This window comes from Stegostoma tigrinum, chromosome 39 (genome assembly GCF_030684315.1).
Source record: "Stegostoma tigrinum isolate sSteTig4 chromosome 39, sSteTig4.hap1, whole genome shotgun sequence".
NCBI classification, from domain to species: Eukaryota; Metazoa; Chordata; class Chondrichthyes; order Orectolobiformes; family Stegostomatidae; genus Stegostoma; species Stegostoma tigrinum.
The window spans coordinates 15,231,364-15,346,341 of record NC_081392.1 but is presented as its reverse complement, the minus strand read 5'-3'; the positions used below and the strand labels follow the sequence as shown (position 1 = coordinate 15,346,341).

Here is a 114,978-nt window from a genome sequence, read left to right as displayed (position 1 = left end):
CCACCAACTCCTGGAATGGGACACGAGCCTGAAGCTTCTGTCTCAGAGGCAGGGACACTACCCATGAGGGCCATAATTCAGTAACAGGGAACGTAAAAATGAAAGCAGCAAATTGTGTGGTTTTTCCCCTCCCATTGCTTCTGAGTTGGCTGCCATCTCGTGCAATTTTCAATCTTCAATCTCCACAGTGGCCTAAATGGAGATTTTATCAGTTTTAAAATCTCCCCACTCCCGGTGTCATCCCATGTCCAACCCTCCGTCTCACCCCTCCCTCCTTGATCTGATACAACCTGCCCATCTTCTTTTCCCGCTCCTCCCATCCCGCTCCTCCCATCCCGCTCCTCCCATCCCGCTCCTCCCATCCCGCTCCTCCCATCCCGCTCCTCCCATCCCGCTCCTCCCATCCCGCTCCTCCCATCCCGCTCCTCCCATCCCGCTCCTCCCATCCCGCTCCTCCCATCCCGCTCCTCCCATCCCACTGACCAATCCCCACCAGTCCCAACCTGCACTCACCTATCACCATCCCACCTACCTTCCCCAGCCCCACCCCCTCTTTCTATTTATTTCAGAGCTCCCTTCCCCCTCCATCATTTCTGAAGAAGGGTCTCAACCCAAAACGTCAACTTTCCTGCCCCTCTGATGCTGCCCGGCCTACTGTGTTCCTCTAGCTCCACGCGGTGTTATCTCTGACTCCAGCATCAGCAGTTCTTACTATCTCTGCAATCTTACTGTTGGCTCTGGTCCCACAAGTGTGTCGAAAACAGAAGATGAAGAAAGTTTATTTGCCTAATTAACAGTGATCGGGAGAGACCTATCTACCCAGTTTAGGGACCTGCTTGGCTGCTGGCAGTCCACACTTGTCAGAAGCAAGCTTTGCTTAAAAGCCTCCATTAAAGCGACCTCAGTGAGGAATTGGCTTCTGACCATTTATCTATCCCTTTGGAAATGCTGGCTCCCGTAGAAGATGCAGTTACCTGGTAGCTGGTCACCGTTTAATAATTAGCCTAGGTAGTTTCAATATGTGTCATTAGACTGTTTCACTAAAGTTGCATCATGAGCAACCCTCCCCATCTTTTCTTCGCCTAACACCTAATAGCTGAGCTGTGGCTCAGTTGGTCATACTGTCACCTTCAAGACTGAGGGTCCTTGAGTACTTAAGTTCAACAAACCCGGCTGATATTTCAGTGCAGTGCTGAGGGAGCAAATACGGAGAATGCTGGAGAAACACAGCAGGCCTGCCAGCATCTATGGAGAAAAGAGGAGTGTTAATGTTTCAGATCTGATTTGACTCATATTCAGAAAGTGGGGCAGGACAGTGGGCCAGTGATTAGTATTGCCGTCTCACAGGGAGTTGGTTCAGTTCTGCTCTCAGGTGACTATATGTGTGGAGTTTGCATTTTGCAGTTAAAAGATATGCAGATTAGGGTGGATTGGCCGCACTAAATTGCCCCACAGAGTCTAAGGATGTGTAGGTGGGTTAGCCGTGGGAAACGCAGGGTTATTGGGATAAGATGGTGGGACCTCTTCACAAGGTCAGTGTGGATTCAATGGACTGAATCGCCTGTTTCCACACTATAGGGATTCTATCATCTTTTATTTCTCATGTTAATTAAGGAATAAAGGTTGGTAGGCCCACTGGTATGAACCCAAGATAACAGCAAATCATTGTGGCATTGACCTGAACAGGCAAACGTGACTGTGTTTATTGTCTAATTTTGAAAATTGGCACTTAGGTGTGCAGCACTCCCTCAGTATTGCCCTGGAGTTTCAGCTGTGACTTACGTGTTCAAGCCCTGGAGTTGGGTTTGAACCCAGAGTTCAGTGATTCCAAGGTGAGAGCCACTGACCCACAGCTTGACAACAGAGCACAGGTAACTCCTATCTGTAACTGTACCTTTCCCCTCTTGCCTGCTGTTTTATCACTTGAGATGTTGTTGAGTCAAAGCTACTTGCATTAAAAGACATCTGGATGGGTATATGGATAGGAAGGGTTTAGATGGCTATGGGCCGAATGCTGGTGAATGGGACTAGATTAATTTAGCATATCTGGTTGGCATGGACCAGTTGGACCGAAGGGTCTGTTTCCATGCTGTACAGCTCTAAGACTCTGTGTTGCTATTGAGGGAGAGCAGTGAATTTGGAATTGGAATTAATGGCCATGACTCTTGTGTGAAAGAACACTCTTTCTAGCATCAAACCTTTGCTGTTATTTTTCCTGACTGCTCTGTTTTAGAATATTGACACCCTGGAGCGTGTAGTTGGGCTACAGGATGAGGACTTGATAGAGGCACACGGGACATTCCACACCTCCCATTGTACTAACCGCGCATGCAACAAACTGTACAGCTTGGAATGGATGAAAAGTAAGTCTGCTTACATTGTAGCCGTTATACAGGCTCAGTAACTCAGTACTCAGATACTTTTCTGACAACACTTCCTCAGCCTTGCACTGCATTGATAGCCCAGGTTTTACATTCAAATCTCCAGAGATTTTGTTTTCATAACTCCTTCACAGGATGTGGTGGCAAAAACACTCATTGCTGTTCCCCAGAGGTAACACAGTGTAGAGCTGGAGGAACACAGCAGGGCAGGCAGTTGACATTTCAGGTCGGGAGCCTTCTTAAGGAAAATGTCAACTCTCCTGCTCCTCTGATGCTGACTGACCTGCTGTGCTCCTCCAGCTCTGCACTGTTATCTCTGACTCCAGCAGCTGCAGTTCTTGTTATCTCTGTTGTTCTTCCCAAATCAAGTTTATAGTAATTAAGAATGCCTTTCACTACTTTGAGCCTGCTGTGCCATTTTATAAGATTGTGACCCTTCTAGCTCCACTTTTCTCTGTCTGTCCCTATTAACCTTGCCTATCAAAAATCTAGTTCCCTTGAGAAAGTAGTGCCCTCCTTGAACCGCTGCAGTCCGTGTGGAGTAGAGACTGCAATGTTGCTATTTGGGGAGCAATTCCAGGATTTTGACCCAGCGACACTGAGCGACAGGGGATTTTTCCAAATCAGGACGGTGAATGACTTGGAGGGAAGCTTGCAGGGGGTGGTGTACCCATGTATCTGCTGCCGTTGTCCTACTCAATGGTAGAGATCGCAGGTTTGAAAGGTGTTGTCAAAGCAGCCTTGGTGAGCTCCTGCAGTGCATCTTTTAGGTGGTACATGTGATTGGCAGATGAGTGGGCAGTGGAAGGAATGAATGTTGAAGATGGTGGGTGGGGTGCCAATCGAGCGGGCTGCTTTGTCCTGAATGCTGTCGAGAGTTGTTGGAGCAGTGCCCATCCAGGCAAGTGGCGAGTCAGAAATCTTTATTCGTTAACGGGATGAGGGTGCCGCTGGCTAGTCAACATTTATTACCCCATCCCTAATTGCCCAGAGGGCAGTTCAGAGTCCCACATTGCAGTGGGTCTGGAGTTGCATGTAGACCAGACCAGGTAAGGATGGCAGCTTCCTTCCTTAAAGGGACATTAGTGAACCAGATAGATTTTTCGGTATTGGATTCACGGTCATCATTAGATTCTTAATTCTACATGGTTTTATTGAATTCATATGTCACTATTTGCCGTGGTGAGATTTGAATCCAGGTGCCCAGAACATTATCTAGGTCTCTGGATTAACAGTCCAGCGATAATACCACTAGGCTCTTCACTTGCCAGCCGTGCTTCAAAAGCTTGTGATTTTAAATAAACCTGTTGGATTGTAACTTAGTGTCGTGGGACTTTTGACTTTGTTCAGCCCAGTCCAACATGGGCAGCTCCACATCAACTGGGCATCAAGAGTGTGACTGTTTCTAGTTTTTCTGAGGTATTTGTAGAGGCATCTCGGTATCTAAATTACTTAAAATTTTCAGTAAATCTTCAGCAGGAAAACAGGGACTCGAAGCTTTCCTTGTCATTGCCTAACTTTGCAGATCAACCCTCACCGTCAGTTGTAAGGTCAAGAGCAGTTTTCAAGTCAAATGCAATGTTTGGGTAACATGGCTATTCCTTGGGCCCTGTGATATGATGAACATATATTCAGATCACAAAACACAACATTGTGCAGTGTTTAAGAGAGAGTAGGAACTGCAGATGCTGGAGAATCTGAGATAACAAGGTGTCGAGCTGGAGGAACACAGCAGGCCAAGCAGCATCAGAGGAGCAGGAAAGCTTGATGTTTCAGATCTGGACTCTTCTAGGCCTGAAACGTCAAGCTTTCCTGCTCCTATGATGCTGCTTGGCCTGCTGTGTTCATCCAGCTCTACACCTTGTTAACTCATTGTGCAGTGTTGACTGTTGCATTGTTGCAGTGGCAGATGCCAGTAGATCTCGTGAGCCTTTCCAGCAATTTTTATTTTTGCTACTGTGGAGTGCTAACCTGAATAGACATCTCATGGGACAAAGCCACTTCGCTGCAATAGGGGGCGCTACCATTAAAGAAAACACTATATAAATCACCCTCTTCTTTTTCTCTCTGTTCCCCTTCTCACATAGAAACTTGTTTTTGCAGTGCGGTCACTCCCTTAATATGAACATACACGTTGTACCTGGTTTATAATGTATCTTGATCTCTTTTCATGGCTGCATATTACAAATACCAGCTTTTTGTACAATAATGTCCTCACAGTGCTGTGTTGACTGTCAGCCGTTTTTCACACATCCAGTGGACGTGGCAGGTATGAATGCAAGTCTTTTTTTAACTTGTTTGTGACTTTGGGACATCCCAAGGATTTGAATGATTTAACGTCTCATCTGAGGCAGTGGGGGGGCATCTCCAACATTGCAGTACTCCCCAGTTCTGGCCCTCCCTCGGCGCCGACCCTCCGACAGCGCTTTGAGCCTTTGAGCTGCTGATTTTGTTTTAATGGCCGTCGTGGTCACCTTCATGTTTATCAATTCACTTTAAATTGTGGGGGGGATTTGAACCTGTGAGCCTAGAGAAATGACATGGGCCCCTGGATTACTACTGAAGTGACATTACCACTGTACCACCATATTTTTTACTCTTTTTTTCTTAGTTAGTCCCATATGTAACCATTGTGTAATACAGTATTTTGTAATGCTTGATTGCAGTTTTATGATGTGCATTCAGTTGCTAATCTAACATCTCCCTCTTTTTTAAAATAAATCCATCAAACAGCACAGATCTTCACAAAGCCATTGCCAAAATGCGAAGAGTGTGATTCTGTGGTGAAACCTGGTGAGTAAAATCAAACAAGGTGGAAAATGCCCTTTCGTCAAAGCTAATCTCGCCACAGACAAATGTAGATGGTGGCGTTAATGGACTGCTGTCATCAGTGTGTCACTTGGAAGAGGAGGAGGCCATTCAGCTGCTTGAACCTCCTCTACCGTTCAATTACATTTTGATTCTGGAGGGTAAAGGGGAATCGGCAAGAGTTTCTAATACCGAATCCCAATCCATGCTGGGAATCTGAATACATGCACGAGGGTGGAATCCCGCTGCCATGCAATATCCTCCACAGTTTCTGCCTCTTGGCATTCTTAGTTTCCATATTAATAAGAGACCATTTGGACAAGATCCCAGTGAGTGCTGGGTGCTGATGAAACATTATCTCGTGCAAAAGTCATGGTCAGTGTAAAGGAGAAGGATTACCGATGGGAAGATAAATATTACAATCACATTGGTGTCATCTTATGGGCATGCTAATCTGTTCCGGGAGACGACAAACTATTCTTCCACGGCCTCGTTTCCACTCTCATGGAGTCCCTCTGTCTCTGTGTCTCCTCTGTTTGGAATCTGGGACACGTAACGTGGTTCCAAAAAAGAGTTGTACCAGACTTGAAACATTAACATTGTTTCTGTCTCCTTGGATGCTGCCAGACCTTCTGAGTTTCTCCAGCAGTCTCGGTTTTGTGTGTATACGTTCTGTGTCATTTTCCAGGCTGTAGAGGATGATTTGTCATCTCGAGGAAAACAGGTATGTGTAAATGATGTTTCTCACTGTGCTCCTTGTCTCCTGTAGCCCAACAGAGACACATTATTCATTGCCTTGTCATAGTGGCTGTGAAAATGTAACATTAAAACATGCCTTTAAGTTTGGGAAAAGATTCTACTGTGTACTGAGTTTAATCCTTATCTCATTCCTCTAAATAGATATTGTATTCTTTGGTGACAGTCTCCCCCAACGATTCTTTGCAACTATGGAGTCTGTAAGTACAGATGCAAATGGAATAATCAGTATTGAAATGTGATTGGTCCTGACAGAGTGTGCTTTAAAGAAAAGCTACATTACCAAATGACAAGACCACTCTGCTGCAGCCCATTTAATGTAGACTCACACCCCCCAATGCTGTTAGCGAGTAGTTCCAGGATTTTGGCCCAGCGACACAGCTGAAATTTCCAAGTCAGGACGGTGAGGGAATTTGGGGCAGTGGTGTTCCCACGTATCTACTGCTGTTGACCTTTTAGATGGTAGTAGTCATGAGTTTGAGACGTTCTCTGGTAGGAGCCATGGTGAGTTGCTGCAGTGCATTTTGTAGATGGCATGTACTGTGCTGCTGAGTTGATGGTGGAGGGAGTGAATGCTTGTGGATGTGCCACCCATCAAATGGCCACTTAGCCCACTTTGGTCTCGAGTGTCGCTGGAGCTGCAGACATCCAGGCAAGTGGGTTAGATTCTGTCATTGGAGTCTTGCTGTGTTTGGACATGAACTGCTTCAGCATCTGAGGAGTCTCAATGATGCTGAACATTGTGCAATATCAGCGAACATCCCCTATTCTGACCATATGATGGAGGGAGGGTCAGCAATGAAGCAGCTGAAAGTGGTTTTGGCCTAGGACACTACTGTGTGGAACAGGGAGCTTATAGCACAGTGCTAGTGTCCCTACCGCTGGACCAGGTACCTTGGTTCAAGTCCCATATGTGTGTTACAACAACAGGTTAGTTAGGAAGATATGTACTTGCAGAGAGATCCTGGAGCTGGGATGGCTGACCTCCAATGACTGTCTTATTTTGTAGCAAACATGACTCCAACCCATGGAGAGTTTTACTAGGATTCCCATCAATTCAAGGACTTCCTTGAAGCCGCACCCAGTCACATATGACCTTGACGTTGAGGGCAGTCTCTCTGACCTCGATTGCAAGCAGAAAACCCACAATCCTGCCAATCGGAAAAACAGCTGATTTCTCACCAAAGTGGCCAGAACTGTAAAGGAAAGAGAGCAGTTGGGATCCATTGCGTTACAGTAATTCAAGTTCTGGTGAAGAGTGAGCAATGTTTCAAAACTGCCCAGTGAGTTCCCTTGAAATGATTAGACACAGGAAGCAGCCAGTAAATGATGCACAATGAGCAGTGAGTTTTAAGGCGTGTTTGAGGTTACACTGTAAAGGTCTATTATTAGTTCTTCAAGAAATTTGTTACAACAGTTTATACTGATCTAATGTAAGGCCTTGTTACAGGAAAACATGACAATCATAAATCGTTTTTCTCTGCTTGTCTGTCCTCCTGCGTGTGGAAGCATTTGCTACCTGTTTATTCTAAATTATTCTGTTCATTCATTCATGGCTTGTGGGCATTACTGGCTGGGTCACCATTTATTGCCAATCCCTAGCTGCCCTTGAAAAGTGTGTTACCTTTTTGAACTGCTGCAGTCCGTGTAAATTGTGGACATCCACAGAACTCAGAGAGAGAGTAAAACCCTTCATAATGTTGAATATATCCATTAATTCTTCCAGTAAACCTGTCTGCATTAAAGAGGTAACAAGTTGTACAGCTGGTTGAACACAGAAGGCCAAGCAGCATCAGAGGAGCAGGAAGGCTGATGTTTCGGGCATAGAATAGAATGAGCTGCTGGAGGAAGTGGAGGAGGCATTTAAAAGGCACCTGGATGGGTAAAAGAAAAGGAAGGATTTGGAGGGATATGGGCCAAATGCCGTCAGCCTTCCTGCTCCTCTGATGCTGCTTGGCCTGCTGTGTTCGTCCAGCTCTACACCTTGTTATCTCAGATTCTCCAGAATCCTCAGTTCCTTCTATCTCTGCATTAAAGAGGATTAGTTTGATTCAGTTGTGTTCATCCCAAACTCTACTTCCTCTTTGCAAGTCCCATTCACCCTTCAGGTATACTCTCTACATTGGCTTCTCGTTAAGCAACTCCTCAATTTTAAAATTTTTGTCCTTGTTTTTAAATTGCTGCCACCACCACCAAAAAAAAAGTCATTTCTTCTACCCCGCAGCCCTCCATGCTTTCTGCACACCCCTTGAGGACTCTGTGAGCCCTTGTCTAATTATCAGTCCCCATCCAGACTGCCTTTCACCTGAAGATCACATGGAGCCCTCCTGGGGGATTTGGCCTGGAATCTCCAGGAATTAAAGGTCAATTTCGAGGACGCTGCCAGGCGCAAACCTGGAGCGAAGCCGAAGCATCGTGGGGGGAGAAAAAAATTTTGTCGTTTTCTTCGAATGTTTCTCTTTACCAGGATTAGGAAGGGTGTTGGATGTATTGGCCGAGTAATGACTGGAGCACGGGTGGTGGAGTGCAACATATGTGATGTAACCTCTGGGAATAGATTTAATCCCAGGCAGCTGCCCTACTGATTACAGATAGCTATCTGTTCTTCCGCTTTAATTAAAACTTTCAACTCTTTGGCCTTGAGAAAAGCCTGGCTAAGTTTGCCATGTGCTTTGTCTGGAGAGTGTTTCGTTGTGGCAGGTGAATGTCAGTGAAATATTCTGTGACAATTGTCAGTCGTTTACAGGATGTTCAGCATGGGAACTCCACACACTCAACGTCCCCCTAACCAACGTTCACTATGCCCCCACTTGAAACACCAGCTCCTGATTCTTGCACTCAACACACAACTATATATGTGATAATGGGAACTGCAGATGCTGGAGAATCCAAGATAATAAAATGTGAGGCTGGATGAACACAGCAGGCCAAGCAGCATCTCAGGAGCACAAAAGCTGACGTTTTGGGCCTTGACCCTTCATCAGAGAGGGGGTTGAAGGGTCAAGGACCGAAACGTCAGCTTTTGTGCTCCTGAGATGCTGCTGGGCCTGCTGTGTTCATCCAGCCTCACATTTTATTAACACAAATATATATGTTTGACTTCAGAAGGCAGTTGCCTGTTTTTGAGCGTGAAGCCACATGGACGTGTAAAAATCAGATAACTTTGTTTACACACCTGTACGTTTTCGTGCCAGTTTTAATGAGCACTTCTGTTTTCTGTTCAGGATTTTCCAAAATGTGACCTCCTCATCATCATGGGCACCTCCCTGCAGGTGCAGCCATTTGCGTCTCTCGCCAGCAGGTCTGTGCGGAATGAATCTTTCGGCATTCTGAAGGAGAGGTGGTGGGAGGAGGGGGCTGGAGGGAAGTGTTGTAAATTACAAGCTTAAAGCTTTAAAAAAAGACACGCTGCAGAGAAGCCTGTAGAGCTGATGGAAGCCGTTGCCTTCATTAGCATGTCGTGGTCATTCATCATCAGAAAAGCAAAGAAGATGAAAAGAATTAAAGCGCAGGAATTAACTGTTGTTAAAGCTCACCAATAGTCCTCAAAGAAGGTTGTCTAGCTGACTCTCAATAGGAGTACCACAGCGTACGTAGAGGAGACTGAAGTTACACTCAGCCCGTGGGTCAAGAAATGGTGATAGTGACTTAATGTAATAAATGAGCTGGAAGATCCCATGATTTTTGGGGCAAGTATTTTAAAGGTTATGGAAATACTGCAGTTATATCCAGATTAGCCATTATCTGATTAAATGTCACTGAAGGGCTGAAGGCCTCCTGTTGTGTAAACCTGGTGTCTAACTCGCTGCACAGGGCTGTTCTGATGAAAGGTTTCTATTTCAAATGCTGACCTAGAATCACAGAGCTGTACAGCAGGGAAACAGATCCTTCAGATCCAACTCATCCAAGCCACCCAGATATCCTAAATTAATCCAGCCCCATTTGCCAGCATTTGGCCCATATCCCTCTAAACCCTTCCTATTCATATACCCATCCAGGTGCCTCTTAAATGCCTCCTCCACTTCCTCTAGCAGCTCATTCCGTACACGCACCACCCACTGTGTGAAAATGTGCCCCCCCGCCTTATGTCCCTTTCATTTTTTTCCCCGCTGACCTTAAATCCACGCCCCTCTAGTTTTGGACTCCCCTACCCTGGGGAAAAGACCTTGACTATTCACCCATCCATGCCCCTCATGATTTTGTAAACCTCTATAAGGCCACCCCTCAGCCTCCAAGGGAAAACAGCCCCAGCCTATTCACCTTCTCCCTACAGCTCAAGCCCTCCAACCCTGGCAACGTCCTTGTACATCATTGTGAACCTTGGAATGGTTCAGAAATGTCTTTTCAACGGCTAGCAGACCAGAATTGCAAACAGTGTTCCAATAGCGGCCAAACCAATGTCATGTACAGCTGCAACATGACCGCCCAACACCCATACTCAATGCACTGACCAATAAAGGCAAGTGTATCAAGTACCTTCTCCGTGACCTGTGTCTTCAATTTGCACGCTGATGATCCTGCATTTTCTAGTTTCCATTTTCTCATACTTTATCATTCTGTGGTTTTACACATCACTCTGGTGCTGAACGTAGTTCCCAGTCCATCATGTGACTTCCTGTGGTGTAGGACTACATCGTTGCTAGGTCACAGTTCTGGGACTCACGTTCCTAACAGCACTACGGGAACACCACCTGCTCATGGGGTAATGGGACTGTCTGTGGTCTAGTAATTCAGAGACTCAGGTTAATACTCTGCGGCTATAGGTTCAAATCACATTGTGGCAAAGAGTTCAGTTCATTGAATTAGCTAATTTGGAATTGAAAGCCGGTCTAGATTTCGGAACAGGAGGTCTTGTGAAACAGTTGTAGTGTCCTAATGAACTAGGAGGCCTGATTTCAATGTCCCATCTACCCCAGAGGTATGTAGTAACATTTTCTGAACAGGTATCCTTACCTGGTCTCGCCATATGGTCATTCGATTTTGGATCAGCATGAGTAAATCAGGGTCTGCTGAATACAAGGGTGAAGTATAGTCCCATTCAGCCCAGCAGCAACACTATGATCTCTTAACTTCAGTCCTTGCCCCCGCTCCATGCTCTCGACAGTGTGTTTAGCTCTGAGCTGCCCCTGCAATAAACCGTTAGCTCTGCAAACCCTTCTGCAGAAAAGCCAAACAAGTTAGATTGTAGCAGGGCTAAAGGGGCAGCTCTTCACCACTTGCCCAAAATGACATTTAGGAATAAAAACAGAAAGTGATGGAGAAACTCAGCAGGTCTGGTAGTATCTGTGGAAAGTAAACAGGTTAAAATTCTGAGACTGCTATAATTCTTTTCATAAGTGTGATATGACTCTTTTCTCTGAAGAACAGTCATACTGCACTTGAAATATTAACAATGCTGCATGACCTGTTGAATTTCTCCAGCACTTTGGTTTTTGTTTCAGATTTGCAGCATCTGCAGTATTTTGCTTTTATTTGAGGCGTTTTTAATAGACAGCAAATGCTGGCTTTGTGCGTAGTGCCGACATTAAGTTAAAAGCACACACTGCAGCATGAAAACATAAGAAAGTGGCCACTTTAAAAGATCTAATGTTGACCTTGACTCCACTTCCTGGCCTGTTTCTCATAATTCTTGACTCACTTGTTAGCTAAAGATCCACCCACTTTAGCAATTGCATGGCAGCAGATGGTGGATGTTTAAACTCTTGTAACCTGGAATAGAAGGTCAGCCTCAGTGATGTTACCCATGAAACTAACGCTGATTATTTAGAAGTCTGACTACTTCACTAATGTTCTTTTGGGGAAAGGCCCTGACCTTGGATTAAAGGCTGAAGCTGACCTCCTCCTCTTTCTGTGTAGCTCTATTTATAATGCTGTGTCGTTTTTACCAACTTATCCAGCTACTGTAAAAAGTTACCCTGTGAGGGTAGTTGGTGACATATTAGTGATATCACTGGACCTGTAATCCTGAGATTCACGTTTATGGTCTGGGGAGCTAGCGTGCTTTAAATTCAATTAATAATTCAATTAATAATCAATTAATAATTAATTAATAATTTATTGAATGATAAAACCAGCCCCCAGTGATGGTGACCATGACAACTCTCACTAATTGTTGTAAAGACTGTCTGTGTGGAGTTTGCACATTCTCCCCGTGACTGCGTGGGTTTCCTCCAGGTGCTCCGGTTTCCTGCCACAGTCCAAAGATTTTATGATTCTTGAACCCTTCTGCTTCACTCGTGCCCCTTTAGGAAAGGAAATTTTCCATCCTTACCTGGTCCATCCTACATGTGACTCCTGACCCTTGACAATGTGGTTGACTCTTAACTGCCCTCTGAAGTGACTGAACAGTGCACTTAGTTCAAAGGCAATTAGAGACGGACGCTGGCCTTGCCAATGAGGCGCACATCCTATGAAAGATTTTTGTTTTAAATTCCCAGATAAAGCTGGAGAAACTTAGCAGATTTGGCAGTAGCCAGGGAGCTAAGTCCAGTGCAACTCTTCTGAATAGACCAGAGCTGCTGAGTTTCTCCAACATTTTCTGTGTTTGTCCTTTAAGTGAAAAGAACTGAAACGGTACACCGTCTTCTTAAGTGGGTGACTGGGGACGAGAAGCAAATGCTGCCATCCAGGGGTCTTTGCAGTTTGGTGATAGTGCCCAGGAGGCCTGGTCCATGTCTCATTACAACGCTATGAACAGGTTGATTGTAAATGCTGACATTTCTGGTGATGCCCACAGCACACAGATGTATTTTCTTAAAAGCAGGCACCACTGAATCCGAGGTGAGCCATTACTGAGACTGAGGAGTCTGGCACAGTGAGATTCTGCAAGCTTCAATTGAAGCTTCTCTCGTGATATTTGATGAGGGCTGCACAAAAGATACATGCAGCTCCCCACAGAGGTGACTGAATCGCTTGAAATAGATCTGATTGATGTCTGCTACTGCTAGCAACATTACAGGATGTTGGGATGTTAGAAGAGTGCCGTAGTTCACAAGGGTATTGTGCTAATGATGTTCTCTTCCTCTCTCACTCAGGGTGTCTGACACAACACCCAGACTTCTCATTAACAAGGAAAGTACTCAACAGGTGGGCACCCAGCACTAAAAACACTGCAGCGGAGACATTTCCAACTTGGCTCTCTAGCCTTGTATTAATTCTGTCCTACCACCTATCACATTGTGAAAATTTAGAAGTATATTGTAATGTAGTAGTTAGAGCTTTTTGCATTTATATAGCACCTCTCACAACCTCAGAGCACCCCAAAGTGCCAATGAGGTAGATTTGAACTGTTGCAATGTTGGGAAATGGGTCCATCAGTTTGTGCATAGCAGGATCCCAGGAACAATAACGTTGCAACGATTATCGTTGCGAAGATAATTCTATGTCGATTGATTTGGAGAATAAATACTCTAGGGCTAGCACGCCATGGCCAACTGCTTTGTGTTTCTTTGAGTAATGCCTTGGGATCTTTTGTAGCTGCCTGAAAGGACAGGTGGGACCTCCAGGTTAATGTCCTGTCCACAGTACAGTTCAGTACTGTGTCCCTTCTGCCCCAGGAGGGTGTCTGCTGCAGTACTGTATGTCTGCTCAGGGCTGGCAGTGCCACCCAAAGTTGCTATTGTATCAGACAAACAGCCCAGGGACCGGATCAGCCCCTGAGGCATGTTGTGAAATTGGATTGAAGAAGTTTTGTGATGTGCGGAATAGTTTGACATTTGAACATTCCTGGACCTTTCAGGGAAGTGAGCCTGCCATCTGTACCCAGTCTGGCGTACATGTGACTTTTCATACACCCATTTCTATAAACTGTTGGCTGTGATTATGGGTAATGCCACTACCAGGCGAAATGTTGTACTGTGAAGTTGTTTGACAATACACATTCAACTTGAAACTACAAATTTCCCGAGTAGAATTGAGATTTTTAACAAATTATCATCTTATTCCTACATCCCTGTTGTTTGGCCTTTTCTGATCTGCCTGTAATAACACCCAGGAGATGCCTTCAGTTTCAGAATTTTGGTTCCATGGAAAGCTGCAAATTAACTCATTTTCTTTTCTTTCCTTCAGCATGACCCGATGATGGCATTATTAGGACTTGGGAGCTCCCTTGACTTTGATTCCAGCAGAGCCTACAGGTAGATTTTTGTAAAAATAACCACTCTTATTCACGCCTTTGGGTTTAAAATATTTTCAAAGTTTTGGCTCGGTGGCTAGCACAGCTGCCTTGTGACAGCAGGGACCCGGATTTGATTCCAGCCTCGGGCGACTGTCTGTGTGGAGTTTGCACGTTATCCCCGTGTCTGTGTGGGTTTCTTCTGGGTGCTCCAGTCTCCTCCCATATTCCAAAGATGTGCAGGTTAGGGTGGATTGGCCATGCTAAATTACCCATAGTGCCCAGGGGGGTGCAGGTTAGAGTGGATTATTAGATTAGATTCCCTACAGTGTGGAAACAGGCCCTTTGGCCCAACAAGTCCACACCGCCCCTTGAAGCATCCCACCCAGACCCATCCCCCTATAACCCACACACCCCTGAACACTACGGGCAATTTTAGCATGGCCAATCTAAATTGCCCTGTAGTGTCCAGGGAAGTGCAGGTTAGGTCGGTTAGCCGTAGGGAAACGCAGGGTTACAGGGATAGGGTGGGGGTCTGGGCCAAGTGATCTTTGGAGGACCCGATGGGCTGAATGGCTTCTTTCTAGGCTTCCGCTTAAACGTTAAACTGGATTTGCTGAACGTGGACGTGGAAAGTTTTACTGAGGGGGAATGGAGAGCAGTTGGGCTGCAGGCCCTTCTTCAGCACTGTGCATTCTGTTATTTGATGTAGTTATAGGAGGAGGAGCTGTTTTCACTGGCTTGAGGACCGATCTCGTGGATCGAAGATAGCTCACAAAATAGCAAGTGCAGAGTTGAGAAGAACGTTTTTGATGCAGTATGATGTTGTCATTGCAATGCGTGGTCTGACAAAGTGGCAGAAACTGTGTCAGTGAGTGCACTTAGGAGAGAAAAGCTGGAGCATCAATAGATCAGAAGGCCATAAGCCATTGGAGCAGAAATAGGTGTTCGGCCCATTGGGTCCTCCAAGCTATTCATTGATGGCATTGTTGATTTGTTTATCCTCTGCTCCCCTTCCTGCCAAATCCCCGTAAATCTTTTATTCTCTTTACAATTAGAAAACTGTCTAGCCCAGCCTTAGATGTTGGGCTGTCAAAAAATAATAAGGGAAGACGTGACTTGTTAAAAAGAGACGATAGCAGATCAAAACCACAAGATTAAACCAATAGAAGGGGAACAGGAGAAAGGTTGGATGATGTAAGAAGGAATCTGTAATAGAGTAGAAGCTGTTGTAAGTACAAGAACGGCTACTATTAGGAATCTTTACAAAAGGTTAGAATTTATTTACAGGATGTTTGGGCTCAGAATTATTGCAGCACAGAAAGAGGCTATTCGGCCCATTGTGTAAGCAACAGCCCTCCGAATGAGCTGTCAGTTAGTTTCTTTCTCCTGTCCTTTCCCCAAGCCAGCACTTTGAGTCATTTTCTGATTTTCCCCTGATCGTTTCAGTCAAAGCTGCCTTGGCCACACTCCCAGGCAACACACGTTAGATTCCAGCTGCTCGCTGTATGAGGAGGCCTCTCCTGCCACTTTTGCTTCCTTTACCAATTTCTTCGACAGTTGTGTCATCTCATTGTCAATCCCTTCGCAGACAGCAATTTTTTTTGCCCCCTTTCTGCTTTAACTGTGATTTTGAACACCTCTATCAAGCAACCCTTTCTTTTAAACTAAACGGTCCCAGCTTCTCCAGAAGTCACAGTCATAAGCACAGAAACAGATCCTTCGGTCCCACCAGTCCATGCCAAACATAATCCCAAACTACACTGGTCCCACCTGCCTGGCCCTGGCCCATGCCCCTCCAAACATTTCCTATTCATGCACTTATCTAAGTTTCTTTTAAACAATGTAACTGTGCCCACATCCACCACTTCCTCAGGAAGTTCATCCCACGTGCGAACCACCCTCAGCATGGAAAGTTTGCCCTTTATGTTTGTTTTTTCAATCTTTCTCCTCTTTCCTCAAACATATGCCCCCCGATCTTGAAATCTCCCATCCTACGATAAAAACGCCTACTGTTAACCTTCTCTATACCCCTCATGATTTTTCAAACTCCCTACATTCAGGTTAAATTTAATCTTAGACGTTTGCAAATGAGAGTTTGGTGAAGTGATTCCTGAGACAAAGTATAGACATTTCATCTCGGGCCTTACGTTTAGATGTATGAAAAATGATCTCATTGAGCAAGACGTACTAGGAAGACTAATAGAAGGTTAGCCTTTATTGGAGAGGATTTGACTACAGGAGTAGTGAAGTCTTGCTTGAATTGTATAGAAGATTGCACGCTCAGGGAAGGTTTTATTGTTATAAGAAGGAGTGCAAACAAGTTCGGAATTGCTGGAAATAGCTGGAGAAACTCAGCAGGCCTGGCAACATCTGTGGTGAGAGAGAATGACAGAGTTTGCGTTGTAAGCCCAGAACTGAACACCTCTGAAGAAGGATCAGTACGCCTGAAATGTTAACTCTGCTTTTTCTCTGCAGAAGCTGCCAGGCGTGGTGAGTTTCTGCAGCAATCTCTGCTTTTGTTTCAGATCTTCAGCATTCAGCTTGTTCCTGGAATGGTAGGACTGTCCCAAGGGAGAGATTAGGCTGACGGGACCTAGATTCTCCAGAGATTCTGAATTTGGGAGCTAATCTCATTGAAAGCTACAAAATACTTGAAGGGGTAGGCTGGGTTTTCCCTAGTTTGGAGAGTCCAGAACCATTGAGTGCAATTTAAAAGTAAGAGGATTTCATTTAGGAACAAGATACAGACAAATGTTTTCACTCAGGTTTGTGAGTCTTTTGCATTCGTTTTTCCAAAAGGGGAAATCTTTGCGTATGTTTAAAGTAGACATTGATAGATTTCAGTTGTCAATGGCGAAAAGGGTACTGTGGTAAGATGCATTGATGTGTTCAATCCAGCATGATTGTATTAAATGTAGAGCACGCTCAATGGGCTGAATGGCCGACTCTTGTTCCTGTAACATTCTAAGGCAGTAGTGGATTGAGAAGTAGGATACATGGTCTCAGAATAAGGCATCAGTGACTAAGGACTGTTACAAGGAGAAATTCCTTTAGTCAGAGAGGCTGGATCTTTTGACATTTGAATCATAGAATCCCTACAGTGTGGAAGCAGGCTATTTTGATCATCGAGTCCACACCAACCCTCCGAAGAACATCCCACCCGGAACCAACTCTCTGCCCTCTCCCTGTAACTCTGCATTTCCCAGTGGCTGACCCATCCAGCCTGCACATTCCTGGACACAATGGGACAATTCAGCATGACCCAATCCACCCTAACCTGCACATCTTTGGACTGTGGGAGGGAACCGGAGCACCCGGAGGAAACCCGTGCAGACACTGGGAGAATGGGCAGACTCCACACAGACAGTCGCCCGAGGGTGGGATCGAACCCGGGTCCCTGGCGCTGTGAGGCTGCGGTGCTAACCACTGAGCCAGGATTCTGAATCCTGGAATACTATGGACCCTCAGTTGTTGAGTATATCCAAGACTGAGAACAAAGGAATATAATAATAGAGAGAGAGAGAGAGAAGCTGAAGTAGAAGATCAGCTATAGTCATAAGTAAGCAGCTAGGAGAGAGCTGTGCAATTAATCAATTATCATCAAATACATCACGCAGTTGAGAATGAGGACATTCTGGCACGATCCCCCTGGCAGTGCATTGGTTGGTCAGAATTAATTCACCAACCAAGGATGTCAGCACCTTTTCCTAGTACAGTATAAATTATTTCTCCTTTTGTGATTTATCATGCTTATATCTGTCCTGACATGTGCGAGACAAAAGGCGTTGACAAAATGTGCGTTTTTCTTTTCCACCAACATTTAATGAGCCAACCACGTGTTTCATTCTGCTCTCCCCATAACTAGCCCTGTCATTATCTCCCCCTTAAGGTGTTTCCCCACTCCCCTTTCATACTGAATCCATTTTCCCCATCCTTTCAGCTAAGTGCATCCCAGATCATAACTTTGTATTTCAAAAATAAAAACTCCCAGTCCCAGCTACCTTTTTACCAATAGCCTTAAAACTGCATCTCCTGGTTATTGACGGTGATGAATATGGATCTATAGTGATTGGGCTGAATAACATAGATGTATTTAAGAGAAAGCTGGGTAAACACATAGGCGAGGAAAGTGTAGGAAGCTATACCAATGGAGTGAGGTGAAATAACATGGGTGTTGTTGTGATTTTACTTAAAGATACCAAAAGGGTCACCTTAAGTCTGGCCAGACCAGGGGCCTGCTCTCTGACGGAGAGAGAGGTGGTGGTTTAACCTGAGGGTCACCACACCTCGGGTGAGGGGAAGAGATTGTGAAAGAGGGTCCTTCGTGGTAATCCCAGCTGGTGCAGGAATCAAACCCATGCTGCTGGCCTCCCTCTATTGAAAACCTGCTGTCTAGCCAACTAAGCTAACCGACCACTACAGTGTGGAGACAATGCGGAGTGCAGTGGCTGGAAGCCTGAGTCTATAGGTGTGAGGCTGTAAAAGCACAGCAGGTCAGACAGCACCCAAGAGCGGGTAAGTCAGTGTTTCGGGCTGAAACCCTTTGTCAGCACTGTCAGAATGGTGAATTCTCTAAGAAAATGTAGGAAGTTTTCTCAGTCTGAAGCAGAGTGAGACGGGTACTTCTGCTATTGTTTTTCAAGTCACTCGTCCAGCACTCTATAACCTCCTCCAACCCTGTGAGATCTCTGTGTATTCCTCTGAATCTGACCCAATGTGTATCATTCTACTGTTGGCAGCTGGAGCTTCAGCACCCTGGGGCCCTAAATCCAAAGGTGAGACAGAAACCTTCCTTTTTAAAGAGCTCCTAGCAACATGCCTGTTGACCAAGTTCGGTCACGTGTGATAAAGTGGGGGGGGAACATGGTGGCTCACAGCGCCAGGAGCCCGGGTTCAGTTCTACCCTCGGGTGACTGTCTGTCTGTGAGGAGTTTGCAGCTTCTCCCTGTGGCTGCGTGGGTTTCCTCCCACAGTCCAAAGACGTGCAGGCGAGGGTAGATCGGTCGTTCTAAATTTCCCATAGTGTTCAGGAATGTGTAGATAAGGGAGTTATAGGGGTTGGGCCTGGGTGGCATGCTGTGAGGGTTGGTGTAGACTTTGAGCCGAAGGGCCTGTTTCCACACTGTAGGGATTCTGCGAATGAAAAATATTGCACCCCTCCCATAAGCATTGGCTCCCACCTTTGGTGGCTGCGTGTCACATTCTGGTTCAGCACCTGGGAAGCAGCTATGGACCTTGATGGTGCAGTATAAATACCGATTGCTCCTAGCTGCTGCACACTGGGATGTGATGCAATGTACCTTTGCCACACTGACCTCTGTATCGCCTCTTAAATCTGTCACCAAGACGATGCAGGTGGAGATTTGGTTTAATGAGATGTCCTGAAGGCTACTTCTCTGCCCTGAAATGACGTTGTTTTGTCTCTGCAGGGATGTGGCTTATGTGGGTTCGTGTGATGATGGCTGTCTTTCTCTCGCTGATCTTTTGGGTTGGAAGGTATTGTAATCGCTTCACTCACCTCCCTTTACCCACCCACTGTCACCTTGATCTCTGGCCAGTGCTTAGTGAGGAGCACCTCAATGGTTAGCGCTGCTGCCTCACGGCGCCAGGGACCCGGGTTCGATCCCACCCTCAGGCGACTGTCTGTGTGGAGTTTGCGCATTCTCCCCGTGTCTGCATGGGTTCCCTCCCACAGTCCGAAGATGTGCAGGTTAGGGTGGATTTGCCATGCTAAATTATCCCATAGTGCCCAGGGATGTGTGGGTTAGGGTGGATTGGCCGTGCTAAATTGTCCCATAGTGCCCAGGGATGTGCGGGTTAGGGTGGATTGGCCGTGCTAAATTACCCATAGTGCCCAGGGATGTGCAGGTTAGGGTGGATTGGCCGTGCTAAATTACCCATAGTGCCCAGGGATGTGCGGGTTAGGGTGGATTGGCCGTGCTAAATTACCCATAGTGCCCAGGGATGTGCAGGTTAGGGTGGATTGGCCGTGCTAAATTACCCATAGTGCCCAGGGATGTGCGGGTTAGGGTGGATTGGCCGTGCTAAATTACCCATAGTGCCCAGGGATGTGCAGGTTAGGGTGGATTGGCCGTGCTAAATTACCCATAGTGCCCAGGGATGTGCGGGTTAGGGTGGATTGGCCGTGCTAAATTACCCATAGTGCCCAGGGATGTGCAGGTTAGGGTGGGATTGGCCATGGGGGGAGTCCAGGGTTACAAGGAGTGGATAGGAGTGGGATTCTGTACAGAAAGTCAGTGTGGACTCGCTGGGTCTACTGCCCTGATTCCACACTAGTAATTCTGTCATTGACATGACAAGTCACTATGGGAATGCCATTGGACCAGTAATCCAGAGGCCCAGGCTAACTCCTGCCTCAGTAGCTGAACTTGACTTCACCCGATACACTTCATTCATGAAAATGTAGAATTGAAAGCCAGTCAATGACCAAGCCTTTTATCACGTGACCCCTACATCGCCTTATGCGGCTCAATGTCAGTTTTCATTCAGTAACGCTCCTGCAAAGCACCTTGGGATGGTACATAGTGGTGAGGATGCTATGTGAATGCAGGTTATTGTTGATGTTGAAATTGAGGGGAAACTGTTTGGATCCCCCACCCCCTGCATGGTGTGTTCCACCACTACCTCCCCGTGGAAATCGTGTGTTTCTACATATTCTCTGTCTAATTGTGTCCACAGGAAGAGCTTGAAGATATTGTGAAGAAGGAACATGCCATGATCGACAGTAAGACTGAGGGTGCCCAGGGCACAGGCAAAGCCCCAGCCGCAGGCATGAAGAAAGATGATCCCGAGGCAAGGGGGCACAAGCCAGCAGCAAACAGCAAGACAGATAAACCAACCGGTTAAAACTGTGCCAGTCAGTCTGATTGCCACGCAACCCAGCCAAGGGTCTGTCAGTGCAGGGGAGATGCTCTCGTAATTTATATTAACTACCTTAAGAGTGACTGTACAACTATGGGGCTGATTTCCCCCTCTCACTTTCAACATTGTAGTTCTAACATACATGATTCTTATCACAGTGTGCCACCACACCTCTAGATGTCACTGGTTTTGCATTTCCTTTGATTGTAGACATCTTGTGGGGTGTGGACTAGTCTAGCCACCGCCCTCTCGGGCAGATGAGTCTGCGGCAATCTGAGAAATGGGAGGCTTTTTATTTCTTTGTGACCCTTGTGTCTCATTTCCCCTAAACCAAGCCGGGGCCAGAGCACGACCGCCTGGGAATCAGCGCCATTTAAGACAATTTAAAAACAAGGTTTTATTTTTGGCTTTGTTACATAAGCCAAAAGCTCTACATGCACATTTCTGAGAGAGAGAGAGAGAGAGAGAGAGAGAAAATAACTGGCAACTGGCAATTAATGGAGAATTGAACTGCATAACTAAATGATGGAAAATGGCTCAGAATCCAGAGTACTGAAGTTTAAATTTTAAATGCCTTAAACCTAACACCTATAAATTCTTCTCATTGCAAAGAGACAGGTAATAATAATTATTGATGTAAATATGTATTAATAAATTACAGGGTGGCATATTTCTCATTCAGCTGCAAATTAGATTCACTTGAGTTTATTTTGATTACTGCTGATTAAAATAATCTTAAACATTTACACGTTGTCTCTCTTAATGTGCATATTTCATACAGTGTGATTTGTTGAGGCATCTTGGTTCTAACAGAACATGAGGCAATTCAGCCTCAAGCCTGCTCCAGCATTTGATACAGTCACCGCTGATCTCATTTTCAATCTCAACTCCCCTTTTCTGCCTGCTCTCCATAACCTTTTAAACTGTTTATTAATTAAAAATCTATTTCCTCTTTAAATTTATTCAGTGGCCCAGTGCTCACTGCACTCTCACCTTGTGATTTCCATTGATTCATGAGCCTTTGAGAGAAGTAATTTCTCCTTGTCTCTGTTTTGAATCAGATTCCCGTTATCCTAAACCTGTGACCTAGATTGCCCCACAGAGGAAATATCCATCTTCTGTACCTCAGTTCGATCTCCTCCCATTCTTCTAAACTCCAGACAATGTCGGCCTCCTCCTATGACCCTTCATTTTTTCATCTCTCAAATCAATCTAGTGAACCTCTTCTGAACTGCCTCCATGCAACTACATGCACTAATGGGCACTAAAACTGTGTGCATTCCTCCAAGTGCAATCTCACTGATATTTTGCACAGTCTGAGCAACGCTGCCCAACTTTTACACTCTGTTCCTTTGGCAATAACAACCAAGACTGCATTCCAAGAGGTTCTGAAGTCAGTTGTCACTCTCTTACACTCTGTTCTCAGCCAGAGGGGAGGTTCCTTAAGCCACTCATTCTTGAGTGATTTTGGTCCCACAGCTGGGTTCTTGCTGTCACATGATGCTATTGTAGCACAGGTCCATCTGGTCTGATAAGCTCAGGCCAGATCTCATGGTATTTCTTCCAATTTGATTCAGTAACACTGCGGACACCATGATTGCACAGATAACCACTCTGCTGTCCTACCAGCGGAGCCTCATTCACAAAACAACAGTGATCACTGGTATGTTGCAGCTTACTTCAGAGGCTTATCTGCATATCCTTTAAAGATTTCCTCCACACAGACTGTATGTTAGAGTCTTCTGGAGCTGTCGTCCTGGGAGGAGTGTCATAGCATTCTGGGGTTGCCATTGGCCAGAAACTCAGCAGGCTTCACCACATAAAACGACAAGACCAGGTCAGAGGCTAGGAATCATGCAGCGAGTAACTCATCCCCTGACTCCCCAAAGTCTGCCCACCATTTACAATGAATGGATTACTCCCCACTTGGCTGGATGGAAACAGTTGCACACCATCCAGCACAAAGCAGCCCCTGCTTGATGTAGACCATGGACACTCAGTCGCAGCAGCGTGTACCATCTACAAGATGCCCTGCAGAAATTCACCAAAGATCCTCAGGCAGCGACCACTTCAATCTAGAAGGACAAGGGCAGCATGTACATGGGAACACCACCACCCTGCAAGTTCCCCTCCGAGCCACTCACCATCCTGACTTGGAAACCTATCGCCTTCAGCCCAACCATAACCCCAAACTAAACTAGCTCTACCTGCCTGCGCTTAGCCCATTTCTTACTCGTGTACTTATCCAGATGTATTTGAAATGTTATAACTGTGCCCACATCCACCACTTCCTCAGGAAGTTCATTCCATGCACCGACCACTCACTATGTAAAAACGTTGCCCCATATGATCTTTTTTTAAATCTCTGTCCTCTCGCACTACAAATATGTCCCCTAGTTTTCAAATCCCTCATCCTAATGAAAAGACACCTACAATTAACCCTATCTAGACCCCCTATGATTTTATAAACCTCTGTAAGGTCACTCCTCAACATGCTACACTCCAGTGATAAAAGTCCCAGCCTCTCCTTATAATTCAAGCCCTCCATTCCCAGCAACATCCTGGTAAATCTCTTCTGATCCTTCTCCACCTTAATAATATCCTTCCTATAACTGAATGACCAGAAGCGGATGCAGTACTCTCTGAAAAAAAATTGCCTAATTAACACTTCTAAATTCCCCTTCCTCTATCTCACAACACACCGTTTGATTTTTCTTTTTGAAATTTTAAATGTCAAGCATTTTTTTCGAGTTCTGTAATCCTCTTCCTTTACAGAAGGAGAACAATTGCGCACACACTCCGCTAATAAATTTCCCCCTTTGCCCTCAGCTGCCGTGACGGGGAAGCAGAATATAGACAGAAGCTGGTAAACTGGAGTCATGCTGTAAGAAAAAGCAAAATTGCTGGAAATCTGAAATAAAAACAGAAACTCAGCATCAGTGGAGAGAGGGAAAGATTTACCGCTTCTGAGTCAAATCAGACCTTTCAGAGCTGAAAGAAGTTTGAAACATGGCAAGCTTAATGTTGATGAAAGGGTTTGAGGTGGGAGAAGAACAAAAGGGTGAGTTCTGGGATGGGGTAAAGTGTGGGCGAGATTAAATGACAAAGGTATGAAACAATCAAATGAAACGGGCAGGTTGAAAGAAATAAAGTCTAGACTTGTCTAGATCGAATGGCAGAAAAAACCGCTGTCTGTGAAAAATATGAAAACACTCTGAAGCGGCAGTGTGTACCACTACGAAATGCATTGCAGAAAATTACCAAGGCAACACAGACTATGCTGAGAGACTCTGCCATTGAATCTCGCACACTCCTCTACCAACTCTACAGTAGAGATCAACACCCCGAATTGCAGAAGTTGCATTGGAGTGACACCGCCTGGAAGGTTCCCCCTTGCTCCAAGACACAGGCCATCCTGATTTGGGAACACATTGCTGTTCCTTCATCGTCACTGGGACCATATCCTAGAACTGCCTCTCTAATGGCAATGTGCCTGTTGGTGAGGAATGATATTCAGTCCCTTGCGAGCGGGGACATAGAGTCAGGAGATGTAGAGTCAGTATGGATAGAGCTGAGAAATTCTAAGGGTAGAAAGACCCTCATGGGAGTTATCTACAGGACCCCAACAGCAAGTTGAATCAAGAGTTGAAATTGGCCTGTCACAAAGGTATCACTGCAGTTGTTATGGGAGATTTCAACATGCAGGTAGACTGGGAGAATCAGGATGGTACTGGACCCCAAGAAAGGGAGTTTGTAGAGTGCCTCCGAGATGGATTCTTAGAACAGCTGGTACTGGAGCCTACCAGGGAGGAGGCAATTCTGGATCTGGTGTTGTGCAATGAACCGGATTTGATCAGGGACCTCAAAGTAAAGCAGCCATTAGGAGGTAGTGACCATAATATGACAAGTTTTAATCTGCAGTTTGAGAGGGAGAAGGGAGAATCTGAAGTGTCAGTATTGCAGTTGAATAAAGGGAACTATGGAGCTATGAGGGAGGAGCTGGCCAAAGTTCAGTGGTACAGTACCCTAGCAGGGATGTCAGTGGAACAACAATGGCAGGTATTTCTGGATATAATGCAGAAGGTGCAGGATCAGTTCACACCAAAGAGGAAGAAAGATCCTAAGGGGAGGCAGGGGCGGCCGTGGCTGACGAGGGAAGTCAAGGACTGTATAAAGATAAAAGAGAAGTATAACATAGCAAAGATGAATGGGAAGCCGGAGGACTGGGAAGCTTTTAAAGAGCAGCAGCAGATAACTAAAAAGGCAATACACAGAGAAAAAATGAGCCAAGAAGGAAAACTGGCCAAAGATATAAAGGAGGATAGTAAAAGCTTTTTCAGGTATGTGAAAAGAAAAACAATGGTTCAGACTAAAATTGGGCCCTTGAAGTCAGAAACAGGTGAATATATTATGGGGAACAAGGAAATGGCAGAAGAGTTGAATAGGTACTTTGGATCTGTCTTCACTAGGGAAGACACAAGCAATCTCCCGGATGCAGTAGTGGCTGACGGACCGAGGGTAATGGACGAATTGAAGGGTATTTATAATAGGCAGGAAATGGTGTTGGATAGACTGTTAGGTCTGAAGGCTGATAAGTCCCTGGGACCTGATGGTCTGCATCCCAGGGTACTTGAGGAGGTGGCTCTAGAAATTGTGGGCGCGTTGGTAATTATTTTCCAAGGTTCTATAGATTCTGGATCAGTTCCTGCGGGTTGGAGGGTGGCAAATGTTGTCCCACTTTTCAAGAAAGGAGGGAGAGAGAAAACAGGAAATTACAGACTGGTTAGCTTGACGTCAGTGGTGGGAAAGATGCTGGAGTCAATTATAAAAGATGAAATTACGACTCATTTGGATAGCAGTAACTGGATAGGTCAGAGTCAGCATGGATTTACGAAGGGGAAATCGTGCTTGACTAATCTTCTGGAATTTTTTGAGGATGTAGCTATGAAGATGGATAAAGGAGAACCAGTGGATAATAGTGTACCTGGGCTTTCAGAAAGCCTTTGATAAAGTCCCGCACAGGAGATTGGTGAACAAAATTAGGGCACATGGTATTGGGTGCAAAATACTGAGTTGGATTGAAAATTGGCTGGCTGACAGGAAGCAAAGAGTACTGATAAACGGGTCCCTTTCGGAATGGCAGGCAGTGACCAGCGGGGTACCACAAGGTTCGGTGCTGGGACCACAGCTGTTTACAATATACACTAATGCTATAGATGAAGGCATTAAAAGTAATATTAACAAATTTGCTGATGACACAAAGCTGGGTGGCAGGGTGAAACGTGAGGAGGATGTTATGAGAATACAGGGTGACTTGGGCAGGCTAGGTGAGTGGACGGATGCATGGCAGATGCAGTTTAATGTGGATAAATGTGCGGTTATCCACTTAGGTGACAAGAACAGGAAGGCAGATTACTATCTAAATAGAGTCAAGTTAGGTAAAGGGGAAGCACAATGAGATCTAGGTGTTCTTGTACATCAGTCAATGAAAGCAAGCATGCAGGTACAGCAGGTAGTGAAGAAAGCTAATAGCATGCTAGCCTTCATAACAAGAGGAATTGAGTATAGGAGCAAAGAGGTCCTTCTGCAGCTGTACAGGGCCCTGGTGCGACCGCACCTGGAGTATTGTGTGCAGTTTTGGTCTCCAAATATGAGGAAGGACATTCTTGCTATTGAGGGAGTGCAGCGTAGGTTCACGAGGTCAATTCCCGGAATGGCGGGACCATCATATGTTGAAAGATTGGAGCGACTGGGCTTGTATACACCTGAGTTTAGAAGGATGAGAGGGGATCTGATTGAGACATATAAGATTATTAAGGGATTGGACACTCTGGAGACAGGAAGCATGTTTCCGCTGATGGGTAAGTCCAGAACCAGAGGACACAGTTTAAGAATAAGGGGTAGGCCATTTAGAACAGAGTTGAGGAAAAACCTCTTCACCCAGAGAGTGGTGGATATATGGAATGCTCTGCCCCAGAAGGCAGTGGAGGCCAAGTCTCTGGATACTTTTAAGAAAGAGATGGATAGAGCTCTTAAAGATAGTGGAATCAAGGGTTATGGGGATAAGGCAGGAACAGGATACTGATTGTGGATGATCAGCCATGATCACAATGAATGGTGGTGCTGGCTCAAAGGGCTGAATGGCCTATTCCTGCACCTATTGTCTATTGTGCCCCCACACCACATGGACTGCAGCAATACGAAGAAAGCAGCTCAGCACCACCTTCTCAAGGGCAATTAGGGATGGGCAATAAGTATTACTGTTCCTGCATTACACCGTCAGAAGTCACATGACACCAGGTCACAGCCCATCGGGTTTGTTTGATATCACAAGCTTTCGGAGTGACCTCACCTGATGAAGGAGCAGCGCTGCGAAAGCTTGTGATTTCAAACAAACCTGTTGGACCGTAACCTGGTATTGTGCGATTTCTGACCTTGTCCAGCACCTCCATGTCATGGTGACATTACACCGACAAGTAACTCATCTCCTGTCACCCCAAAGCCTGCCCACCATCTACAAGGCAGAGTCAGGAGTGTGATGGAATACTCCCTCCTTGCCTGAATGAGCTCCTGAAACATTCAAGACACCATCCAGGACAAAGCAGCCGCTTGATTGGCACCACATCCACAAACATCCCACTCCCTCCCCCACCGACACTCAGTCGCAGTCTAAGGAAGGCTCACTGGACCCGAAACATTAACTCTGAATTCTCTCCACAGATGCTGCCAGACCTGCTGATCTTTTCCAGCATTTTTTACTCTGATTTACAGCACCTGCAGTTCTTTCAGTTTTTTTGTTTGTGCCTTTTTCTGTGTTTTATTGACTTGTGAGAGGAGAGTGCTGGGGATTTGACAGACTGCCGAAGTAATTTATTTCATTCTTAGTTAGTGCTGCAGTTTGAGCCGGTCAATTACAACAGGAACGACGGGCTGCATTGTGTATTTTGGGATGTTCTGAAGTCTTGAAAGAAACTTTTTAATAAATGTGCTCCCAACTTGCAATAAGCTTGGCAGCCACCCAGTGTTTCTTATAAACAAGGAGGAGTTAAGAACGGTAATAGTTTAACACCTGCTTTCTTTTATCAATTATCATGGAAGAAGTGTGTGTTGCTTTGAATATCTTCCCTATGGTCCCCTTTCTCCAGTGAACTGTGTGTGAACCTCAGAGGATTTGATGTGATGTCTTCCACAGGATGTGGCTGCGTTAGAAATGACAGCTCCAAACGCACATTTAGGAAAGAGAAAAGCTGATGGCTGAGTTTCCAAACCCTCCCCGTGTTGACACCATTTTTGTATCTGCCTGCACTGGGGAAACATTACAAAGCGAGCAGTTCTGGTCTAGTTTGTTCAGGGTCAATCAATTTCCTTAAGGTCCACAGAGTCTTGAGTAACAGGTAAAGTTAGCATAGCCCCAGACAACTATAGAGCAGCTGTCTCATTAGAGAGAGGCAACTGATGATGGTTTAACCTGAGGGCCACCATACCTTAGGCGAGGAGAGAGGTTGAGAAGGTCGGACCTTTGCAGTCTGTGGTCATCAGGGACGGATGGGGCTATGGTCGAGTCAGATCAACTATGATCTTATTGAATGGGAGGCCAAGCTAGAAGGGTTGATTGACCTAATCCTGCTCTGAATTCGTATGATGTTGAGACGCCAGTGTTGGACTAGGGGTGGCCAAAAGGTTATGGTCCAAGGTTTATTTGAAATCACGAGCTTTCGGAGCGCTGTTCCAGTCTCCACCTGACACAGGAGCAGCGCTCCAAAAGCTCATGATTTCAAATAAACCTGTTGGAATATTACGTGGTGTCGTGTGACTTCTGACCTAATTCATATATTTATATTTGTTCATTTAGAGTCTCCAAAGATTGAAGATTAATCTCTAAGTCATTGCTGTAAACAATCTAGGAGAAACAGCATGGAAAAGGCCACAAAATGACCATGTCTTTTTCTTCAATATCTTCACATGCAACTGTGAAATCCTTTGATGGAATGGGAAGAATTATCCAGTTAGATGACACGAGTCCTTTAGCTGTTAATTGGCTGTTGGGTTGCTGGGGTAGGTCAATGATGGACAAGTTGAGTGACCAATGGTAGGGTTGTTGTAAGGGGGTGAGAGGTCATGTAGTGAACCTTCCAGAAAGATAGTCATCCTCCTTTGGTGAGAGTGGGCCCAATGTTGGATAGAATTTTACTCCTTTTTTTGTCAAGTGCGAACAAAACGCCAAAGACACAGATTTACAATCCAACCTGTTTATTGACTACTTGAGTGTGATAGGAAATCCTATTTGGTCAAAACCCAGGCTGCTACTTCACAGCAGCAATACAATTAACACTTTTTCAGTCACATGACAAGCAAAGTTCATAAATTCCCGTCCACAGACAACATTTTAATGAATAATGTACTCATCTAATTTAGAATGGGATAGGGTTAGGGTCTAACCCTTGTCGATCTTATCTGCACTCTCTCAGGTTTCGGAGGATGAGCAGGATTGTGTGCAGTATTCCAAAAGTCCTTCCATTTTTGTGAGGCTTCCTGCCTCTCCCATCCTCACAGGTGGTGAGTTCCAAATTCCTACCTTCCTCTGGGTGATTATTCCCTGACACGCCATCTAAACGTCCTGCCCCAATGGTATATCTATACCCCCCGGTCATTGCTCCCTCAAGGGGAAAGGTTTTGCACCCCTCATAATTTTGCGTATCTCAGTAATGTCCCCCTTCTGGTCCAAGGAGCACAACTCCAGTCTGTCCAGTCTCTCTCTATAACCAACATGTTCCATACCAGTCAACATCCTGGTGAACCTCCTCTGCACAGGTTCCAGTGCATCCTAAAATGTGGATTCCTGAACTGCACACAATACTGAGGTAACACGGTGTAGAGCTGGATGAGCACAGCAGGCCAAGCAGCATCAGAGGAGCAGGAAAGCTTGGTGTTTCGGGTGGGGACCCTCCTTCAGAAATGTGTACTATTTTCCAAAGAAGGGTCCTGATCCGAAACGTCAAGCCTTCCTGCTCCTCTGATGCCGCTAGACCTGCTGTGTTCATCCAGCTTCACACAGTGTTATCTCAGGTTCTCCAGCATTGGCAGTTCCTACTGTTTCTGCATAACAGGCCTCACCAACTTTTTTATACTGTTCCAGCACCATGTCCCTACTCTGAAACTCTACGTCTGGGCTAATACAGACAAGCATCATACTGGTGTGGTGCTGTGCACAATTCCCAAATACTTTTTGGCCACCTTACCTTCAACAGGCTGGCACTGCAGTTTTAGGTGTGCCTGGTGCTGTTCTTGGCATCCATCCCTGCATGGTCATTGCATGAGGTTTGATCCTCTGGTCTGGTGGTAGATTAGAGAATAGGCTGTGCCATGCGCATTGTGCTGGAGCACAGTCCTGCAGCTGCTGATGGCATCTCAGGGGTGCTCAGTGATGTTGCCAGACAGCATGGTGCAGGGTGTGGAGACAGGACATCGTTTCTGAGGGACTGCCCTCTTTATCAATAAGGCAGATTGGTGAGGGAGAGACCAAGAGACGGGGAAGAGATGGGAGCCTTCTTGAAGAAAGCCCAGCTTGGAGTGTCTACAGGGCCGTGGCTTCAGAAAGGTCTGAAGTGTTTGAGTGAGTGATAATGGGAACTGCAGATGCTGGAGAGTCCAAGATAACAAAGTGTGGAGCTGGATGAACACAGCAGGCCCAGCAGCATCTCAGAATGCTCCTGAGATGCTGCTTGGCCTGCTGTGTTCATCCAGCTTCACACTCTGAAATGTTTGACTTAGTTTGAGATTACTGTCGGCACGGATTAGTTGCACTGAAGGGTATGTTTCTGTGCTAAATGACATTGTGACTCCATAAGACTGTCGTGCTGAAACCTTTCATTTGTTTCTTTATGTTTCTATTTCTGTAACTAAGATTTGGTACAAGGTACTGGCTCACTAATGTCCCTTAGGGAAGGAAACTGCCATCCTTACCTGGTCTGGCCGACATGTGACTCCAGACCCACAGCAACGTGGTTGACTCTTAACTACCCTCTGGGCAATTAGGGATGGGCAGTAAATGCTGCCTGGCCAGCAACGCTCTCATCCCGTGAACAAAACAGAATAAAGTACCTCAGATGGCCCCCTGTGTTCAACATGGTACACATTTCCCTGTATGTTTGTATCCCTGTACTTGAGTACACAGGACAATAAATCCTAAATCCTATCTACCAGTCCTTCTCCATTAAGGGACAAAGACAGAAGCTGCTGGAAAAGCTCAGCAGGTCTGGCAGCCTCTGTGAAGGAAAAAACAGAGTTAACGTTTCGGGTCCGGTGACCCTTCCTCAGACCTAACAAATAGGCCACACACATGTGGGTCCTTTCATTGTTTAAAATGATCAGTTCCCAGTTCGGGTGAAGGGTCACTGGACCTGAAACATTAACTGTCTTTCCTCAACATGATGCTGCCAGACCTGCTGAGCTTTTCCAGCAACTTCTGTTTCTGTTCCTGATTTACAGCATCTTCAGTTCTTTTGACTTCTACATTAAAGGGACTGGTAGGCACCCACAAAGAGGACCCCTCTGATCCTCAGTGTTTCCCAGGCTCCATTCATGACTGCCCTGAAAGACAGCACCTCTGACAGTACTGCACCCCTATTGGATTAACTCAGTTTCGTTTTGCCAATGGAGTAGGACGTGGAGCCCACAATTTTGTCCATGCAGAGACAAACAGGACTGACCACCTACACTAGAGTTCCGAGCCATCCCCTGGGACAACGCCTTTCGAGAGGCTTGCTAATCTCGCACATCCTCTGCAAGAAGACTTTCAAAGTGGCGCGGTTTAGCACCGGGAGGATGGGCAAGATCAGTAGACATTGACACTTTCACCTCTGAGCGAGCCTCGGGCCCACAGGCTGAGGAGCTGAAACAGGCTTCACAATGGAAAGCACAAAAACGAGTGAGAACTGTGGTGGAAAATGATAGAGGTGTGTGTGTGTGTGTGGAGGGGGGTGGAAATGCCCGTGTACGTGAACTTTAAGAGCAGTCTTACACAGCCGATACACATGGGCAAGAGTTTCTGATCGTCTGATCTCAAAAATACAGAGAAATAGATGTTATTTTATACATTTTTAATTTCTTCCAAAAAAAACAAAACTCCGGTCAAACTAGAGAATCATGCAGATGAGACCATTCAGCCCATCATATATACGCTGTATGTCTACGAATGATAGCCATTCAATAATAGACCCTCTGTTGGAGCGGCTGAGCTCCATCCTAGTTGAGACGATGGGGCAATAGCAGGAAAATGGGTCGGCTCCTTGGAACAGCTATTACCAGTGCGAGGGGCCAGACGGCGGTGTGGTGTGGTTCTATAGACTGGACTGTTTCTCATTCATTGTGCCCCACAACTCGGTCTCTGTGCTTTTACCAGCCCAGTCCCCAAAGCACTTGCCGGGTCTCAACCGTTCTTCCTCGTGCTGTCATCTCCTACCAGAGACTGATCTGATCAAAACATTGGTCTCCAGGCTTCACGTTTCCTCAGGTTTCTGAGAACACACCTGGGAGATGCCATAACCAAGTGAAAGGTGCTATATAAATGGAAGGTTTTGGGCACAGATTGAGGATCAGCGACAGGTTTTAATCTTGCATCCGATCAGTGGGTGGGGAGAGGAATTGCCCCCCACCCACTCCCCTCAACAACTGCCCCCAACCACTCCCCCAACAACTGCCCCCAACCACTCCCCAACAACTGCCCCCCAACCACTCCCCAACAACTGCCCCCCAACCACTCCCCTCAACAACTGCCCCAACCACTCCCCAACAATTGCCCCCACAACCACTCCCTAACAACTGCCCCCAACCACTCCACAACTGCCCCCCAAACACTCACCAACAACTGCCCCCCAACCATTCCCCTCAACAAATGCCCCCAACCATCCCCAACAACTACCCCCAACCACTCCCCTCAACAACTGCCCCAACCACTCCCCAACAATTGCCCCCAACCACTCCCCAACAACTGCCCCCCAACCACTCCCCAACAACTGCCCCCCAACCACTCCCCTCAACAACTGCCCCAACCACTCCCCAACAATTGCCCCCACAACCACTCCCTAACAACTGCCCCCAACCACTCCACAACTGCCCCCCAAACACTCACCAACAACTGCCCCCCAACCATTCCCCTCAACAAATGCCCCCAACCATCCCCAACAACTACCCCCAACCACTCCCCTCAACAACTGCCCCAACCACTCCACAACAACTGCCCCCCAAACACTCCCCAACACCTGCCCCCCACCCACTCCCCTCATCAACTGCCCCCAACCACTCCCCAACAACTGCCCCCAATCACTCCCCAACAACTGCCCCCAACGACACCCCAACAACTGCCCCCAATCACTCCCCAACAACTGCCCCCAACCACTCCCCAACAACTGCCCCAACCACTCGCGAACAACTGCCCCCCAACCACTCCCCCCAACAACTGCCCCCAATCACTCCCCAACAACTGCCCCAACCACTCCCCCCAACAACTGCCCCCAACCACTCCCCCCAACAACTGCCCCCACCCACTCCCCCCAACAACTGCCCCCAACCACTCCCCCCAACAACTGCCCCCAACCACTCCCCAACAACTGCCCCCAACCAATCACCAACAACTGCCCCCAACCAATCACCAACAACTGCCCCCCAACTACTCCCCAACAACTGCCCCCAACCACTCACCCACAACTGCCCCAACCACTCCCCAACTGCCCCCAACCACTCCCCAACAACTGCCTCCAACCACACCCCAACAACTGCCCCCCAACCACAACCCAACCACTGCCCCCAACCACTCCCCAACTTCCCCCAACCACTCCCCAACAACTGCCCCCAACCACTCCCCCAACAATTGCCCCCCAACCACTCCCCCCAACAACTGCCCCCAACCACTCCCCTCAACAACTGCCCCCAACCACTCCCCCCTACCACTGCCCTGAACCAATCCCCAACAACTGCCCCCTACCACTGCCCTGAACCACTCCCCAACTACCCCCAACCACTCCTCAACAACTGCCCTCAACCACTCCCCCAACAACTGCCCCCCAACCACTCCCCAACAACTGCCCCCCAATCACTCCCCAACAACTGCCCCCCAACCACTCCCCAACAAATGCCCCCAATCACCCCCAACAACTGCCCCCAACCACTCCCCTCAACAACTGCACCAACCACTCCTCAACAACAGCCCCCCAACCACGCTCCAACAACTGCCCCCAACCACTCCTCTCAACAACTGCCCGCAATCACTCCCCAACAACTGCCCCCAACCACTCCCCTCAACAACTGCCCCCCAACCACTCCCCTCAACAACTGCCCCCAACCACTCCCCAACAAATGCCCCCCAACCACTCCCCAACAACTACCCCCCAACCACTCCCCAACAACTGCCCCCAACCACTCCCCGACAACTGCCCCCAACCACTCCTCAACAACTGCCCCCCACCACTCCCCAACAACTATCCCCAACCACTTCCCAACAACTGCCCTCCCAATCAACCCCCAACAATTGCCCCCCAACCACTCCCCAACAATTGCCCCCCAACCACTCCCCTACAACTGCCCCCAACCACTCCCCAACAACTGACCCCAACCACTCCCCAACAACTACCCCCAACCACTCCCCAACAACTGCCCCCAAACACTCCCCAACAACTGCCCCCAAACACTCCCCTCAACAACTTCCCCCAACCACTCCCCTGAACAACTGCCCCCAACCACTCCCCTCAACAACTGCCCCCCAACCAATCCCCAGCAACTGCCCCAACCACTCCCCAACAACTGCCCCCAACCACTCCCCCAACAACTGCCCCCAACCACTCCACAACAACTGCCCCCAACCACTCCCCAACAAATGCCTCCCCAACCACTCCCCAACAGCTGTCCCCAACCACTCCCCAACAACTGCCCCCAATCACTCCCCAACAACTGCCCCCAACCAATCCCCAACTGCCCCCAACCACTCCTCAACAACTGCCCTCAACCACTCCCCCAACAACTGCCCCCCAACCACTCCCCAACAACTGCCCCCAATCACTCCCCAACAACTGCCCCCAACCAATCCCCAACAACTGCCCCCAACCAATCCCCAACTGCCCCCAACCACTCCTCAACAACTGCCCTCAACCACTCCCCAACAACTGCCCCCAATCACTCCCCAACAACTGCCCCCAACCAATCCCCAACTGCCCCCAACCACTCCTCAACAACTGCCCTCAACCACTCCCCCAACAACTGCCCCCCAACCACTCCCCAACAACTGCCCCCCAATCACTCCCCAACAACTGCCCCCCAACCACTCCCCAACAAATGCCCCCAATCACCCCCAACAACTGCCCCCAACCACTCCCCTCAACAACTGCACCAACCACTCCTCAACAACAGCCCCCCAACCACGCCCCAACAACTGCCCCCAACCACTCCTCTCAACAACTGCCCGCAATCACTCCCCAACAACTGCCCCCCAACCACTCCCCCCAACAACTGTCCCCAACCACTCCCCAACAACTGCCCCCAACCACTCCCCTCAACAACTGCCCCCCAACCACTCCCCTCAACAACTTCCCCCAACTACTCCCCAACAAATGCCCCCCAACCACTCCCCAACAACTACCCCCCAACCACTCCCCAACAACTGCCCCCCAACCACTCCCCTCAACAACTGCCCCCAACGACTCCCCCACAACTGCCCCCAACCACTCCTCAACAACTGCCCCCCACCACTCCCCAACAACTATCCCCAACCACTTCCCAACAACTGCCCTCCCAATCAACCCCCAACAACTGCCCCCCAACCAATCCCCAACAACTGCCCCCAACCACTCCCCAACAACTGCCCCCTACCACTCCCCTCAACAACTGCCCCCCAACCAATCCCCAACAACTGCCCCCAACCACTCCCCAACAACTGCCCCCAACCACTCCCCCAACAACTGCCCCCAACCACTCCCCAACAACTGCCCCCAACCACTCCCCTCAACAACTGCCCCCCAACCAATCCCCAACAACTGCCCCCAACCACTCCCCTCAACAACTGCCCCCCAACCAATCCCCAACAACTGCCCCCAACCACTCCACAACAACTGCCCCCAACCACTCCCCTCAACAACTGCCCCCCAACCAATCCCCAACAACTGCCCCCAACCACTCCCCCAACAACTGCCCCCAACCACTCCCCAACAACTGCCCCCAACCACTCCCCAACAACTGCCCCCAACCACTCCCCAACAAATGCCTCCCCAACCACTCCCCAACAGCTGTCCCCAATCACTCCCCAACAACTGCCCCCAACCAATCCCCAACAACTGCCCCCAACCAATCCCCAACTTCCCCTACCCACTCCCCAACAACTGCCCCCAACCACTCCCCTCAACAACTGCGCCCAACCACTCCACAACTGCCCCCCATCAACTACTCCCCCAAGGCAACTTTCCCCCTCAACAACTGCCGCCCCCCAATATTTGCCCCATAAAAGCAACCCCGTCAGTGACTGCTGCCCCCCCATCAGCTACTGCTCCCACCAGCTGGGTATTTGATCCAAGCTGGTTGCTTCATACAAATGTGTGCATTTTTAGAACTTGACCCTGGGGCATGGGCATCTCAATGGGCTAGCATTTACTGCCCTGCCCTCGCTGCCCTTGAGGAGGTGGTAGTGAGCTGCAACGGGTAGTCCCACTGAGCTATTTCAGAGGGAGTTCCAGGATTTTGACCCAGCGACACTGAAGCATCAGCTGATACATTTTCAACAACATTTCAAAGCCGTTTGGACAGGAATGTTTTAGAGGGATGCGGGCCAAATACAGGTAAATGGGATGGTCTCAGTTTAGGGATCCTGGCTGGCATGGACATGTTGGGCCGACGGGCCTGTTTTTGTGCTGTGACGTCCTAAGTCAGAGAACGGTATTATTGAAATGGAGAAAGACTGCAGAAAGCTGCAACACCAAGGGGCTTGGGGGCGGGGGGGGGGGGGGGGGGGGGGCGGTATTTTTTCACAAAACAGAGCTAGCACCCAAGGGGCAGCAGGGAATCAGGAAGGGTCATGGAATGTTTAGCCATTATTGCAACGGTTTCGGAGTATAAGAGTAGGGGAGTCTTACCTCAACAGTAAGACCACATCTGGAGCAGTGAGCAATTCTGGTCCCTTATTTAAGAAGAGATGTGGGGGCAGAGCCCTTGAGTCTCCTTTAAGCTGAGACAGATCCTTGACCAGTCGAGGATTCACGTGTAACGGGAAAAGGGCAGGAAAGTGGACCTGAGGAATGTTGGATCTTCCATGGTCCTGTTTAGTGATGGCGTAGGCTCAAGGGGCCGAATGGCCTCCTCCTGCTTCTATTTCTTATGATCTTACAGGGTTAAGTCAGGATGGTGAGAGGCTGGGAGGTGGTGGTGTTCCCATTTATCAGCTACTCGTGTCTATCGATTTTAAGACCGTTACGACCATAAGACATAGGAGTGGAAGTAAGGCCATTCGGCCCATCAGGTTCACTCCGCCATTTAAATCATGGCTGATGGGCATTTCGACTCCACTTCCCTGCACTCTCCCCGTAGTCCTTGATTCCTTGTGAGGTCAAGAATTTGTCGATTTCTGCCTTGAAGGCATCCAACGTCCCGGCCTCCACTGCACTCCGTGGCAATGAATTCCACAAGCCCACCACTCTCTGGCTGAAGAAATGTCGTCTCATTTCAGTTTTAAATTTACCCCCTCGAATTTTAAGGCTGTGCCCACGGGTCCTAGTCTCCCCGCCTAACGGAAACAACTTCCTAGTGTCCACCCCTTCTAAACCATACATTATCTTGTCAGTCCAAGAGTTAAGGAGTCCAGGAGTCTGATGATGGTTTTCAGCATTTTGATTTCAGACTTGCTAATCAATCAGATTGAAGTTGCCCCAGGTGTCACGGTGAGGTTTCAACCCATGTGCCTGGAGGATTAGGGCTAGTCTTCCGAATGTACCTGTGTCACAGCTATCACCTTCCCCCAGCTGAGATACCAAAACCAAGAAGCAACCTCTGAGCTGGTATTCAGAATTTCTATGCACACTATCAAATACCTTGCTGCTTGAGACCACATCCTTTAAGAGTTCTACAGTTGTACAGCTCGGAAACAGACCCTTCAGTCCATCTAGTCCATGCTGACCAGACATCTTAAATTAATCTAGTCCCATTTTGCCCATATTCCTCTAAACCTCTTCTCAGTCATATACCCACCCTGATGGTCTTTAAATGTAACTGTACCAGGCCCCACCACTTCCTCTGGCAGCTCATTCCACACATGTACCACCCTCTGTGTGAAAAAGTTGCCCCCTAAGGTCCCTTTTTTAAACCTTACCCCTCTCAGAGCTACTCAGGTGGAGAGTGCTGTACCCAACGTATCTTAAAGTCACCAAGGTTGCAGATTTGACCAACCTTCAGGCTTTGTTGACCTCTACCAAAGCAGAGATCAAGATCCTCATCCCAGTGAATGCTGGCCTGGCCAGGGAGGGGCATGTCCCTTGTACGAACAAAACAAAACCCCTCCCTCCTGGAGCACGTCCCTCTGTTGAGCCGTTGGGTAAGGATTGAATTTGATTCTGATTCCAAGGAGTTGGAAAGTAGAAATATAGAAAATAGGAGCCGTGGGGTGGGCACGGTTGCTCAGTGGTTAACACTGCTGCCTCACAGCGCCAGGGACCTGGGTTTGATTCCACCCTCGGGCAACTGTCGGAGTTTGCACATACTCCCCGTATCTGTGTGGGTTTCCTCCGGGTGCTCCGGTTTCCTCCCACAGCCCAAAGATGTGCAGGTTAAGTTGGGCTGGCCATGCTAAAGTTCCCCATAGTGCCCAGGGATGTGTGGGTTAGCCATGGGAAATGCAAAGTTACATGGGCCAGGATGGGTCTGGGGTGGGATGTGCTTTGGAGGGTCAGTGTTAACACAATGGGCCGAATAGTCTGCTTCCACATTGTAGGGATGCAGGTCAAAGACTCCTGACACAGTAATCTGCTTGACCTAAATATCATGTAACTCAGTCCCCCTCAACTTACTTTCTCCCTTTGACCCCAAAAACCAGATCTAACTCCTTCTTGAAAACATTTAATATCTTGGTCTCAACCATTTCCTGTGGCAGAGAAGTCCACAGGCTCCCTACTCTCTGGGAGAAGTCATTTCTCCTCATCCCAGTCCTAAATAGTCCATATCCTTAGACTATCACCCCCTGGTTCTGGATTCCCCAGCCATTGGGAATATCCCTCCTGCCTTTTATCTTTCCTGGGCCTTGTTAGACTGTTTTAGGTGCCTGTGAGATTCCCCCTCATTCTTCTAATCTCCAGTGAACATGGCCCTAACTAAACTATTCTCCCTTTACAGGATGGCTCTGTCCTAATATCATAAGAAATGTGCCCAGGTTAGGTTAGGTGGGTTTTACATGGGAAATGCAGGGGCAGGAGAATGGGTCTGGGTGGGATGCTCTTTGGAGGGGTGGTGTGGACTTGTGGGGCCGAATGACCTGTTTCCACACTGTTGGGATTCTACGATTCTATGAAATAGGAACAGGAGTAGGCCATTTAGTCCCTTGAGCCTGGTCCACCATTGAACAGGATCCAAAATGCCTCACATCCACGTTGCTGTGTTTTCTCCACAGCCCTTGATTTCCAGGTCATTCCTGTGTCAAGCCAGGAATCAGTCTGGGGGAGCCTGTGCCGAACTTCCTCCATCGCCAGGACATCCTTCCTCAGATGTGGAGATCGAAGCTAGACTCTGTCCCCCATGTGTGGTCTCACCAAAGTCCTTGCAGCTCTCCTTTGTCCCACATTCTCTCTTGCGAGCTGCAGAGGCTTACGATTCACCAGGCCAACCCAGGAAATATTACAGCACAGGAGGAGGCTGTTCGGCCCATTGGGTCGCTGCCAGCTCTCTGCAGGAGACAGTCCCGCTCCCTGGGCTTCTCCCTGTAGACCCTCACATTTCCACTCAGGAATACAACTGGAAGCAGTTCCCTTCGAGCAGCTCAGCGGCTCCCAGTCACCATCCCGATAAATGATGGTCATGTTTGGAATTCGGTTCCGCGGGGCGGGGGTGGAGACCTCCCAGGTCAAGAATGTGGTTTGTCGGAACCACAGCAACGAAGGATGTGATAACAGAAGTTGAAGTCACCGTGCTCTCATTAGAAAGAGATGCCCATTTGATGGTTTAACCTGAGGGTCACCTCCAACTCAGGTGGCATTGAGAAGGAGAGACCTTTGTGGTAACTCCAGCTGCTGTGGGAATTGACCCCACACCATCAGTGTCACACCGCAGCTGTCCAACCAACTGAGCTAACCCATTTCTACGTGTTCACAGTGATAGATACACACACACACACACACACACACACACACACACACACACACGCATACACACACACACACACACACACACACACGCACACGCGCGCAGACACATGCACACGCACACGCGCGCAGACACATGCACACGCACACTCACACGTACACACACACACACACACACACACACTATGCAGGCATATGCACAGACACACACACACACAGACACACACGCACATACACACAGACACACACACAGACACACCCACAGATACAGACACACATGCATGCAGTGACACATGCAGACACATACACACACACACACACACACACACGCACACACACACAGACACACAGACATAAACACACACAGAGACACAAACACACACACAAACACAAATGCACACATACTCAGACCCACACACAAACACAGACATAGACACACGCACACATGCACATACACAAAGAGCTGCTGACGCTGCAAATCTAAATTAAGACCAGAATTTGCTGGAGAAACTCAGTAGGTCTGGCAGCAGCTGCGGAGAGAGAAACAGAGTTGACAATTCGAGTCTAGTGATCCTTTTCCAGAGATAGCAGGAACTGCAGATGCTGGAGAATCGGAGATCACAAGCTGTAGAGCTGGATGACCACAGCAGGCCAAGCAGCATCAGAGGAGCAGGAGGAGGAGGAGGAAGGATCTTTTTCCAGAGTTGTCTGTAAGGAGCACAGACCAGTGAAAGTAAGGTATATTACTGGTCTCTCCGGTGGTCAGAAGTCCAAATGTCCCCTCACCACAGGCCTTATATTTGCTGGATTATCTCAGGAGGCCTGCGCAGTGCCTGGGGGGTCAGCGCAGGAGTGTATGCTGCAAACTGGGCCGAGTTTGTTTGCTGCTTCTCTCAGCGTTGTCTGTGTAAAAGAGACGGGGGTGGGCCTCGGCTCTGTTGGTGGGGGGGGCGATGTCACAGCAGTCATTGGTCGGCCACTGGGCGGTGAAGACCACGTGAATGAAGCTGGTAAGTTCCCTGCCACCCTCCAGCAGTGTGCCCACATTCCCTCATCCTCACAGAGACGTCGCTTTTAGCTTGCTGGCCACGGAGATCTCCTGGGGTTGGAGATGGCGCTGCTAGTGATGGCGATGGGTTTGAACTCCCTTTGCTCGCTTCGCGCCGTCCAGAGCCCCGGCGCCCGCCTCTGTCCTTCGCTCGAGCCGCCCCCACAGCGGGCAGCCCCCCCCTTTGCTGGGTGGTGCCGTGGTGACGGGGCAGGTGCCACCGGCGGTGGGAGGCCAGGTTGGCCGGGCACCCAAAGACTTTGCCACAGTCGGAGCACTGGTGGTCCTCCCTCGCGATGCCGGGGCACCTGTGCCCGGCCAGGGCCAACGAGTCGGGGTACTCCCCCTGGCAGAGGCGGCAGATGAAAGCTCCAAGGAGGTCAGGTTCTGGCCTCTTCCTGCCCATTGGCATCTCCTTGGCTACACCGAAGACCGTGCCCACCTTGCCTCGCCTGCCCAAACCCCTTGGCCAATCTGCTGGTGAGTCGCTCCTCCTCCGACCTGGAGCCACGGGGAGAGTTGGTGCAGAGAACAGTACTCCCCGTGACTGGAGCCAAGGGGATGTGGGACAGTCTGTGGGCACTGCAAAAGTACCACCAGCCCACGTGCCTGGGTTGTTATTAACGAAGGCATCTGCACTGCCATCTCCCTCCTGTTCTTGGCTCTGATCTTCATCCGGCGTCCCTTGCCTCCCGACTGGGAACCGTGATCCCTCATATCCCTCTTGGAAAACCTCATCCCTCTTCCCCGTCGCTTCATAGGATGTTGTCCCCATGTTTCTCTTGATCAGAAATCCTCGGGGCATCTCGAACGGAGATTGCAGACCGCTCCAAACCCGAACTGCAGCAGAAACACGCTACAAGGAAGAACAGAGCTCGGAGATGCCTCTATATCTCTCTCTCTCCGAGTGTCTGGCAGGATCCTGAGAGCTGTGCATGGTTCTTAATTAACACATAACCAATTAACACTTTAGTACAGTGGGCCATGCTGATTGGCAGAGGATGATTCTGATGAACCGCTGATCATTAATACTATGCTCAAACCAGGGTGGGCTCTTTGTGAAATAAAGATTGTGAATCTTTAGGCTTTAGCAGTGAAATATTCCAAACAAATATTTCGGACTCAGAGAGCCGATATACACTGGGATGTCAATCCGATGGAGTTCCTTCGGTGTACTGTAAGCATCCACTCCTCACAAGCTCGCGAGATGAGGCGGGGAGAAAGACTCTTCAGCCCACCTAAGGAGGCTACAGGGTAGAAACAGGCCATTTGGCCAAACCCGTGTTGCCCGATGTCAGCCTGAGGCCTCCTTCCATTTTGTTTGATGGAGTGGGGATGGTCAACTCTGTGTTAAATGTTGCCTCATGTGGATCAGGGGAGGGTGAGGGAAGGGCGATTAGACACCCACGAACAAGGAAAGGATAAATAAATAATAATAAAACACGGGATTCCATTTTGCCTTGGTTCTTCCCTCAGCTATTTGAGCCTTGTCTTTGGCCTCGCCCTTCCAGTCCCTCAGCCTTCCAAGGCAAAAGAGGTCAGCCATTCTCTCCCAGCGTCAATATCCATTCGCTGTACTTCCAGTGGGTTAGGGTGACCCAGAGCTGGGAATAACCAGGAAGGGCATAAACAACATGACCTGACCGTTGTCCATCCAGCGAACAAGGCAAATTGGACAGAATGGAATTAGTTTGATGACTTTGGCCTTCCAAGAGTTTCTGAGGATACATCCCAATGGTTTGGACCCCGAAGCAGTGATGCTCGAGGATTCAGCGCCCATGACTTCCCTTCCCAAAGAGGGAATGATTCCTCCACATTGTCTGTGGGTATCACTAGGACCTCTTCTCCAGTTACATTTCCATTAGGTGTTGGAGAAGGACACCGGAACCAGAGCTCACCCGCTCCATCTGTTTCTTTTCTCCTTTTTCTTTTCACATCTACTTTTCCTTTTTTGTCCTATTCTCAGGTGGCATCAGGAATGACCAAAGTGAAAGCCAGCTTGGATTTCCGGACTCAGCGCGGACTCAAACTCCCGGTCTCAGCGTGAGCTCAAACTCCCGGCCTCAGCCTGGACTCGAACTCCCGGTCTCAGCCTGGACTTGAACTCCCGGCCTCAGCGTTGACTCGAACTCCCAGCCTCAGCCTGGACTCAAACTCCCGGCCTCAGCCTGGACTCAAACTCCCGGTCTCAGCCTGGACTCGAGCTCCAGGCCTCAGCGCGGACTCAAGCTCCCAGCCTCAGTGTGGACTCAAACTCCCGGCCTCAGCCCGGACTCGAACTCCTGGCCTCAGCGCGGACTCGAACTCCCGGTCTCAGGCTGGACTCAAACTCCCGGCCTCAACCTGGACTCGAACTCCCGGTCTCAGCCTGGACTCAAGCTCCAGGCCTCAGCGCGGACTCAAGCTCCCGGCCTCGGTGTGGACTCGAACTCCCGGCCTCAGCCTGGACTCGAACTCCCGGCCTCAGCGCGAACTCGAGCTCCCGGCCTCAGCCTGGACTCAAACTCCCGGCCTCAGCCTGGACTCGAACTCCTGGCCTCAGCGTTGACTCGAACTCCCGGCCTCAGCCTGGACTCAAACTCCCGGCCTCAGCCTGGACTCGAACTCCTGGTCTCAGCCTGGACTCGAGCTCCAGGCCTCAGTGTGGACTCGAGCTCCCGGCGTCAGCGTGGACTCAAACTCCCAGCCTCAGCGCGGACTCGAGCTCCCGGCCTCAGCCTGGACTCGAACTCCCGGCCTCAGCGTGGACTTGAGCTACCGGCCTCAGCGCGGACTCGAACTCCCGGCCTCAGCGTGGACTCGAGCTCCCTTGAGGAGTAGCCCAGCGCCCCCTCATTTTTCTATTTTTCTAACTTATTGTGGGACCTTTTTATTTCCTTATTTTTCTAACTATTTTTTCCCCTTGAGAATGTGTACTCGAGAATCTGTACCAAAACACCCGAGATGGCTCTGTAGTGGCGACTTGTAAACTGTTTGCTGAACTCATGTGAGAATAAAACAAATTCTTCCTGTAATAATTGCTCTCAAATGTGTTCCTGCAGGCCAAAAGGCTTTGACATTCCCAAATCCCACAGGCCAAAGTGTCTCACAGCCCTGAGATAATAGGAACTGCAGATGCTGGAGAATCCAAGATAATAAAATGTGAGGCTGGATGAACACAGCAGGCCAAGCAGCATCTCAGGAGCACAAAAGCTGACGTTTCGGGCCTAGACCCTTCATCACAGCCCTGCTGCCACCCTATAGGAATACCACAAGATGGGGACTAGGCCCAACAGCGCCAACTCCTCAGCACTTATTAACTGCTTACCAGGGCGTACATGGACACAGTTCGCTAGAAATCAACTAGAACCTCTTCACTAAGGTCCATGTTCGGTAAACGACAGGAACTGCTTCCCCTGCTTAGGATAATTGTTGGGGAACAGTGCTCCATCGCCTTGCGGTTTTGTGTGTTCTGTCGCTGTTCCAAGCAGTTTGGGCGTAACCCCCAACATCTTAATCAGTCGGGGGGCTCAAGTGTTTGTGGGGAAAGGGCAGGAAGATGCTCGTGAGGACTATTGGATCAGCTGTGGTTTAGGGAGAGGCCTAGTGGTATTGTTTATTCTGTCAAGCCCTTCTATGTTTCAATGAGATCACCTCTCATTCTTCAAACTCCACTGAGTCCCAACCTGTGTAACCCTATACCAGGGATCATCCTAGAGAACCTCCTCTGAACAGCCCCCAGTGCAATGATATCTTTCCTTAAATAAGGGATCAGAACTGCTCTAGTGCTCCAGATGTGGTCTCACCAGCAACTTGTACTTAAACTCCAACTGCCATCCAATAAGGGCTAACACTCTATGGGTTCGAATCCCTCCATGACAGATGATGGAATTTGAATGCAATATGCAACAAAATAATTTGGAATTAAGAGTCTAATGATGACCATGAATCATTGTTGATTGTTGGAAAAAACCCACCTGGTTCACCAATGCTCTTTAGGGAAGGAACCTGTCATCATAACCCATTTCTGGGAATACATGTGACTCCAAACTCCATCCAATGTGGTTGACTCTTAAACTGCCTTCTGGGCAATTAGGGATGGGCAATAAATGCTGGTGATCTCATGAATAAATTAAAGAAAAGGATTGCTCTGAATAGCAGAAACTCGAAGGGGCTGAAAGGCCCACATCCTCTTTCTATTTCTAATGGCCTTTGACAGAGATGTCCAACATTTTGATTGGACCCTTCAAACCTCTTGCATTGTCAGAAGATGAATTCTTCGGATGAGGAAAAGCTACATTTGTTGACAATCTCTAAGGCCCCCTCCCACCTGCACCCGCGATTCCTAATTGCCCAGATTCCAGCCCGCTCCCCAATGCTTCTAGAACTTTCTCTTCCCTACCGAACAAGTTGGGACACATCCCACGCACACGTCCCATGGTATGAAACATTTAACGAGAAGAAAGGAGCTCTATCTCCTCTGAAGAAAATAAACAAAATCAATTTTAAAACTGGGTCACGCTATTTGGTGGAGCGAACGCTATAGCTCAGAAACAAAAGTCCAAAGCATCTGCGAGTAAGACATCGAGTGAGGTGACCACAAAAGGGGCTGTGGTTTCCCTTAAACTGGTGTAACCCTGTCTCCCTCCCGCTCTCAAAACAAGAGCTCAGCAACTCCGGATGTGCAAGAACATTTGAGCCTTGAGAACGGCTTGTATCAGTTTTGAGTGCTTCAGGCTGACAGAGGCACCTCTCTCCGATTGTCAGCTTGGATTAATTATTCTCATATTATTAACTGGCTACTCGCACTGTGTGTCTCTCACTCTCTCCCTTTCTCCGCTGGATAGTCTCACCAGATTCGGGATGGCTCAGCTGGAACTGGGAGCGACTCCCTCCCAATAGGGACAGGCCAGGGAGCGGACCATGCTGAGGACGTCATTATGTGATACCAACGTGCCGAAGCTACAGATGAGGTACCTTATGCCAAAGTGTCCTTAACTTTATAGATCTGCCACTGCTAGACAGAACGGGCCACTCAGCCCCAACTGTCTGTGTGCTGGTACCCATCCTCCACACCATCCCTCTTCAGCTTTATCATTACATCGAGTTGGCTTATTAAGACATTGGTGAAGATATACCACACAGACTTGATGGGCCGAAGGGCCTTTTGTGTACTGTATGACTCTATATCCTTCCAGTTTCCAAATAGATTTATATAGAGTCCCTACAGTGTGGAAGCAGGACATTCAGCTCATCAAGTCCGCACTGACCCTCTGAAGAGCATCCCACCAACCCTATCCCCATAAGCCTGCATTTTCCACGGCCCATCCACCTAAACTACACACCCCTGCACACTAGGGGTAATTTCCCACAGCTGATCCATCTAACCTGCACAATCTTTGGGACTGTGGGAGGAAACCGGAGCACCCGGAGGAAAGTGGCGCAAACACGGGGAGAATGTGCAAACTCCACACAGACAGTCGCCCGAGGCTGGAATCGAACCCGGGTCCCTGGTGCCGTGAGGCTGCAGTGTTAACCACTGAGCCACCCTAATGTTGCTGGGTATAGAAACATAGAATATAGGAGTGGGTGGAGGCCATTCAGCCCTTCAAGCTTGCTGTGCCATTCAATATGATCATGGCTGGTCATCGAACTGCTCTCATGTTTTCCCCATAGCCTTTGACCCCTTTCGCTCTGAGAACCACATCGAAATATATATCGATATTCTTTTTGACTTGACCACTGCATTGTGATGGACATTACTCATGTTCTCATCACTTCCCATTTGAAGAAATCTTTCCTGATTCCCGTTTTGGATTTATCTAATATCTTTTTGGCCACTAGTTTTATATTTTCTCCCCAGCCCTCTCTGCATTGTCCCTCCCCTAAACTTTAAGACATCTATTTGCCTCTCCCCTTCTTTATTTCTGTAAATTTAAGACCCTCAGTATGTTTGATCTTTGCTAATGACTACAGCAGATGCTGAATCACCGTCAGGTTTTTCAAGATGTCTTGTCATTTTTTCCCCTCTCCCGTAACTCCCGGTCAAAGGCTTTAGCTAAGTCTTTTGGAAAGAGTGCGTACAAAGCCAGATTCCTTCCAGGTAGAAGGCTGTATTGATGCTGGGAAGATGAAGTAAGGACGGGAGGGGGCACATAAACACCAGCACAGAATAGATGGACCAAATGGCTTTATTCCATGCTGAGGACTTGTCTGGATGTCTCTGTGCACCTCCTAAGGCAGCCGAAGTCGAAGCCAGTTACTTTCTAAAATATTCTTTTAAAGGGCGTCCATCATCGCTCATCAGAGCCGAGGGTAGGGTCAGCCACGTCGCTGTGGGTCTGGAGTCACGTGTAGGCCACAGCCTTCCTTCCCTGAAAGGTGTTAATGGTCTTGTCAGCGATAATTGGTGACAGTTTCGTGGTCACTGGCACCGAGAGTAAGCTTTCAATTCCAGGCCGACTATTTGAATTTAAACTCCACAACAGTGCAGTGGTGGGATTGGATCATCAGCATGGGGCCGCCCTGGACTGAGTAATCATCCCTCCACCATCGCCTCCCCTAGAGCGACTCCTTCAGTCTTCCCTTAAAGACTTTTATTTTGCGAGCCGAGCCCGTCACTGGAGCTAAAAGAATGACGGGTGAAAAATATAACAAGTCAGGCCCCTTGTTATCACAATGTTTTATCCACAACCCATGGTTAGGCACTAACAGTCCCCATTAACAGCCGCTCACCCTCCTAACCAGATGCTTACCCACACCTTTGTCTGTCCTATCGACCTCTTGCTTTGGGCTCTATCCACAGCTATCATTTAGTCCCTACCCCCTCCCCCACCCACACTATCATTGCAGTTTGGAAGGATGATGGGGGGGGATCTAACTTCCAGAATACTGAATGGCCTGGACAGAGCGGATGCTGGGAAGATGCTTCCATTGGTAGGAGAGACTAGGACCTGAGGGCACATAGTAAAAGGAAGACCTTTTAGAACTGAGATGAGGAGAAACTTCTTCAGCCAGAGAGAGTGGTGAATCTATGGAATTCACTGCCACAGAAGGCTGTGGAGGTCAGGTCATTGAGTACATTTAAGACTGAGATAGACAGGTTCTTAATTATCAAGGGGAGCAAGGGTGACGGGGAGAAAGTGGGAGAATGGGGTTGACGAGCTTATCAGCCATGATTGAATAGCAGAGCAGACTCAATGGGCTGAATGGCCTAATTTCTGCTCCTCCCTCTTATGGTCTTATCTGCTGCATATAAAACAATGTTTCCCCAGCTCCCATCAGTTCTGAGGAAGGGTCACCGGCCCACTCTGATTTCTCTCCACGGACGCTGCCAGACCTGCTGAGCTTTTCCAGCAACTTCTGTTTTTGTTTCTGGTTTACAGCGTCCTCAATTCTTTCGGCTTTTAAATTCTTATAGGATCTGCTAGAATTCCACCCGGATCTTGGGAATCTAGAACATGGGGTGTCAAGGAGATTGGCAGGATTGGAGATGAGGAGAGCTTTGTCTGTGTTGAATGTTGCGAATCTTTGGGATTGATCCATGCTGAAGATCTCCACATGTTCAATTATTGCATTCATTCAGACAGAGACCGCTTGGGACTGTATTGGCTACAGTCTACAGGGATGGGCAGGGATCTGATTGGAATGCGTCAAATTCTAGCAGGGATGACCCGACTAGATACAGGGAGAATGTGGGCACTGTGTGGGGAGTCTAGAACCCGGGACACAGTTTCAGAGTACAGAGACATTTAGCCAAGATGTGAAGGTGCCGGAGTTGGACTGGGGTGGGCAAAATAAGAAGTCACAGGACACCAGGTTATAGTCCAACAGGTTTATTTGAAATCACATGCTTTCTGAGCGCTGCTCTTTCATCTGGTGAAAATGCCTGATGATGGAGCAGAGCTCCAAAAGCTTGTGATTTCAAACAAACCTGTTGGACTATAACCTGGTGTCCTGAGACTTCTCACTAGATATATTTAGTGCTGAGATGAGGAAACATCTAGTCACTAATAGGGTAGTGACACTGTGGAATTCTGTACCACAGAGAGCTGGAAGAGGTCAAGTCACTGAATATATTTAAAGAAAGAGATCGATTTATAAAATATTTTTAAAAGACATCTCTGGGGAGAAAGCAGAAATATGATATTGAGATAGAAGACCAGATATGATCATAGCGATGGTAGAGCATGCTTGAAGGCCTGAATGGCCCACTCCTACTCCTAATTTTAATGCTTCTATGATACAGATTTTTCTGAACATTATAGGATTTATGGATTGGGTTTATACAGCAGGAAGGTGATTGAGGTAGAAAAGCAGATGGGATATCATTGAATTGCAGAGCAGATATGATGGGCCAAATGGCGTCTGCTGTCCTGTGTCTGTCCCTTATTAAAGCGAGTCAGTATGGTTTATTCTCGTAGCTCAGATCTGGGTGATAAAGCAATTAAATTGTGCACTGGTCACCTCTGGTATCTGAGACATTTATGCTGTGCAGTAGTTTAACACAAAACTCAATGGGCTTTTAAAGATCCCCATTTGAATCCTGACCTGCTAATCTCCTTGAGACGGTGACCCCACGTTCTATGTTTCTAAGATCCAGCAATAATTCTAACAACACCTTCCCTATTAAATCCTTTAAGAAGTAATTATTTCTCTACTAGATCACCTCTGTCTTTTAATCTCCAGTGAGCAGAACATGGTAGCAAAGTTGATCCTCTATCCCATTCTATATTTTTTGCTTTCTCCCCAGAGACGTCTTTAAAATATATTTTATAAATTTATATCTTTTCTTGAATATATTCAGTGACTTGGCCTCCACAGCTTTCTAAGGTAGAGAATTTCACAGGGTCACTACCATTTTAGTGAATAAATGTTTTCTCATCTCAGTCCTAGGTGTTTCTGTACTGTGAGACTGTGTCCCTGGTGCTAGGCTCCTCACCCGGGGGTGACATTCTCCCTGTATCTAGTCTGTCCCACCCTGTCAGAGGGTAGTGGGGAGCCAGAACTGAGAGGGAGGTAGGGACAGAAAAACATTGATTGAATATTTTGATGAGTACTTGAAACACCAGGGCATACAGGGATGTAGCCCTGGTGCTGGCACATCGGATGACAGTAGATAGAGGCTAAGTGATTGGAGCGGACACAATGGGCTGAAGGGCCATTTCCCACACTGCAAGAACTCTATGACTCTAATCGAATTTCCAAAGAACTTTCAGCTGTGTTCATCCTGAGGGAGTACGGGCTGAGGGAGTGCCCATTGAGGGAGTACGGGCTGAGGGAGTGCCCATTGAGGGAGTACAGGCTGTGGGAGTGCCCATTGAGGGAGTACAGGCTGAGGGAGGACAGACTTTTTATTTAATAATTTGTGGGATGTGGGTGCCACTGGGCCCAGCATTTATTGCCCGTCCCTAGTTGCCCCCTTGAGAAGGTGGGGTTGAGCTGCTTTCTTGAGCCGCTGCAGTCCATTTGCTGTAGATGGACCCACAATGCCCTCAGGGAGGGAATTCCAGAATTTTGACCCAGGATTGAAGGCACAGGGCGATATATTTCTAAGTCAGGACGGTGAGTGGCTCAGAGGTAGTTCCCATATAGCAGATGGAGTACAGACTGAGGGAGTGCAGGCTGACGGAGTGCAGGCTGAGGGAGTACAGACTGTGGGAGTACAGGCTGAGGGCGTACAGACTGATGGAGTACTGGCTGAGGGAGTGCAAACTGAGGGAGTACAGGCGGAGGGAATGCAGACTGTGGGAGTGCAGACGGAGGGTGTACAGGCGGAGGGAGTGCAGGCTGAGGGGGTACAGGCTGAGGGAGTGCAGGCTGAGGGAGTGCAGGCAGAGGGAGTACAGGCTGAGTGAGTGCAGGCTGAGGGAGTACAGACTGTGGGAGTACAGGCTGAGGGCGTACAGACTGATGGAGTACTGGCTGAGGGAGTGCAAACTGAGGGAGTACAGGCGGAGGGAATGCAGACTGTGGGAGTGCAGACGGAGGGTGTACAGGCAGAGGGAGTGCAGGCTGAGGGGGTACAGGCTGAGGGAGTCCAGGCTGAGGGAGTGCAGGCAGAGGGAGTACAGGCTGAGTGAGTGCAGGCTGAGGGAGTACAGGCAGAGGGAGTACAGGCTGAGGGAGAACAGGCTGAGGGAGTACAGGCTGAGGGAGTGTAGACAGAGGGTGTACAGGTGGAGGGAGTGCAGGCTGAGGGAGTACAGACAGAGGGAGTACAGGCGGACGGAGTGCAGACTGAGGGAATATGGGCTGAGGGAGTACAGACTGACGGAGTACAGGCTGAGGGAATGCAGGTGGAAGGAGTGCAGGCAGAGGGAGTACAGGCTGAGGGAGTGCAAGCTGAGGGAGTGCAGACTAAGAGAGTACAGGCAGAGGGAGTGCAGTGTGAGGGAGTACAGACTGAGGGAGTACAGGCTGCGGGAGTACAAGCTGAGGGAGTGCAGGCTGAGGGAGTACAGGTTGAGGGGGTGCAGGCAGAGGGTGTACAGCTTGAGGAGGTACAGGCTGAGGGAGTGCAGGCGGAGGGAGTGCAGACTGAGGGAGTACAGGTGGAGGGAGTGCAGACTGAGGGAGTACAGGCAGAGGGAGTGGAGACTGAGGGAATACGGGCTGAGGGAGTGCAGGTGGAGGGAGTGCAGGCGGAGGGAGTGCAGGTGGAGGGAGCACAGGCTGAGGGAGTACAGGCTGAGCAAGTGCAGGCTGAGGGAGTGCAGGCAGAGGGTGTACAGCCTGAGGAAGTACAGGCTGAGGGAGTGCAGGCGGAGGGAATGCAGACTGAGGGAGTACAGGCGGAGGGAGTACAGACTGAGGGAGTGCAGGCGGAGGGAGTGCAGACTGAGGGAGTACAGGCAGAGGGAGTACAGACTGAGGGAGTACAGGCTGAGGGAGTACAGGCGGAGTGAGTACAGGCTGAGGGAGTGCAGGTGGAGGGAGTGCAGGCTGAGGGAGTGCAGGCGGAGGGAGAGCAGATGGAGGGAGTGCAGTCTGAGGGAGTACAGACTGAGGGAGTACAGGCGGAGGGAGTGCCGTCTGAGGGAGTACAGACTGAGAGAGTACAGGCGGAGGGAGTACAGACTGAGGGAGTGCAGGTGGAGGGAGTGCAGTCTGAGGGAGTTCAGGCGGAGGGAGTATAGGCGGAGGGAGTACAGGCTGAGGGAGTACAGACTGATGGAGTACAGGGGGAGGGAGTACAGGCTGAGGGAGTACAGGCGGAGGGAGTGCAGACTGAGGGAGTGCAGCCTGAGGGAGTAAAGACTGAGGGAGTACAGGCGGAGGGAGTGCAGTCTGAGGGAGTACAGGCTGAGGGAGTACAGGCTGAGGGAGTGCAGGCGGAGGGAGTGCAGGTGGAGGGAGCGCCGGTGGAGGGTGTACAGGCTGAGGGAGTACAGACTGAAGGAGTACAGGCTGAGGGAGTGCAGGCGGAGGGAGTGCAGGCTGAGGGAGTACAGGATGAGGGAGTGCAGGCGGAGGGAGCACAGGCTGAGGGGGTACAGGCTGAGGGAGTGCAGGCTGAGGGAATGCAGGCAGTAGGTGTACAGGCTGAGGGTATACAGGCTGAGGGAGTACAGGCGGAGGGAGTGCAGACTGAGGGAGTACAGGCTGAGGGAGTACAGACTGAGGGAGTACTGGCGGAGGGAGTACAGGCTGAGGGAGTACAGGCTGAGGGAGTGCAGGCGGAGGGAGTGCAGGCGGAGGGAGTGCAGGCTGAGGGTGTACAGGCTGAGTGAGTACAGGCAGAGGGAGTGCAGGCGGAGGGTGTACAGTCTGAGGGAGTACAGGCTGAGGAAGTGCAGGCAGAGGGAGTACAGGTTGAGGGAGTGCAGGCTGAGGGAGTACTGGCTGAGGGAGTACAGGCTGAGGAAGTGCAGGCAGAGGGAGTACAGGTTGAGAGAGTACAGGCTGAGGGAGTGCAGGCGGAGGGAGTGCAGGCAGATGGTGTACAGCCTGAGGAGGTACAGGCTGAGGGAGTACAGGCGGAGGGAGTGCAGACTGAGGGAGTACAGGTGGAGGGAGTGCAGACTGAGGGAGTACAGGCAGAGGGAGTGGAGACTGAGGGAATACGGGCTGAGGGAGTGCAGGTGGAGGGAGTGCAGGCAGAGGGAGTGCAGGTGGAGGGAGTACAGGCTGAGGGAGTACAGGCTGAGCAAGTGCAGGCTGAGGGAGCACAGGTTGAGGGAGTACAGGCTGAGGGAGTGCAGGCAGAGGGAGTACAGACTGAGGGAGTACAGGCTGAGGGAGTACAGGCTGAGGGAGTGCGGGCAGAGGGAGTACTGGCTGAGGGAGTACAGGCTGAGGGAGTGCAGGCGGAGGGAGTACAGGCTGAGGGAGTACAGACTGAGGGAGTACAGACTGAGGGAGTACAGGCTGAGGGAGTACAAGCTGAGGGAGTACAGGCTGAGGGAGTACAGGCAGAGGGTGTGCAGGCTGAGGGAGTACAGGCTGAGGGAGTACAGGCAGAGGGTGTGCAGGCTGAGCGAGTACAGGCTGAGAGAGTGCAGGCAGAGGGAGTGCAGGCGGAGGGTATACAGGCTGAGGGAGTACAGACTGAGGGAGTACAGGCTGAGGGAGTGCAGGTGGAGGGAGTGCAGGCGAAAGGTGTACAGGCTCAGGGAGTACAGACTGAGGGAGTACAGGCAGAGGGAGTGCAGGCGGAGGGAGTGCAGGTGGAGGGAGTGCAGGCGGAGGGTGTACAGTCTGAGGGAGTACAGGCTGAGTGAGTGCAGGCGTAGGGTGTATAGGCTGAGGGAGTACAGGCTGAGGGAGTACAGGCTGAGGGAGTGCAGGCAGAGGGAGTACAGGCTGAGGGTGTACAGGCTGAGGGAGTACAGACTGAGGGAGTACAGACTGAGGGAGTGCAGGTGGGGGGAGTGCAGGCGGAGAGTGTACAGGCTGAGGGAGTACAGGCAGAGGGAGTGCGGGCTGAGGGAGTGCAGACTGAGGGAGTGCAGGCGGAGGGAGTGCATTTGGAGGGTGTACAGGCTGAGGGAGTACAGACTGAGGGAGTACAGGCTGAGGGAGTGCAGGCGTAGGGTGTACAGGCTGAGGGAGTATAGACTGAGGGAGTACAGACTGAGGGAGTGCAGGTGGAGGGAGTGCAGGCGGAGGGTGTACAGGCTGAGGGAGTACAGACTGAGGGAGTGCAGGCGGAGGGAGTGCAGGCGGAGGGTGTATAGGCTGAGGGAGTGCAGGTGGATCGTGTACAGGCTGAGGGAGTACAGACTGAGGGAGTGCAGGCGGAGGGTGTATAGGCTGAGGGAGTACAGACTGAAGTAGTGCAGGTGGAGGGAGTGCAGGCGGAGGGTGTACAGGCTGAGGGAGTACAGACTGAGGGAGTGCAGGCGGAGGGAGTGCAGGCGGAGGGTGTACAGGCTGAGGGAGTACAGGCAGAGGGAGTGCAGGCAGAGGGTGTACAGGCTGAGGGAGTGCAGGCGGAGGGTGTACAGGCTGAGGGAGTGCAGGCAGAGGGTGTACAGGCTGAGGGAGTGCAGGCGGAGGGAGTGCAGGCAGAGGGTGTACAGGCTGAGGGAGTGCAGGCGGAGGGAGTGCAGGTGGAGAGTGTACAGGCTGAGGGAGTGCAGGCGGAGGGAGTGCAGGCGGAGGGTGTACAGGCTGAGGGAGTGCAGGCGGAGGGAGTGCAGGCGGAGGGTGTACAGGCTGAGGGAGTGCAGGCGGAGGGAGTACAGGCGGAGGGAGTGCAGCCCTGTCAGGGTACTTTCCTTACAGTAACCTGCTGAATCAAGCGGACACCTGCTCTCTGAACTGGTTGCGAATGGCCCCTCAGTAAACAGCAGGAGAGGCCCCTGGACATCAGCAAGTCAACTGATCTCAGTGCTACCTGTGGGATCTTGCTGTGCATTAACCTGCCTGCTATGTTTCCAGCAGAGAGTCCAAACATACAAATTTTGAGCAGGAGCAGGCCATTCAGCCCATCTCGTCTATCCTGAGATTCGACGTGATAAGAATTCTCTTCCTTAGGAGTAGCGGAGGCAGAATCATTGAGTTTGTTTAGGGCTGAGGTACTCTTGACAGACCAGGCAGGGGTCAGAAGGTATCGGTGCGAGGGGAGATGGGAATCAGCCGTCACCGTGTTGGGGAATGGAAAAGAGTTAGGCTTAAAAGGTGAAGAGATTGAACTTGCAGAGACATTATAGCACACCCTCTGGAGCAGGTGAGACTTGATCCCAGGGTCTCCTGCCTCAATGGTAGGGGCACTACCACGTGTCACAGGCCAACGAGAGCAGAGGTGACAAGATGCACCTTAATTGCTGCAAACTGCTTTGAGGATGAGCTTGTAGGGATGCCTTGTTGCTGCTGTACAACAAAGAAACAAAGAAACAAAGAAACCTACAGCACAGGAACAGGCCCTTCGGCCCTTCAAGCCTGCGCCGATCGAGATCCTGTGTCTAACCTGTCATCTGTTTTCTAATGGTCTGTGTCCATTTGCTCCCTGCCCATCCATGTACCTGTCCAAATATATCTTAAAAGACGCTAACATGTCAGCGTCTACCACCTCCACTGGCAACGCGCTCCAGGCACCCACCACCCTCTGTGTAAAGAACTTTCCACGCATATCTCCCTTAAACTTTCCTCCTCTCACTTTGAACTCATGACCCCAAGTAATTGAGTCCCCCACTCTGGGGAAAAAGCTTTTTGCTATCCACCCTGTCTATACCCCTCATGATTTTGTGGACCTCAATCAGGTCCCCCCTCAATCTCCGTCTTTCTAATGAAAATAATCCTAATCTACTCAAACTCTCTTCATAGTTAGCACCCTCTATACCAGGCAGCACCCTGGTGAACCTCCTCTGCACCCTCTCCAAAGCATCCACATCCTTTTGGTAATGTGGCGGCCAGAAGGCATTGATAAGGCCGTATTTGGAGTACTGCATGCCCTTCTGATCTCCCCCCGTTGTATTTCTTCGTTGGTGATGGAAGTAGATGCTCAGAATGTTGTCATTGTCCCTTTATCCATCCCCTGGTCGATCGACTGGAAATGACTTCAGCCCTGAGTGATAGAGCCCAGGAAATTACATCAGACTGGGTGTGAGAGCCCAGGAAATGACATCAGCCCCGGGTGGTAGCGCCCATCCTTTTCAGAGTGATGGCTTGGCATTTGTCACTGTGTCACGTTGCCACCCTCATTATCACCGACCTTCTGCGATTCGACACAAATAAGAGCACACTTGTTCAGTCCAGCATTATAAAGCTTGACGTCATTTTTGTGTGAGCGAATAGAAAGAGAAAAAGAGAGAGGCTTCAACCCTCTTTCTCAGGAAATATTTGGCTGCTTCTAGGAGCAGACAAGAAAGGAAAGGCCACTCCGCACATCACACCATTTAATTCTTGAAGAAGGGTCCAGGCCCGAAACGTCAGCTTTCCTGCTCCTCTGATGCTGCCCAGCCTGCCGTGTTCATCCAGCTCCACACCCTGTTACACCATTTAATTTAATCTGTGCTGGGAGCCCCTTCTAAATATTCAACTTGTAACCTTGAAAGCTCTAGCTGAAGAGTGCATCTTGATCGACGGGACCAGTGGGCTGAGGACTGGTAGATTAGTTTAGATAAATGCAAGGTGTTGCATTTTGGTGGGTCAAATCAGGGCAGGATAAGGCAGGAACAGGATACTGATTGTGGATGATCAGCCATGATCAAAATGAATAGTGGTGCTGGCTTGAAGGGCCAAATGGCCTACTCCTGCACCTATTGTCTATTGACTTACATAGTCAATGGTAGGGTCCTGGGGAGTACAATAGAACAAAGAGATCCAGGGGTTACAGGTTCATAGATCCTTGAAAGTGGAGTCACAGGTAGACAGGATAGTGTAGAAGACTTGAGGAATGTTTACTTTCATTGATAGAGCATTATGTACAGAAATTGGGATGCTTCATTGCAGCTGTACAAGATGTTAATAAGGCCACATCTGGGGTACTCCATGCTGTTCTGATTTCCCTACTGTGTAAGGAATATTATGAAACCAAGAAAAGTGCAGAAAAGATGTCACCCAGGACTGGAAGGTTTGAGTTATAAGGAAAAGTTGGATAGGCTGGGACCTTTTACCCTGGACAGTTGGAGAGGGTGACCCTATAGGGTCTATAAAATCCTAAGAGCAATAGGTAAGGTAGACAGGCAACTGCTTTCTCCCAGGGTCAGGGAGTCTAAAACTAGAGGGCGTAGGTTTAAGGTGAGAGGGGAGAGATACAAAAGGTTCCAGAGGGGAAATTTTTTTTCACACAGAGGGTGATGAGTGTCTGGAACAGGCTGCCAGAGATCGTGGTGGAGGTGAGTTAAGAAACATTCACACAGGTACGTGGAAGACAGAGGTTTGGAGGGACAGAGACCAAACGCAGGCAAATGGGAGCCAGTTTAATTGTGAAAACTGGGCAACATGGGCAAGTTGAGCCGAAGGGCCTTTTTCCGTGCTGTAAACCTGTATGAGTCTATTGGCTTACACAGTGCTGTCTGCCGGACTCAGATAAACAGAAAGACCGAGAGGGCATTGTTGGAAGACGGTCGGTACAAGAACGAAAGGTGACACGCAGATTAGAAAAAGGTTGGCCAATCACACCCTTTGGAAGAGAGTTGAAACATTTGCTGGAGGATGATCTCACAGGGATAAAGGGAAAAGGTGCTCACCAGTGGTAAATCAAATCATGCAGAGGGCCAGTATGTAGAAAGTGGGCTGAATGGTCCTCTTCCACACTGAAACTATGCTAATGGCTTGTCAATTATGACAATAAGGTGTTGTAAAGTCAACGTTAAGATGAAAGTGGTGTATATTGTTTCTGAGTACATTTACAGGTACATGAAAAGGAAAGGTTTAGAAGGATAGGGGCCAAATGCAGGCAAATGGGACTAGTTTAGATTGGGAAACCTGGTTGGCATGGATGAGTTGGGCCGTTTTCTCATGGCTGTATGTAAATAGTGAGCAGCCGCGACACTAGGTATAGGATGAGAGATGTGGGACTGAGCCAGTCAATAAACTCCCTCCACACAAAGAAAAGCTCCATTTCTATCTCACCAGTCAATGAGGAGCTATTAACAACTGTTGTAAGATTGCAAGTTCATGAGGCAGAAAGAATTCAGGAAGAGTTACTAATGGAATGCAAGGCTGGGGCCTTGTGAGGAGCATTAATAGGCAAGGCAGTGGCCCAGTGGTATTATTGCTGGACTGTTAATTTGGAGACCCAGATAATGTTCCGGGGATCTGGGTTCATAATCCCGTCACGACGGATGGTGAAGTTTGAATTCAATAAAAATCTGCATTAATAATCCAATGATGACCATGAACCCATTGCTAATTGTTGGAAAAATCTCTCTGGTTCACTAATATCCTTTAGGGAAGGAAATTGCCATCCTTACCTGGTCTGACCTACATGTGACTCCAAACCCACAGCGATGTGGTTGACTGTTAACTGTCCTCTGGGCAATAAATGCTGGCACCAGGCAGTGACTCCCTCATCCTGCAAATGAGTAAAGAAAAATAAAAATAGGGACCCGTTAGGTAAATAGTGGGCCATATACATAGTTTTAGACTCATCATTTTCTTGTTTATTCACTGCTGCTGACTTTCGGGGCCGGGTGTCATTGTGGAAATCTCTCTGACCAGTGACCAAAGTGTGTGAAAAGACACCAAATTTGAGACACAAATCAATCCTCTCTCTCTCCGGCAACAAGATTAAGCCAGTCTATTCACAACTTTGGTGTCACGTTTGGTGAGCTTCTGAAGACACATTTGAACTACAGCTATGACTCCCAGCACCATCACTTCACCCCTGCCTCAGCTCATCTGCTGCTGAAACACATAACCTTTCCTTCATTACCTCAAAACGCAACTATTCTCAAGAACTAGAGATAACAAGGTGTGGAGCTGGATGAATACAGCAGGGTCCAGTACCTGCAGTTCCGACTATCTCTATTCTCAAGAACTCCTGGCTGGTTCCACTTCTTCCACCACGTGCCAAATCAAACTCTGTGCCCATTTCTAATTCGCATCAAGTTCCATTCCCCTGTCATCCCTTGGGCTCACTGACCGATACTGGCTCCACTCATGTAAAGTCCTGATTTTAAAACTCTCATCCTTGTTTTCAAATCTCTCCATAATCCTCCTGATCTCCATAATCTCATCCAGCCCCACAGCCCTCTGGGATCTCCGTGCCTCTCTAATTCCAGCCCCTTGAGCATTCCTGATTTTAATCGCTCCACCGTTGGCAGCATGCCCTCTGCTCTCTGAGTCAATTCCCCTCCTAAACCTCACTCCCACTCATGACTTCCCTTTTCTCCTTGAAATGATTCCTTCAAACATGCCTCATTGAGCAAATATTACCATGCAAACAAAAATAGAGAATTCCTGTAGCAGCTTTTGTGAACTTTAGACATCCCAATGCTTCTATGGTCGACAGCAACAGTGGTATTGTGGGAATGGCAATGGGCCAGTCACCTATGGCATTGTGGGAATGGCATTGGGGTAGTCACCCATGGCATTGTGGGAATGGCATTGGGCTAGTCAACCATGGCATTGTGGGAATGGCATTGGACTAGTCGCCCATGGCATTGTGGGAATGGCATTGGGCTAGTCACCCATGGCATTGTGGGAATGGCATTGGACTAGTCACCCATGGCATTGTGGGAATGGCATGGGGCTAGCCACCCATGGCACTGTGGGAATGGCATTGGACTAATCACCCATGGCATTGTGGGAATGGCATTGGACTAGTCACCCATGGCATTGTGGGAATGACATTGGATGAGTCACCTATAGCATTGCGGGAATGACATTGGGCCATTCACCCAGTGGTCGAGAGTCATGCTTTGGGGATGGGTTCACATCGCATTGTGGGCACTTGTGGGGTTTATAATCAAATTAATTAATAAAGGAATTTCTCATTAAGGGTCACCCATAACAGCTCTCATCAATATTTTTCTGGGATCTGCCTCCCTTATCCCTGGTTTATATGTAACTCCAGACTCCCAGCAATGGGGTTGATGCTTAACTGCCCTTTGAAATAGCATGGAAAGCCACAGGCCATTCATAAAGGCAGCTCTTCAGTTGTTAATTTTTAACCTGAGATAAATTTTTGTTAAGCAAAAGTGTGTGGGCCAAAGGCAGAGAGTTAGGCCACAGATCAACCATAATCTCATTGAATTGTGGAACAGGTTAGAGGGGCCGAATGGCTGTTTCTATGTTGTTATCGCTGTCTTGTTCAGGGCAATTAGGAATGGCCAGTCAACGCTGCCCTTTCTTGACAATAAAACCCATAAAATAGAGGATGTTATTGCCCTCGAGAAGCTGGTGGCAAATCATCTAAACTCTGGAGTAGATGTTGGGTCTCAGATGATGTTAATGTTGATTGTTCTATCTTTCAGTCCCTACAGCCCCCACAAACAGCTGTGTAATGGAGAATATCAGAGGCTTTGGAAGGAGGAGGATCCAAGAGACAGCTCGGCACCTTCGGAACTCACTCTCTTCGACAAACTAATGCTGTCCCACAACATCTGGCTGCAGCTGAGCATCGAGGCAGCACAAGTCAAGGACATTCTCCGGAATCAGCCCCCAGGGGTAAGTCTGATAAAGGGTCAGACTGGTTAGAGGGAAGGGCCAGAACATTGCCTTCTGCTGCGCTCAATTGTAGTGGACATGGAGGATCAGTCAGCTCAGGAGGAGGCCATTCGGTCCATGGGGACAATGCTGGTTCTTCAAGTGAATTGTCCGGTTAGCCTCCCTCCACTTTCCAATCCCCAAAACCCTGAATATATTTCTTTTGCCAGTATTCATCTAACCCTCTTGGAAATTATTGCTTCCACCTTGGCAATGGCCTAGTGGTATTATCACTGGACTGTTAATCCAGAGACCCGGCTAATGTTCTGGGGACCTGGGTTCAAATTCCTCCACGGCAGATGGTGAAATCTGAATTCAATTTTTAAAAAATCTGGAATTAAGAGTCTAAAATGATGGCAGTGAATCTATTTTCGATTGTTGGAAAAACCCATCTGGTTCACTAATGTCCTTGAGGGAAGGAAACGTCCATCCTGTAACCAAAAGCCATCAACTCTTATTCACTTCATCCATTCTTTATCCACTCGGTTTCCAGGAAACAGTGATCATAATGTTACAAACAATCCAATGTGGATTTTACCCATCCTTCAGATGTGCAGCACAGGACATTGATCAGGCCACTTTTGGAATACAGCGTGCAATTCTGCTCTCCCTGCTATGGGAAGGATGTTGTGAAACTTAAAAGGGTTCAGAAAAGATTCACAAGGATACTGCCAGGGCTAGAGGGTTTGAGCAATAGGGAGGCGCTGAATAGACTGGGGGTATTTTCCCTGGAGTGTCGTAGGCTGAGGGGTGACCTTAAGGAGGTTTATAAAATCATGAGGGGCATGGATAGGGTGAATAGCCAAGGTCTTTTTCCCAAGGTAAGGGAGCCCAAAACTAGAGGGGCATTGGTTTAAGGTGAGAGATTTAAGGTGAGAGGGGAAAGACTTAAAAGGGACTTGAGGGGCAACTTTTTCACACAGAAGGTAGTGCGTGTATGGAACGAGCTGCCAGAGGAAGTGGTGGGGGCTGGTACAATTACAGCATTTAAAAGGCATCTGGATGGGGACATGAATAGAAAGGGTTTAGAGGGATACGGGCCGAATGCTGGAAAATGGTACTGGAAAAATTTAGGATAATCTGGTCGGCGTGGACAAGTTGGACCGAAGGGACTGTTTCCATGCTGTATGACTCTATGACTGTATGTGTGTGCCAGTGTCTATTGATATAATGTAATTAGTGCACACTATCTTCCCACAAGGAATACATTACTCATTTAGTTTATAAAAGTACATTTTTTATCTGATCAAAGTTGACATTACATAAAGTGCAAATCTAATCAGTTTGTTTCAATATAGTTATTCAGTGCAGTTTCATTTACAGTTAATACTGACTGCACTCATTACATATTAAACATCCAGCCCAAAGGTTTTGTGCAGTTTTCAACTTTTCAGTGTTCTGTAACTGAAGGACTCTTAGCAGTGGCTGCTCTTCAGACCTTCAATGCCATCCTTCCCCTCAGAGTCCCGAACCTCACAGTGTGCTGGCCCGCCACATTTGATAAACTCAGAAATCGCATGACACCAGGTTATAGTCTAACAGGTTTATTTGAAATCACAAGCTTTCGGAGAGCTGCTCCTTCGTCAGGTACAGTCCTTGACTTCTGTCATGTTGACTTCTGACTTTCTCCGTCCCAGCCCAACCACCTCCACATAGAGTTATAGGTTCCCTACAGTGTGGGAACAGGGCCTTCGGCCCAACAGGCCCACGCCGACCCTTGGAGCGTCCACCCAGACCCATCCCCCTATAACCCACCTAAGCTACACATCCCTGAACACTACGGGGCAATTTTCCATGGCCAATCCACCCTAACCTGCGCATCTTTGGACTGTGGGAGGAAACCGGAGCACCCGGAGGAAACCCACGCAGACACGGGGAGAATGTGCAAACTCCACACAGACAGTCGCCTGAGGTGGGATCGAACCCGGGTCCCATGAGGCAGCGGCGCTCATAGCTACACTCCATGGGGAACTGCAATTTGCACAGGGAGGCGTGGGTTTCCTGTAAAAGACCTGGAACAGCTAATTTATACAGACTGTACTATGTGTCAAGGAGTTGGTAAAGATGGGGTCCCAGTGGTAACAGCTTCAGAAGGGTTTGAAGTCAGAGAAATTACACAGAAATGTATTTTAATCTCCTGTCCTGATGGGAATGCAGCCTCAAAGTTTCTAATGCCTTATACAACCTTTTCTAGAATACCCTCTAAAAGTATAACCAGTATGAATATTTCTAGTGGTGGAGGGCTGGGAGTATCCTGCAGTACAGGTGGAACAGTGCGAACCTGGCAAGCTAACAATGGAGAATTGAGGAGCGATCTAGCTGGCCATGTGTACAATGTGAATTGCAGCAGGTTTGGGAGAACCGAAGAGAGCTGTTGGACCCCTCCCCGGTGATGTTGGTAAATTGCGCGGCTAATGAAAGGCACCTTCAGGAATGGCTGTGCAGTGCCAATTCGGCCAACTGTTCTCTGTTATTCTTGAAGTTGGAGACTGAGAACGATGGGTTTGGGGGTGGGGGGCATGTGGAATGTGTAAATGGGGATGTGAGGGGAGTTCAGCATTACGCTGCCAATCCTTTTCACTGTAGGATGTAGGTAACCACCAGCTACACTCTGTCCTCTTTGATTGCAGGTTACACTGAAAAATAATGAGCCTGCATTTCTCTTGCACCTTTTATATCTTCGGCAGGTTCTGAAGCACTTTGCAGCCAATGATGTATTTTACTGAAGTGTGGATTCACGCACGGGAGGCTAAGACCCGGCAGTATTATTCCGGACTGTAAAATCCAGAGATGTGGCTAATGCCTTGGGGGCCCGGGTGTGAATCTTTTCGAGGGAAGGGCCTCCTGAACCGAAACATTGACCCTGTTTTTGTCTTCACAGATGCTGCCAGGCCTGCTGAGCTTTTCCAGCAACTTCTGTTTTTGTTCTTGAATCCTGCCACGTCAGATGGTGGAATTTGAACTCAATAAAGAATCAGGAATTAAGAACCCAATTAAAAAGTCTAAATAAAAGTTTGACCACAAATCAATTGCTAACTTTTGGAAAAACCCATCTGGTTCACTAATGTCCTTTGGGGAAGGAAACTGCCATCCTTACCTGGTCTGGCCTACATGTGACTCCAGACCCACAGCAATGTGGTTGACTCTTAACTGCCCTCTGGGCAATTAGGGACGGACAGTAAATGCTAACTTAGCCTTTGTCCTGTGAATAAGATAAAAAGAAATGAAATGGTTATATTGTATTATAGGAACTGTAACAGTTGACAGATAGTGTGGGTGCATTTAAGGGGAGGCCAGACAACCCAGTAGGGAGAGGGGGATAGTGAGGGTTGTGTTGGAAGATTTAGATGAGGAAATGACAAGCATGAGCAGAGCAAAAACACTAGCATGGCTTGGGTGGGCTGAATGGCCCATTTCTGGACTGTATATCCTAAAATATGCAACCAGTGCAAATCAGTTTTCCTTTGCCAGCAATCGTTTCTATCGATGAGGGTTAAATACTGTCGCAGGACAGCAGGCAGAACTCCTCTGCTGTTCCTCTTCAGGTCGGTGGTCATAGGATCACTTAGCTCGATTTTCAAGGAGACGACCCATCTTACAGCTGAAATCAGTGCGTTTGGCAGTGCAGCACCCCTGCAGGACTGCGCTGGAGTTATAGGTTCAGTTCAATGTTCAAGCCTGTGGAGAGGGTAATGTCCAGACTACAGGCTGACAGCTGCATCCAGAGCATCACAGTGAGAAAACCTCTCAGCGGCCCCACCCTGAGAACTCTACACTTCCTGAAACAAATCCACGGTTTGCTTTTCTTCAACTAACCAAGCCCGATTTCAGCCCAGGAGCTGATCACTCTTCACGTACCAGTTCCAGACAGTGGCTAGGACTCGCCCCTTGTGTTATTCTGATAACTTCCGCAGTCTGGGGAGACAGGCTCTCTCCTTGGAAAATTGAATCTTTCAAACCAAAGCAACTGGGCCCATTCAACCCAATAAGCAGAGAGAGGGGGGAATGATTTAAAAGGGACCTGAGGGACAACTATTTCACACAGAGGGTGGTGTGTGTATGGAACGAGCTGCCAGAGGAAGTGGTGGAGGCTGGTACAGTTACAGCATTTAAAAGGCATCTGGATGGGGACATGAATAGGAAGGGGTTAGAGAGTTCAAATGCTGGCAAGTGGACCTAGATTAATTTAGGATATCAGGTTGGCATGGGTGAGTTGGACCGAAGGGTCTGTTTCCATGCTGTACAGCTCGATTTGATATAATATGATTCTATAAGAACTAGGGACAGGGGGAGGCCATTCAGCCCCTTGATCCTGCTCTGCCATATAATACTATCACAGCTGGCCTCATGTTGGCCATAAATCCACTTTGCTGTCTGCTCCCTTTAACTCATCATGAATTTAAAAAATCTGTTCATCTCCTCCTTAAATGTACTCAACACTCTCTGGGGGATGAATTGCATAGATTCATGACCCTTTGAGAGAAGTAACCTTTAAATCTACTCACCCTTGTACTTAAAGTACGACCTCTCATTCTAGGTTAACCCTAGAAAGGATACATTCTCTCTTCATTTATTTTGTAATCACCTTTAGCATATAATAGACTTCAATTCGATCTGGTCTTAATATCCTGAACTCTAGAGGTGATACAGACGCAAACTGGCCAATCTCATTTCCATTTCCCAACTTGTCTTTATTTGATAAAAACCAAAAGAACTGCGGACGCTGTTAATCAGGAACAAAACAGAAGTTGCTGGAAAAGCTCAGCAGGTCTGGCAGCATCTGTGGAGGAAAGAACAGGGTTAATGTTTCAGGTTTGGTGACCCTTCCTCAGAACATGTTATTTGTCTTTATTTGAACTCCGTGAGCCGAGAGCTTCTCAGGAGGAGCTATCCACCCTTGACCTGATCTCAAAATGAGCATCAGCATCAACAACACCTTAATTTGTGTAGAACCTGGTACATCCCAAGGTGCTTCGCAACAAGCGTTACACAGCAGAATTCGACCCTGAGCCGGCTTGGAGGAGATTTTCGGGACAGGCGGCCCAATAGCTTGCGTCAGAGAGGGCGGTTTTAAAGGGGGGGAGAGAGAGTGCAGACTGGGGGGAGGAATTCCACAGCTGGGGGGCCCAGACAGCTGCCAGTGGTAGAGTGATTAAAGTGGGGAAGGGAGTGCCCCAAGAGGCCGGAGTGAGAGGTGTGCTGAGATTTCCAACAGTTGGGGAGGCGGAGGGGATCACAAAGATGGAGGGAGTGGAGCGGAGGAGGTGCAGCCCATGGAGACAGTCAGAAACAAGGAGAGATTTTAAAAATGGAGGCACAGCTCCACTAGGGAGCCAGAACAGGGAGTTGGTGCAAACCTCGACCCAGCCTATGGAGTTTTAGATAATGCTGTGTGGGGTGGATTGTGGAAAACAGTCAGGAGATAGTTGGCGTTCGAGATTTTTCCAAATCAGTTTGTGGTGTGATGTTATGACAAACATTCTGGAGCCCACAAGACTTCAACCTGTGTATCCCAGCCCAGAGGCAGGGACTCTACACCTGCTCCAACAGGAAACACACTCACACCTTACTGTCTCCTTCCTAATTTCAGGCGTTTCTGATGTGGAGTAATAATTGGGGGAAAAATAAGATGCTGACGGTTCGACTCGGAAATGGAGCTTCTGGATGTCAGGATTTCATTGTCAATGAGGATGCTTTTGGTAAGATTCTCTCTGTAACCGTTTTCCGTGGGGTTTAGGGCCTGGCTGTTGAACCCAGAAGGTCATCACACTGTACTCACTGTTGTGGTTAGGGTGGAGTAATGTGCACACACACACACACACACACACACACACACACACACACACACACACACACACACACACACACAGATGCACACAGACACACACACGCACACACACACAGATGCGCACACACACACACACAGATGCACACAGACACACACACGCACACACACACAGATGCGCACACACACACACACAGATGCACACAGACACACATACGCACACACACACAGATGCACACACACACAGACACACACACACACAGGCACACACACACACAGATGCACAGACTCACACAAACACACACACACACACACACACACACACACACACACACACACACACACACACACACACACACACACACACACACACATCACATCCTGCTTTAATTGAATCTGGGGACGTGGGCGTTGTCGGTCTGGCCGCCATCCCTGTTGACCCTGAACCACTGCAGTACGTCTGGTTAAAGTTTTAATGTTTAAACCCTCAATGAAAACATTTTCTGACAGATGGTCATCAAGAAGCAAAACTGCAGCATCCTTTCCCTTATTCCCTGCCTGCTTTCCCCCTCCCCACCCACCGTCATCCCTCTCGCTGTTTCTCCACTCCCTGTCTCTCTCGTTTCTGTCTCTACCCCTGTGCCTTCCCCAATCTCTTGTCTCTTGCCATCACCGTACCCCATCACATTCCCGTTTCTCCCCACCTCACGGTCTTTGCCCCTCTCCGAGTCTCCTTCCCCTCTTTCTTCCCATCCTTCTTACTTCCCTGTTATTGCCTTACACCTCACTGTCTCCCCATTCCCTGTCTCTCCTCCTCACCATCTCTCCATCTCCCTTTTCCTCCCCATTCCTCTCTCTCTCTCTCTCCATTTATCCCCCCTCTATCCCCTCCTCCCTTTTTCTCCCCCTATTCATCTCTCCCCTTCTTCCAATCTCTCCCACTTCTCCCTGTCTCTTCCCCCTCACCACCCCCCGTCTCTCTCTCTCTTCCTCTCTCTCTCCCTGGCACTGTCTCTCCCCCTCCATCTCTCCCCCTTCTGTCTCTCCCGCTCCCTATTGCTCCCCACTCTTTACTTCCTCCTCCCTTTTTCTCCCCCTCTCCATCTCTCCCCCATTTCCCTATTCCTCCCTTCTCAGCCTCCCCCTCACCTCGGCCTCTCTCTCTCTCCCTCCCTGTCTCCCTCACATTGTCTCTCCCCCTCTCTGTCTCTCCCTCCCTGTCTCTCTCACGCTGTCTCTCTCTCTCTATCTCTCCCCTCTGTTTCTCCACCACCTCTCTGCGTTGCCCCTCCCGATTTCGCCCCATCCCTATTTTAACTATTCGTCCCTCCCACTTCTGTTCCCCCATCAACCAACAGCATTGAGTTCAATTATAGCCCCTCAGTTGCAACCCTGATCTGTGACAACTCTGGCAAATTCACAAGCCTGGGGTACCCTGTTGTGTGTGTGTGTGTGTGTGAAAGTGTGTGTGTGTGTAAAAGTGAGTGTGCGAGAGTGTGTCTGTGTGAGAAAGTGTGTGTGTGTGTGTTTGTGTGTGAGAAAGTGTGTGTGTGTGTGTGTGAAAGTGTGTGTGTGTGTGAAAGTGTGTGTGTGTGTATGAAAGTGTATGTGCGCATGTGTGTGAAAGTGTGTGTGTGAAAGTGTGTGCGTGAGTGTGTGTGTGTGTATGTGTGTGTGCGACTTTGTGAGTGTGTGTGTGTGTGTGTCTGTATGTGTGAATGTGTGCAAAAGTGTGTGTGTGTGTTTGTGTGTGAATGTGTGTATGCGTGAGTGTGTGTGTGTGTGTGTGTGTCTGTGAATGTGAATGTGAGTGTGAGTGGGTGTGCGTGGGTGTGTGTGTGTGTAAGTGTGTGAATGTGAGTGTGTGTGGGTGTGTGTGTCTTGCACGTTTAATCCCCGATCAGCCGTACCCCAAAACCTCATCTCCTGCCACTCCCTGACACTCGCCATCGCTCAGTGGTTGGATTCACTGAGTGATTTCTGATTGTGACAAAAAATAACAAATAAAAAAAGGACGACAAATGGAAAAAGATGAACAACAAGCTTTATATGCAATGATGTTATCTCTCAGAGACTCGTAGTTTACTCCAAACAAGCAAACTAAACACTTTGTGGGTGCAAAAGGACAAAAATGAATTGTTCAAAGACTCAAGAGGAAGTTTATGAGCATAACAATGGAAAGATCGAGTTGATTCTGACTGCGTTGTGTAATCTAAGAAATAACATGTTGGGTTAAAAACATGTTGTGTTGTCATTGCTCCCAACTCTCTGCTTCCAACCCCACCCCTGTGCTCCACTTTCTAAACTCCTGGATCACTCAGAAAATTCCAAATCTACATCCCAGCCTTTCTGGACACCCAGCATCAGCAGGGGGCCAGGCCAAGACCCTCCCCAGCCTCAGTGGCCACTCCTCTGAAGAATTAACATCAGCAAGGGGTTTCTAGCATAGGCTGAATGGGCCAAATAGCCTCCGCTCGATGCTGTAACGACTCCATGATGTCCTCTCCTGATTGTAATCCAGTTGGAAAGAAATGAGTTAAACCCTACAAGTGGTTGTTCAGTGATATAGAATTTGAGTATTCCTGTGGAAAAACTGTTGCTCCTGTTTCTTGCCCTCAGTCCTCCAAGAATTTAGCCACCTGCTCATTTTATAGACTCACACAGCACAGAAACAGACTCTTCAGTCCAACCAGTCCATACCGACCATAATCCCAAACTCAACTAGTCCCACCTGCCTGCTCTTGGCCCCTATCCCTCCAAACCTTTCCTATTCATGAACTTATCCAAATGTCTCTTAGATGTTGTAACTGTACCCACACCTACCACTTCCTCCGGAGATTCGTTCCACACACCATCCACTCTCTTTTTTAAATCTTTCTCCTCTCAACTTAAAAATATGTCTTAAATCCCTCACCCGAGGGAAAATACACCTGCCATTCAGCTTATCCATGGCCTTCATCATTTTATAAATCTCTATAAGGTCACCCCCTCAACTCCTACACTCCAGTGAAAAGCGTCCCAGCTTCTCCTTCTATCTCAAATCCTCCAGTTCAGCAACATCCTGGTAAATCTCTTCTGAACCCTCTCCAGCTTGATAATGCCCTTCCTATAACAGCGTGACTAGAACTGGACACAGAATTCTAGAAGAGACCTCATTAAGTTCCCGTACAACCTCAATGTAACATCTCAACTCCCGTAGTAGGGGTCTAAGCAATGAAGGCTCAGTGCTAGGTGCTGCTTTCTGTCTACCTGTTACGCAAACTTCAAAGGATTATGTAGCATGAAGACAATTCGCAAGTGTTCTTTGATAATGAGGAGCAGAGTGTTATAGTGTAGAAAGTGGAGTTGAGGATTATCAGATCAGCCATGATCTCATTGAATGGGACATCAGATTTGATGGGCTGAATGGCCTACTTGTGTTCCCATGTCGTATGGTGTATTTTGTCAGCAGTACTTATACCTCACCCATTAATAACCCTCTCCCTCCCCCATGTACTGCATCAATTCCTCCCCTCCCTCATCCATAAGGACTGCTTTGAAAAAATGTTTCACTGTTGAATGTATTAAATGTTCAGACCCAAAGAGTTCTGGTCTTGGTCAACCGAGAATATGGAAGTCATTTGAGAAGGTGGGCTTGAAGCCAGAAGAATAGCTGCGGTCACGCTGAATTGCCCTCTTCAGAGGCAATTAGAGACGGGCAATAAATGCTGGCCTAGTGAAAGATGCACACAACCCGTGAACAAATGGCAAATGAATGGTGTTGAAGACTCAGAGATAACAAAGTGTGGAGCTGGATGAACACAGCAGGCCAAGCAACATCTCAGGAGCACAAAAGCTGATGTTTCGGGCCTATGTTGCTCCTGTTTCTTGCCCTCAAACCTCCAAGACTTTGGTCAACTGCTCAAAATCTCCTTATGACTCTCCTGGGGTTCAGATTTTACCTGATTTACACTCTTGTGACGCTCTTTGGGAACATTTTATCATGTTAACATTAGAAGCAGGGACCTCAAACCCGCCCTGTTAATCAACAAGACCATAGCTGATCTCCCCAAGGCCTCACCTCCTCTCCACTTAGACCGTCAACTCCCCAGTATATCAGAAATCCTTCCGCATGCTCTTTAAATACTCTCAGTGATCCATCCCCCAGGATAGAGAATCCCAGACACTCATCAATCACCAGAAGAAGAAATACCTTCAGGTAGATGACCTTCCCCTTTCTCCTGCAACTGTGCCTCCTAGTTTGAGATTCTCCCTGAAATAACCCCTCAGAAGCCGGAATCCCGTCACCACTCACCCTTTAATCCGTAATGTGCAACCACTCACTGAGTCAAAACATTAGTAGGCCTCATATATAGACCCCGGACAGCAGTGGTGATGTCAAGAATGGTATTAAACAGGAAAATGGAAACGCATGTGATCAGCGAATACCAGTGATCATGGGTGACCTTAATCAGCCTATAGATCAAATTAGGCACAATGCCTTAGAGGAGGAATTCCTGGAGGGTATGTGGGATGGATTTAGAGCATAGCATAGAGCATAGAACATTACAGCACAGTACAGGCCCTTCAGCCCTCGATGTTGTGCCGACCTGTCATACCGATCTCAAGCCCATCTAACCTACACTATTCCATGTACGTCCATATGCTTATCCAATGACGCCTTAAATGTACCTAAAGTTGGCGAATCTACTATCGTTGCAGGCAAAGCGTTCCATTCCCTTACTACTCTCTGAGTAAAGAAACTACCTCTGACATCTGTCCTATATCTTTCACCCCTCAATTTAAAGCTATGCCCCCTCGTGCTCGCCGTCACCATCCTAGGAAAAAGGCTCTCCCTATCCACCCTATCTAACCCTCTGATTATTTTATATGTTTCAATTAAGTCACCTCTCAACCTTCTTCTCTCTAATGATAACAGCCTCAAGTCCCTCAGCCTTTCCTCGTAAGACCTTCCCTCCATACCAGGCAACATCCTAGTAAATCTCCTCTGCACCCTTTCCAAAGCTTCCACATCCTTCTTATAATGCGGTGACCAGAACTGTACGCAATACTCCAAGTGCGGCCACACCAGAGTTTCGTACAGCTTCACCATAACCTCTTGGTTCCGGAACTCGATCCCTCTATTAATAAAAGCTAAAACACTGTATGCCTTCTTAACAGCCCTGTCAACCTGGGCGGCAACTTTCAAGGATCTGTGTACATGGACACCGAGATCTCTCTGCTCATCTACACTGCTAAGAATCTTACCATTAGCCCAGTACTTTGCCTTCCGGTTACTCCTACCAAAGTGCATCACCTCGCACTTGTCTGCATTAAACTCCATTTGCCACCTCTCAGCCCAGCTCTGCAGCTTATCTCTGTCTCTCTGCAATCTGCATCATCCTTCGTCACTATCCACAACTCCACCGACCTTAGCGTCGTTTGCAAATTTACTAACCCATCCTTCTACGCCTCTTGACCAATATGTGGAGAAACCAACTAGAGAGCAGGCCAGAGATAATGGGAACTGCAGATGCTGGAGAATTCCAAGATAATAAAATGTGAGGCTGGATGAACACAGCAGGCCAAGCAGCATCTCAGGAGCACAAAAGCTGACGTTTCGGGACATGTCCATCATGGGCCTCCTGCACTGCCACAATGATGCCACCCGAAGGTTGCAGGAACAGCAACTCATATTCCGCCTGGGAACCCTGCAGCCTAATGGTATCAATGTGGACTTCACCAGTTTCAAAATCTCCCATTCCCCTACTGCATCCCTAAACCAGCCCAGTTCGTCCCCTCCCCCCACTGCATCCTAAAACCAGTCCAACCTGTCTCTGCCTCCCTAACCTGTTCTTCCTCTCACCCATCCCTTCCTCCCACCCCAAGCCGCACCCCCATCTACCTACTAACCTCATCCCACCTCCTTGACCTGTCCGTCTTCCCTGGACTGACCTATCCCCTCCCTACCTCCCAACCTACACTCTCTCCACCTATCTTCTTTACTCTCCATCTTCGGTCCGCCTCCCCCTGTCTCCCTATTTATTCCAGTTCCCTCTCCCCATCCCCCTCTCTGATGAAGGGTCTAGGCCCGAAACGTCAGCTTTTGTGCTCCTGAGATGCTGCTTGGCCTGCTGTGTTCATCCAGCCTCACATTTTATTATCTAGAGAGCAGGCCATCTTAGACTGAGTACTGTGCAATGGGAAGGGAATCATTGCCAATCCAGCTGTGGGAGACCCCTTGGGGAAGAGCGACCATAACATGCTAGAATTTTTTAATCAAAATGGAAAGTGAGGTTCTTGACTCAGAGACTAGGGTTCCGAATCTTAGTAAAGGAAACTACGAGGATATGAGGCGTGAGTCGGCCTTGCTAGAGTGGGGAGAATTACTTAACGAGATAACAGTGGCTAGGCAATGGCAAACATTCAAGGAACACAGAGGAGAACTGCAACCACTGTTTATTCCTGTCGGTCACAAAAGCAAAATGGGTAAGAAGGCCAGTCCATGGTTTGCAAAGGAAAAGGTGATAATGTCTGATTCAAGGAAAAAGCATACAGATTGGCCAAGAAAAATAATAAATCTCTGAGAATTGGGAGCTGTTTAGAATTCAGCAAAGAAGGCCCAAAGGATTGATTAAGAAAGGGAAATTAGTGTATGAAAGTAAGCTTTCAGGGAACATAAAGACTGATGCTAAGAATTTCTATAGGTGCATGAAGAGAAAGAGACTGGTGAAGACAAATGTAGGTCCCCTACAGACACTAACAGGGGAATGTATAAGAAGGGACAAAGAAATGGCTGAGGAATTAAGTACATCCTTTGGTTCTGCCATCACAAAGATAGGATACCAGAAATGTTGGAGGATGCAAGATTTAGTGAGAGGGAAGAACTGAGGGAAATCAATATTGGTTGAGAAATAGTGCTGGGAAAATTGTTAGGACTGAAGGCAGATAAATCCCCTGGACCTGATAATCTATATCCCAGAGCACTTAAGGAAGTGGCTCTAGAAATAGTGGATGTGTTGGTTGTCATCTTCCAGGATTCTATAGACTGTGGAACAGTCCCTGCAGATTGGTGGGTAGCAAATGTCACTAAAATATTCAAAAAGGGAGGTAGAGAGAAAACAGGGAATTATAGACCAGTAAACCTGACATTGGTGATAATGGGAACTGCAGATGTTGGAGAATCCAAGATAATAAAGTGCGAAGCTGGATGAACACAGCAGGCCAAGCAGCATCTCAGGAGCACAAAAGCTGACGTTTCGGGCCTAGACCCTTCATCAGAGACCTGATGAGACACCAGGTCTCTGATGAAGGGTCTAGGCCCGAAACGTCAGCTTTTGTTCTCCTGAGATGCTGCTTGGCCTGCTGTGTTCATCCAGCCTCACACTTTATTAACCTGACATTGGTAATGGGGGACATTCTCAAACCCATTGGCAAGGATGTTATAGCAGTGTGTTTAGAAAGCAATTGCAGAATCAGACAGAGTTAGCATGGATTTACAAAGGGGAAAAATCATGCTTGACAAATATGTTGGAATTCTATGAAGATGTAATTAGTAGAGTTGACAAGGGGGATCCAATTGATGTGGTATATTTGGACTTTCAGAAAGCTTTTGACAAAGTCCCAATTAAGAGATTATTGTGTACGATTAAAGTGCATGGGACTAGGGGAAGTGTATTAAAACAGACAGAAAACTGGTCGGCAAAGAGGAAATAAAGAGTAGGAATTAATGGATCCTTTTCAAATTGGCAGGCAGTAACTAGTGGGGTGCGACAGAGATCAGTGCTAGGACCCCAGCTATTCACAATGTGTATTAATGATTTGGATGAGGGAACAAAATGTAACACCTCAAAGTTTGCAGATGTTATCAAGTTGGGTGGGAGGGTGAACCACGACGAGGATGCACAGATCCTTCAGCATGATCTGGACAGGTTGGGTGAGTGGGCAAATTAATGGCAGATGCCGTATAATTTGGATAAATGTGAGGTTATTTACTTTGGAAGCAAAAAGAAGAAGGCAAGTTACTACCTGAATGCCTGTAAATTGGGAGAGGGGAGTGTGCAGTGGGACCTGGGTGTCCTTGTGCACCAGCCACTGAAGGTGAGCACGCAGGTACAGCAGGCGGTAAAGAAGGCAAATGGTATGTTGGCCTTCATTGCGAGAGGTTTCAAATACAGGAGCACGGATATGTTGTTGCAGTTATACAGGGCCTTAGTGAGGCCACACCTGGAATATTGTGTGCAGTTTTGGTCTCCTTTTCTGAGGAAGGATGCTTTTGCTCTTGAGGGCGTACAGCGAAGGTTTACCAGGCTGATTCCAGGGAGGGCGGGACAGACGCACGAGGAGAGATTGACTAAGTTGGGATTGTTGTTGCTAGAGCTGAGATGAATGGTGGGGAATCTCATATAATCTTATAACATTCTGACAGGACTGGACAGGGTAGATGCAGGGAGGATGTTCCCGATGGTGGGTGTGTCCAGAACAAGGGGTCACAGAATGAGGATTGGGGGTAGACCATTTGTGATGGAGATGAGGAGACATTTCTTCACCCAAAGCATGGTGAAGAAAGACAGGAAGTAGTTAATGCCAAACCATTGAATGTAATCAAGAGGTGACTAGATATAACACTTGGGGCGAATGGGGTCAAAGGTTATGGGGAGAAAGCAGGATTTGGCTATTGAGTTGGGCGATCAGCCATGATCGTGAAGAATGGCAGAGCTGGCTCAAAGGGCTGAATGGCCTCATCCTGCTCCTATCTTCTATGTTTCTATGTCAAGCATTCAACAGCTCACATTCCCCTTTCTATGTTGGCCAACTCTAATTAAGATTAATAGCCTCAATCAAGGAATTCATATTCTATGAGATCCAGCTGTTACAGTACACACGCTCCCCCCCCACCCCCCGGCAAAGTCCCCACAAAGTAGCGAAAACATCTCCTTAACATCTCCCCTGTCAAGCCCTCTCAGAATCTTAAACAGAAACAGAGTTCCTGGAAAAACTCAGAAGGCCTGGGAGAGAAACACAGAGTTAACATTTGAGGTCCAGTGACCCTTCTTCAGAATCTTGTGTGTTTCAATAAGACCACCCCTCACTCATCTAAACTGTAATGAATAAAGAACCTAATCCTGTTTAGCTGTTCTGAATAGGTCAACACTTTCATCCCAGGAATTAGCCTTTTTGGAAGGCCTCTAATGCCTAAGATGCAGAAGCATAATTAGGCAATTTGGCCCATCAAATCTGCTCAGCCGTTTGATTGCATGGTTGATATGTTTCTCAATCCCATTCCCCTGCCTTCTCCTTATAATCTTTGACCACTTTACTCATCAAGAGCCTCTCCTTGTCTTAAATAAACTCAATGAGCTCGCCTCCACAGCCCTCTGTAGGAATGAATTCCACAGATTCCTCACCCTCTGGCAGAAGAAATTCCTCCTCATCTCAATCCTAAAGGGTCATCAATGCCAGTCCATCCTTACTTAAGTACTGAAATTGTAAAATTGTAAACCTAGCTATGGAGTCATAAAGCTGTACAGCATGGGAACAGATCCTTCAGTCCCACTCACCCATGACAACCAGGCATCCTAAACTGATCCAGGCCCATATGCGTTTGGCCCATATCCCTCTAAACCCCAGACCTCCTGCTAGGTCTTCACCAACACCCTGTACAATATGAAACCTCCCTATTTTTAAACTTCAATCTCTTCTGCCATGAAGATCACAATGTATAAGAGAGGTCATGGCCTAGTAGAATTATCACTGGACAGTTAATCTGGAGGATTTGGGCACCAATCCCATGATTGGCAGAATTTGAATCGAATAAAAGTCTGGAATTAACAGTCTTACAATGATCATTGGCAGACAAGCCCATCATTCAGAGACAGTAAGAGCTGCAGATGATGCAGTCAGAGATAACGCAGCACGAAGCTGGAGGAACACAGCAGGCCTGGCAGCATCAGAGCAACAGGAAAGTTGATACTTTTTCTGAAGAAGGGTCCCGACACGAAACGTCAACTTTCCTGCTCCTCTGATGCTGCCTGGCCTGCTGTGTTACTCCAGCTCCACACCGTGTTATCTTTATCTGGTTCATTAGCATCCTTCGGGGAAGGAAACTGCCACCTTTGTCTGGTCTACGTGTGACTGCAGCCCCACAGCAATGTGGTTGATACTGACTTGCTGTCTGGGCAATAAATGCTGGCCTACTGCACCGCTCAGTTCGCAATAAACAACTGCACCTCCCAGTCGCAAACCATTTCCACTCCCCCTCCCATTCTCTTGTGACATGTCCATAATGGGCCTCCTGCACTGCCACAATGATGCCACCCGAAGGTTGCAGGAACAGCAACTCATATTCCGCCTGGGAACCCTGCAGCCATATGGTATCAATGTGGACTTCACCAGTTTCAAAATCTCCCTTCCCCCACTGCATCCCTAAACCAGCCCAGTTCATCCCCTCCCCCCACTGCACCACACAACCAGCCCAGCTCTTCCCCCCCCACCCACTCCATCCCAAAACCAGTCCAACCTGTCTCTGCCTCCCTAACCGGTTCTTCCTCTCACCCATCCCTTCCTCCCACCCCAAGCCGCACCCCCAGCTACCTACTAACCTCATCCCACCTCCTTGACCTGTCCGTCTTCCCTGGACTGACCTATCCCCTCCCTACCTCCCCACCTACACTCTCTCCACCTATCTTCTCTACTCTCCATCTTCGGTCCGCCTCCCCCTCTCTCCCTATTTATTCCAGAACCCTCTCCCCATCCCCCTCTCTGATGAAGGGTCTAGGCCCGAAACGTCAGCTTTTGTGCTCCTGAGATGCTGCTTGGCCTGCTGTGTTCATCCAGCCTCACATTTTATTATCTTGGATTCTCCAGCATCTGCAGTTCCCATTATCTCTGATACATTCCCTCACAACTAGTGAGTTCTTTTTTAAAAAGAGCATTTTATCAGGCTGCTGTTTTCAATGGAGTTGTGCTGCATCTGAATTTTCATATTGTTCTATTGCTTTCAGTTTTGCTGATGTCATGGAAACTGATTGAATTTGATCCCCTGGTAAGAGAGGGAAGATTTTCTGGTTACCTTAAATGTCAGTGTGGTGGAAAGTCTGTAGATTCTCTCCACTCTTTCTGTAGTTCGGTGACTTGTGAATGAAAGAAGGGAGGATGTGAGCTTAAACTGCACAGAGATACGTCAATTTCAGTCACAGGCTCTGTTTTGTTTACTCTGAGGGAGCAATATTTCTGATCCATCATTTCCATTCAGTCTGCAGCTAGTTCTTCTCATTACTGCCGTCAAATTCAACTGACAAAAGGGAAAAGAAATTTTATCCTTAAAATGCTGAAAGAACGGCTCACGTTGGAAATCTGAAACAAAAGCAGTATTTGCAGGAGAAACTCGGCAGGTCTGGCAGAAAGAAAGCAGATGTAAAGTTCGGGGTCGAGTTCAGACCCGCTAAGGTTCTTAATTCAGAACTGAGCTCTAATCTAAAGAAGGGTCACGGGACCCCAAACATTAACTCTGCTCCCACCTCACAGCTGGAGTCAGGCCCGCTGAGTCTCTCCAGAAATTTCTGTTTTTGCAACAATTTACTCATGTCTTGTGTTTGTCTCAAACACAAACTGGGAATTAGTGGGTAGACCCAGAGGTGTTGACCCTGTGCTGAGGGGGTGCTGCACTGAGCACTATGGGTAATTTAGCATGGCCAATCCACCCTAGCCTGCACATCCCTGGGCACTATGGGTAATTTAGCACGGCCAATCCACCCTAGCCTGCACATCCCTGGGCACTATGGGTAATTTAGCACGGCCAATCCACCCTAACCTGCACATCCCTGGGCACTATGGGTAATTTAGCACGGCCAATCCACCCTAGCCTGCACATCCCTGGGCACTATGGGTAATTTAGCACGGCCAATCCACCCTAGCCTGCACATCCCTGGGCACTATGGGTAATTTAGCACGGCCAATCCACCCTAACCTGCACATCCCTGGGCACTATGGGTAATTTAACATGGCCAATCCACCTTAACCTGTAAATCTCTGGGCACTATGGGTAATTTAGCACGACCAATCCACCCTAACCTGCACATCCCTGGGCACTATGGGTAATTTAGCACGGCCAATCCACCCTAACCTGCACATCCCTGGGCACTATGGGTAATTTAGCACGGCCAATCCACCCTAACCTGCACATCCCTGGGCACTATGGGTAATTTAACATGGACAATCCACCTTAACCTGTAAATCTCTGGGCACTATGGGTAATTTAGCACGACCAATCCCACCCTAACCTGCACATCCCTGGGCACTATGGGTAATTTAGCACGGCCAATCCACCCTAACCCACACATCCCTGGGCACTATGGGTAATTTAGCACGGCCAATCCACCCTAACCTCCACATCCCTGGGCACTATGGGTAATTTAGCATGGCCAATCCACCCTAACCTGCACATCCCTGGACACTATGGATAATTTAGCACGGCCAATCCACCCTAACCCACACATCCCTGGGCACTATGGGTAATTTAGCACGGCCAATCCACCCTAACCTCCACATCCCTGGGCACTATGGGTAATTTAGCATGGCCAATCCACCCTAACCTGCACATCCCTGGGCACTATGGGTAATTGAGCACGGCCAATCCACCCTAACCCACACATCCCTGGGCACTATGGGTAATTTAGCACGGCCAATCCACCCTAACCTCCACATCCCTGGGCACTATGGGTAATTTAGCACGGCCAATCCACCTTTACCTGCACATACTTGGGCATTGTGGGTAATTCAGCATGGCCAATCCACCCTAACCCGCACATCCCTGGGCACTATGGGTAATTTAGCACAGCCAATCCACCCTAACCTGCACATCCCTGGGCACTATGGGTAATTTAGCACGGCCAATCCACCCTAACCAGCACATCCCTGGACACTATGGGTAATTTAGCACGGCCAATCCACCCTAACCTCCACATCCCTGGGCACTATGGGTAATTGAGCACGGCCAATACACCCTAACCAGCACATCCCTGGGCACTATGGGTAATTTAGCACGGCCAATCCACCCTAACCAGCACATCCCTGGGCACTATGGGTAATTTAGCACGGCCAATCCACCCTAACCAGCACATCCCTGGACACTATGGGTAATTTAGCACGGCCAATCCACCCTAACCCGCACATCCCTGGGCACTATGGGTAATTTAGCACGGCCAATCCACCCTAACCTCCACATCCCTGGGCACTATGGGTAATTGAGCACGGCCAATCCACCCTAACCTGCACATGCCTGGACTGTGGTAGGAAACCCGCACAGATACAGAGAGAATGTGCAAACTCCACACAGACAGTTGCCCGATGATGGAATTGAGGCTGGGTCCCTGGCGCTGTGAGGCAGCGTTGCTAAACGCTGAGCCACCGTGATTCACTGTAATAGTGATAATGGGAACTGCAGATGCTGGAGAATCCAAGATAATAAAGTGTGAAGCTGGATGAACACAGCAGGCCCAGCAGCATCTCAGGAGCACAATGATTCACTGTTCACTTGGGAGAGGTCTTGTCTTATCAGACTAGCCACTCGATTTCGGTGACTAACTCCAGTTTAATTTTTATTTTTCATAGTTTTATCTCTGGAAAATTCCTACCTGGGATTCAGCAGCTTATTCCAAATGATTGCGTACTACTGTGTGAGCAGGTAAGAGAGCATTCAAAATGCCCACAGTTATATCACTGAAATGATAAGATTTCTCCTCAGAGAAACAGGAGATGGGGAGGATATTCGATGCAGGTGTACTATGGGGAAGGGGGAATGAGGAATAATTGTCCCTGTTCACTAATGTTACAAAGACTTCAGGGACACAGATTTAAGGTTTTAAGAGGTAGGAGGAAGATGAATGGGATGAATGATGTAAATCATAGTCTTATAGCTCCATTGCACAGAATAAGGCCCTTCAGCCCATCCTACCTGCACCTGCTAAAATGAGGAAGGCTGTTGTTTGCACAGCATGTGATGATGATGCGGAACCCATCGCTTACAAAGCTAGTCAAAGCGGAGACAGTGAATGGTTTCAAAAGGCAATTAGATGGAACTCAACGTGTGGGGGACGTAGAGGGAGAGAGCAGGGGAATGACTGGATCAATGTACGCAGGGCTGGAATGTACACAATGGGCTGAATGGCCTCGGCGGTCGACGTACCTCAAGAGGCCGCCGAGAGTGGGTGCTCTGATTGGTACATCAGGTGGCCAATGATAAGGGAGCGAGGGCTGAGTTGGCCGGTGGTGAGAGGTCACATGATGAAAACCTCCAGCAATGGTTCCAGTGAGAGGACTTTTTACTTAATTCCCGGTGTCTCTGGCCAGGCCAGTATTTATTGCCCCATCCCTAATTGCCCCAGATAAAATTCAACCACCTCGCTGTGGGCGTGGAGTCACATGTAGGCCAGACCAGGTAAGGATGGCAGTTTCCTTCCCTAAAGGACGTTAGTGAACCAGATGGGTTTTTCCCCAACAATCGACAATGGATTAATAAAAACCAAAAGAACTGCGGACGCTGTAAATCAGGAACAAAAAAAAGTTGCTGGAAAAGCTCAGCAGGTCTGGCAGCATCTGTGGAGGAGAAAACAGAGTTAACGCATAGGGGCTGGTGACCCTCAGAACTGATGGTGGCTGGGAAAACGTCAGTTTTTATGCAGAAAATAGGGAGGTGGGTCCGGTAGGGAGTAAACGGTGGGATAGAGCCCAAAGAGAGAGAAAGACAGTTGGACAGACAAAGGAGTTGCTAACGATCAGGCTGGGAGGGTGAATAGTTGTTAATGGGGACTGTTAGTGACAAACAACAGGGGTGTGTAGTGGCAGGCTGTGTGGTAACAAGGACTGGTGTGTCGGGTGGGCGCCTGGGACGTGGGAGAGTTTAGGCAGTGAAATTATTGAACTCAATACTGAGTCGTGAGGGCTGCAGGGTCCCCAAGCGGAAAATGAGGTGTTGTTCCTCCAGCTTGCGCTGGGCTTCGCTGGAACGCTGTAGCAAGCCGGAGACAGAGATGTTGCCCATGGAGCAGGATGGTGCATTGAAGTGGCAGGCGACAGGTAGCTCAGGGTCTTTTTTGCGAGCAGAACGTAGATGTTCTGCAAAGCAGGCGCCAACTCTACCAATGTTTCCCCAATGTAAAGGAGACCACATTGAGCAGCGAATGCAGTAGACTAGATTCTTGGAAGTGCAGGTAAAGCGTTGCTTCAGCTGGAAGGCACGTTTGGGCCCTTGGACAGTGGGGAGGGAGGAGGTAAATGGGTAGGTGTTGCACCTTTAATATTTACAGTGGAAGGTGCTATAGCGTTGTGGGGAGGTGTTGGGGGCTCCAGGCCTCAGGCTGCTCACAGCTCCAGGCCTCAGGCTTTTCCTGGCTCCAGGCCTCAGGCTTTTCCTGGCTCCAGGCCTCAGGCTTTTCCTGGCTCCAGGCCTCAGGCTGCTCACAGCTCCAGGCCTCAGGCTGCTCACAGCTCCAGGCCTCAGGCTGCTCACAGCTCCAGTCCTCAGGCTGCTCACAGCTCCAGGCCTCAGGCTGCTCACAGCTCCAGGCCTCAGGCTGCTCACGGCTCCAGGCCTCAGGCTGCTCACGGCTCTAGGCCTCAGGCTTTTCCTGGCTCCAGGCCTCAGGCTGCTCACAGCTCCAGGCCTCAGGCTGCTCACAGCTCCAGGCATCAGGCTGCTCACAGCTCCAGGCTTCAGGTTGCTCCTTGTAATTTTTTTCATCTGTATTGAAAACAATGTCTCCAAATAAAGACAGCAAAGTAGATGTCAGGCTATGTCACATGCTCCAATGGCCTGCAGGTCAAAGGTTACTCTACCCTAGAATAAAGGATAAAATGGCTATTGCTTGTTCCTATGACTAAACATTTCTCAACAATATGCCCTGAGGAGCAAGAAGTCTTCTCAACTCTCTTTCCCATCACTGGGGTCACTCAGATCAGTTCTAGAACCCCATTAGACCCTGCTAGCTACAGGACCCTTGGCTCTGGAGGTTGGGGAGAAGGTGGAGGATTCAATCAGTGCAGAATTACCAGGGCCCAGGGCTCTAGGGATGCTTCTGTACTGGGGTCGGGGGGCAAAGGAAGGGTGCTGGGATTGGGGGGTTGGAGGAGCAGGGTTCTAGGGTAGGGGCAAGATCTGTTCTGGCATTGTCAGGGGCTGAGCCAGAGCCCATGATTCCTATCTCTGCTACTTCCAGCTTCCCCATGCCCACCCCACCACCCCCTTTACCATCACCATGCCAACGGGCACCAGCTTACACTCCAGCAGTGACCTGATGGTATCTCCTAACATTGGCCAGTTCTCAATGCTCTGTGGTTTCCAGTTACTCTGTATTGGGTTATTTCTGTCTAAAACATCAGATCACGTTTATATTGAATCATTTCACACTCAACTCTTTTTAGAAATACTGATCCCTGTGCCAGGTGAGGTTCTGGCAAGGGGAGGCGATGGCCTAGTGGTATTACCGCTGGACTGTTAATCCAGAGACCAGATAATATCCTGGGGACCTGGGTTCAAATCCCAACACGGCAGACAGTGGAATTTAAATCCAATAAAATATCTGGAATTCAGAATCTAATGATGACCATGAACCCATTGTCAATTGTTGGGGAAAAACCCATCTGGTTCACTAATGCCCTTTAGGGAAGGAAACTGCCACCCTTACCTGGTCTGGGCCTACATGTGACTCCAGCAATATGGTTGACTCTTAACTGCCCTCTGGGCATTTAGGGATGGGGCAATAAATGCTGGCTGGTCAGCGATGCCCTTGTCCTGTGAATGAATGAAGGGGGGAGAAAAGTCCAATCCACCTCAGCTGGGCTGCCATCTTGAACCCTGCCCAAATAAATGAGAAATTGAAAGCTGCTCTTGGGGACCCTGACTGTAAAAGCCTAGCTGGTTCTCTAATGCCCTTTAGGGGAAGAAAACCTGCCACCCTTCCCTACTCATGGCTCACCACTTATCCCCGGTGCTGTGAGGTGAGGGATGAGACTGGCCTTTCTGCTGCATGGGGCTCTGAGTAGTTGGACCATTCCGTGGAGAAATTTGCAAATAGGAGTTGGTCAACGTGCTCAAGAACCTGTGGGAAAAGGAGAGGGTGGATCCAGTCATGTGGTTCCCTGAGCAGAGTACTGTCAAAGTCATTTGGCAGAAAGCCCTATTGCTAGAATTTTCCAACAAGCACCAGGCCATTGCTTGGCTGGTAGTGAGAGGGGCAATACCCATGAGATCTGTACCATCACGCACTGCCCACAAAGCAGCTGCGGGGATGGGGAGGGTTGAGACGGTTACGCATCTCCCTCTGGAGTGCGCCTTTGCAAACGAAATCTGGAGAGAGATGCAGTGATTATTTTTGTCGAAGTTCGAGCTGAATTATGCGGGACTCTATGATCTATTCCTTGGGACACACACCGGGACAAGAACAGACTGCGCCTGGAGGACCATCACCTCGGCAAAAGATGCTCTTTTGATCTGCCCCAGAATTGTTGGTCTTCCAGAGCAAGAAGCTGACCTCGGCCGAGTGCTACAGGCTGGCACATTCCAAGGTCCAGGACTACGTGCCGAGGGACACACTAAAACTCAGGGCAGCTGCTGCCAAGGTCCAGTGGGGAAGTTCCACCGTCTGAGATCTTTCAGCCCCAAAGTGCAATGAGAGCCCGTTCAGTTATGAGACACACCTGAAGCCTCAAATACATGTAAATGGTGTCTTGCGTAAGAAATGCCTTGGGTTTGCTGGAACTGTACGGAAAATTGCACTCCAATATCTGTTTGTTCCCCACCATGCAGAATGGAACTGCTGTAGTGACCACGTCTGCATTTAGAGATTTTTTTTTAAATGAATGAAGCATATTCTTGCAATAAAGAAAATACATGTGACTCCAGACGGGCAGAGCTGTTGAGCTTTAAAGGTCCTCAGGAGTTGACGAGGAAGTCGCTTGTGTGTATCAGACTGCTGCAGGGATGAAGCGTTATAATACAGAAGGTGGCCATTCGACATCCTAGTTCTTTGGAAGAGCCACTCCCCTTCACAGAACATCGAACTGAACAGCACAGAAACAGGCCCTTCGGCCCACAGAGTTGTGCCAAGTTAAACTAACTCCTTTCCTGCCTGCCCTTGGACCGCATCCCTCCATTCCTTGCTTATTCATGTGCGCATCTAATAGTCTCTTAAACACCCCTACTGTATCCACCATTAGTGCGTTCCAAACCCGTCTGTGTAAAAAAACATGTCCCTCACATCTGCTTTGAATTTCTCCCCCCCTCACTTTAAATGCATGCCCCATGTATTAGACATTTTAGCTCACCGTCATCCCAATCCACGCATCTCATAATTTCATAGTAGACTTCTGTCAAGTCTTCCCACAGCCTCTGCCGCTCCAGAAAAAAAATCCTGAGTCTTTCCAGCTTCCCTTTTAGCCCATTCCCTCTAAACCTGGTAAACCTCTTCTGCACCCTCTCCAAAGATCCACATCATTCCTGCAATGTGGTGGCCAGATTATCAGGGTGTACAGCTGGATGAACACAGCAGGGCAAGAGGCATCATTGGAGCAGGAAGACTGACATTTCAGACCTCCACCCTTCTTCAGAAAGAAGTTTTCTTCAGAAAAATTTCTGATGAAGGGTCTAGGCCCGAAACGTCAGCATTCCTGCTCCTCTGATGCTGCTTGGCCTGCTGTGTTCATCCAGCTCTACACCTTGTTATCTCAGCTTCTCCAGCATCTGTAGTTCATAGAACATACAACATACAACATTACAGCACAGTACAGGCCCTTCAGCCATCGATGTTGTGCCGACCTGTCATACCGATCTCAAGCCCATCTAACCTACACTATTCCATGTACGTCCATATGCTTGTCCAATGACGACTTAAATGTACCTAAAGTTGGCGAATCTACGACCGTTGCAGGCAAAGTGTTCCACTCCCTTACTACTCTCTGAGTAAAGAAACTACCTCTGACATCTGTCCTATATCTTTCACCCCTCAATTTAAAGCTATGCCCCCTTCTGCTCGCCGTCACCATCCTAGGAAAAAGGCTCTCCCTATCCACCCTATCTAACCCTCTGATTATTTTATATGTTTCAATTAAGTCACCTCTCAACCTTCTTCTCTCTAATGAAAACAGCCTCAAGTTACTCAGCATTTCCTCATAAGATCTTCCCTCCATACCAGGCAACATCCTAGTAAATCTCCTCTGCACCCTTTCCAAAGCTTCCACATCCTTCTTATAATGCAGTAACCAGAACTGTACACAATACTCCAAGTGCGGCCGCACCAGACTTTTGTACAGCTTCACCATAGCCTCTTGGTTCTGGAACTCGATCCCTCTATTAATAAAAGCTAAAACACTGTATGCCTTCTTAACAGCCCTGTCAACCTGGGTGGCAACTTTCAAGGATCTGTGTACGTGGACACTGAGATCTCTCTGCTCATCTACACTACTAAGAATCTGACCATTAGCCCAGTACTTTGCCTTCTGGTTACTCCTACCAAAGGGCATCACCTCACACTTGTCTGCATTAAACTCCATTTGCCACCTCTCAGCCCAGCTCTGCAGCTTATCTATGTCTCTCTGCAACCTACAGCATACTTCGTCACTATCCACAACTCCACCGACCTTAGTGTTGTCTGCAAATTTACTAACCCATCCTTCCAAGCCCTCATGCAGGTCATTTATAAAAATGACAAACAGCAGTGGACCCAACACCGACCCTTGCGGTACACCACTAGTAACTGGTCTCCAGGATGAACATTTCTCATCAAGTATCACCCTCTGTCTTCTTTCAGCAAGCGAATTTCTGATCCAAACTGCTATATCTCCCACAATCCCATTCCTCCGCATTTTGTACAATAGCCTATTGCGGGGAATCTTATCGAACGCCTTGCTGAAATCCATATACACCACATCAACCAGTTTACTCTCATCTACCTGTTTGGTCACCTTCTCAAAGGACTCAATAAGGTTTGTGAGGCACGACCTTCCCTTCACAAAACCGTAGCTGACTATCCCTAATCATTTTATTCTTTTCTAGATGATTATAAATCCTATCCCTTATAACCTTTTCCAACACTTTACCAACAACTGAGGTAAGGCTCACTGGTCTATAATTACCAGGGTTGTCTCTACTCCCCTTCTTGAACAGGGGAACCACATTTGCTATCCTCCAGTCATCTGGCACTATTCCTGTAGACAATGACGAGTTAAAGATCAATGCCAAAGGCTCGGCAATCTCCTCTCTGGCTTCCCAGAGGATCCAAGGATAAATCCCATCTGGCCCAGGGGACTTATCTATCTTCACCTTCTGAAGGATTTCTAATACCTCTTCCATGTGAACCTCAATCCCACCTAGTTTAGTAGCCTGTATCTCAGTATTCTCCTCGACAACATTGCTGTTTTCTAGAGTGAATACTGTTGAAAAATATTCATTTAGCGCTTCCCCTATCTCATCTGACTCCACACACAACTTACCACTACTATCCTTGATTGGGCCTAATCTTACTTTCGTCATTCTTTTATTCCTTAAATACCGAGAGAAAGCCTTAGGGTTTGCCCTGATCCTATCCGCCAACAACTTCTCATGTCTCCTCCTGGCTCTTTTGAGCTCTTTCTTTAGGTCTTTCCTGGCTACCTCGTAGCCCTCAAGTGCCCTAACTGAGCCTTCACATCTCATCCTAACATAAGCCTTCTTCTTCCTCTTGACCAGAGATTCCACCTCCTTCGTAAACTACGGCTCCCGCACTCTACAGCTTCCTCCCTGCCTGACAGGTACATACTTATCTAGGACACACAGGAGCTTTTCCTTGAGTACGCTCCACATTTCTAACGTGCCCATCCTCTGCAGTTTCCTTCCCCATTCTATGCTCCCTAAATCTTGCCTAATCTCATCGTAATTGCCTTTCCCCCAGCTATAACTCTTGCCCAGTGGTATACACCTATCCCTTTCCATCACTAAAGTAAACATAACAGAATTGTGATCACTATCACCAAAGTGCTCACCTACTTCCAAATCTAACACCTGGCCAGGCTCATTACCCAGTACCAAATCTAATGTGGCTTCACCCCTTGTTGGCCTATCTACATACTGTGTCAGGAAGCCCTCCTGCACACTCTGGACAAAAACTGACCCATCTATAGTACTCGAACTATAGTGTTCCCAGTCAATATCTGGAAAGTTGACAACTACCCTGTGTCTCTCACTCCTATCGAGAATCATCTTTGCTATCCTTTTCTCTACATCTCTGGAGCTATTCGGAGGCCTATAGAAAACTCCCAACAGGGTGACCTCTCCTTTCCTGTTTCTAACCTCAGCCCATACTACCTCAGTTGACGAGTCCCCAAACATCCTTTCTGCAACTGTAATACTGTCCTTGACCAACAATGCCACACCTCTGCCTCTTTTACCATCTTCTCTGTTCTTACTGAAACATCTAAATCCCGGAACCTGCAACAACCATTCCTCTCCCTGCTCTATCCATGTCTCCGAAATGGCCACAACATCGAAGTCCCAGGTACTAACCCATGCTGCAAGTTCACCCACCTTATTCCGAACGCTCCTGGCATTGACGTAGACACACTTCAAACCAATTTCTTGCTTGCCGGTGCCATCTTGCTTCCCTGAAACTTTATTTCGGACCACCCTAGTCTCAACCTTTTCTATAGTCGAACTACAATTTTGGTGCCCATCCCCCTGCTGAATTAGTTTAAACCCACCCGAATAGCCTTAGCAAATTCCCCCCCCAGGATATCGGTACCCCTCTGGTTCAGGTGAAGACCATCTTGCTTGTAGAGGTCCCACCTACCCCAGAAAGAGCCCCAATTATCCAAGAATCCAAAACCCTCCCTCCTGCACCATCCCTGTAGCCACGTGTTCAACTCTTCTCTCTTCCTACTGTCTCTGACCAGATTATCACCTGCTTTTAACCCATCGTCCTGCCCCTATTGAGGACCTCTCCTCTAAACATTCTGATCTCCAGCCAGACACAACGTTCCTACTCATTTAGACAATAATTAATTGCATCTCCCTCTCTCTCTCTCTCGAACTTTTTATACAATGATCTCAGATGTTCTGCTATCAAGACTCTCAAACTCATCAAAAACATTCACTTGTGTTTTAGACAATAGATAATAGACAATAGACAATAGATGCTGGAGTAGGCCATTCGGCCCTTCGAGTCAGCACCACCATTCATATGATCATGGCTGATCAACCACAAACAGTATCCTGTTCTGGCCTTATCCCCATAACCGTTGATTCCACTACCTTTAAGAGCTCTATTCATCTCTTTCTTGAAATGACTGTGACCAATTTTCTCAAAGCTGGTCTCTGTCTCTCTCTCTCTCTCTCTCTCTATCACTTCCCCATCCCCAGCAGAAGCTGTGACGTAGAGATGGCGAGGAACCTCAAGATATGGGATATCGAACCGCACCAATCTTCCTTAGGTCAAAGAGGCTTCAGAAAATAGAAATAAAATCATCCCATGCCTTACACGTTTATAATTGCACACAGGAAGGTCAGGGTAAAAGAAGGAACTGTGAAAATTGTCACTGTTTTGTTCTGTCCCCACGCTAACGCTCTTCCATCTTATAGGGATGTCCTGCCCTTTCGACTCCAACTACCCACGGCCATCTTGCAGGCGAACAGCAAGGAGCAGCTGGAGAAGATCTCAGCCCTGGGCATGAGTGAGTTTTTCTGATGTTACTCCTTTTATATTCACTTTGTTAATTTCCTTTCTTACAAACCCATTTCCTGCATTGTGTTTCCTCCCCATTACACTCGCCTCCGCAGTCTCGTTATTGGAAAGAGTTCAGTTTCTCTTCCTTTCTCTTTTACACTCCCTCGCTCCCTTCCTATCCCTCCTCTTCAGCCCTGTTCCCTTCATTATCTTCCCCCACATCTCCGTCCCTTGCCTTTCTCCATCACCTTCCTTTCTTCCCTCTGTCACCCTTTCACTTCTTCCCTACCTTCCTCTTTATCTGCCATTCCCTTCCTTTTCACCTTCCTCTGTCTCCCTCTCCCTCTTCCTCCCTCCTTCCCTTCTCTCTCTTTCCCTCCCTTCTCACCTCCCTCTCTTTCGCCCCTCTCCCTGCCTCCTCCCCCATCCCTTCCTTCTCTCTCCTTCCCTCCTCCCCCTCTTTCTCTCCTCTACCTCCCTCTTCCCCACTCCTTCCCTCCTCCCTCCATCCCCCCTTCTCCCTCCTTCCCTCCCTTCTCACCTTCCTCTCCTTTTCCCCTCAGCTCCCTCTTGCCCCCTTCCCTTCTCTCTCTCTTCATCCTTAATCTATGTCTCTCTCTTTCTCTCTCTTTTCCACCCAATTCTCTCTCCATCCATCACCCCCTCCTTCCCTTACTCGCTCCTTTATCTCTCTCTCTCTGTTTTCTTTTGAGGTTAAACAGGTTGGGACTCTACTCGCTGAAGTTTAGAAGAATGAGGGGTGATCTTATTGTGTCCTACTGGATTCTTAAGGGGCTTGACAGGGTTGATGCTGAGGGGATGTTTTGCCTCATGGGAGAACCCAGGATCAGAGGGCACCAATTTCAGACTGAGATGGGGAGGAATTTCTTCTCTCAGAGGATTGAGAGTCTTTGGAACTCCTTGTCACAGAGAGCAGTGGGGGCAGAGTCCTTGTGTATACTTGGCTCAAGGGCAGAATGGCCTCCTCCTGCTCCTATTCCTGATGGTTCTTTCCTCCTCCCTCTCCTTGCCCCCTTCTCTCACTCTTTCCCTCCGCTCTCTCCTTTCCTCTCCTCTTTATCTCTCTCCTCCCTCCTCTCTCTTTCTCTCCAGCCCTCCTTTCCTCCCCTCTCTCTACCTGCTCTGTCTCCTGGAAGGAAAAACAGACTCACCATTGACGGAAGCCATTGCTGCTGGAGTTCTCATTTTGAGGTACACAACATGTCCAGGCCAGCCCCATTATTCACAAGTTTCACCCTCGTTACAGCTCTGAGTCAGTCACCCTCTGTACACCTCTCTCGGCGACCTTTGCTGCCTGTGTGCTCGCCAGGATGTCTCCCCTGGGACTTCCTCTCTCTGCCAGTCTGTACACCTTTCTGATAGCATCCATCTCTCTTTCTGCCCATCTCTCCATGTATATCGTTTTCAGACTCCCTCTGCACGTGTCTCTGTCTGCTGATCTTTATCCCTCTGTGTTTGTCTCTCTGGGTGAGTCTCTCTCTCTCTCTCTCCATGATGTGGAGGTGCTGGGGGGGTACAAAGTCAGAAGTCATGGGACACTGGGTTATGGTCCAACAGATTTATTCAAAATCACACACTTTCAGAGCACTGCTCCTTTGTCAGGTAAAGTCTAGGACCTCAACCTACGAAGGAGCAGCGCTCTGGGAGTTTGTGATTTCGAATAAACCTGTTGGACTATAGCCTGGTGTCGCGCGGCTTCTGACTCTATCTCTGTGTACCTCTCCCGTTTGTCATCTCTCTATCTCCGCCTATGTCCCTGTGGCCATGTGTCTCCCAACTTTCTCACTCCGTCTGTGTTCATCTCTCTCTCCCTCCCTCCTTTCTTCTCTCGTTTCCCCCTCCACCACCTCCACCAAACCCCTTCAAGGACATCAAAGTGTGGAGCTGGATGAACACAGCAGGCCAAGCAGCATCTCAGGAGCACAAAAGCTGATGTTTCGGGCCTAGACCCTTCATCAGAGAGGGGGATGGGGAGAGGGAACTGGAATAAATAGGGAGAGACGGGGTGGTGGACCGGAGATGGAGAGAAAAGAAGATAGGTGGAGAGGAGAGTATGGGTGGGGAGGTAGGGAGGGGATAGGTCAGTCCGGGGAAGCCGGACAGGTCAAGGAGGCAGGATGGTGTTCTTGACCTGTCCATCCTTCCCGGACTGACCTATCCCATCCCTACCTCCCCACCCATACTCTCCTCTCCACCTATCGTCTCCTCTATCCATCTCTGGTCCACCTCCGCCTCTCTCCCTATTTATTCCAGAACATTCTCCCCATCCCCCTTTTCTGATGAAGGGTCTAGGCCCGAAACATCCGCTTTTGTGCTCCTGAGATGCTGCTTGGCCTGCTGTGTTCATCCAGCTTCACACTTTGTTATCTCGGATTCTCCAGCATCTGCAGTTCCCATTATCTCTCTCCCTTCAAGGACAGTAGCCTTTTACAAGAGGTGGTTGCAAACTCCATCATATCTTGCCACCTGAGCCTTACCAGGGAGTCACAGTTCACTGTCCTGTGTCCTAAAGAACACAATTCTGGTCTCCCTGCTATAGCAAGGCTGAAACTTGAAAGGGTTCAGAAAAGATTTACCAGGATGTTGCTGGGAGTGAAGGCTTTGAATTATAAGGAGAGACTGCATGGGCTGGGACCTCTTTCACTGGAGCGTAGGAGCTTATAAAACCATGATGGATATTGATAATGTTAATGGTTAGGTGTCTTTTCCCTACGATGGTGGACTCCAAAACCAGGGGGCACATTTTTAAGGTGAGAGGAGAGAGATTTAAAAAACGCACGAGAGGCAAATTGTTTTACACGAGAGTGGTTCGTGTGTGGAATGAACTTCCAGAGGAAGTGCTAAATGTAAGTACAGTTACAACACATAAAATATATTTGGATAAGCACAAGAATAGGAAGGTTTGGAGGGGATACGGACCAGGAGCAGGCAGGTGGGACAGAAGTTGCTGGAAAAGCTCAGTGGGTCTGGCAGCATCTGTGAAGTAAAATAAACAGAGTTAACGTTTCAGGACTGGTGACCCTTTCTCAGAACTGGTGGTAGCTGGGAAAATGTCAGTTTATATGCAGAAAATAGGATTGAGTCAGCTCTATCGTATCATTTACTCCCCACCCCACCTCCCTTCCTATTTTCTGCACATAAATGGACGTCCTCCCAGACACCATCAGTTCTGAGGAAGGGTCACCAGACCCGAAATGTTAACTCTGATTTTTTATTTTCTTCACAGATGCTGCCAGACCTTCTGAGCTTTTCCAGAAACTTCTGTTTTTGTTCCTGATTTACAGCGTCCGCAGTTTTTTGGGGTTTTAGTTCGGAGGCAAGTGGGACCAGTTTAGTTTGGGATTATGGTCGGCACCGACTGGTTGGGCCGAAGGACCTGTTTCTGTGCTGTATGACCTTTACTGAGAAAGAAAAACATTGCGGACGCAGAGTGAGCCCTTAGAACATAGAACAGTGCAGGCCCTTCGGCCCACAATGTTGTGCTGACCCATTATCCTACTAAGATCAATCTACCTGGCATACCCTACATTTTACTATCCTCCATGTGCCTATCCCAGAGTCGCTTAAAAGTCTCTGAAGTATCTGACCCGTCTCCCACCACCGGCAGCACATTCCACACGCCCACCACTCTGTGTGAAGATCCTACCTCTGACATCTCCCCTATACCTTCCTCCAATTGCATTCTTTGAACCGGTCTTCTCCCTTGTCTCCATCCAGTGTTCTGGGAATCACCATTTAACCAGAACCGAGAGACGACGTTCCCGGAAGCCAAGGGTGACATGTTGGCTGTCAGCCCCACATCCAGCTTTGAGCTCCTGAAGGAGAAGCCTGTTCCGATGTGCTCCATCCAAGTGACGGCCGAGAACGGAGCCCTATTCTTCATCAACCCTCTGTTCCTGAAGGAGCATGGGGATGGATGGGTCACCAAGATCCCACTGCAGACTCACGCTTTCAAGCATTCACGCCTGGCGACCAGGTGCAAGAAACCGGCAGGGGCCAGCCGCGAAGCGAGTCCCACTTCCCCCCGAAACCAGCAGGAGGCAGCATTGGGAAAGGCTGTGGAGAGGTCGGATTCTGGGAAGAGCCTGGAAGAAGAGGAAGCCTTCGAAGGTAACCAGCACAGTGGCTCAGTGGTTAGCACTGCTGCCTCAGGGCACTAGGGTCCCGGGTTTGATTCCAGCCTCGGGCGACTGTCTGTGTGGAGTTTGCACATTCTCCCTGTGTCTGCGTGGGTTTCCTCCCACAGTCCGAAGATGTGCAGGTTAGGGTGGATTGGCCGTGGGAAATTACCCATAATGTTCAGGGATGTGTAGATTACGTGGGTGAGAAGGGTCTGGGGGGGGATGCTCTGAGGGTCACTGTGAACTTGTTGGGCCAAAGGGCCTGTTTCTACAATTTAGGGATTCTATGAGATACATTAATTTGTATCTCATTGATCAATTTGTTGACGTTAGTCCCAAGGCTTCAATTATTTTCTTTTCTGCATGTGTGGGCCAGAATTTATTGACCGTCCCTAATTGCCCCTGGAGTAGATGGTGGTGGGCTGTTTCCTTAAACTGTTACTGTCCATATACTGTGGGCAGACCACAATGTCTTTAGGGAGGGAATTCCAGGATTTTAACCCAGCGTTACAGAAGGAGCAGCGACGTATTTCCAAGTCAGGATTTATTTCCATATTCCCAGAAAAACCAAGAACTGCCGATACGGGAAATCCGAAAGGAAAATGGAAATTGCTGGAGAAACTCAGCGGGTCTGGCAGTGGTCAGTGGAAAGACCCTTCAGATGAAAGGTTAAATTTTAATTCAGTTTTCTCTCCACAGATGCAGCCAGACCCGCTGTGTTTCTCCAGCTATTGATGCTATTGTTGCCCAAATCTGTACTAATGACTAGGAAGCATGTAATCCCTCCCAAGTTTGCTGCCGATACAAAAACAGTTGGGAAGGCATGTTGTGATGTGGACGTAGAGAATCTCAAAAAGGGAATATGGATACATTGACCGAGTGGGCACAAATCTGAACGATGGAGTTTAATGTCAGAAAATGTGAGGTCATGCACTTTGCTTGGAAGAATGAGAAGGCAGGCTATTATTTAAGCTGAGCACATGAAACACAAAATAGGAGCAGTGGGCCATTCAGCCCTTTGAGTCTGCTTTACCATTCAATAGGATCATGGCTGACCATCCAATTCAGTCCCCTGTTCCCTCTTTACCCCCCATAACCTTTGACCCCTTTTAGCCTCAAGAACTATTACTGACTGATTGTGGTTAGGGGAGGTTCGCCATGGGGTATGGGGGTACGTGGAGCTGAGAACAGACAGTCATGATCTGACTGAAGGGTGGAGTACCTGCAGGATCCCTTCTGACCCACTCACCATCCTGACTCGGGAAATATTTTGTCGTTCCATTGGTGTTGCTGGGTCAAATCCCAGAATTCCTTCCCTAATGGCATTGTGGGTGTATCTATGCCAGACAGACTGCAGAAACTCAAGATGGCAGCTTGTCACCGATGCTCATTCTAAACCGTAGAGCTGGTTGGAGGCCAATTAGCATGGCGATGCATTGACTTGTGGGTCAGGGAAGTCTACTGTGCATGAACTTTGGAGGACTCCCACAATGGTGGGGGTAGCGGGGGGAGGAATTAGAGGGAATGCAGATCACCACAACCTTCTCAAGGGCAACTTGGGATGGCTGAGAAATGGGAGGCACGGTGTGTAGCGGCTATGCTGCGGGATTAGCCAGGGGCCCAGGCTAATGTCCTGAGGCTGTGGCTTCAAATCCCACTGCAGCAAGCAGTAAAATTTAAATTAAATTGAAAATGTGAAATTAAATCCAGTTTTCATGGTGTCCATTAATCTATTGTTGGCAAATGTCTGTCTGGTTCACTAATGCCCTTTAGGGAAGGAAACTGCCAACCTTACCTGGTCTGGCTGACATGTGACTCCAGACCCACAGCAACGTGGTGGACTATTAGCTGCCCTCTGGGGCAATTAGGGATGGGCAATAAATGCTGGCCTAGCAAGCAATGCCCACATCCCATGAACAGAAGAGAAAAAGCTGCCCCAACCACATGCTGTGATTGAATGAAAAAGAGCAAGCTGGAGGGGATCTCTCATTCTTGAAATTTGTGTGCTCACACGGTCTAATTAATTCCCTTCTCCCTTGTCTATTGATCTAAATTCCCCTTAGATGCTCTGTTTACCACAACCGTGGGAGGTAGTTCCACATTCTCACTGCTCCCTGGGCAAAGAAACTCTTTCTCATTTCCTCATTTGGTTTATCTGTGGCCACAGCCCCTTATGGTCCTGGTTACTTCCACCAAAACAAAATAGAAGACCTTATCAATACTGTATAATGCATTGGTATGGCCACAGAGAGAGAACTGTGTCCAGTCCTGTAACCCATCCTAAACGAGGGATGTGACAAAACTGGAGAGGGTACAGAGGGGATTTACCGGAACATTACCTGGGCTGGAGAGTTTCAGTTGTGATAAGAGATTGAACCATCTGGAATAGTTTGCCTCAGAGCAGAGGGGGAATATGTTTGCTTTATTCATTTGTTGGATGAGGGTGACTCTGGCTGGGCTCAGTGTTTACTACCCATGCCTAATTGCCCCTTGAGAGCGTGGCGGGGAGCTGCCTTCTTGAATTGCTGCAGTCCACATGCTGTAGGGACCTACAATGCCCTTAGGGTGGAAATTCCCAGGATTTTGACAGTGAAGGAACAGCAATATATTTCCAAGTCAGGATGGTGAGGGGCTTGGAGGGAACTTGCAGGGGGCTGGTGTTCCCAAGTATCTGCTGCTCCTTGTCCTTCTGGAGGGGCGTGGTCATGGGTTTGGAAGGTGCTGTCTGATGATCTTTGGTGAATTTTTGCAGGGCATCTTGTAGATGGTACACTCTGCTGATTGAGATGTATAAAATTATAAGGGCAATATGTAGCGTAGAGAGGGACAATGTCTTCTCCTTGGTGCAGGGATCAATGAGCAGGAGACATGGATTTAAAGGGAAGGGGCAGGAGGTTTGGGTGGCAATGGGAGGAAAATATTTTTACACCAGAGTGTGGTGCGAGTCTGGAACTCTCTGCCTGTAAGGGCTATAGAGGCTGAAACCCTTATTACACTGAAGTAATGTTTAGATATGTACTTGTGATGCGAAGACTATGGGCGAAGTGCTGGGAAGTGGGGATTACAATAGTTAGGGGCCTGTTTCTGGATGGTGCAAACTCAATCCACCGAAGGCCTTATGCTATGCTGTAGATGATGGTCTGTTATCACTGGACTGTTAATCCAGAGACCCAGGTGACATTCTGGTGACAAAAAAACAGAAGTTGCTGGAAAAGTTCAGCAGGTCTGGCAGCATCTGTGAAGAAAAAATCAGAGTTAATGTTTCGGGTCCGGCGACCCTTCCTCGGAACTGATGGTAGCTGGGAAAATGTCGGTTTATATGTAGAAAATAGGAGGAGGTGGGGATAGGGAGTCAATGATAGGGTAAAGCCCAAAGAGAGAAAAGAGCAGAGATAGTAGGAACTGCAGATGTTGGAGAATCTGAGATAACAAGGTGTCCATCATGGGCCTCCTGCAGTGCCACAATGATGCCACCTGAAGATTGCAGGAACAGCAACTCATTCCGCTTGGGAACCCTGCAGCCCAATGGTATCAATGTGGATTTCACCAGCTTCAAAATCTCCTCTCCCCCCCCACCCCCCACAACCCAAAACCAGCCCAGCTCATCCCCGCCTCCCTAACCTGTTCTTCCTCCCACCTATCCCCTCTTCCCACCTCAAGCCCAACCCCCATTTCCTTCGTACTAACCTCATCCCGCCCCCTTGACCTGTCTGTCATCCCTGGACTGCCCTATCTCCTCCCTACCTCCCCACCTACACTTACCTTTACTGTCTCCTTCTCCAGCTCTTTGGCCAGTCTGTTTCCTCTCCATCTATCTTCTTCTCTATCCATCTTCCATCCACCTCCCCCCCTTCCCCATTTCTGAAGAAGGGTCGAGGCGCGAAATGTCAGCTTTCCTGCTCCTCTGATGCTGCTGTATGAGAGAAAAGAGCAGTTGGATAGACAAAGGAGTGGATTACCATCTGGCTGGGAGGGTGAATAGCTACTAGTGGGGACTGTTAGTGACGAACAATAGTGTGTAGTGGCAGGCTGTGTGATAACAAGGCCTGGTGTGTGGGGTAGGGCGCTGGGATATGGGAGAGTTTAGGCTCTAAAATGATTGAACTCGCTATTGAGTCTGTAAGGCTGTAGGATCCCCGAGTGGAAACTGAGGTGTTGTTCTTCCACCAAGCCAGAGACAGAGATGTTGGCCATGGAGCTGGGTGGTGCATTGAAGTGGCAGGCAACAGATAGCTCAGGGTCTTTTTTGTGAGCAGAACGTAGGATGTTCTGTGAAGCAGGCACCCAGTGCTCCGTTTCCCCAATGTAGAGAAAAACATTGTGAACAGCGAATGCATTAGGCTAGATTTTGGGAAGCATTCTGATGAACCCAGGTTCAAATCCCACCAGGGCAGATGATGGAATTTGAATTAATTAAAAATCTGGAATTGAGTGTCTAATGATGATCATTATCAGGGAAAACCCATCAGGATCACTAATATCATTTAAGGAAGGAAATCCTTTTCCAGATGCCCTTCTGGGGTGGCACGGTGGCTCAGCAGTTAACACTGCAGCCTCACAGCGCCAGGGACCTGGGTTCAATTCCATCCTCAGGCAACTGACTGTGTGGAGTTTGCACATTCTCCCCGTGTCTGTGTGGGTTTCCTCCGGGTGCTCCGGTTTCCTCCCACAGCCCAAAGGTTAAGGTGGATTGGCCGTGCTAAATTACCCCGCTAGTGTCCAGGGGTTGGCAGTCTAGGTGGGTTAGTCAAGCAGGGTTTTCGATATGCTAGAGGTTTGGATCTGGGTGTGGTGCTCTTCGGAGGGTCGGTGTGGACTCGGTGGGCAGAATGGCCTGTTTCTACACTGTAGTGATTCTAGGTTTGTTTTTAATTTAACCTGTGTTTCTAGCCAACATGTTCAGAGATGCTAACACATTCTCAGGAGCAGGTGGGACTTGAACCCGGGTCTCCTGTTGCAGGGCGAAGCCAGTTAAAATGCCTACCTTGTAAACAGGAGATCTGGAGTTCAAATCTCACTGCAGGGATCCTATGATTCTGTGAAGTCTGCCATCCTTGCCTGGTCTGGCATACATGTGACTCCAGACCCACAGCAATGTGGTTGACCTTAACTGCCCTCTGGGATGTGCAATAAATGGGGCGGCACGGTGGCTCAGTGGTTAGCACCGCAGCCTCACGGCGCCAGGGACCCAGGTTCGATTCCACCCTCAGGCGACTGTCTGTGTGGAGTTTGCACATTCTCCCCGTGTCTGCGTGGGTTTCCTCCAGGTGCTCCTGTTTCCTCCCACAGTCCAAAGGTGTGCAGGCTAGGTGGATTGGCCATGCTAAATTGCCCGTAGTGTTCAGGGATGTGTGGGTTATAGGGGGATGGGTCTGGGTGGGATGCTTCAAGGGGCGGTGTGGACTTGTTGGGCCGAAGGGCATGTTTCCACACTGTAGGGAATCTAAAAAAAATTTTGGCCTGACCAGCATCACCTATTGACCTGAATGAATAAACAAAAGACCTCTATGAATTAACTAGAAGAGTCATACAGCACAGAAACAGACCCTGCGGCCCAACCTGTCCATGTCAGCCAGGTATCCTAAATTAACCTAGTCCCATTTGCCAGCATTTGGCCCGTATCCCTCTAAACCCTTCCTACTCATGTCCCCATCCAGATGCCTTTTAAATGCTGTAACTGTACCAGCCTCCACCACCTCCTCTGGCAGCTCATTCCATACATACACCACCCTCTGCGTGAAAAAGCTGCCCCTTTTAAGTCTCCCTCCTCTCACCTTAAACCTAGTTTTGGACTCCCCTACCCTGGGGAAAAGACCTTGGCTATTCGCCCTGTCCATGCCCCTCATGATTTTAAAAACCTCTATAAGATCAGCCCTCAGCCTCCTACGCTCCAGGAAACAAAGTCCCCGCCTCTCCCTACAGCTTAAACCTGCCAATTCTTACTAACATCCTGGCAAATATTTTCAATTTGATTTGTCTTGGTTAATTATTGTCACATGTAGCTAGTTTTTAAAAATTATTCATTCATGGGATGAGGGCATCGCTGGCCAGGCAGCATTTATTGCCCATCCCTATTGCCCCGGAGGGCAGTTAAGAGCCAACCACATTGCTGTGGGTCTGGAGTCACATGTAGGCCCAGACCAGGTAAGGATGGCAGCTTCCTTCCCAAAAGTACACAAGTGAATCAGGAGAGTTTTTTCCCCTCAATAATGGATTCATAGTCACCATTAGACTCTTAATTCCAGATATTTTATTGAATTCAAATTCCACCATCCGCCGTGGCAGGATTCGAACTGGGGTTCCCAGGATATTGTCTGGGTCTCTGGATTAACAGTCCAGCGATAATACCTCTAGGCCTCATGAATAGTGAAGAGTTTTGTTTTAAGTGTAGTACAGAAGGATCATACTGTACATAGATCATAGGGTGATAGAATGGAGCGAGGAATATAGAGTTAGTGCTGACTTAGAGTTGAGGTTCACAAGTGCTGAGCGATTGTAAGAAACATGAGAATAAGACCTGCCGTAGAGAGCTTGCAAAGGGTCACCCTCTGTCGGCGCCATCTTGAATCCATCACAATTTCTTGCATCGTTTCCAGTTTACCGGCTTCCTTCCCATGACAAGGTGACCAGGATTGTACGCAACATTCTCTCCTGTCGAAACCCGCTTCCATAATTTCCGAGAGTCGCTTCATTGTTTTCGATGTTGTTTTTCCTCTGTAGGCCCTTGCCCTGACTCAGCGTCAGACAATAACATGGCAGCTCTGAGGAGGAAGAACTTCACACGGCGTGCAGCCTGGAGCTGGGGGGAAGACGCTGACAGCGAGGCCCCAGAAAGCAAGGACACCGAGCGGGATAGGCCCAGGCCTAGGAGTACCGGCTCAGAGACCAGGCCTCGGAGCAGCCACACACTCCCGGCCCACTACCGGGCTTCCTGGCTGGAAGCGAACGAGCAGGGATTGGCGCCGCCGCTGACCAAAGCGCGCTCAGAGGCCTCGCTGTTCGCCTGCGACAGCCCGCCGCTCTCCTCCATTTCCGAGCTGGACTCGCTGTCCATCAGCAGCGTGGAGGACGAAAGCGACGTGGCCAGTGCGCCCCAGAAGCAGCAGAAGCGCCTCTCGAGCGGCCTGTCTGACAAGGTGCGGTACCGCCTGTCGGCCATGGGCCACGCGTTCACCGGCCTCGTGTCCGCCGACCGCCGGGTCCGTAACAAGATCGAGGAACTAGGCCAGGACAAGGGCTCCTACTTCGGCGGCCTAGTCCAAGGCTTCGTCTCGTACACGCAGCAAAACCGGGACAAGTACGCCAGCAGCACCGAGATGCTGCAGGCCATCTACCACATGATCGCCAGCCTCCGAAACTACCTGAGCCAGAGCTCGGAGCTCACTCCCATCCTGGACCAGGCTGAGCACGAGGAATGTGACATAGGTAACCACGGCAACGACACGGAATCCAGAGCAAGCTTTGTATTTATCAAGGGGAGGCGATGGGGTCGTGGTACTTTCCTTTTTAAAAAATCAATTCACGGGATGAGGGTGGCTAGGCCAGTGTTTATTGCCTCATCCCCAAATGAGGGCAGTTAAGAGTCGATCTCCTTGCTGTGGGTCTAGAGTCACATGTAGGCCCAGATAACAAAGCGTGAAGCTGGATGAACACAACAGGCCAAGCAGCATCTTAGGAGCACAAAAGCTGATGTTTCAGGCCTAGACCCTTGGGTCTAGGCCCGAGACGTCAGCTTTTGTGCTCCTAAGATGCTGCTTGGCCTGCTGTGTTCATCCAGCTTCACACTTTGTTATCTTAGATTCTCCAGCATCTGCAGTTCCCATTACCTCTGATCATATGTAGGCCCAGACCAGGTAAGGATGGCAGTTTCCTTCCATAAAGGGCATTTGTGAACCAGATGGGGTTTTCCGACAATCAGCAAAGGATTCATAGGGAAGGAAACTGCCATCCTTACCTGGTCTGGGCCTACATGTGACTCCAGACCACAGCAATGTGGTTGACGCTTAACTGTCCTCTGGGCAATTAGGGATGGGCAATACATGCTGTCTAAAAGCGAAGCCCAGATCTTATGAGCGATTTTAACAAAGTATTGAAACCAGACCAAGTTTTACATTGAATTCATGGACATGACTGGGCAGTCACCATTAATTTCCCAGAGGGCAGTGGAGAGTCAGCCATATTGCTGTGGGTCTGGAGTCTCATGTAGGCCAGGCCAGGTAAGGATGGCAGTTTCCTTCCCTAAAGGACATTCGTGAACCAGATAGGTTTTTCCCCAACAATTGACACATGGTCATTGTTAGACTCTTCATTCCAGGCTTTTGGTGAATTCAAGTTCCATCATCTGCTGCGGTGGGAATTGTAGCCAGGTCTGCAGAACATTAGCCGGGTCTCTGATTTAATTAGAACGTAGAATAATACAGCACAGAACAGGCCCTTCGGCCCTCGATGTTGCGTCAACCTGTGAACTAATCTAAGCCCCTCCCCCTACACTATCCCATCATCATTCATATGCTTATCCAAGGACTGTTTAAGTGCCCCTAACGTGACTGAGTTAACTACATTGGCAGGCAGGGCGTTCCACGCCCTTACCACTCTCTGAGTAAAGAACCTGCCTCTGACATCTGTTTTAAATCTATTACCCCTCAATTTGTAGCTATGCCCCCTTGTACAAGCTGAAGTCATCAGCCTCAGAAAAAGACTCTCACTGCCCACCCTATCTAATCCTTTGATCATCTTGTATGTCTCTATTAAATCCCCTCTTAGCTTCCTTCTCTCCAATGAGAACAGACCCAAGTCCCTCAGCCTTTCTTCATAGGGCCTACGCTCCAGACCAGGCAACATTCTGGTAAATCTCCTCTGCACCTTTTCCAATGCTTCCACATCCCTCCTGTAATGGGACGACCAGAACTGCACGCAATATTCCAAATGAGGCCGCACTAGCGTTTTGTACAGTTGCAGCTTGACATCACGGCTCCGGAACTCAATCTCTCTCCCAATAAAACCTAACACACTGTAGGCCTTCTCAACAGCACTATCAACCTGGGTGGCAACTTTCAGGGATCTATGTACATGGACACCAAGATCCCTCTACACGTCCATACTACCGAGAATTGTCTAGTGATAATACCACTAGGCCACCACCTCCGGTCCCCGTCTCTGCTCGGGCCTCCTCCCAGCCTCTCAATCATTGGATGTGGGCAATGCCAGCATTTTACTGCCTTTCCCTAATTGCCCCTCGATCTGAATGGCTTTGCTGGGCCCATTTCAGGTCAACCACATCGCTGTGGGTCTGGACTCACTTGTAGAGCCAGGCTGGGTAAGGATGACTCTTCTGTGAGTGAAATAGGTGCTACGCGAATGCAAGGCTTTCTCTCATGGTCCATCTGCAGCTAGAAAGAGTGCGTTCCGCCCAGCTTAGGCAAAATGATTGATTTTCACAGGGCGTGGTTAGCGAGAAAGGGCAATTTCAAATTTTTGCACATTTTTTTGACAGCTTCTTTTTTTGGGAAATCACGTGACCGCTTTAAAAAAAGCTGCAAGGTTCTATGTTTACCCGAGCTGAGGGGAGGGGGATCTGTGTGAATCTTACACAGTCACCCAGCCCAGCAACAGAGAAACAGGAGTTTGTGGCTTACTTCAAAGTGACGGCAGTGAGTAGAAAGTGTCATCTGGTTTGCTCATTCACTTCCTGCTCACGAGTGCTACCAGGCAGAACAGAGAGTTTAATAACAAACTGCAGCCCTCAGACTCAATATCAAGTTCAATAATTTTAGAGCCTAATCTCCCCCATGGCCTAGCCCCCTAACCCACGCCCTCACACACACACACGTACCCTCACCATCTGCTGTAGCAGGATTCGAACCCTGGACCCCCCCAGCATGTTATCTGGGTCTCTGGATTAACAGTCCAACGATAATGCCACTAGGCCATCGCCTCCACTAAATTAATCCCCTGGACTCTGCTGACAAGAGAGAACCCCATAAGAGAGGAATAGGATAAGCGACAGAGGAATCAGAATCAGTCTCAGAATAAATGGGGACCAACTTAGAACAGAGTTAGAGTCATACAGGTCAGAAACAGACCCTTTGGTCCAACTAGTCCATGCTGATCAAACTAAACTACTGCCACCTGCCTGCCCGTGGTCCATATCCCTGCAAACCTTTCCTTTTGGAGTACTTATCCAAATGTCTTTTAAAGCTGAGACAACAAGGTGTAGAGCTGGATGAACACAGCAGGCCAAGCAGCATCGATCTGATGAAGGGTCTAGGCCCGAAACGTCAGCTTTCCTGCTCCTCTGATGCTGCTTGGCCTGCTGTGTTCATCCAGCTTCACACTTTGTTATCTCAAAAGTTTATTTATGTTCCTTTCAGGGATGGAAGAAATAGGCCACTCGGCCCCTTGAGCTCGCTCCCGCATTCAGAGGCCCAGCTAATGCCCTGGGGATTGGGGTTCAATTCCGACAAAAGCAGCAGGTGGAACTTAAATGAAACAAATAGGAAGCCAATCTCGGTAGTGGCATGGGCATCAGACAGTCACCGAAACCCATCTGGTCATCAATGCCCTTGAGGGAGGGAAATCTGCCACCCTCACCAATTCTGGCCTACACATGACTCCAGGACCCCAGCTCTCCGAAATGGTCAAGCAGTTCCAAAAGGCCATTAGGACGGGCACAAAATGTCAGGGATGCCTAGCTAACTTTAATTGACTGTTTAATTACTCAAAGGAATGGCTTCAACTTTACTGGGAAATGTTGAGTTTGAACCATTAAAGCTGATTTCCATGTCCACAGTTCAGTTGTGGGTGGTATGAGCTTCTGGCTCCTGACTGCCATCCAGTGGCAGGCCTATGGGTGGCACAGTGACTCAATGGTTGGCATGGCTGCCTCATGGTGCCTGGGACCCGGGTTCGATTCCAGCCTCGGGCGACTGTCTGTGTGGAGTTTGCACACTCTCCCCGTGTCTGCGTGGGTTTCCTCCGGGTGCTCCGGTTTCCTCCCACAGCCCAAAGATGTGCAGGGTAGGGTGGATTGGCATTTGGACATAGCGTCCAGGGATGGGCAGGCTGAGTGGGTTAGCCATTGGGAAATGCTGGGTTATGGGGATGGAGTGGGCCTGGACAGGATGTTGTTCAGAGGGTCAATGCAGGCTGGGTGGGCTGAATGGCCTCTTTCTGCACTCTAGGGATTCTGTGAAGTGGAGGTGTGAATGTGGCCAGGCCAAGGTGGCTGGAATAGGAGGCAATAGCCTCGTGGTAATCTCGCTGGGCTGTAAATCCAGAGACCCCGCTAGCGTTCTAGGGACTTGGGTTCAAATCCTGCCTTGGCAGTGGTAGAATTTCAATTTTGTTTAAAAGAAAATCTGGAAATAAGAGAGTAATGTTGTCAATTGTTGGGGGAGAGAGCCCATCTGATTCAGCTGGAGGGAAGAAAACTGCAGGCCGTGCCTGGCCTGGCCCACATGGGACTCCAGACCCACAGCAAATTTAGCTTTGGGTGGAATCGGCTCCTGACCATCCTCCATTGACTGACGTAAGGATGTGGCGTGGTGCACTGCTGCCTCACAGTTTAGTTTAAGATACTGTTCGACTGATGGGTCTGTTTCCATGCTATATGACTCTTAATGCCTCCTTGGGCAATTAGGGATGGGCAATGACGCTGGCCCAGCCAATGACGCCCACATCCAGTGAATAAAAGAAAAGGTAACCACCACAGGGCATGAGCAACAATCCCTAAGCAGTGGGTAACTGGTACCAGGTGGTTCTGAGCCCAGTTGGAGTTAGCAGCATCGGACCCCCAGCGAGAGAGAAGCAACTGAGTGATAGGGACTTTAAGCTAATAATGTTACAAAAGAAGGGAAAACCAATCATTCTTCTGGTGTTCAAGATTCACAAAGAGTTGCAATTGCTTTCTGACTAAAACTCGAAAGGATTCACAAAAGATTTACAAGCATCTTGCTGGGGTTGGAGGATTTGAGCCACAGGGAGAGCCTGGGGCTATTTTCCCTGGAGCATCCGAGGCTGAGGGGTGACCTTATAGATGTTTATAAAATCATGAGGAGCATGGATAGGGTGAATGGCCGAGGTCTTTTCCCCAGGGTGGGGGAGTCCAAAACTAGAGAGGCACAGGTTTAAGGAGAGAGGGGGAAGATTTAAAAGGAACGTAACGGGCAACTTTTTCACACAGAGGGTGGTGTGTGTATGGAATGAGCTGCCAGAGGAAGTGGTGGAGGCTGGTACAGTTACAGCATTTAAAAGGCATCTGGATGGGGACATGAACAGGGAGGATTTAGAGGGATATAGGCCAAATAGTCAGAGAGTTGTTTAGCACTGAAACAGACCCTTCGGTCCAACTCATCCATGCTGACCAGATATCCTAAATTAATCTAGTCCCATTTGCCAGCATTTGGCCCATATCCCTCTAAACCCTTCCTATCCATGTACCCATCCAAATGCCTTTTAAATGCTGTAACTCTACCAGACCCCACCACTTCCTCTGGCAGCTCATTTCATGGACAAATGCTGGCAAATGGGACTCGATTTATTTAGGATATCTGGTCAGCATGGATGAGTTGGACCGAAGGGTCTGTTTCTGTGCTGTAACATCTCTGTGCCTCTATGACTGTTCCTATGAGATTAGAAGCAGCAACAGTGGCCTGCGTTCACCCATTTAGGTCACATCCCATAGTGCAATGTTGTGGTTACCGAATTGCTCAGAGCCTCAGTAACACCGCAGGTGGAAGTTTGTGTCCTGTTTTAGTCACTTTAGTTAAAGTTCTACATTCCAAAGAGAGCATACAGTGTTCATTGACCAGACCAATCCCTCAGAAGGCAGAATGGGGAGTGCTTGAGCAGTTTTGGGCTTGTTTCTTGGGTTAGAAGAATGAGAGGTGATCACATTGAAATCTACAAAGTTCTTATAAGGTTCAATGGGAAGGATATTTTCCCCAGGTTGAGGCATCTGCAAACAGTGGGGTCACTGTCTCAAGATAAGGGCCAAACCATACCGCACTGAGATGAGGAGGGGTATCTTCCCTTGGAGGTGGGCGTGCTCACAGCCTGAGGATACAGGGGGTAGGCCATGTGGGACTAAGATGAGGAGAAATGTCTTCACTCAGAGAGTGGGGAGCCTGTGGAATTCTCTGCCACAGCGGGTGAATGAGGCCAAAACACTGAATGTGTTCCAGAAGGCGTTAGATAGAAGTTCTCACGGCTAAAGTCACCAAAGGGAATGGGAGGAGAAAGCAGCAACAGAAAACTGAGTTGGATGATCATCTGCGAATAGGAAAGCAGTCTCGATGGGCTGAAAGGCCTACTCCTGCTCCTATTTTCTTTGATTCCACGATAGATTTCTGGATATGCATGGCGTCAATGGACATAGGGTAGCATAGGAAAGTGGCATTGATGTGGTTAGTCTAGAATTGAGGGGTTCAATGGCCTGCAGTAGGGTCAGGGCTCCCGTGTGGGTGGGGAGTTGTGGGCCTTAAAGGAGTACTGTCAGTGATTGACCTCGTACGTGTGTGTGTGTATGTGCATCTGTGTGTGTGTGTATGTGCCTGTGTGTGTGTATGTGCGTACGTGTGTGTCTGTGTGTGTGTGTGCGTTTGTGTTTGTGTGTGTGTGCCTGTATGTGTGTGTCCGTGTGTGTGTGTGTGTGTGTCGTGTGTGTGTGTGTGTGTATATGTCTGTGTGTGTGTCTGTGTGTGTGTCTCTGTGTGTGTGTGTTTGTCTGTATGTGTGTGTTTGTATGTGTGTGTGTCTGTCTGTGTGTCTGTGTGTGTGTGTCACTGTGTGTGTCTGTGTGTGTGTGTGTCTCTGTGTGTGTCTGCGTGTGTGTATGTATGTGTGTGTCTGTGTGTGTGTTTGTGTCTCTGTGTGTGTCTGTGTGTGTGTGTCTGTGTGTGTGTGTGTTTGTGTCACTCTGTGTGTGTGTGTGTGTCTGTGTGTGTGTGTGTTTGTGTCACTGTGTGTGTGTGTGTGTGTGTGTGTCTGTGTTTGTGTCACTCTGTGTGTGTGTGTGTGTGTGTGTCTGTGTGTGTGTGTGTGTGTTTGTGTCACTCTGTGTGTGTGTGTGTGTCTGTGTGTATGTATTTGTGTCACTGTGTGTGTGTGTGTGTGTGTGTCTGTGTGTGTTTGTGTCTCTGTGTGTGTCTGCGTGTGTGTGTGTCTGTGTGTGTGTCTCTGTGTGTGTCTGTGTGTGTGTGTCTGTGTGTGTGTGTGTTTGTGTCACTCTGTGTGTGTGTGTGTGTCTGTGTGTGTGTTTCTCTTCCAGATGCCTCCATTGAGAAAGCTTTGCAGAAGTGCATTCTGAAGCCCCTGCGGGATCACATTTACTCCTGCCTCCTGGACTTCCACACCAAGGACGGCTCCTTGAAAAAGCTCAGGGACAAGCAGCTCGTGCTGCAGAACCAGAGCCTGGCCGAGCTGGGTGTCTCGGCCCATGTACCGGATGCCGTGAGCCTGGAGAAAATCCAGCAGAAGTTCAATACCATGCACACGCTCTACTCTCCCTGGAAGAAGGTTGTGCAACTCCTGAAGGCCTGCAAGCTCATCTACGAAGCCATGTCTGGGTCATCAGGTGAGTTGGGAAGACAAAGTAGGCCATTCAGCCCATCAAGCCTGCTCCTGCATTCAGTGAGATCACCATGATGTGGTGGTGCTGATATTGGACAAGGTCTGGTTATAGCCCAACAGGTTTCTTTAAAATCACAAGCTTCTCCCCTTTGTCACCTTCAGAGCTCCGAAAGCTTGCGATTTCAAGTAAACCTGTTGGACTATAACCTGGTGCTGCATGACCTCTGGGAATGAAATCGCGGCTGATCTGTGGCCTTTCTGAGTTAGAAAGTGGGACAGTCTCATCGTGAGTTTATGAAGGAGAAATAACGTGCTACAAACTTGTGGGTGTCACTTGCACAGTCAATAAAGGGGAACCAGTAGATGTAGTGTATTCAGATTTTTGGCAGGTTTTCGATAACGACCCCTCTCAGGAAGGTACGAAACATTGAAGGGAATGGGGGATCTGGAAGCATGGTTAGGGAATTACAGGTTTCTTCAAAAGGGTAGTGACCCTGTGGAATTCTCTCGCGCAGAAAGTCAAATATATTCAAGAAAGACATTGATAAATGCTTAAAGGTATCAAGGGGAATAGGGAGAAAACAAGAATGGAATTGAGATAGAGGGTCAGCTCATGAACATATTTAATGGTGGAGCAGGTTTGAAAGCTAACTCCGACTTCCTGTATTTGTACTTGGAGCCGCCAACTGATTAGTTTCTGTAGTTTGTGAAATCTGTTGTGCTCTTGTGATCTCACCTTGCCTGTCATGTAATGTCACCTCCACCCACCACATCCCCCAACCCCCGTTTCACCATTCCAGGGAAGCCCTATGGAGCCGACGATTTTCTACCAGTTCTGACCTACGTCCTGACCAGCAGCAACTTGACCAATCTCTCGCTCGACGTGGAATACATGATGGAACTCCTTGACCAGACCCAGCTCCATGGGGAAGGTGAGGCATCGCGAGCATGTCTGCGAAAGGAACACAGTTCGGGTTTCTCGTGCCAGAACGTGCTCCTTGGCCTTAAAGCCATGTCCACGATGGGCCTCCGAAACCCAGAACTTTTCCCCTTCCAAAATCCCAGGGTGCAGCAGGACAACCATCATGGACACCCATTACTAACTCTTCCTGTGTGCTCACCACCAGCTCTTCCTCTCCTCCTTTCTCGTTCCCTTCTTCCACAGACTCATAACACGATAGAAACAGGCCATTCGGTCCAACTCATTTCCTGCTGACCAGGTTTCCCAAACTGAACTAGTCCCATGTGGCCCGTATCCCTCTAAACCTTCCCTATCCAGGTCCAAAGGTCTTTTATATGTTGTAACTGCAGCCTGCACCTACCACCTTCTCTGGCAGTTCATTCCACACACAAACCCGCTGTTTGTGTGAAAATGACATCCCCTCCTCAGGTCCCTTCTAAATCTTTCCCCTCTTACCGCTCACTGGGAATTTTATGCGAAATGATCGTGAGTTGGATCTCTGTTTCTGCGGGAAAAGATTTCTGGAATATGAAGGCTGACAACTTTATAATTGATGCAGTATTTGTGGGCTGATATGTAGAATTAGAGGAAACTTGTCAATTACAATTTGGGCCTTTTGGCCTAGAATTACAGGATGTTTCGGCCTTAAGTTTGGCCTGTGTGGGGTCTGTGTGGCACCAAAATGATGAACTGAATGGCCTTTTTTTGCCCCGCAGATACAACATAATCCTGTCCACTTAAGATCCGATCTGAACCCAGAAATAGCTAAAATAGATCCTTAATCAAACCAGGCCGAGAAAAGATAGGAAGGGTGGGGTTAAGGCCTGCAACACAGCCAGGCCTGGGGTCGATAGTTCAGCCTGACTAACTGAACCGCCTCCTTCGCGTGAACACTTTGTCTCCCTTTCCCCAGGTGGATACTACTTAACGACAATGTTTGGGGCACTTTACCACATCAGCAACTTCCAACCCCGGCAACTCAGCCGGCAGATGAGCGACGAGGCTAAGTCATCGATACGCCAATGGAGGACAAGAAGGACGGTACATCATAACCAGTCAAGGCGACGCTCGGCACAGGTTGATAAACTATTGCCAACAGAATTGGGGTGGGGGGGCTGTGATTGGGATTGGGGAGGAGCATTTACAATGCCAACAACTTACATTTATGTGGAAACATGGGACGGAGGAGCGCCTTGGCCCCATGGGCCTAATCCACCAATCCATAGCATCATGGTGACCTGATGGAGGTTTGTAGGGTGAATAGCCTTGGTCTTTTCCCCAGGGTGAGGAAGGGGGTCCAAAACAAGAGGGGCGTAGGTTTAAGGTGAGAGGGGAAAGATTTAAAAGGGGGCGTAACTTTTTCACGCAGAGGGTGGTGCATGTATGCAATGAGCTGCCAGGGGAAGTAGTGGAGGCTGGTACATGAATGGGAAGGGTTTAGAAGGAGCATCAGCTTTCCTGCTCCCCTGATGCTGCTCGGCCTGCTGTGTTCCTCCAGCTCCACACCTTGTTATCTCAGGGATTAGAAGGATATGGGCCAAATGCTGGCAAATGGGACTAGATTAACTTAGGATACCTGGTCACCATGGACAGAAGGCTCTGCTTCCATGCAGCACTGCTCTATGACTCTGACTCTTGAGGGCATAATTTGAAGGTGAGAGGGGAAAGATTTAAAAGGGCCCTGAGGGGCAATCTTTTCACACAGAGAGTGGTGCGTGTATGGAACAAGCTGCCAGGGCAAGTAGTGGAGATGGGTACAAGCCAATTTAAAAGACACTGGGTACGTGAATAAGGAGCGTTTTGAGGGATATATGTCAAACACAGGCGAATGGGACAAATTCACACTAGGAAGCCTGGTCAGGATGGACGAGTCAGGCCAAAGGGTCTGTTTCCATGCTGTATGGTTCTATGGTCGGGGTCTCTGCTCCACTTTCCAGTCCCTGTAAACCTTCGATTTCTTTGTCCATCAAAAATCTAACTTGCCGTCGAATAAATCTAAAAACTTGGCATCCACTACCTCCTGGGGAAGAGAATTCCACTCTGTTAATCTACGTTTTGAGGGAAATAAGTTGTTACCACCTCTGTTGTCAAAAATTCTTAAGCTGGGTGCCTTGCCTTTAGTCTCCCCCATAAGGAGAAATATCGCCCCTGAACCTATCCTTCCCAATCTCCATTGGATCACTACATCTCATCAAGATCACTCCTCATTCCTCCAAACTCCAAACATGCATGTTGCCCCTTTAATGTAATGAAACATCCCAAAGTGCTTCAGACAAGCATTCTAACACATAGAAACAGAATCCCTTGAGTCTGCTCCACCATTCAATATGGTCATGACTGATCCTCTATCTCAACGTCACTTTCTCCCCATACTCCTGATGCCTTTACAATCTAAACATTTATCAATCTCTTATTCAATGACTTGGCCTCCACACCTTCCTATGGTTGAAAATTCCACAGATTCACCTAACCTTTGAAGAAATTTCTCCCCAACGATCTACGCTGAATCCTGAAACAATGTCCTAGAAACAAAATATGATAGTGAGCCCGTAAGGAGGTATTAGATCAAGTGCCAAAAAATGTTGTCAAAGAGATTGTTTTAAGGAGGAAAGAGAAGTGAAGAGACAAAGATATTGAGGGAGGGAATTCCAGAGTTTACAGTCTAGACATCCAGTGAGAAGCATGGTTTGGTACGGCAACAGTTCTGCTCACAATTGTAAGAAACTGCAGAGGGTTATGAACACAACCATTGACTCCACATACACTACTCACCACCTCAGAAACGCAGTTAGCATCATCAAAGACCCCTCCCATTTGTTATCATCTTTTCCAACCTCTTCCTTCAGGCAGAAGATACAAAAGCTTAAACATATGTACCACAAGATTCAAGAACAGCTTCTTCCCCGCTGTTATTAGACTTCTGAAGGGACCTCTCAAATGTTAAATTTAATGCTGATCTCGCCCTTTGTGCATGCACTTTCTCTGCAGCCGTACCATTGTATTCCTTGCCCTGTCCTATTACCTTAATGTGCTTCGCAAGGTATGATCTGCCTGTACAGCACGCAAAACAAAAGTTTTCACTGTACCTAGGTACACGTGATGATCATAAATCAAATCAAGTCAGACTAGTTAAAATTAAGGATGCATAAAAGGCCAGCAAGAGAGGAGCACAGAGAAAGCAGACCATTAATGGAGTTTTTTGATGTCTCTATGCGCACTGAGCTACCATTGCTCGCAGCAACACCTTGCGTTTAAAATTCTTAACTTTTAGGTTCGAGGCTCTCCCTGGCTTTCAGCCCCTTCCCAGCTCTGAAACCTCCTCCAATGTGGGGAGGCAAATCTCCAGCATCTGCAGTTCCCATTATCTCTGAGGCTATGGGTATTATTGCTAGCTGATTAATCCAGAGACCCGGATAACATTCTGGGGCCACGGGCTCGAATCCTGCCAGGCCGGTGGCAGAATTTGAATTCAATGATAATCTAAAAATAAGGCTTTAATGATGACTAAGAAACCATTGTCAATTGTTGGGGGGAAATACCTATCTGGTCCACTTCAGGGAACAAAACTGCCATCCTTACCCGGTCTGGGCCTACATGGTGTTCCAGAGCTGCTGGAATGTGGTTGACTCTTAACTGCCCTCTGGGTAATTAGGGATGGGCAGTAAATGCTGCCTGGCCAGCGATACCCTTGAATGAATTTTAAAATTCTACAAATGCACCAACTATTCCACATTCCTCCAACGCTAGCTACTTGCCGATTTTCAATGCTCCATTGTTCCGCATTCAGCTATAACAGGATGGCCTGAAACCCTGGCATTCCCTTCTTAAATAGAGAGCTTGAGGGCTGGTTCCCGTATGGAGAGATACAGATTCACAGGAATGAGACCAGAGGGGAATAGTTATTACTGCACAGGAAAGTAGAATAGACTGGGATAATGGGAACTGCAGATGCTGGAGAATCCGAGATAACAAAGTGTGGAGCTGGATGAACACAGCAGGCCAAGCAGCATCAGAGGAGCGCAAAAAGGGTCTAGGCCCAAAACGTCAGCTTTTGTGCTCCTAAGCTGCTGCTCGGCCTGCTGTGTTCATCCAGCTCCACGCTTTATTATCTAGAATAGACTGGAGTTGACCTGATATAGGTATTTATAATGAGGTGGCGCGGTGGCTCAGTGGTTTGCACTGCAGCCTCACAGCACCAGGGAGCCGGGTTCGATTCCAGCCTCCGATGACTGTCTGTGTGGAGTTTGCACATTCTCCCCGTGTCTGCGTGGGTTTCCTCCCGGTGCTCCGGTTTCCTCCCACAGTCCAAAGATGCGCAGGTTAGGGTGGATTGGCCATGGGAAATTGCGCATACAGCCCAGGGATGTGTAGATTAGGTGGGTTACAGGGGATGGGTCTGGGCACGATGCTCCGAGGTTCGGTGTGGACTTGTTGGGCCGAAGGGCCTGTTTCCCCACTGTAGGGATTCTATGATCATTAGAGTGAAAAGCTTTGACGAAAGGGTCTCAGTTGTGAGTGAGATCAAACCTAGGGGGATAGAAAGAAACGATAGCCATTAATCAAGCAAAGTGGGGTTTTGGCAGAAATATCTTCACCTGAGAATGGTCACTCCCATGGGAACTGGGATTGTGGTGAATAGTCACAAGGTTACAGAGGTCTACAGCACAGCAAAAGGCCCCTCAGCCCATCGAGTCTATGCTGGTCAGAAATGGCAAGCCAACTATTCAAATCCCATTTATCAGCAGGTGGCCAGGGGCCTTTGGCATCACAAGTGCACACCTAAATTCTTAAAGTCATAGAGTCATGCAGCACACAAACAGACCCTTCGGTTCAACCATAATCCCAAACTAAACCAGTCCCACCTGTCTACGCTTGGCCCATATCCCTCCAAATATTTCCTATTCATGTACTTATCCAAATGCCTTTTAAATGCTGTAACTGTGCCCACATCCATCACTTCCTCTGGAAGTTCGTTCCACACACGAACCACTCTCTGCAAAAAACTTGGCCCATGTCTTTTTAAAATCTCTCTCCTCTCACCTTAAAAATGTGCCCCCTAGTCTTGAAATCCCCCACCCTAGGGAAAAGAAACCCATCATTAACTCTGTTTGTACCCCTCACGATTTTATAAACTTCTACAAGCTCAACCTCCTACCAGTCTTTCTCTACAACTCAAGCCATTCAGCCTCCCACCCATTGTTCTGGAAAAGAAACTATTCATCCTGAGGGACAGAGAGTCCCTCCCTCAGACGATGATAGTTTGAACAAACCTGACAGTCAATGCGAACATGGGTAGGATGATGGTGCTAGCTCTCGGTCTCTCTCTCTCACTCATTCATTGCAACTTCTCCTGTTGCCTTGTAGGATTTGCTCTACATCTCTCTACATGAACCTTGTGTAAACCAGGTGCCTGTCTTAGCGCCAGGGCACACAAGCGTGACGGAGGTGGAGAGGGCGTGTGCTGAGAAGTTTGATGTGCCAGACCCAGAGAACTACCGGCTCTTCGTGGTCAGAGGCGACTCCTACCAACTGCTGGAGAGGGACGCCTTCCCCCAGAAGGTCAAAGAGGAGCTAAAGCAGAAAGGGGATACCTCGTTCCACTTTGTGTACGGACTCGAGCACAGAAGCAAGCTCGCCCAGACTTCATCTGAGGTGGAGCGGCCCATTTCGTGATGGGTCCCACTTGGGAGGGGGGTGGGGGAGGGGGTGGCGGTGGGGTGGGGGTTGGGGGCTGAATCCGAGGGGATTCCCTGGGCCGATCTGCTTTGGAATTTCAGAGCCGGGGTCACTTGCCGAAGGGTGGTCATGCTTTTAAGCCGTGGCCGCCTGTTTCTGGGCAGAACTGGCAGATCATAGAAAGACAGTAGGAGGCCATTTGGCCCCACCACACCATTCATGTGGCTGATATGTCCCAGGCTCAGTGAAACCTTCTGTCTTCCACAAGTCCTTTACGCGGGGACAGGATTT

At 48.5% G+C, this 114,978-nt stretch overlaps 2 protein-coding genes across 4 annotated transcripts in view; both read left to right on the top strand.

The window, feature by feature from the left end:
- sirt2 (sirtuin 2 (silent mating type information regulation 2, homolog) 2 (S. cerevisiae)) overlaps nucleotides 1-21,689 on the top strand; it is a 46,582-nt gene extending 24,893 nt beyond the window's left edge. For both annotated transcript variants that reach the window (XM_048522422.2, XM_048522420.2), the window contains exons 9-16: nucleotides 2,234-2,363; nucleotides 5,115-5,174; nucleotides 6,090-6,145; nucleotides 9,170-9,246; nucleotides 12,980-13,031; nucleotides 14,013-14,080; nucleotides 19,491-19,557; nucleotides 20,761-21,689. In XM_048522422.2, coding sequence (XP_048378379.1) covers nucleotides 2,234-2,363; nucleotides 5,115-5,174; nucleotides 6,090-6,145; nucleotides 9,170-9,246; nucleotides 12,980-13,031; nucleotides 14,013-14,080; nucleotides 19,491-19,557; nucleotides 20,761-20,928 — 678 coding nt within the window. In that variant the 3' untranslated portion in view covers nucleotides 20,929-21,689. The remainder of the gene's footprint in view (nucleotides 1-2,233; nucleotides 2,364-5,114; nucleotides 5,175-6,089; nucleotides 6,146-9,169; nucleotides 9,247-12,979; nucleotides 13,032-14,012; nucleotides 14,081-19,490; nucleotides 19,558-20,760) is intronic.
- Nucleotides 21,690-45,999: 24,310 nt separating this feature from the next.
- Nucleotides 46,000-114,693, top strand: LOC125447745 (ras and Rab interactor 3-like). Of its 2 annotated transcripts, XM_048522416.2 has the most exons (11): nucleotides 46,000-46,262; nucleotides 60,657-60,849; nucleotides 66,479-66,587; nucleotides 80,264-80,336; nucleotides 89,256-89,347; nucleotides 93,079-93,471; nucleotides 100,203-100,907; nucleotides 107,749-108,054; nucleotides 108,851-108,982; nucleotides 109,925-110,088; nucleotides 114,376-114,693. In XM_048522416.2, exons 1-11 carry the CDS (start codon nucleotides 46,213-46,215, stop codon nucleotides 114,682-114,684), a joined length of 2,526 nt encoding a protein of 841 aa, XP_048378373.1. In that variant the 5' UTR covers nucleotides 46,000-46,212; the 3' UTR covers nucleotides 114,685-114,693. The 2 variants fall into 2 exon arrangements, with proteins under 2 accessions (XP_048378373.1, XP_059496981.1); XM_059640998.1 differs by lacking the exons at nucleotides 46,000-46,262; nucleotides 60,657-60,849; nucleotides 66,479-66,587 and adding an exon at nucleotides 79,768-79,788.
- The last annotated feature ends 285 nt before the right edge of the window (nucleotides 114,694-114,978 follow it).

Coding starts and splice junctions, on each gene's coding strand:
- LOC125447745 (XM_048522416.2), top strand. CDS start 46,213: ATGCTGAGGACGTCATTATGTGATACCAACGTGCCGAAGCTACAGATG. Junction 46,263..60,656: donor GTGCCGAAGCTACAGATGAG/GTACCTTATGCC, acceptor TCTATCTTTCAG/TCCCTACAGCCCCCACAAAC. Junction 89,348..93,078: donor GATCTCAGCCCTGGGCATGA/GTGAGTTTTTCT, acceptor GTCTCCATCCAG/TGTTCTGGGAATCACCATTT.